This window comes from Triturus cristatus, chromosome 2_1 (assembly GCF_964204655.1).
Source record: "Triturus cristatus chromosome 2_1, aTriCri1.1, whole genome shotgun sequence".
NCBI classification, from domain to species: Eukaryota; Metazoa; Chordata; class Amphibia; order Caudata; family Salamandridae; genus Triturus; species Triturus cristatus.
In genome coordinates, this window is record NC_140581.1 from 550,427,439 (window position 1) to 550,571,617 (window position 144,179).

Genomic DNA, 144,179 nt, shown 5'->3' on the forward strand with positions numbered 1-144,179 from the left:
CTGCTCCTCTGTCGAGGCTATGTGGGTGGGGCAGCAGTATTTCCTGGTTGGTGATGTCATCTGCACGTTCCCGGCGCGACGCGGCAATTTGCGATTTCGCTATTACCGATTCGGTAATAGCTAACTCGGTATTACCGAACTCGCTATTAGCTAATTCGGTATTACCGAACTCGCTATTTGCTAGTGAGGCCGTTTACGTGCCCCGCTATTAAGGAATCGGTAAATTTAGCGATTTTTAAGGAATCGCTAAATTTTACCGAATCTGTTGATGCATGCCAATTACCGATTCCTTAATGGCGATTCCTTATTTTTCGCTATTAAGGAATCGGTATTCGTTTGGTTGATGCATATGCCCCTAAATCTTTTGTTTTACACTTTTTTTAGTATAGGCTCATAAAAAACTACAAAATTTTTCAATAGATTCCTGTCGTACACTGCAAGTACTACTGCAATCCCAAGTGTACACAGGGTTTTTAGCACATCTCCCTAAAACTATCACTTCTTCTGCATTTCTTTCAACCATGTTCTCTTTCTCAATTGGACAACCGTCTCTAACCTCATAACCTCTACCATTGGTGTCAACTGCGTACAATAATTTTTCGCTCTGTGAATAACTCTCTTCGTTAAAAAAAGGCTCTGAACTGGAACTGTGTTTCCATTCTCCCAAAAAAACATCCCAATTTTTTTTTTTATTAATAACTCTTTTCCTCATACTTTTGGCCTTCATTACATGGATTGGTTTATCTAGTGATCGAATTCTGTTTAATACTAAAATAAACAGTTTCCTTTTTATTTCAAAAGCCTTTTCCACAATGTTTTCAATATGCTTCTACTTTTTATAAAATAAAGCTCTCTTTTTATATTTCTTCACATCTTTCAGCAAATACATGCACTACTCTCTTGTAAAATATTTTTTGCGTAATTCCTTATACTGATTTTGTCTTCTTTTACCATACTTTGTCTCCTTTGACTGACCATTTGCTTTTTTGCTTTTCCTCTTATTTTGAATTTTTTTCTTACTTGAAAAATTCTAAGTAGTTCCAGCATTATGTACATTCTGTTTGGTCCTACAAACATTTTTAATAAATTGCTTTGTAATCTTACCAGAAGATTTTTTCCTTTTAGCCACATTATCTTGGACCTTCAATACTTGTGGTTGATGTTTCTTCAAGTAATCCTCCTGTCTGTTCTTTTCTTTTTCTTTTTTTTTCTGGCATGATTTCTCTATTTTAACGTTGAAAAACAGTATCTGTAAAAAAGAATCACAAATAAATGTATATTAATAACTTTCAAATGTATACTATTCTATTACTGTAGAAACACATTTTATATAAAAACTGACTAAGAAACTATAGCCCTGAAGCACAAGTGTGACAATGGTTAAAACACTACATGCATAGAGCATACTACTTTGAAGCAGTTCATACCCTAAAGCCTACCTCACTAAAAGACTACATGCTAACTGACTGAATTATTACAGTACTATAAGGAAACACACTGGGTGATTGACAGGGTGTTTGCTAAAAGTGTATGAATACTGACTGGGGAATTGAAGGTGTGAAAGACAAGTGTGTAGGTGGTTAGAGGACTGCATGCATAGTGGATGGGCGTTTGAAGCAGTCCATGTGCTAAGGCCTGGCTCACTGCATGAGTACTTGGGTACTGACTGAATGATTAGAGTAATGCAAGGAGAGTGCCTGGGTGAATTTATAAGTGGTTGGCTTTTGGCGCAGTGAATGGATTAGTACTTGGTACTGAATGGGTCACTAGAGGAGTGCAAAAGGAGTGACAGGGTGTTTGCTGGACTGTATAGATACTGACTAGGGAATTGAAGGTGTGAAAGACAAGTGTGTAGGTGGTTAGAGGACTGCATGCATAGTGGATAGGGGTTTGAAGCAGTCCATGTGCTAAGGCCTGGATCGCTGAATGAGTACTTGGGTACTGACTGAATGATTACAGTACTGCAAGGAGAGTGCATGGGTGAATTTATAAGTGTTTGGGTTTTGGCGCAGTGAATGGATTAGTACATGGTGCTGAATGGCTCACTAGAGAAGTGCAAGGGGAGTGACAGGGTGTTTGCTTGAGTGAATATATACTGACTGGGGAATTGAAGGTGTGAAAGACAAGTATGTAGGTGGTTGGAGGACTGCATGCATAGTGGATACGCGTTTGAAGCAGTCCATGTGCTAAGGCCTGGCTCAGTGCATGAATACTTGGGCACTGACTGAATGATTAGAGTACTTCAAGGAGAGTGATTTGGTGAATTTATAAGTGTTTGGGTTTTAGCACAGTGAATGGATTAGAACATGGTGCTGAATGGGTCACTAGAGGAGTACAAAAGGAGTGACAGGGTGTTTGCTGGACTGTACGGATACTGACTAGGGAATTGAATGTGTGAAAGACAAGTGTATATGTAGTTAGAGGACTGCATGCATAGTGGATAGGGGTTTGAAGCAGTCCATGTGCCAAGGCCTGGGTCGCTGAATGAGTACTTGGGTACTGACTGAATGATTACAGTACTGCAAGGAGAGTGCATGGGTGAATTTATAAGTGTTTGGGTTTTGGCGCAGTGAATGGATTAGTACATGGTACTGAATGGGTCACTAGAGAAGTGCAAGGGGAGTGACAGGGTGTTTGCTGGAGTATATATATACTGACTGGGGAATTGAAGGTGTGAAAGACAAGTATGTAGGTGGTTAGAGGACTGCATGCATAGTGGATACGCATTTGAAGCAGTCTATGTGCTAAGGCCTGGCTCAGTGCATGAATACTTGGGCACTGACTGAATGATTAGAGTACTGCAAGGAGAGTGCCTTGGTGAATTTATAAGTGTTTGGGTTTTGGCACAGTGAATGGATTAGTACATGGTGCTGAATGGGTCACTAGAGGAGTACAAAAGGAGTGACAGGGTGTTTGCTGGAAGTGAATGAATACTTACTGAAGAATTGAAGGTGTGAAAAACAATCGTGTAGGTGATTAGAGGACTGCATCCATAGTAAATAGGCATTTGAAGCAGTCTATGTGCTAAGGCCTAGCTCACTGCATGAATACTTGGGTACTGACTAAATGATTAGAGTACAGCAAGGAGAGTGCCTGTGTGAATTTATAAGTGGTGGTCTTTTGACACAGTGAATGGATTAGTACTTAGTACTGAATGGGTCACTAGAGGAGTGCAAAGGGAGTGACAGGATGTTTGCTGGAATATATGGATACTGACTAGTGAATTGAAGGTGTGAAAGACAAGTGTAGAGTATGTTAGAAGATTGCATGCATACTGCATAGACATTTGAAGCACTCTATGTGGTAATGTATGGTTCACAGCATGAGTACTTTGAAACTGACTAAATCATCAGACTACTGCTAGGACAGTGCCTGGGTAAAACTTTTAAATTTTCAGTTATGGGGCAGTGAAGAGAATACTACATGGTACTGCACTATAGTGTCAAACCCTCACTCATTTTATCAATGCATAACAAAAGACTAGCTTCTAATGCTACTAAAACTTGACAACATGACCAGTTTTAAGACAGTTATCTATCAGCCAATACACAATCTCCAAAATGCTTATCTCACAGTGGTTCCCAAATGCACACAGACTCACAGTGTGATTCTAGACAACAACCACTATCCCTAGGAGTTTACCAAAACTCATTCACTACTGTGGAAGTGGTAAGGGAACTGCACAAAATCTACATATTTCAGGACTGCACTTTTGTGTCAAAGTATGACTCATTTAATCAACGCATAAGCAAAGACTGGCTTCTAATGCTACTATAACTTGACAACATGACAAGTTTTAAAAGAGTTATCTGTCAGAAAATACATGATGTTACCAAATGCTTCTCTCACAATGGTTCCCAAATGCACACAGACTCACAGTGTGATTCTAGACAAGCACCACTATCCCTAGGAGTTTACCAAAACTCATTCACTACAGTGGAAGTGGTAAGGGAACTGCACACAATCTACATATTTCAGGACTGCACTTTTGTGTCAAAGCCTGACTCATTTAATCAAAGCATAAGCAAAAACTGCTTTCTAATACTACTAAAACTTGACAACAAGACAGGTTTTAAAACAGTTATCTGTCAGCAAATACATGATGTTACCAAATGCTTCTCTCAAAGTGGTTCCTAAATGCACACAGACTCACAGTGTGATTCTAGACAACAACCACTATCCCTAGGAGTTTACCAAAACTCATTCACTACTGTGGAAGTGGTAAGGGAACTGCACACAATCTACATATTTCAGGACTGCAATTTTGTGTCAAAGCCTGACTCATTTAATCAACACATAAGCAAAAACTGGCTTCTAATGCTACTAAAACTTGACAACATGACAAGTTTTAAAAGAGTTATCTGTCAGAAAATACATTATGTTACCAAATGCTTCTCTCACAGTGGTTCCCAAATGCACACAGACTCACAGTGTGATTCTAGACAAGCACCACTATCCCTAGCAGTTTGAAAACTCATTCACTACAGTGGAAGTGGTAAGGGAACTGCACACAATCTACATATTTCAGGACTGCACTTTTGTGTCAAAGCCTGACTCATTTAATCAAAGCATAAGCAAAAACTGCCTTCTAATGCTAGTAAAACTTGACAACAAGACAGGTTTTAAAACAGTTATATGTCAGCAAATACACGATGTTACCAAATGCTTTTCTCACAGTGGTTCCCAAATGCACACAGACTCACAGTGTGATTCTAGACAACAACCACTATCCCTAGGAGTTTACCAAAACTCATTACTACTGTTGAAGTGGTAAGGGAACTGCACACAATCTACATATTTCAGGACTGCACTTTTGTGTCAAAGCCTGACTCATTTAATCAGTGCATAAGCAAAGACTGGCTTCTAATGCTACTAAAACTTTACAACATGACAAGTTTTAAAAGAGTTATCTGTCAGAAAATACATGATGTTACCAAATGCTTCTCTCACAGTGGTTCCCAAATGCACACAGACTCACAGTGTGATTCGAGACAAGCACCACTATCCCTAGCAGTTTACCAAATCTCATTCACTACAGTGGAAGTGGTAAGGGAACTGCACACAATCTACATATTTCAGGACTGCACTTTTGAGTCAAAGCCTGGCTCATTTAATCAAAGCATCAGCAAAAACTGCCTTCTAATGCTACTAAAACTTGACAACAAGACAGGTTTTAAAACAGTTATCTGTCAGCAAATACACGATGTTACCAAATGCTTCTCTCACAGTGGTTCCCAAATGCACACAGACTCACAGTGTGATTCTAGACAAGCAACACTATCCCTAGCAGCTTACCAAATCTCATTCACTACTGTGCAAGAGGTAAGGAGACTACACACAATCTACATATTAAAGTACAGCACATTAGTGTCAAAGCATGAATCATTTTATCAATGCATAAGCAAAGACTGGCTTCTAATGCTACTAAAACTTGACAACATGATAGGTTTTAAAAGAGTTATCTGTCACCAAATACACAATGTTAACAAATGCTTCTCTCACAGTGGTTCCCAAATGCACACAGACTCACAGTGAGATTCTAGACAACAACCACTATCCCTAGGAGTTTACCAAAACTCATTCACTACTGTGGAAGTGGTAAGGGAAGTGCACACAATCTACATATTTCAGGACTGCACTTTTGTGTCAAAGCCTAACTCATTTAATCAACGCATAAGCAAAGACTGGCTTCTAATGCTACTAAAACTTGACAACATGACAGGTTTTAAAAGAGGTATCTGCCAGAAAATACATGATGTTACCAAATGCTTCTCTCACAGTGGTTCACAAATGCACACACACTCACAGTGTGATTCTAGACAAGCACCACTATCCCTAGGAGTTTACCCAAACCTCATTCACTACAGTGAAAGTGGTAAGGGAACTGCACACAATCTACATATTTCAGGACTGCACTTTTGTGTCAAAGCCTGACTCATTTAATCAAAGCATAAGCAAAAACTGCCTTCTAATGCTACTAAAACTTGACAACAAGACAGGTTTTAAAACAGTTATCTGTCAGCAAATACACAATGTTACCAAATGCTTCTCTCACAGTGGTTCCCAAATGCACACAGACTCACAGTGTGATTCTAGACAAGCAACACTATCCCTAGCAGCTTACCAAAACTAATTCACTACTGTGCAAGGGGTAAGGAGACTACACACAATCTACATATTAAAGTACAGCACATTAGTGTCAAAGCATGACTCATTTTATCAATGCATAAGCAAACACTGGCTTCTAATGCTACTAAAACTTGACAACATGACAGGTTTTAAAAGAGTTATCTGTCAGAAAATACATGATGTTAGCAAATGCTTCTCTCACAATGGTTCCCAAAAGCACACACACTCACAGTATCATTCTAGACAAGCACCACTATCCCTAGGAGTTTACCAAACCTCATTCACTACAGTGGAAGAGGTAAGGGGAATGCACACAAACTACATATTTCAGGACTGCACTTTTGTGTCAAAGCCTAACTCATTTAATCAACGCATAAGCAAAGACTGCCTTCTAATGCTACTAAAACTTGACAACAAGACAGGTTTTAAAACAGTTATCTGTCAGCAAATACACAATGTTACCAAATGCTTCTCTCACAGTGGTTCCCCAATGCACACAGACTCACTGTGTGATTCTAGACAAGCAACACTATCCCTAGCAGCTTACCAAAACTAATTCACTACTGTGCAAGGGGTAAGGAGACTACACACAATCTACATATTAAAGTACAGCACATTAGTGTCAAAGCATGACTCATTTTATCAATGCATAAGCAAACACTGGCTTCTAATGCTACTAAAACTTGACAACATGACAGGTTTTAAAAGAGTTATCTGTCAGAAAATACATGATGTTAGCAAATGCTTCTCTCACAATGGTTCCCAAAAGCACACACACTCACAGTATCATTCTAGACAAGCACCACTATCCCTAGGAGTTTACCAAACCTCATTCACTACAGTGGAAGAGGTAAGGGGAATGCACACAAACTACATATTTCAGGACTGCACTTTTGTGTCAAAGCCTAACTCATTTAATCAACGCATAAGCAAAGACTGCCTTCTAATGCTACTAAAACTTGACAACAAGACAGGTTTTAAAACAGTTATCTGTCAGCAAATACACAATGTTACCAAATGCTTCTCTCACAGTGGTTCCCCAATGCACACAGACTCACTGTGTGATTCTAGACAAACAACACTATACCAAAACAAATTTCTTCATCTAGGAGTACTACATTTTAGTGTAGAAACATAACTCATTTCACAAATTCACAAACAATGACTGGTTTCTAAGTCTACCAAAATATAAAAACAGCACAGTTATTTGTCTGCAAACACATGAAAAACACAAATGCTTATCACAGAATGGTTTCTACATGCACACACACTGTCAATAAGATTGTAGAGAAAAAAGTACTCCCACACTTTAGCAGGAGAAATACATTTGTCTGATTAAAATCAAAATAGTCTACATACATCCTCTCACAATTAAATAACTCACCTTTCAAGTTGTTTTGTAGATTAAGAAGTATATCAGTACCCACCAGATATCAGTAACACACCAGATTTTCTTATACAGAATCTCTGGACTGTGCACCTGTCAGCAGAACCAAAGAATGGCAAAGTTTCCCTCTCATTTTCCCCAAATATACATGTAAACATCAAATCACATTCCTTCCCACATAAATTCAAAACCAAACACATATTTCTATTGGTTAAACATTTCAACCCTTTCCAAATGACATAAATTTGAACCCTTCCCCAATCTGCCTTCTGCCTGTTACCATAGAAACAGGTCATGGAACACTGTACTGTGCACACAGGTCACAAGTTCAGCACACAATGTTGCTAATCAAGACAGCAAATGTGCTTGACTTTTCAACATATCAGCTTATCATATATAATGTTCCTTACAATCAGTTTTTGTTAACCAATAAAAATCATACGTTTAAAAAACAGAAATATGCACCCTACCTTTCAGTGTAGAAGGTTGTCAAACAACCAATGATTTCTTATCTTTTTCCAAAACTGCATCTTAGCCACCATTTTAGAAAGATCTTACTTTCCAAAGTGCCATTTCATTTACAGAGACCATCTGAGTGCATCCAGACCTCCTTTCAAGATGCTTAGAGTGTGGATTGTGGGACACAGCTATATTTTCCTGGAGCCAAAGGTATGCAGAAAACAAAGGCATTCACAAAGACCTAGGTTTGCCAAATGTAGACATTAAAGGGATTGGACAGAGAGGGTTAAAGTGGCACCAATTGATGCCATTGGTGAAATCCTTCATGCATATCCAACACCCTGACCTCATAATAGTGCACTGTGGTGGCAATGACCTAGGCACTTTGCCTAGGGTTGGTCTGGAAATGCTTATGAAGGACACCTTTGCAGAACTGATTTCACTTTTTTCCAAAACTGCCTTTGTGTATTCTAACATATGCCAAAGGCAGTAATGGAACTGGTCCGATCATTTTTGTCCACAAATTGAGAAAGCTAGGAAACATGTGAATAAATCTTTTTCTGCTTTTCTCCGAGACTATAGAATGTGCTCCATTTTCAATAACAATCTGCGCTTTCATATGCAAGAGATGTATAGGAGAGATGGAGTACACTTTACTGATGAAAGAAACAGAGTCTTCCTCAACAACTTTAGAGTCTGTATAGGTACTTACTTATAAGTACCAAAAACTCTCAATGAACACAACGGCTCTTTTTAGAGCCACTCAAGAACAAAACACTTAAGCTTGATCTTTATCTCCCAAAAATGTCAATTTTTTTTCCTAAGATCCGCGCACCCAACGCAAGAGAATCCGTGCACCCAAAGCAATAGGATGCGTGCACCGTGCGCCATTCGCTGTTTTTTTTTTTTAAAGAAAGTGGGCCCCTGGGGGTCCTTCTGGGAGCCCCTAAGCACCTCTAGAGGGTCAGAGTATTTCCACTCGGCCCCCTTTATATGTTTTACACACTTATTCCCCTTGCTTCTTCAGCCTCGCTTCTACCGAGGCAGAAAATGGCCGCCAACAGTTCCTGGTTTCGAATGTAGACAGACACTCGACAGCCAATTAGCATTCAGCGCTTGATCGGGAGGGTGCGCGCTCGGTTCGGGGAGGGTGCGCTTACGGTGCGGGTAGGGTCCACGGATCCTCCCCGGCCATAGATATCACTAACTTTTTTACCCTAATTTTCTCAGGAACTACTGAACAGATTCACACCATTTATGGAAAAAGGCACGAGTCTGAACTGAGGACTACCTCTTTGCCAAATTTGGTGTCATTCCGTTCAGCGGTTCGGGCTGTAGCTGCGACAACAGATCCTATGGGAAATTGCATGGGGAAAACGTGTTTTGGGATCCCCCTTTTTTCTCGGCCCCCGCTTGACGGATCACCGCAAAACTTTCAGGGTAGGGGCGGAGCGGAGCTAGCCAAACGTTTGGGAAATTTCCCTAGGATTCATCAACCGGCGCCAGACTTATTGGGAATAGAATGTTGCGGATTTCCTATGGAAAATAGGTCCTAACTATAACTATCTACAGGCGACCGCCAGTAGATAATATATATATATATATATATATATATATATATATATATATATATATATATATATATATATATATATATATATATATATATATATATATATATATATATATATTACTGGCGGTCACCAGTAGGTAGTTAAAGTGAGGACCAAGTTTCCATAGGAAGAGCATTTTTTGTTTTGCTGATAACTTTGGCGTCATTTGATGAATCTTCATGAATTTTCCAATCGACTGGCGAATGGATCTATGCCTTGCCAACATCCCAGCAAACGCTCCCGATATGTGATTTGTCAAAGAGGGGCCGAGAAAAAAGGGGGATCCCAAAACATGTTTTCTCCATGTTAATTTCCATAGGAAACTTTAGACAAGGCTACAGGCCGAACGGGTGAACGGAATTACCCCAAATTTGGCAGGGAGAAGGGTCTTGGTCTAGAAAGCGCGCTTTTGTTTATTTGGTGTAAATCCGTTCAACAGTTTTGGAGAAATATCAAAATTTACAGATATTGATATTTGGGAATTCTGCCTTCTGATTGGCTGAGGCGTTTAGAGCACGAGCTTGCTGCTTATTGGCTGCGAGCGGTGCGAGCGGTTGCAACTAGGAAGTGTTGGCAGCCATTGTGGGATTGCGTTGAAGTGAGTAAGGGGAAAAAAGGGTGAAAAGAGTAGGAAAGAGGAGGGTAGGAGTGCTGTGAAGTCTGTGGGGTGGTTATGGTATGCTATACAGGGAGTGTGAAGTGATGTATTCACCCCTACTGGTGTGAAAGTGCTGTTTTGCCCAGAGTGAGATGGTGCTGAGGTGAGGTGCCGGTACACTCGAGGATGAAACCGTGAGCTGATTGCTGTAAACTGATGTGCTCTGGGCGCTGTAGCATACTGGCCGCTGTAGCATAGCCGTGCAAGTGGTGTTAGTATGGGTTTAGAGTATAGCGCTGCGAGCTCTGTGGGGTGGTTAGGGTGTGCTATACAGGGAGTGTGAAGTGAAGTATTCACCCCTAGCAGTGTGAAAGTGCTGTTTGCCTAGAGTGAGATGGTGCTGAGATGAGGTGCCAGTACACTCAGGGATGAAACCGTGAGCTGATTGCTGTAAACTGATGTGCTCTGGGCGCTGTAGCATACTGGCCGCTGTAGCATAGCTGTGAACGTGGTGTTAGTATGGGTTTAGACTATAGCGCTGTGAGCTCTGTGGGGTGGTTAGGGTGTGCTATACAGGGAGTGTGAAGCAAAGTATTCACCCCTAGCGGTGTGAAAGTGCTGTTTTGCCCAGAGTGAGATGGTGCTGAGGTGAGGTGCCAGTACAGTCAGGGATGAAACCGTGAGCTGATTGCTGTAAACTGATGTGCTCTTGGCGCTGTAGCATACTGGCCGCTGTAGCATAGCTGTGCAAGTGGTGTTAGTATGGGTTGAGACTATAGCGGGAGTGGGAAGCAAACTACTCACCCCTACCGGTCTGAAGACTCGAATGGAGTGTTTTAGCAAGCAGGAATAAAGAAATAATCGTGAAGAATATAATGCAGAATATTGCAATGCCACAGAAGACAAATGGTGAAATCAGGTGTGTTTAAGAAAGTGGCTGAGTGGGATAAAGCGATGGAGTCTGTAAGTTATATAAAAAGTGTCTTTATGTAAATGCCATAAATGGAACCACTGGTGCAAGAGCTAAGGTATCCAGCTGAGGCAAACTCCAACTGCTTCTACTGTATTCAAACCTAAGCTCCTGCATCAGTCAATTCCACATTACATGATACAGTTCCATGTGACATAAACAAAACCTATTAGACATGAATGACTGTAAATTGTAGAATGAAAAGAAAGGTAGGATACAATTACCACACTGTGCCAACCAGTTCCTAAACAATGTTTTTTTATCTTGATCGCCAGCTCGTGAGCTCAGGCTGAGGATAAGCTAATTCGTGTGAAAGGGTTTTGTGGACAACAGGCAGGCAGAGAGACGTGTGTACAAAGAATAAATATGGTTTCAAAATGGATGTCGGCTTTAGGGTAATTTAGCAAGTAAATAGCGTATTTGCATGGGCCATACATCATCCATTCCTGGTTAGTGTGGAGACGTAAGGGCCAATAATGAAAACAGAGTTCAAATGCCTAAGCATACTTAGAAAGTTATTATATGAAAATAGTTCAATTGAAGTTTATTAAAAACTGGAATAGGAAAAAGTCAAAAAATTTGGAAAAAATCAATCCAAGAATAAAGTGAATTTCTTACAAGTCTTGGAGATTGCAGTCCGGAAGTTCTTCAGCGGCTTGAGATGAGTAATGTTCCAAGAGGCGATTTTTGTCATCGTGTGAGAAAAGCGAAGCGATCCAATTCATATCCTCGAAGGGACAGTAATGTTCCTCGAATGTTGGAGCGGTAATTTGAATTGGCAGGCAATCTGCGATGTTGTCAAAGGTCGCACGTTGCAGGAGATCTTTCGTGGCTGCGCAGAAATCCTATTCCGCCAGGATACTTTTTTGCGTTGCATCCGCCATTGCTCCACTGCCCGAACAATCAAGTTCATGGTTTTCAAGATACTCCATTACCTGCTGGATATCGGGAGCGTTTGCTGGGATGTTGGCAAGGCATAGATCCATTCGCCAGTCGATTGGGCAAGTTTTGCAATAAAAAGATGGTTGCACGCAGATTGTATATGTGTTAATAAATGTCATGTTGTAGCTGGCTCCGATAATAGATAGAGGCAGGCAGCCGAAAAGTTGTTCCATTCTTTCACGGTATTGATGTAGCTTCGCGTAGAGGCATATTCTGTCGGACATTCCTGTTACCACAGGGAGCGCAGCCATTTTTAACAAGCTAAAATAGTAGTAGGATGGCCGCAAACAGAGCGAGAATTATAGGCACTGTTGCTGTTATTCCAGAGATGATTGAATGAATGAAGTCTGGCATTAGACTAAAAACGGTTTGAAAGACTGTGAGAAGGCCGGAGGAGACAGTGTTAAAAAAGTGTGCCAGACCTTAAATGTCAGATGTGTTGAAAATTGTGTAACAATTCACAAAGTGTAATGGGAGGTTCATATTTAAAAGGAAGTGTATTTTACTTGAAGTTCGTGCTGTCTGGAGAAGTGAGTGTTTTCAAAGTAGATATTGAAGGACAAGTTGAACTTTGTGAGTTACTTTGTGTGGGTGGGAATAGAGATTATATAGTTTCTGAACCAACATCGAACAGAACAGAGAAATCTTGACGATTGGACCACTTTGCGGAATTGAGACAAGCTACTAGTGAAGTCTCCTAACAGACCAGCAGTGTCCGGCTGCTCATCGTTATTCATCACCTCTTGAAACAACTGGGCAGTTCACACCGAGTTTGTTTATACAGACTTTTTTCAGGTTGGCCCCAGACGAAGGGACTTCCTCGTCCCGAAATGCATTGGGCTCATATGAACAAGTGTTTATTTTGTGTTTATGTACTTAAACATGTACAGTCATACAATTGAGATTGTAAACGTGTAAATATTCACATATATCAATTGTAAAATTTACACAACACATTGTTGAATTATGATGTTTTATCATGAAATAATGATGGACATATAAATAAGAAGCATTGTCAAAATAATGGTTTAATGTGTTAAATGTTTTGAAAGTTTGTCTCACATGAGACTTGGGTATTTGTACCTAGTGAACAGTGCGCGGCACTAACAGGTTGATCAACTTGTAACAGTCTTTGATTCGTTCACACTTGGTTTGACAGCAAGTGAAGTGCTGCAGCACCTTTCTTTATTACAGTTCAAATTTGATAAAAAGGAGTGCTCCTCCAACCCCCCAAATGTGGGAATAGAGATTGCTAGAGGAAGTTATCCGGTTTGAAATAGTAAGGACATACGGTATGTCAGCTCACATTGCGTAGCAGTCCATGTTATTAAGAAGCAGATAACTGCCATTAGAAAGCTGTGTGAATGTTGGTCTGATTGTGGGAGTTGGTGTGCTTTTAAGAAAGCACGCAAGATTGGGGGCTGTAAGCTTAGAAGCGTCATGCAGTTGGACATTCTTGCATAGTAATGAATGACTGCCATTGTGGTCCCACTTTTCACCTGTGAGAAAAACTTCGGTATCCTCTTTAAGACAGCGATATGTAAATGGGCGAACCCACTGCTCGTAAATAAATGTGCTACCTTATATAATCACATACAACATAACAAACAACATGTACACCTAGCAGACACAACAACACTACGTACTGTGGGAACCGTGGCTAGCCATGTACACAAACCAAACATAGCACCTCTGCCACACAATGTAGAATGCGGGGAGAGATGGGAGCAAAGTATGTGCGGAGGTGGCAAGTGATTCTCGATTATAAAAGTATACAATGCAAAGTGTTGAGGGGATGTGCCGGACAGACTTGAGTATGCAGAGCACAGACATGTACATGTCGACATACACTGATGGTCTATTGAGTGAAGTGGACAGTGGACGCAACCATGATAGTACAGTCAGTAGGGAAGATTACGAAAACATAGCGCGTACGTGCCTCCCCCCCCCAAATCTTTAGCGTAGTGGGCTGGCTCGGCGTACGCAAGGCTAGCGTAGGGGTATGAATTAAAGGCACGTTTCTATGGGTGTGGTTCTCTTCCGGAATGGCAAACATGTCTGTCACGTCTGCACAGCTTACACAGCCACGAGGCTGACGCTGTGAGCGAAGGTGGCTGCGGGAATAATGCTCTCAGCCTGCTGCTACCCAGAAACCGTCATGGCCACTGTGACGCACATATGCCCCACAGTTCACCTTTCGACACCGTCGTATGTGAAAGAGGGCCCACCACGTGCCGGCGGAAGCTCCTGGGCCGAGGTCTGTGAGCTGGGAAGGCTCCTGAGATCAACGTTGGCTACCGCGACACAGGCAGACAGCGCCCAGCCTGAGGCCCAGAACCATGGAGTGCTCTGTATACCACTAACACAGTAGTCCAACAGGTACCAACCGTGGAACGGTGTCTTGATCCCACAATGGACAATGTTAGAACTGCATCTGAGAGTGCAGATGAAGGTACTCCTTTCGACCAGCTGTAACTAATCCTAGGCCCCAACAGTGGAACGGTGTCTTGATCCTACAATGGACGATGTTAGAACTACATCTGAGAGTGGAGATGAAGGTACTCCCTTCGACCAAGTGCAAGCAACTCTAGGTCCCAACAGTGGAACGGTGTCTTGATCCCAGAATGGACGATGTCCGATATTACCTGCTGATTGGTTTTCACAGAACTCCCTCCGTTGAGGTGCATCAGACACTGGGGCAGATTTATGTTGGTCTTGCGCCGCCGTTGCGTCACTTTTGTGACGCAGCGGCGGTTTTTTTATTACGCAAAATTTATAAGGTGACGCATCTATGGGATTCAATTGCGTCAGAATCGCCTGCGTCGCGTAACTTTTAATATATGCAAGGTAGGCTTTCCCAACCAAAAAGCGGCGCATTACTAATGCAGGCATATTTATGTCATTTCCCCGCGTCGACGCATCTACGCAATGCGTCACGCAAATAAGATAATGCGTCAGAAAACCTGCGCCTCATAAACCCACGCGCAAGAAATGACGCAAGTTCACCAGAACTTGATTTAAAGTGCTGCAGAGCATATTGGAAGCATAGCAAGCAACATGGACCTGCTAATCCTCCAGCTGGGAGTTGCACAAAGAAGACAACAACCACCACCACAACCAATCCCACTACCTCACCCTCCACCATTACCACAAAGGCAGCGCAGGAGAAAGGAGCGCATCTTCCGTCCAAGGACCACCCTCATTGGACTCCGGGACGAACAAGTCATAAAACTGTATCGGATCAGGAAAGCGTCCATACTGAATCTGTTGCGGCAGATCACACCACATCTCCAGGCTCCAACTGAAAGGGGTAACAATATCCCACCCCTGACAAAGCTACTGGCGGTATTACATATGTTGGCCTCTGGATCGTTCAAAATAACAGCTGCACAAGTGGCAGGGGTGTCACAGTCATCTTTCTCCGGCTTCCTCCCTTCGGTCTTGGATGCCATTCTTCATCTCACACCACAGTAAATACATTTTCCCAACACACACTAGCTGCAGATGGACATCAAACACGGATTCTATGCCATTGCTGGATTCCCCCATGTGCTTGGAGCAATGGACTGCACGCATGTACAGCTCGTACCACCTGCAGCTACGGAACACCTTTACCGCAACCGAAAGCACACACACTCCATCAATGTCCAGGCCATTGTGGACCATCGGGGACAATTTGTCAATGTCCTTGCTAAATACCCTGGCAGTGTGCATGACTCCTATATCTTCAGAAACAGCATCATCAATGAACGTTTTGAAAATGGCCAATATGGCAACGGGCTTCTTGTAGGTAAGCACTAAATAATGTATATACAAGTATATTATGCAACAGCAGCTTCTACTTTGCCACATTACAGCCACATTACATGCCCTTAGGTCCAAATGATGCAATACATCAATGTGGAAATGCATTGCCACATATACACTATAACCACACAACATACTGGACAAACCTGCAGACACAAATAGCAGCATAACTTAAAGGCCCAAGGGACACCAGATAGGAATGCATGGAAATATTACACATCAAACTTTGTTGATCACCAAGTCAAACTGACGACATATGCACACATGGCATGTAACTCAAATTAACTATTGAAAGATGCAGTACGAAATGCATGTAAATAGCAAAATAATACTATTAGAATGGGCAACAATGTTTATACAAGTGCACATAGCAATTACACACCGTAAGCATGTATTGGTGCACCATCTGATAAACTGACCTGTTCAGGGGCCAGATTGCTCATGTAGGTCAGCAAAGGGAAGGAGCACGCCATCCTCATACCAATCCACAATATCAGTCATACCCTTTGTCTGCCAAACAGACAGTCGCCCCTGGTCCCACAGTGAACTGATACCTCACACATGGATAATGCGATGTCACGTGCATATGGGACATCAAGGTTTGCCCCTGTCAAGCTCCCCATCCAACCACGCCATGCTGTTTTGAGTTCCCCTGGGAGGCTGCCTGTTGGAATATGGAGGTACAGTACAATTTGAGAGAGTATTTGAAGGGCAGGGCCCTCTGCCCCTGTTCCACAGTGTCCGGCAAACAATCACCCATGTTCTGCATGAACCCTGTAAATTGGTCTACTAGATGATATGAGTTGCAAAAAGCAACTGCCCATCCCCCCACTTAGCGTGCACACATCAAAGCAGTCAAGGCCACACACTGTCTACCCACCCCACACAGGAACACCATAAACATGGACTTGAGTGGTTTCAAAGTTTGCGCAGGTAGCCATAGTAGACATAGGACCCATGCCATGTATACTGATGTCAGCCTAAAGTAACACGTATCTATTATCTTCCAATTACAGCTGATCAAGGATATGGAGTCCAGATGTGGGTGATGACACCATTTGGCAATCCAACCACTGAAGAACAGAAGGCATACAACCATGCCCATTGCCGGACAAGGAACATCAGAGAACGGAGCTTTGGAATTCTGAAGTCAAGGTTCCGTTGCCTCGATGTATCAGGCGGAAGGCAACTTTATTCCCCGGAAACTGTCTGCAAAATCATTCTGACATGTGCACTACTACACAACATCTGTGTCAAAACAAATGTGCCCTGGGAGGAGGAGGAACAGCAGCCTGGACAGGTGGACGATGTTCATCATGTGCAACCCGAAGTCCAAGACATCCAACACACGGCAGCAGGGATCCGACGACGCACACACATAGTGACACAATTCTTCACATGATGTTGAAAAATTAAGTCAGTTACAATGTACAATAAATTACATTTCACAATTTCAAGTCGCATCGTCAACTTTGTGTCCATTAACTTTCAAGTTCAAATGATAGATATATACATGTGCAGATGTACATGAAACTGCTGCTGCATGCCAGTCCAAGGACGTTGGTTGTGACAAGCTGTGGCACTGGCGTAGCACAGGAATGCAACATCCTCTCCAAAACATGTATCGTAGTTGTGTGCAACCTTATTTTGCATGAATAGATGACATGCAGTGAATCATGCACACTTGCACCATGAGTTAACTATGTGTGTGTGGTGGGCCTGACAAGCATAGCTGCTGAAAGTGGCCCCAAATATCACGCATGTAAAGAAAAAGCGCAAAAGCTCCTTGGGATGCTGATGTCTCACGTATGGACATGTGAAAAGTGATGCAGCAGTTCCGTCGTGGATTAGAAAATAACCTACATGTCTGCACAGAGTCACAGGTTAAGCAATGACATGCAGGCACTGCCAACAATGTGTGATGTAATGTTAGTCACCTGCTGTGCAAGTGCAACTTGGAAGTACCACTCACAGACCAATCATAATTCACTCAGAATATAGACACATACTACTTTACAGATGGAAATGTTGGTGAGAAGAAGCCACACAAGTCAACATTCAATAAGGCAACATGTTGACACAGGATACACACATGTACCATATGTTACACATCCCTTGAACAACAACTCGGGGTAGAAGGACAAGCCCCCTGTGCCACCAGAACATCACTTTGTCTGACGGACTGGTGGTGCATGGGGACCATCCATATGTGTGACTTTACATCTCCTTCTAAATACATTCCCTTTACACACAGCACTTAGCGGAGAAGTTGAGTGCCATGTACGTTGCTGTGGTAGTTCACACACAACACACATGGAACAAGATACATATCCAGATTGACCAAATGATTGAAAGCCTGGAGATGCATCTGAATACTAAACCACCCTAGAGGTGGCGTAATGATTTGCAAAAAGGAGACATTCCGGGCCAGATTAGGGACTTCTCGCGCATCTCTGTCAATCAACAGGGATGCACCAGAAGAGTATCGATGCATCTGCCCACCCGTGCGCCAACACAGATGCGCCACATTTACAATGTGGTGCACTGTTGCGCACGGATGTGCAGATGCGTGTCGTATTCCCCTGTGGCAATGCGGTGCATTGCTGGAGTTGCGTTGCAAGTGAAACGTAGGTCGAGCAAGTCTGGTGTTGCCCCTATCCCGAACATGCTGCATCAATCCTTATGCATGCTTCAAGAAGGCGCAGGCTTTTGACGCTGCATGGACGTCAAAGTGACTGAGTGGAATCTTGTACATGTCACTCAGCCACTTTTCTGAGGCGTTCCTGCACTGGAAGGCGATCCCCCCCAACCCCCTGCCAGGAACATCCACATGTTGCGCTGGGCTTAACAACGTGACACATCTCACTAGATGTGTCACGTTGTAAATAGCCAAAAGCATGGCACTGTCTTTGCCCCGCCACTGCATCACAAAAGTGATGCAACGGTGCCGCAAATATGGCGTAATGGGATTGTAAATTTGCCTCTTCGTATTTACGCCTTGCCTTCTCCCGCTCCATATCTGTGCTGCAGTCTACAGCACTCATTTCAAGGGGATAATGCCTGTATTGATTGTTCATGGTCAGGAAGGTGACCCTTCATGCACACAGATAATATCTGGTGACGTATGCATCCATGCACCAGGGTCCAAGGGTCCTGGGCCACTGCATGCCTGAAGTTGTTGCACCAGTGCAGGGTGAAGCATGGAGATGCAACATATTTCTGTGAATACGTGGCATACCTGCGCATTCAGGAGTGCAAAATGCAAACGGTGCTACGATGCTACACTTCCTGGTAGTCCTGCCCTCACACATACACATCTATACAGTGACAAATCTGGATTGAGTCACTCACACTATAGAAGAGTGTTGCATCTCAATGTAAAGTGTCGCAATTAGCCAAGCGTGGATATTTTTACATTCTGCAGCAATAACCCCCATGAAAAGTGTCGCATCTACCCGTAAAGTCTCGCATTTTCTAAAGCGTAAAGCATCTACTAATCTCTACTCATTCATCCCCCCTGAAACGTGTCGCATCTACACGAAAAGTCTCGGAAACTCATAAAAACGGGTAGCATCTCAACAATGCGCGACGCACTGTGAATTACGTCACGCTTCGTAATGATTAATTCATGATGCAACACGCTAAACAAAGAAGCGTCACGCATGCATACCTGAGCCAAACAGCAAGACGTGGAAGTCTACGCATCGACAGAAGCGTGACGCAAAGCGTCAAAACGTGACGCATCTAAGCAGGAAATGATGCAATGATTCCAGAACCTCCCAAACCAGGAAGTGCACAGTTACTTTCACTTCCCCTCATTAGCTCTAGGTGTGTGCTTGGTGGAGGAGTTGGTTGGAGTCTGTGCTGTGCTGAATTGTCTTTCCAAGTGTTTTTTGTCTGTCCCCTGTGTATTTTGAAGTGTGTTTGTCTGTCTTTAGTGATTTGTCAGTCTTTTGTGTGTCTGTAAGATTTGTATTGTGGGGTGTTTGTCGATTGGGGTAGTTAGTGTTAAGGTTCATATATACGGGTGGGGTAATTTTTTGTACATATCAGTTAAATATTTAATAAGTTTACTTTGTTATATTTTGTAAGTTTCCTTCATATTACCACAATACACATCATGTCGGGAAGGTTAAGGAATTTGACCAATCGGGAGTTTGGGGAAATGATTTGGCTCATCTTCCACCACCTGCCCCGGATGATCAGCATGGGGGGCAGGGTTAGTCAGGGCTATGACACAGCAGAGCGCAAGCGGCGTTGGACTACGGTGCAGCAACATCTGGGGCGTCTATTTGACATCCACCGGACACCCCACCAGATCAAGCACCGCTGGCAGGACGTGATCACCAGGGAGGCTGACCTGCTTGATCATCTTGGCCTGGAGGTTGGTGGTCCAGTTGGTAAGTAAATGTTTCTTGTTACTCATATTGTTCTCTTCAGAGGTGCAAATCTATGCCATATCTGCCTCTGCACAAATCTTATGACCAATCAATTGGCGTTGCAATGGTCTGTTTGGATTTACATATGAGCACATGCAATAAAAAGAAATGTTGTGTGGTCACAGACACATATGTTGGAAACAATATATATGATGTTGACATATAAATTGTCTCTATTCACACACACACATGCACCAGTGCCAAAAATAGAAATATTATTGTGATGCTTTAAACAAGGGGGAGGATTATTAGGATGCAAAGTCTGCGCGGTGCTGCAACACATTTGACTATGCAAAGCAGAATTCCCTCCAAGTTGCACACCTCAAACATCTCTTACACATCATGTGTAATCTCGGTGCCAAGCCCTGTGCTGGCACACAAACTGCCACCATGTGCAGGTGCAGGCAAACTTGCAAAAAGGTACATGGCTGCCTGCGTCATGGGGCAGTAGTGTCTGTTCAGGAAGGGACACCTTCATGCACCCTAAGGTTACAATTGTTATGATTATCTCCTCCAATGTGTGTAGTCAAATGCAGCATGTATTGAGCGATGGTAAATGAAATGAATAAATATTCATTTTTTTGTGACACAGTAGGCCAGCCTTAGGGTGGAGTGCCATCCTGATGCTTTCACAGTTAATTGCCACTCTGTAAGTCTGGCTATGCATCAGTGGCTATGGGTGTTGTGTGTGAACATCCACAGCTAACAACATGCAACATAGCTAGCTTTAAAAAAAATGAGTGGAAATGTTGCATGATCACAAGGGCATGGTAAGACACGCTTGCTGGATTTGCAGTTCATTGTCAATGTTGAGCATGAACCAGCACCACCAGGATGTAGAATATAGTGAAGTACTGTTGGAACAAGGAATCTTGAAAATGTCCATGTTGTATTCCATTGCTTGGAATTTTAAACAGTGTGGTGCAGACAAAGGTCTGGGGTTTCATCATTCCTGCACAATCTTGTATTTCAGTCCATACCCTGTGCATATTTCAAGATATACATGACTCTGGTTGTGTATGTAAGCATGAGGTATCAATAGATGAATCAAGCAGGCATCATCATCATGATTAGCCTACTCACAAGTGAGGGTCGCAATCCAGCTGCAGTTGCAGAGTCTGTTACATACATTTCAAAAGGAGAGGTGCACGGTGTGGTCTGCGCAGGATGTTTGTTGTCAGCTCATTGAATGTGGGTCATAAGCAGGCGCTAGTCCACTTAAGGTTCCTAAGCTCACTATTACACACCCGGCTTAATTGTAAACGCTGAATGCTGGAGTGACGTTTGTCGCAGATTGTTAGGAGAGGTTGGTGACAGGGGTACAATTGTGATCATCAAAGGATGAGTCTCATGGTAGATGCATTGTCTGTGGTGCTTAATGTTGTCAAAGATGAGATGGAAGGGTAGCAGGTTTTGCATGAAGATATATGTTTTCATTGACCTGTGTCTGAAAATGTCAATGATCCTGGAGGCACATGACATCTGTGTGGAAGTATGAGCAGAGCTTGTTGATGTGGTCTGTTTGTGAACCGTGTTGACTTCCTGTGCTGCTGTGTGTCTGTGTTGGAGACTGTTGCAAAATCATCTAGACATTACGATAACCATCTGTGTGGTCCATTGAGAACCAAGCTTGTGAAGTGCAAGGTGTTGTTGGCATTTTGGTTTGTGGCTCATTATAGTTTTAACATGTCAATATTCTGTAATTTCCTGTGTGGGGTGCTAATTGTTTCATATGGATGCAGCTGTTTAGTTGACATGGAGGTGTACGTCAGACAGGTCAGTCCATGGGGGTATGTGGTCTTGGTATGGTGGATGTGTTGATGTTGGCACCATCCTTGTGGCTGTGCCTTGTGGCAAGTTGCTACTGTGTGATGTCTACAAGCTTGTCAATGCATTTTGCAAATCTGTTGGCACGGCTGTAGTCAAGATGTGAGTTGAGCTATGTTACAAGTCTGTGGTACATGTATGTGATTGCATGTTGGGCACTGATGTATGTGATGTAGGTTGTGTACACACCTCAGGGGCATGAAGGTATTTGGACGAGGTTCCCACAGGGGTGTTGTCCTTGTCCTGACCTGGATCTGTGCACTTAGTTGTTTGCTGTTGAGCGTGCAATGGCTTGTGCTTAACTTTGTGATTTTGATGTACCTATTGAGTGCAATGGCATGTACACATACCAGACAGTTCTTGCAGACTATTCATGAAATGGGATGATTAATTGGTGAGGCATCTGCTAATTTGTGATGGAAAGGTAGTGTTTACAATGATTCCTGTGACTAACGCTCCACCTGTTGCTAGTCTTTTTGCGGATGATACAGATCTCCATGGCTAGTCTTCAAAGGGTGGACACTTTGATGGTGATGCATGTCATGATCCAGAGTTGGTGTAGTTTTGTGTGTACGTAGTGTGCGTGTACTTGGTGGTGAACGCCAGGGTGCATTGTAGTCTGTATTACTGTCCATGGGTGTTGCTGGCTGTGTAATTTGTGTATCGTGTAGATTTGCCACTGGTACAGTCCATACAAAGTGATCCAAGTTTGAGCTGATGGATTGTGTATATGCATGTCCAATGATTGAGTTTGGCTTGTTGCTGGGTAAAGATGGTTTTGGCTGATGGGCTGATACTGTGCATCTGCAGTGTGTACATGCATCAAACTACATGCTCGCTTGAATGTATCATAGATGTACACCTTGAACGCTGTATTCGTCAGGGTGGATGCACTTCAGGTGACTCAGCATCCCGAACGGAGTGTGAAGCAGGCAGCCAAATGTAACCCTAGACATGTGTGAGCCACAATGCAACATTCACCTGCAAGCTCATATCAGTGTGCAATCAGAGAACAAGATAGAGCTTTACATGCTGTGGGAATGTTGAGAGTCGAAGAAGTGTTGTCAGTGTCTGAGGCTAATAAATGCTGACACATGTGCATGTGCATAAACAATTTTTGAAACAGCAATCCTTACAGCAGTCAGCAACAGTGTCTGCATAAGGGCATATGTGATGAATCTGTTGATGCACGTGCCAAATCACAGGGATGCCACACATGTGTGTTCCACACTCAGTGAACATAGATGTAGAAGCAACCAAGTGTTTACAGTGTCCAGGTGTGTTAGGAAAAATATGGATGCACTCAATGTAAAAGGAGTGACACGTCCTGTTAATTCCATGCATGTGTCACGCTAAATAATGTTTCTGTCAAAATTTGCATGTACATATGATATGATTCTATACCGATTTGTACTTCTGTTACTCTTCTTTTAGGTGGCCCACGGCCATATACACAGGGGGAGGTCGACAGTTTTGAAGACCCAAATGCCACCAGTGAGTATCTTTGTTCATATAATTTGATGTGTATCATGTGCGAGGATGGAAGCTAAACTCTGTATGTGGGCAACTATGGTCCAATCACAACTTCCTGCTGCAGTCTGAACTTTGCTTTCGCGTCCAATTTCCAAAGACCATGATGTAACATGTTGTGACCGTTGTACTACGTGTAGACATGTGTGGACAGATCAGAAGCCACAACACTGTCAGACAGTCCTTGCCACTATCCACAAGGCAAAATGGAGTGGCCATTGCCACTAGGACTGGAGTAGCCGAAGCCAAGTTGAGACAACAGCATCTGAACCCTGCCATAAGGAGAGGAGTGCATGCTGGGCACAGTGCTCACTACATGTTGGGGATGTAGTAGTCACCAATCGTTGTACAGGGTGTGATTCCAGGGTTGCAGTGGGGGTGCAAGGTCAGAGTCAGCTGGTCTATGGATGTACATGGCTTGATATGCCTTTCAATATTGATTCAATGTGGTGACACAGAGAACAACCAGCCAATAACTGGCCATGCTCAGTGTCCATGCTTGTCATATGGCTCTTCACATCAGTGTACTGATTGCCCTAGAGCATGAAAGGTGACTAGGACTTAAACTTGCACAGAAAATGAACGCTCTTACATGTAAATCATATTTTTTATTCAATAATTACCGAGGACAGATAGACAACATATACTTTTCAATATTCATGCAATTTCGTGCTGTACTATTGTTCCCATGAACAAGCCGAGCTGATCCACATTACATATTTCATGTTAAAAAAGAGATTACTGTGACACCCAATGCAAATTTGTGAGGCTGGGTCCCTTCGTCAGTGGTATACTGTGTTGAGAAAAGAATTACTATTTAAAAGGAAGCACACCTGTGATCAGATATGGTGTTGAACACTAGTATGGTATGTGAATACACCGTGCTCCCCTCACCACGGTGAATGTAACAAATGAAATTGAAAACAAACCCATGACTTTCACGAGGATTACAATCTACATTCCAATAGTTCTAAGCACTATGGAAATGGACATAACGCTATGGAAGCAAGCTGTAGCACAGCAGAACTACTGATTGATCAAAATGAGTCGCACAATAACATGAGTGTGATAATGTACGTAGAAGATATAATGGATGTCTCATGAAGCCTGAAGACAGTCAATGATGAATTTAGTGATAGTTTAATTTTGTGCACCATTGATGTGTGGGCAATTTGGACATACATACCACATACCAATGGACTTGAAGCAGGGAATGGTCTTAGAATTTTAATAGGACATTTGAATGCATCTAAATGTGTAATTCCACTACACTTTAAAATCTGTGTACACAATAGCAATTGGAACTGGAATGAGAATCTTTACATACAGTTAAACACAACTTCCATGGGTTTCCTGGGAGCACCATCTTATGCTAACACATACATGGACAAATGTACAAAGATCATATTCTTTCACACACTACGTTTCAAGAAGTTTTGCAATGTTTACGTTGATTCTTTGATAACATCTTCTTCATTTCCAAAATTTCCAAACCAGCCATGATTCTGAAAATACGCACACGTAACCGAATAGGTCCAAGGATATAATTCACACATCCTATCAGCAGGTTGCACTCCTAGTCAACTTTCACGGTCTAGGCCACTCCATACTTACAACATATATGCCCCGCTGGAACATTAGCAACAGTGCACGCGTACTGCAAAGCACTGAGTTATGTGTCATATAAGTGTGCGCTCATCCCAAAAAATGACATTTGATCCTTCACGTCAGTGGACAATTTGGACAAGTTCAAGTATATTGTAGTGACAGATTAATGTCATCCTTACATAAATTAGACTATGTATCATGCTATGGTAACATTGTCAGTGCAATTACCATCAACATCCCTAGCCACAAATCATTTGTATATAGATGAGCCATAGGAATGGCAGTCGGACTTATTAATCAATCAATCAATCATTACTTTTGTAAAGTGCTCTACTCACATGTGAGGGTCTCAATGCGCGGGGGGAGGTGTGCTGCTATTGCTCGAGCAGCCTGGTCTTGAGTACCCTCATGAAGGTAAGGAGGTCCAGGCTCAGCTGTAGGAGGGAGTTCCAGGTCTTTGCGGCATGTTGGGAGTACAATCTCCCGCCGCTGGTAGGTCTTTGGATGTGGGGGACAGTGGCAAGGGCAAGGTCACTGAAAGGGCCCTGGCAATTCTGGTTGTAGACGGTGAGTATCCTGTTGAGGTATGTTTGACCGGTGTGGGGGAGTGCTTTGTGTGCATGGGTGAGAAGCTTGCAGGCGATCCTCTTGTTGACGGTGAGCCAATGCAGGGATCCCAGATGGGGTGTGATGTGGCTGTGGCAAGAGATGTCGAGCACAAGGTGTGCAGAAGCGTTCTGTATGTGTTGCTGACGTTTACGGAGTTTTGCAGTGGCTCCTGCATTGTCTGCGTGTCAATATTGCAGCCTGCTGCTGATGAGGGCCAGGGTGAAGCTTCTTCTTGTTTCAGTGGGTATCCACTTGTAGATCTTGCTGAGCATGCGGAAGGTGTTGTAGCATGAGGATGAGATGTCGACCTGCTTGGTCATGGTGAGTGTTGATTCCAGGTTGACCCCCAGGTTGCTTGCATGGTTGGTGGCTGCCGGTGCTGCTCTCAGTGTAGTAGTCCACCAGGAGTCGTCCCTGGCTGAGGGGGTGCATCCAAAGAAGAGGACCTCCGTCTTGACTGAGTTCAGCTTCAGTCAGCTGTTCGTCATCCACTCGTCAATGGCATTCCTTCCTTTGTGGATGTTGGTTTTGGTGTTGAGGTTGTCCTTGGTGAGGGATAGGATCAGCTGTGTGTTGTCAGCGTAGGAGAGGATGTGGAGGTTGTGCAGTTGTGCAACGTGTGCAAGCGGGGCCATGGAGATGTTGAACAATGTTGTGCAGAGGGATGATATTTGTGTTCTGCCGCTGATGATCTTTGAGGCTTGGGAGCAGAATGAGGGTAGGCGGAGGCTCTGGCTTCTGCCAGAGAGGAAGGAGGTGGTCCATTCCAGAGCCTTGCCTTGGATTCCTGCGTTGTTGAGGCATGTGCGTAGGGTGCGTTGACAGACATTGTTGAAGGCGGCTGAGAGGTCCAGGAGGCTGTGTGCCGCCATTTCACCATTGAACATCAGGGGCCAGATGCCATTTGTGTCGGCAATGAGGCCATTAGCAATACTGGGATTCCTGCAGATGTCGGAGTATGACAGGTCCAGGATGTTGTCCTCCTCGAGGTAGCCGGTCAGTTGTTTGTTTGCAATCTTCTGCATGCCCTTTGCCAGGAATGGGAGCTGGGAAATGGTCTGGAAGTTCATGAGGCATCTTGCATCCACCTTGGATTTCTGGAGTGAGGCGTTGATCTCGGCGTGCTTCAAAATCGCTGGGAAGCTCGCACTCTCGAAGGAGATGTTGATGGGCTTGAGGAGATGGGTTGCGATGGTGGGGCTAGCTTTGCTGCACATGTGGTGCGCCAATGGGTCAGATGGAGAGTCGGAGTGGAAGGTGTACCTGATTTTGATGTTGTCGTCGTCCTTCACATTGGTCCAGGTGAGCAGGGGGGTCAGTGTGGATGGTGGCCGGGGGGTCTGAGGTGTCGGTGCCTGTCAAGGTGTTCGGGTTGTTGTAGCTGTTGTGGATGTCTGCAATCTTGCAATGGAAGAGTGTGGCAAGGGACTATCACAGGTCTTGCAATGGTGGGATGTCATTGGTGTTGGAGCCGGGGTTGGAGAGTACCTTCATGATGTTGAAGAGCTCTTTGTTTTTGGGGGCCCTGTTGTCTATGCGGTCCTTGGTGGTGGCCCTTGTAGCAGTTCAGATGAGGTGATGGTGTCTGAGGATGGCGTTCTTGTGGCCCACATACTGTCTGGTGTCTGTTTGGGGTGCAATGTTTTATTTACTTTCTGGCATGTTTGTATGGAGGGCCGTATGTCCACAGTGAACCAGCCAGCCTTCTTGTCAATGTGTCTGTTGGAGGGTCTTGTGATCGGGGTGAGAGTGTTGGCGCAGTCATTGATCCATAGCCTGCGGTTGCATGTGGCGGAGTCAGTGTAGTTTGAGTTGGCGTGTGGGCTCTGAGCAAGGGTGTTGTTAAGCTGTTCATTGTTGACTTTGATCCGGCTGCAGCATGTGATGTGTTGGATGTGGTGGGGTGTGGTGATTTTTCTTGAAGGTGAAGTAGATGCACCAATGGCCAGTCCAGTTTTGTGGTGTGGCTGAAAGTGACATGGGAGGTAGCCGAGGATCTGGGGTCAAGCGTGCGTCTGGCGGAGTGGGTGGGCGTTTTGACGAGCTGACTGAGTCCGAGGTTGACTACCAGGGTGGCGGAGTTGTTGTCTTTGTGGTTCTTGAGGTGGAGGTTCAGGTCTACCAGGAGGATGTAGTCGTTGGAGGCCATGGCATGCGTGCTGAACAAATTGGCGATGGTGTCACAGAATTTAGGCCAGGGTCCAGGGGTTCTGTAGACGAGGGTTCCTCTGAGAATGGGGTTGTGGTATGTGTGGATCTTCACCTGCATGAGTTTGGCGGTGCTGAGGGTGTGGTCATTGATGTGTGAGCCCCGGAGGGTGTTGTGGTTGACCATGACGATGGCAAGTCCACCTCCTACTCCGTTGTTGCGGTCCCTGCCAGTGATCTTGTAGCCGTCCAGAATGGCAAGGGCAACATCGGGCATGGAGGAGGCCTTCAAACATGTCTCCCCCAGGAAGGCAACATCCGTGGAAGATGTATGGATTGTGTCCACGAGTTGGATGGGGTTTTGCGTACTGTGTATAGCATATTGTGTATTTGATTGCAGTTATCCTTGTGCTGGGTCAATGAAAAGGTCAATTTGTAATGTATGGAAACGTCCTGTGGATATGCATTGCGATCTGCACATCAATATGTCTGTGAGTCACGTAGTTGGCATTCAATCTGTCGCTCATCACATTTCTCATGTGGTTCCATTGTGCTAGAAGACCCACCCACCTTGGATAGGTATACAATATTCCTACAGTGGAGTATAGATGACACTATGTACCATATGCACAGAATAAGAGCAAAGCTATTTGTCAAGTATGCATTGTCTTCCATAATGTAGTGAAAAGGCTTATACAATCCAATCAGTTTCCAGGATGATGTCAATATATGTGTACCACAGCTGGTGTAGTGTCCATGCATAGACTTTTCCTACATGTAACACAACAGATGGCAGCCCATGCGCGGTTCGTCCTCATGGAATTCCACACGGATTATTTCAAGACTATGGTGGCTTTTAGAATTTCGATGTCCAGAGCCATTTGTATGTGGGACAGGAATCACCCTCCTATTTGATTATTTGGCTGACAGCCTCATCTCATGTCAAGATGTATCACAGACCCACTTTCACAATTAAAGTTGGTACAGGACTTACAATGGGTGTCCCACAAATGATTGGATGTGTATGGAACAATCAATGAGATGGCCGATAGCCATGATGACCCTGGGCAGCATTGTTGCGTTTGCAATTAATGCATGGACTGCAGGTGAGCATTTCTGCCGTCCAGACACTTCAACAGCTAGGCATGGGTCCTTCTGATGTGATCCTTGGAACTGTACTACTTGATTGTCCCTTTTTCCCCATGGGACAGACAAGGGATGATGTGGACATTGCTGTGACGTGCTTTAGTGCACACGGTAGGTGACACTACGAAAGTATGTCAACACACAAGTGTGGCACATCCTGTCTTCAAATTTTAGATTCACATTCATGACAACATAAGACTTATGTCATGATGCTGTGACGCATCCTTGATCCTATGTCATGATGACTGAGTAGCTGCAAGCTAAGGTAGATCTGTTTCTGTGTGTTGGAGATTAGACAATACACACTAAAACTATGGTCTACATTTAAGTGCTCGTTGCATGTATGCTGTGAAAACCAAGCTGACGTTAATTTCACCCTGCTAGTACTACGTGGCATGCTGCATGCCATCCAAGTTTAGTATTGTAATCAATTATGAGTCTCCTTGGTGTGTAGACAGCAAGCACATCTCTGTGTTCCAAATGGAAATTGCCACTACAGTGCATTCCTCTGTTGGAGTGTGAAATGAACGGGCTAGTGGTAAATATGCAAGGGAAGAAGTTCTTCTTCCATGACAAACTGTGACACTGTCAGAACCTAGCATCCATTGCAGATTAATGTCCACATGACTCCATGACTGATACAAGGCTAGCCAGATGTCATTTTTGTGAGGAAATGATCAAATGTCATGATGCCTGTTGACTGGTTCTTACATTCATATGGCTCATCATTAATTAGTTACTATGTCAAGCGTGGCAATGATTAACATGCAACCATGACATTCAGTTGACTGCACAGTATGTGCCGAGCTAAATCAGTACTTCTGTATTCGTGTGTGTGGGCAACAAATGTAAAAGATAATTTGCCCAAATGTTGTTTACATTACACATGACAGCATGCATTTCCTAAGAATTTATGTCCGGCATGTTCCGGTGAACTGACACATGTCCACCTTTTCATACAGATAACATGAATGCAGAAGAAGAGCGGGCTTTCCGCAGAAGGAAGGCCCGATACCACCACATTCTGTCTGTGGCCAAGGGCTTCCGCTGGACCTCCCGCCAGTATGACAAGCAGAGGGCTGCAAACACATGGATCACCAACCCCGCCGCAAGGGATGGCATGCAGACACAGCAGCATCCTCCGACTCCTGTGGCCCCAGCAACATTTTCAGCCTCAGTTGGCCCCACACCAGCAGCGTCTGGGCCGTCAGCCGGACAGGCCATACATGACCAGGCAATGGAGACACTGATGTCCAGACTAGAATCAATGGACAAGAAAATTGATAATTTGGAAAAGTAATTGGACACGGTCCAGCAGAGACTGGAACATTTAATTAGCATCATATAGGGGCTAATGGAAATAATAGTTGACACATATTGTGTTTGTACATATTTTACGTTTTAAGATTCATTTTGTTACTCGTAGATTTGTTTGTATATGTAGGCATGGTTAGATTAGATAGGTTTTTTAGATGTAGATTTAGTTTTAAGATTTATCTTCATAGGGGTTTTTAATAACTTTTAGGGGTAGGGGGTAATGTTATGTGTGTTAATAGTTTAAAAAAAAAATAAATATATATATATATATTTGTTTTTGTATGGTATTATAGTTAATAAATGTGTAGGTTAAGTATGTGTATGTCTATTGTGCATTGATGTGTTAAGGGGGGTGGGGGATGATGTTTACTTGTCTGCGTGATCATAGTTTAGCTTAGGTAAATTAAGTTAAGTTAGGTAGTGTAAGATTAGTTAGTTTAGGATTTTATATTAGTTGTCAAGATATTTTAGATAGTGGGTTACTTAATGTAATTCTTAGTCACCCTTTTCTTAGTTTATAAAACCTTTCTTTACATACATTGGACTATATTCTATGATATTCCACATTTCATATGTTGTATGTGTGAGTTGGTGGGCACTTGGACTGTGACCACCGGTTCCTGTTTGAGTGCATCATATTAGTACATTCAGGTAGGTTTGTGCTACATGTCTGACTAGATGTACATGTTCATGCAACACCTGTGCTTAGCTATTGTTGGTAGCCAATAGTGGTCTGACACATACATACGTTTTGGATTCTAACCATGAGTTGTTGGCCAACCTCTGCATGTGAATCTAGCAATATTCAGTCTCTGCTGGGTACGATGTTGACATATGTATGTAAAATACAGCTTGTCTCTTACACAGATGTACAGAATGTACGCACCACACATCTGATCTCTCCGTGTTGTAATATCTACACCATGTTCATGTACAAGTGGTCATTGTGTTACAAGTGGCTAGTTCATATGACTGTATAACACAGTGTCTGTATACAGACGTATTTACAATTTATGGATGGTGTATGAAGTAACCAGGTTAAAAATTCTGCCCATTTTGTTGGGGCATGACAACAATATTTTTAGACACAACGTCATCAATGGTGATGTGCTGTCTCTAAATCATCTTTTGTAGCCAGGAAGTGAGTTTTTGTGACACACTGGCAGAGCTTTTCTCAGCCCCATTTTGACAGAGATTCAACCATCCACTTTGTGGAGACTTTGTTAAGTTTGGTATTGTGTAGACGTCTTATGTTGCGCACAGCTTCCCCAGCAAAGGTCGCTCCCAGCACTTGTAGCAAGCACAACAGGTGGACGGTGACAGTAGGAGTCCGGAATTTAAGTGAAGAGGTGAATCTTGATAACCTCACAACAGCCCAGAGAATACTCCATGATGCAAATGTGTGTAGTGAATAAGTTCAAGACTTGAGCTGCTATTGTGAAGGAGTTGCACACGACAGCTCACACCCTCCTTACCCGTGTGACAACCACTAGCTGTTGACCTATTGCTCTGATTTGGCAAGTGGTGGTGTATTGTGACAGCATGTAGGGCAAGATGGCAGGAGGGAATGATTCAAATATGTTATACGCAATTATGAGAGGCTTGTACTCACTACTCTGGCTACCGCAAGCCAATGAAGCCAACAACTGGGGCTAGTGTTGGAGCTGGTTCTATAGGGACCAATTAGAGTCCTGGCAGCTGTGTTTGTGACCCTCGCCAGTCTCACAATCTCAGAATTGTTTGTCCCCAGCTACAGAAAGGTGCAGTAATAGTTTTTCTTGGAAAATAGATTCCTGGACAATAACCTGAGTGATGTATGGCTTGACAACAATAACTAACAACAGCAGTGTGAACCCCCGTAATATACCAAGACACGTTCCAGCCCCTTTGGTAGTCTAGGCCTGGAGGATGCCAGCAGAGTCTCCACAGACATACAGGTCTGTCAGCACCTGCTTATGTGTGAGTGCACAAACAAATTGAGAAGGCCACCAGCATTCACTCCACAGCTTAGGATCTTTAATCACCAGCAACACCTCTGACTTGCTGGCATGGAGCTAGAGGCACTTGGCAGTCATCCACGAAGCAACATCTGCTAATTTAATCCTGAAATTGGGAACATCCGGCACACAGTTATTGCAAAGTGTAACTTGCAAGTGCATATCATCGGCATGTGCCACTACTGTGAACTCTCACCACATGGACAGCGCAGGTGATGGTTGGAGATATGGCTCAAGATGTGTTGGGGTCAGAGCTGAGCCCTGTGGCACACCCTCTTCATTAATGTGAGGCATAGAGATGATAGGGGGATTCATAACATGGAAGCTCCTCTCCGAAGGTGAACCAGTCCATTGCAATGGCCACTTTGGCTGCCTACTCCAACCTTAGCAGTGAAATCTGTTTGGACACCCTATCGGAAGCTGCACAAAGATCACATGGGACCAGTGCCAAAATACGTACTTCATCCAAACCTGCAGTTTACACGCCATACTTTTTTAGATAAGCTGTATTTGTGAAAGTTGTGTCCCATGTGGGTTACTGTTGGTGTTCACAACTCTAAACAGTGTAAGGAGACGGCATTCAAGCGTTACAAGGAATCCTATTCCTGCAAATGCATCCGTATGCTACGCCTCACTAGGTGTGGCAGATAGTGGCACATTGATGACCATGCTTTGACTTTATCCACGTTTTAGTGATGTAGAAGTTTTGCTGCAGTGTACAGCATGCATTCATTTCAGATATAAGCCTTCAGGGATAATTTGTCTGTGTAGAGGTGCACATTCATGCCCAAAAAATCACCCACCATGACGCAGGCATGCTGCTAGGGTGCATACAACGGAACATGGCAGAGGACTCAGCACCAGCACAGGTGAGAGCACAGGAATGCAGATTTTACTTTAAATATGTGTGGCATTTCTGTGTTAGGGAGGGGCTTGTGGTGATGTGCTGCAGCACATTGATGAGTGACATTCACTAATTGCTACATGTGACAGCATGTTTTTTCACATCTAATTATTCATACTTACAAACCTTTAGCTTGTACTTACGCACTATTCCACGTGTTTCTGGATTAGCAATCATACATTATACACACTGGTAATGTTGAGTGGTACAAACCGGACACAAGTGCACATTGTCCTTGACAATCAAGTGTAGAAACATCAGTCGTTGACATGTTTGAGAGTGTTGTGAACAAGATATTTTATTTCTAACTGAGGTTTTTTTTTATACATTGTTATAGTCATAATGTATCTTACTTCATTTTTTGAACAACGAAAACATGCTGGGTGCCACAGTTTTACTATTTGTCTGGAGACTCTTGTGTGGCGGACATTGTTCTCATAGCAGTGAATGTTTGGTGGTTGTCATACGACAACTGTGACGTACAGTCATTTATTTGGATGTCTTCCTCTGTACATGTGTAGCAAATTCGTCCTCGGAGTCTTCAAAGTGTGGGTTGGTTTCTGGGTTATGTGCAGGGCATATTGTCCCACTGCTACCACCAGCTGTGGCAGTGGATGTGTGTGGGAACACATGTTCAGGTGACATAAAGTTCACCATTAGACCATTCAGCATCAGTTGCTGAGTTTTAATCACAGTCAGCAACTCACCCTGAAATGCTGTGAGTGTTGACATGTATTGTTCCTGACATTGGTGCATCTCTCTCATTTGGCTATCAATACTTTGGAGGTGCTGGGCTATATCCCTGCTGGCACTTTGTGTTTGCATTTGCACATGCCTCTGACTCATAATGTTCGAAATGTTTGCCAGTGATTGTGCAATCCCCGGTGTTTGGTTTGAGCTGGCTTGCTCAGGGCTGATGTTCACCAACTCTGGATTTAGGCCTTGTAGGATTGCTTGCAGTGTGCCACCCATGCTCAACACAGCAACGTGTACCACATTGAGGAGCTCCCGCTGTAGAGAAACAGCAGTTCTTTGAAATTCACTCTGGGTGTTCTCCCACTCTGTGCTCATGTTTGTGGGTGCAGAATCTGGTGGGGCTGGGGTTTGCGCTTGATCAGCAATCCCACGGTTGTCAGGCTCTGGAGGTGGTGTAGGTGACCGGAGAGTTGCAATAATCTCCTCAAGTGTGCCATTGTCAATGGAGGGAGGGTTGTCTTCAATGTCGTCCAACAGATTGCTGTCATCCACCTGTTGCGATGTGGAAGCAGCATTATCTGTAAAAGTAAGATGCAAATCTGTTAGTGGTGTTTGCATGTTCAATTGTATAGATGTTTTGTGAGAGGCATCACATGTGTCTTCTCCAAGGTGATCTTTGTGGCACATTCTAGCGATCTATGTCCTTAGGCACACAGATACTTTATACTCAGAGCCACTTGAATGGACTTATTATTACATTAGTCTTGCTGTTAATCGGTATGCATTGATGCTGACCTGTGTACTTACACCACAATGATAATGTTGCTATTAGTGGTAGCTGACATTTCAGGGCAACACTGCAAGTGTACATTCTTGTGTGATTCAAGTGTGTTGTACTTCTTTCAAAAACAAACTAATGAGATGTGTCCCTGCACATTTCTGTAACATTACGGACCATGGGTGCCATCTACGACACACACTAGTTAGCATGAGTTGTGTTTGTGTCAGCCTATTGTTGTAAATTGAAACAATGATGTGATTAAGCATTTACTAAAGACATTAATTCCCCTCTTATAGAGCATGTTTTCTCCGTTATGTTGACCGAAGTTTGGACTCCATTTTGTATTGTCATGCTTCCACGTGTTCCCCACGAGAAGAGTCCAACCTCTGTGTTAGTTGCTCTTGTAATCTGCCTAGTAATAGTCTATAAATAGCTCCTTTTGTCCATCTGGCACATGCCCAGACTTGACCACATCTGTTATCAGTTAGCCCTGCTTGACCATGTTTTCGCGGGCTCAAGGAGTGTGTCAGCTCCGCCCACATATTGATCTTGTATCGAAAATGTCCATAAAAGGTAACATTCCTTGCCTCATGTTGTATCCACCCACTTACGAGCCCCTCTGTTGTGTATAAAAGGGGACCGTGTATGCAAGTTCTTTGTGCTACTCTGTGCAATACTGAAGAGTGTTGTGTGGATTGTAGGACCACCCTTAAGGGTTAATAAATGCTGTCTTTGTACTTTGCAGTTTCCGTGCCAACTTCCTTATAGATTCCATTACAGGAGAGCGAACCCTTGTGTCCTGCGGGCCTAGCTGGGGCCTGTATTCATCACTATCACCCACTAAGGACACACTGTTCCTCCAGCTCTTACCATACAGTGTGACGTGGCAAGATTTGCTGTTGTCCTCACTAAAGACTGCTAGGAATACTGCTACAATATCATTACCAATCACACCATTGGCAAGCAATGTGTGAAGTAGTAAAAAGATTATAGCCAAATGAGAAATATATTCAGCAGGAAGTATTCTTGCATCAACTGTGTGTAACTTAGCCTATGAGTCAACCTACAATGTGGGATATTAAGCTAACATTGGTTATAATGCTACATGTATTAGCCTGGGCCCAGTACCTCACAGGGCATCAAATCTCCAAGGAGCCCTGTGAGACGGTGGCCTGATATATGCTGTCCACTAGTTGAACTGTGCACCTTGTACCAGTCCGAAAGACACCTTCTGATGATAGTATGAAGACACCCTTTATTGAAAGCTATTCTAGTGGTAGGTATGGAGAGTAGACTTAATGGGAATTTTAGAAGGACTGTAAAGCAGGATTTTTTTAACAGTGTATGATGTCTGGAATGTTCACATGGAAGGAATAGCGCACCAGGTATATCTTTCAGATATATGTCTTTAGGTTAACACACACCCCTCTAGTTGAAACTACTTAAGTTACAGGATAACAATCATCAGTGATAGCACTGATACACGTTTGGGCCCTAGGGGAGTTCCAATACATATACCAATACATTGATATTTCTAACACAACTGCACTAGACACAAGGCCTAGAGCCTGTATAATCTCTGGGACCCTAAGGGACCACCCAACGTAGTGACATATGGGACACATGGGGACTGTATGCAGTGTGAGATCACAACCACAGGTTCACATAATCTTCAATGTGCAATGTCGTGTTTGTAAATTTGAAGATTAGGGGAGCTTCTAATCAAGTCCGGAACAAAGCCTTTTTGAGTTCAGAATTTCTGGGACTAGCACACACATGGGCACCAGGGTACTTGAGTTTGGCCACCCAGGGAATCAGGGTGCACAGGTGTCTTTTGGCGTTGGGTAGTTTCATCCATTTCAATGTGAGCCAGCAAAGTACTTCATCTGCCGTGAAGAGGAGACGTGTCTTGCGAGATCCAAACCTGGTTCTATGATGTAAGGAACCGGAAAGCAGAGTGGACAGAGTGTTGGTCACTTGCCCGTGACCTAGGGCAAGATGGAACACTGACCACATATGTGGTGTGCTTCATGTGAGTTGATGTGTGTCTTGACTCTTCATCCGCGATGTCCTTGAGGCGTTGAAGAAGTCCACGAGTGCAATTCGAGCTGTCCCACGAAGTCTGTCGGTTGCTGCATTTTTGGTGGCGAGAAAGGACCCAACAAGCCTTGGCAACGGCAAGTCAATGGAATTTAGAGGAGGGACTGCAGTGCAGACCTGCAAGATCTGAGGGACTCACCCAGCAAGGGTAAGTCAGGGCACATCTGGAGCAATCAGGAAAGCCCAAGTAGAAGAGGATTTGCCTTTGTGGGCACCTGCTAGCCAACAGGCTAGTGTTTGCGAAGGAGCATCAAGCAGGCACACTTTAAGCTGGCACACGGGTCCCTCGTGGAGTGGAGGCCAGCAATTTTTGGTGCAGGTGGTGCTCAAGGCTGGGGCTACTGGGAGCCCAAAGCACATCTTCGAGGAGGATCAGGAAGTTGCTGTTGCTGCAAAAGGTAACGGGTCCAGGGGTCACAGTTTCACATCACCCACGGGCCTCAGCTTTGCTGTGGACTCAGGGTAGCCTTGGGGAAGTCTGGAAATCCACCTCTGGTGATGCACAGACTTTGGCATCTGGCGGGAGCTTCAGCAAAGCAGACCGTTCATTAGATTTTTGGGTACCTGACAAGCTGGGGAGTCGCTCCTTGACCCCAAGGGGTATTTCTTCTGTATTCTAGTTGTGAAAGAAATTCCAAGGTACAGGAGATATATAGAACCTATTTTCATCAAGGATAATCGCAAGTCCTAGGGACAAGATTCCTATACTTATAGTGGTTTTAGGGGATGGACTTACTGTAATGACCCACCTATGTGTTGTCTTTGAGTGAGGGGTGGTTACACCCATTTCCTTTGTCCTGTTTCATGCAAGTGCAGGGGCAGGTAAACCCTGCAACCGTTTAGAAGTGGCCTATGCACATGGTCAGCAAACGTGCACCCAGACAAGGACTTCAATGCACCAGAGAGTGGTCCTGCTCAGAAACAATACAAACCTGCCTGTCTGGGGAGGTGGACACACCTTCCCTCAAAATGAAAGCTATTGTCCAGCCATCCCCTGCAGGACTTTTGGTCAGCAGGAGTAGGCCAGACCCGTGTCTGTGTCTGGGAAATCCATTTTATGATGCCAGGGCTCAGGGAGGTCCTACCAGGTTTAGCCAGTGTGAACATGTATCTCCCTCTCGAATGGTGGAATGCTACCCCCGCCGACAGAACTTGCGGGGGAGTAGAGTTCCAACGCGGTTGACAATACCCAACATGTTTTGAGGCAGACATTCCAAAGTTAGCATTTCCCACAAGGTAATAATGCACTTAAGTGTATATGGTATGGCTGTATGACATAACAGCCGTACGGATGTATTTCCAAAAGCTGCATAGGGGCTCAGCTCACGCTTGGGCCCCCTCTCACATAACACCAAGCACTCTACCTTCAGGATTGTCAAGTCCTGGCATAGGAGTGACTTATAGGTTTATATGCGTCTGTCAAATAGTAGTTATATAGGTAGCCTATACCACAGTAAGGGGTGCAAGCACACCCTTAGCTAGGCTGCAGTAGCCTACATGTGTGGCCATTTGGGAATGCTTCCCAGGGGTGGTATAATACATTCTTCAGCCCTTGGTAGGCCTATGAGGTACCTATGCCCCAGGTACATAGTATTCCATATAGTGGGGCGAGAGGAAGCAGCTAGGCATTGGTCCTGATTATCCGGGACACAGCCAGACTAAGGCTTGGGGAACAGTGTAACACCAGCAAAAAGTGGGGGTACCCATGTGAAGCATATCCTACTCTCCCACACCCCGCCAAATGCCATGCAAATCCAGGTAGCAAGGAAAATGCTTAAGTCTGAGGATACACCACTGAGTACATGCAGTTGGATGGGTACAACCAGTGTGCATCACATCTAATTGGGCAATCCTACTACACAATGGCATACAAACCCATGTAGGCAACAATGGGTTCATGGCTCATGGTGCCATTGCTGGCCTGCTATTAGTGAGTCAACCTGGGATACGGAGGTGCTGTCTATTTGCTGGGCTCTGTTGTTGGTAATTGAGGCAATGGTGATCACCTGTACCTGTTGTTGGAGCCAGCATGGTTGCATGGAGGCATGCTGAAGACTTGTGTGTGAAGACACCCTGTACCCCCATGTATTTGTGAATGTTACCTGTTCTCAGGGGTAACTACCGATGGTGTGACACATTGCATACCATGCCCCAACAGTGCACTGAGCTACACAAGGTATATTGCAAATGGTGTTCAATGCATATCTACACCCTAGGCCACAGGATGGGTCAATGGCCAGACGCTGTGGAGGTTTTTGACCCTGAGCTGAATCTAACATATGAAGCATTGGCACTCAAGTTACACACATGAGGGATGCCTGTAGCATCCCCGTCATCGTGTCCTTGGCCAGCTGTCTTAGCAGGGAATGCTCGACCCAGGCCTGGGTAAGTCCACCTAGCAGAGGATCCTGCTGGCTGATTCACCGACATTATCAATGTGCATCAGGTATCACCACTGTGTGGATGTCCAAGTGAGTGCAAGGTGTGATGTGTAGTGTAGGATGGCCATGATATGGTAGTGCGCAGGGGTAATGCCTGTGGGTGCAGGACACCCAATGGGGGAATATCCTTTATGGATCTTGAGATTTTGGTCCATGAATTTGAGCGGTGCTAAACAGTGAAGCAAATACCATGATGGTCAAATATCTATGTACTGTTGCTACATTTCCTTTCTGTGTGTGAGGGAGATTGGGTCTGCTCGAATCAGTGTTAGGCCCATGACTCAGTAGTATGCCTAATGAAGTGCACAATGTCTGGTCATTTGTCCTCCCAGTCTGGCACAAACATTCGTGTGCACTTCCATGTTCACAATGCAGACAGCATTACAGTGTGCATTAAGGACATGCCCACCCATCAAGCCCCTGTCAGAACGCACTGTCCCTGCGCGCATGAGCAATCACAAGACCACATTGCAGTCCTGTGATTGACTTAGGTGAGGGAGCATGGCTGGTTCCTGTCTCTTGAGGCAGACTCATAGGCCCAGGTGCATAGATTACACATGCCCAGGCCTTGTTACACATTTTCATTTGTAATGTGATGTAAGGCCCACACTTACAACCACCCCCACATCCATGCCCCCTCCAGTGTATTTTCAACATTATTTCTCCAGCCAGCTGTCCAGTGCCCCTACATAATTTCTCACTGCCAGATGCTCTGCAGCCCTGTGCATCATGCAGACCTGTTGTGAACTGACACAAGATGTCTTTTGTTGCATGGCATACTATTCAATTTCTTACAGTTATGATGCATACCAATGGGTCTCATGTTACAACAGTGTGGTGAGAGCTGGCTAGGATAGCCTTGTGAATTACAGTAACTACTGAAATGATTGCAACCCTCAAAGGGACAATTGTTACACATAACGCAAGATAACTGAGATCCATCTCAGACCCACCACACTAACAGTAGTTAGCACATTTGGTTCATACAATACACTATTGTTATGGATTGCCCCCGACAGACACAATTTTATCATGAATTGCACCCATATGTCACCCAGTTGTAAATTTTTGACCACAAATAATGCAATTTGTAAAAAGATATTTCTTGCCCCCAAGTGGCACCCTATGTTCAGTTCTGTCCACCATAAACCCCCTATTTTAAAATAGACCCCACACTCGACATACAGATAGCAATGTTTAACCCCAGAAAACACACAAGTTAAAATTTTACTGGCCAGTAAAGGCATCCTGTTTTGCTTTTCACCACACAGAGAAGAGACTATTGTCCCTTTTTTCTCTCAACAAGAATACCGATATCGATAATTCTTTTTCAAAGAATACTATGCTTACATTGCTATGTCAGGATTCCAAAATTTACCTAGGCTTTGATGGATGGAACTCCATTCGTTGCATCACAATGCACTGATTTAACATGTCATGTGAAGGCAACTGCAGGCCTGTGGTTACTTGGAATTGACATTCAAATGTGATGACTGTGTTGTAATGTACATCTAGCATGAGGGAGGGAAGCTATGGCTAAAATAATATGCAAAAACCAAAGGAAATGATGGACGGAGTGTTGAACATTGCAAGCACTCACCCCCAGTCAACTGATCTGGGTTTAATCCATCACCGTTCTTTAGCCCACTCTGCCACCCCAGTTCAGACATGGCCATATGCAAATCAGTCTGACCCTGTGCCTCATGGGAACAGTCCAGCGCGAACTGCCAAGCCATGTCTTCCCTGGACCGGAAACAAGGTTCCTAGGACCGGTTTCTGGCATTTCAGCCGTCTTTAGCCAGGCTTGCTTGAATCCAGTGGCAGTTCGGGCTGGACTGTTCCCACGAGGCACAGGGTCAGACTGATTTGCATATGGCCATGTCTGAACTGGGGTGGCAGAGTGGGCTAAAGAACGGTGATGGATTAAACCCAGATCAGTTGACTGGGGGTGAGTGCTTGCAATGTTCAACACTCCGTCCATCATTTCCTTTGGTTTTTGCTAAAATAATATGCAGTCAGTTGCCCCAGGATCACACACACCAGCTCGGACGATTCCTCGTCTACACTCCTCGGCTGAAACACAGGCACCCACCTCAACATCCACCCTGTACGCAACCACACCTGCCATCTTGCATTACAGTATGCTTATCTTGCCCCCTGTACAAGTGTAATCTCAGGACAGACCTTGTTACACATTAGGACACCAGTGCCTTGTGCCACCCAGCAAAACAACACTACACACAACCAGATCACATACATCCTCCCAAAACTGCTGAAAGTACACATGCCCACTACAGAGATGTCACCCAACCTTGCTGTTGACTCTTCATATGTCACCTGCTTCACATACACATACACCAACCTTCATTGTGGACCTGTAATCACCATCAACATCATTGACAGCTACTTCATTCCCCCCAAGGTCCACCACGTCCATCAAGGATGAGGCATTGCCATATCCTACATGGAAGGTGTACACTAACAATGGATATACACTTAAATGACCCAGCATTAACCATGGTACTAATCAAATTAACACGGCTAGACCCGGCAAGGCAACATCCACATTGCCCCCTTCATTTGCAGGCCACCCGGGACATGTACACCCATTCAACAATGCCATTGTAGACATCATTGCACACCAGGCTCACCCCCCCTTTCCTACTTCTGGGACTCTGGTTCTACATGCACAACACCCGTGACCAGGACACCATTGGCTACTTGGTGAAATATCTGGCATCAGACTGAGAGAGCTATTGGCAACACCAAGCCACATTGCTGGAGACATTGACAGGCACATCTCCTCCACAGTAGACAGATTAAACTTCAGCCACACCACCATATTGACTTGGACCAACCCTCATTGTGTGTGTCACTTGTTCACCATGCCCACCATACAGCACCACCATCATTGATACACATCCCAAAGGTGTTATGGACATCTACTCGGTTATCATGGAGTTCCTGGGCCACAGCACTACGCCTACACTTACACTGTATGACCCCGCTGCACACGTCCTCCACCCACTGTTCAAAACCTGCCCACACCTCCTGGCACACCTCAAGGCCATACAGGCAAGATGTAGCACCTGTTTGCACCTTATTGGCTACATTACGCAAGTATGCATATGCATGACCTTGTGCACATCTTTTATGTACTCCTTGCACTGCGAGATCTTCACTTTGGATATTCTGAAAGGTGAGGTACCAGTGGTGCAAGTCCCTACATAAATGATGTCCAGTATGTCTGCTCAATCAGATATGGACATGGTGGTGCTTTTCTGACATTTTAAATGTGTGATTGACATATGTGTCGGACTTACATTGTGGAGTTTTGTAATTGTGGAGTAATATGTGGTCAACAATATGCACACGTCAGACTACGGCACGGTGAAATTTCAAGCTGCTATGCCCAACATGACCCCTTCATGACATTTGTGCATTTTTTGTTACTTACCAGTTGTCTGCTGTTCTGTGTCTCTTGCGGCACTGTCCTGTCCGGAGATCCCGGTCACTATCTCCTCTGGGATGACTCGTGCCACCTGCTCCTCCAAGTCATCAAGTGCCTCCTGATGTGCTGGGCTGCCTCCTCCGGTTTGTAGTGCGGCCTTGCGGTTTGCTGCAAGTTTTTCTTTCGTGCGCCGCTTGCAGTCATGCCACCTTTTTTTGCAGTCCAGCACGGTCCGCTTCGCCTGGCCCACACAGTTGATTTTTGTGACTATTCGCTGCCATATTGCCTCTTTTTTTTAAATGGGCAGCTTTGAGTTGACAAACAGCTGGTGCTGGTGGTTGATGACCTCCGTCACCAGGATTTCGTTCTCCTCGTGGCTGAAGTTAGACTTCCGCTTTCGTTTGGCCACTGGTTCAGCCTGGCCATCAGGACTTCTGCTGCCGGAGTTTGCCTGTGGGTCCTGGGTGCTGGTGTGACCTTCAGCTTCCATTTTTGGGTCCTTTGTTCTCAGTAATGTGTTTCTGCCTATTTGCGTCGATTTTTGTCGCTTCACGCAGTGTGCGTTCATGCAGTCTCTTCGGAATGGCGTTGCGTGTCGTAAATCAGCCTTACGTGACTTTTCACGTAGTTGCGTCAGATTGACTTGCGGCACTTTTGCGGCACCTGCGTCATTTTTTCTGATGCAGGTTACCGCGTTGCGCCACGCTCCGACGCCTTGTTAATATGGCGCATCTCATGTGACTTGCGTTGTCGCAGTGACGATGCAAGTTTTCTGACGCATCGCTGCGGTGCGGCACCGATGCGTCACTTTTCATAAATCTGCCCCTATGTGCTTCCGTAGCTAATTGCTGCACATGATCATTGGGCTTGGCCAACTGCAATCACTGGAGTACACCGCGGTTCAGCAGGTCCGAAGAGTGAAACGGGGTCTTGCTCTCACAATGTACGATGTTAGAACTGCATCTGAGAGTGGAGATGAAGGTACTCTCTTCGAACAGGTGCAACCAACTCTACGTCCCAACAGTGGAACGGTGTCTTGATCCCAAAATGGATCATGTACGATATTACGTGCTGTTTGGTTTTCACAGAACTCCCTCCTTGAGGTGCATCAGACTCTGTGCTTCCGAAGCTAAGTGCTGCACATGATTATTGGGGTTGGGTGACTGCAGTCGGTGGAGTACACCGCGGTACAGCAGGTCCGAATAGTGGAACGGGGTCTTGATCCCACAATGGACGATATTAGAACTGTATCTGAGAGTGGAGATGAAGGTAGTCCCTTCGACCAGGTGCAACCAACTCTAGGTCCCAACAGTGGAACGGTGTCTTGATCCCAAAATGGACGACGTCCAATATTACCTGCTGCTTGGTTTTGACAGAACTCACTCCATTGAGGTTCATCAGACACTGTGTTTCCGTAGCTAACTGCTGCACATGATTATTGGGCTTTGTTGACTGCAGTCGGTGGAGTACACCGTGGTACAGCAGGTCGGAACAGTGAAACGGGGTCTTGATTCTGTGATTGAGGATGTCAGAAGTTAAAGTTTGTGATGATTTGTGTGTACCCCCTCCGATCAGGTGCAACCGACTGCGTGCTTCCGAATCCAATGGCACGTGGCTGTCAGGCATTAATGACCACTGCCTCTGGCCTACACTGCGGTCAGCATGGCTCACAATTCAGATCGAGTGGTGATTGTTTAATTACAGAATCCAGTAGGCAACTAACTACGACTACTATTGAAATATACACAATAGCCTTTTAGTATACTTGCTTGAAGAAGTTTTTTAAGATGACTTATAGCTCTAGTACAATGACCAAATTCTTCTTGGTAGTGGTAAAGAACACTGAATAAAAGTGTACACAGTGGACAGCAGAGATCGCAATTCAATTGCTTTGATTTATTCATTGCAGAGTTTTGTGTAATTTATCTTGTTATATATTGTGAAGAGGAAGTGAGAAAAAGTATTCATGGAAGACTGTGCTCACTACTGCCTTCAATTTACACTGCAGACAGCAGTGTTCACAATTCAGATTGAGTCGCTATTGTAGATGACGCAGTCCTGTAGGCAAAAGACATTACTCCAGTGTGCTCTGTCCACACCACGCATACGCATCATCACAGGGTCCGCACACGGTTTTTGTTGCTTCGCGCACGGCAAACTGGGCAGCTCAAGTCAACGCCACGTGGCTGTGGGCCCTTGCAGACCACTTTCTGGCCTACACTGCAGACAGCAGTGTTTACAATTCTGATCGAGTCGCTATTGCAGATGATGTAGTGTTGTAGGCAACAGACATTTCTCCTAGTACGGCCCGCCCGCAGCACGTATCATCGCTGGCTGTGCACATGGTGAAGGCATTTGATGTGGCTATCTAAGTGCACTAGACCTGATGGACCCTTTATGATACAATGTTTTTGTGTATTATTTCAGATCTACTGCCTGTATCTCAGTATACCACAAGTTATGGTTCTTTTACAATAGAATCTTTTCTGTATTATTTCACATCTAGCTTCCCTAACTTACTGCAGCACAAACTATTGACCCTTTTATTATTGAATCTCTGTGTGTGATCCAATGATTACTGTTGTAGTTGATGCTAGCAGCATCCATTCCCTAAGAGCTGGTTTACACTCACCCCACACGCATCCAGCACAGACGTCACTGAATATGTGACCCTGGTAATGAAAAGGAGTTGAGCGCACGTGCCCGTACCCACTTCCACTATCTATCTGTGTCCGTGTGTTCATTATCTATGCAAGATACTGCCCCTGGGCCGTACCACATTACATTGTGCTGTGGACAGCGTATGCAGTGGGGAAAAGTTCTGTTATGTAGCTTTTAGATGCATGGCTATCACAGGTGGAAGGCAACTTTACAGAGCATGAATATTGATGAAGATGATGGTTGCATGTTGTGTGTAGTGTCAGATATGTGTACATAGCAAACAGTTTTCAAAAAAGCTCTGTAAGCAGAAGAGGAGTCTCTCATCAAACGCTGTAGAGAGAATGACTAAAATGGGTGGGGTCCTCCAACTGTTACAATGGGAAATGTTATGAACCAATCAAATGCTTTTCTTTAAGGTCACATGGCAATCGCACAACAAGCGCGTAAGGAGGCCGCACCCGATGCGATTTTGAGAAAATATTACCATGATATAAGTTTATTACAGTTAGAAATATATAAATGTTTAAAATATTTTAGATTATCGCTTGTTCTCATTTACACTTTAAATTTATTTAGATATAGTTTTGAGACGAAAAAAAATTAGGGAATGGCGTTCCCAGCGTGTCACCATACGTCTATGACGTAAGACAGGGCCTGGCAGCGTGAACTCGTCGCATACGCAACGCGCAGCAGGCGTGACCCCATACGTACATGACTTCAGGAAGGCTTGGTACTGCGTACCCGTTGCATACCAAAGTAGCAGCTGGCGCGACCACATACGTATTTAATGTTACGCGGGTCGCGGTGCCACGAACAAGTCAGATACGAAATGCACATCCTTTACGAGTTTAGCAATATGGCGGATAGGATTTGCGTGCTGATGGAGCTTGGTACACTACCGGTACGGGACTTCAGTTTTAAAAAAAATATATATATACATACTTTTTTTTAAGATATAAAACATTACATGTTTTTCTAATTAAAAAAAAGGATAATAGAGTTCCAAACTATTACAAAAAAATAGAAAAAATATAGATTTTATAAATATTAAAATATGAAATTAACATTTAAAAAACCTTTGAAATTTGCTGAAAAAAACCATAGGTTTTACAGACGTTATAGTTAGGAATTAGCATTTAAAAAACCTTAGAAATTCACTGGAAAAAACATAGGTTTCAGGGACGTTATAGTTAGTTGGACATTTGACTCATATAAAAACCAGAGAAATTTGCCCGTTATGGTTAGTTGAGCTAACTATAATTAGCGCACCCGCAATGCATTGGTGATGACGTCACATATTACATCACTCATGACATGGTCAGTGACATCACTGATGACAACACTGATGACATCTCAAATTACATCACTGATGACATGACTGATGGCATCATCCACCTGATAATCTGATGCACATACTGATGGCCTAATATAAACTTTGATACTCACACTCTAAAATAGAGACTACTATTTTTGAAACCATACACACAACAATACCAGTTACTACATACCACCCACTATTTCCTAGGTCTACACTCACATCCACTCACTTATACATGCAGTTACTCATCAATACAGTACTATAATATGCACTCATACACCTATACATACAGTCACAGTTCGCCACTTATCCATAGAGTTACTCACACATCTAGTCAGTCATTCAAAGAATCAGTCACATACCCATTTACTCATGTATACAGTCATGCACACCAACTGCATTATTTATACACGCACTACATCACTTATTTATGCAGATACTAAGACATACTTACTGTCTTATACAATCACTAATACAAGCAGACACTCTTTTTTCCACCCACTCTTCAAATAACTTACTCTCACTTATAGTCATTTATTATACTGCAACACTCACATATACTGCCTTAAAACATATGTAGTTACTCACACATATACCAGTAAGACATTCATTCACTCACCAACACACCCATACACACAGCAACTCACCCATACAGCCCTTCCCAGATGTACTTTTGAATCCATACAACGAGTGAATCATCCACTCAGACATGTATGCACAGAGTCGCACACTCCCACCCACCCACACAGACACTCAGGCCCTCATACAGATACTCAGACAACAAATCAATAACCCATATAGACACTCATGTATCTACTCACCAACCCATGCAGCCGCTTATACACCAACTGAGACACTAATACAGACTTTCACACAGTTTAGTCACTAACCCATACATTCAGTAACACATGTTCAATCACTCACTTATACTGTCAGTCAGGCAACTACTAAATAATCCATTCAGGGACTTGTAAATTCACTCTTTCTTCACTACACCTTGGCATAGATATATATGAAAAATATTTAAACTTTACAGAAACACACATTCACTGGAAGATGTCATCAGTGATGTCATTTGAGATGTCATCAGTGATGTCATCAGTGATGTCACTGACCATGTCATGAGTGATGTAATATGTGACGTCATCGCCAGTGCATTGCGGGCGCGCGAGTTATAGTTAGCTCAACTAACTATAACGGGCAAATTTCTCTGGTTTTATATGAGTCAAATGTCCAACTAACTATAACGTCCCTGAAACCTATGGTTTTTTCCGTGAATTTCTAAGGTTTTTTAAATGCTAATTCCTAACTATAACGTCTGTAAAACCTGTGGTTTTTTCAGTGAATATATATATATATATACATTAGTTGCATTTCGGCATTGTGTGTTTTGTTGTTCTTACCATAATACAGGAGGCATCACAGTCATTTAGAGCACAACCAGCAATCACAGTTGCCTAAGAAACAAACTTAACAGCCACCTATCACTGGTAAACATTGGCAAAGCCAATCAATCTTACCTTTTCAAAATGAATGGGGTGCCATTAGCATTACCTATGCTTATTTTATTGGCAAAAATCAATGCTCTTTCCTGATGCTGATTTTTTGCAGGCGCTGTTAAGTATCATCAAATAGTAAATAAAATGTTGTTTAACATCGGAAAGAAACAAACTTGATGTGTAAGTGATCGTGTTATCACAATTGTGCCTATGCGTCGTGACATCACAGCAGCCCTCAGCATGATAATATACAAGCAGAATGCATCATCACACATGCGCTTCCATATATCTTCAGATCGCGGCTATTACGTTCTGTTTCTACATTTTTTGATCCACAATGGTGGCCATCACAGACATTCAAGTGAATGCAGAAATTAAAAATGTGTTGGCGTATATGGATTTGATCAGTTAAGCAGAGGCTGGTAAAGATACGAGTGATGCTTTTTTTTGTACTGTGCAGCGAAATAAACATCTTTTCCAGATGTTTTGCCTTTCTAGGGAAAGAATATCTTCTGAGGTAACAGCTGTGCTTATAAGCTTTATTTTGATTTCTTCATTGAAGGCTTGTCACATCATTAAAATGTATTTTTCGTATGCATGAAAGAGAGCACAAATATTGGTCCTGAGCAGTGCAATGAAGCAGCCCAACAGAGAAGAAGCATCACTCACGGCATCATATACTGTGTTATTATCTGCCCTACCCATCGCAAAGTCTTTAACTAGAAAATAGGAGTGATACGTGGCAGAAGAAGTGCACAAGTGCAAACACTCCACTGGAGACATTTCAGCCTTACACTGATGCCCAAAACCCTATGGAGAATGACTTTCCTAGAAACCAGTAAAAGAACTATGAAAGTTTGGCCATGACCAGTCCTCGATGCAAGCTGGTAACTGCACTTAACAACTACATTAGCAAGCGACCTCTCTTTCAAAGCCAGAAGTCATACAGCACCATGGTTGTGCAAGCATGTACATACGAGTGATATTTCAAAGCAGTTCCTCAACACAAATACCAGCATCAACTGAAGGAGTATTGGTGCTAGAGGCGTACGCTTGCCATTATTTACCTGGCAATAGTAAATGCACGCTTGGAAGACAAAAACAGGCGTAGAGAGTCACACTGATACATTGGCCAGCATAGAAGTCGTTCTTCGGGTTTGCTTGAAAGTGTATGAATCTCAAACTTTTACATGGCCAAGAACATTTTTTTAGTGGAAGCAGGAAGTTCTTATTGTTTTGAGTCAAGATGTTTGAGGAATCCTGTTAAGCCTCGATTAAGGTCATTTTCTGTGTATATATTGTTTTTTAGCAAAGCAGTGTTCTACATTTTGTCGGGTTAAAAAATGTATTTTGCGAACATAGTGCAAGATTTCTTATAATCGTCCATACGAAGTAGTGAAATTATGATGCAGAAAATTACAGATTAAATGTTATATTGAACACTGGTGCCTTCAGTATGGGTGAATGTTAAAAGGTGTGTTTTTCAAAGTTAAACAACAATTTTAAGTTTAATCAAACAAACAATGGTCGTGTTTTTATATTCCAAATTACATTTGATATATTTAAAATAAAAGAATTTGTTAGATTAAATGTGGATCCTCTTTCATTTCGCCTTCCTATTACAGTGAGTACAATCTTCTGACTGGTCCTCAACTCCATCAGAATAAACACAATTGCCTAGTCCGATGTAATTCAAGAACTTAGAGCCAGACGTACAATTACAATGGTCCCCAAAACAGGTCCCAATATGTTGGTCCATAAAATTCCAGTTTTTTAGTGGTTCACAAACTGACCTACTTCATTAATAATCATGAGGTAGGTCCCAAAGTGTGACTCACTTCGATACACTACAACCAGAGGCAAAGGTGGAAAGCAATTTTAAAAATTAGTCACCATGTCTGTGATTGTGTTTACTACCTACACCCAGTGAAACTTACTTTTTTAATTCAGTAAGGTACCAGGGCCAAAGAAAACGCCTCTCCCTTTTTGAATTGGTTACCATCCCAACTTAGGGGTCGATAACTTTTCAATGGATTGCAAATCATTGATACAACGAAGCTCCTTCCAAATACCAAATCAGTATCCTTTCGCATCCCATTTTAGGAGTTGGTAAAACTTTAGTGTCTGCCCAAATGTGATTCATTCATAGGAAAAACCTAGTTTGCGATTTGGAGTATTTGCAACCCCAAAATAGGCAAGTAAATCTTGCACTTACTGCAAGATTTAACACATTTTTTCAGAAACTAATAGGTAAGATCACGTCAGGAGGCATGCAATGATAATTTTATTGTTTGATTAATTAAAACCATTACAATCACATAAATAAGAAAATATCATTTAAAACATAACCTTACATGCTACATTCACTTACATAACTTCAGTCCAAAGGTCAGAAGATATGTCTACATCACCATCTACTTTTCAGGATGACAATTCCAACATACGTCACCTTGCAACTAGCAGCATACCTTCTTTTAACTCATCCTGTGCATCTTAAGAAAAAGTCACTGGCTATACGCTTAGGAGAACTGCCATCCTTAGCAGACAAACCCACATGGAGATACAAATGCCCAATAATGTGCAGGTTATGCTGCGCCACCATAGAGGATTTTTTGCATTTGGTCTGCATATGTCTCACATTAAGGAAAGCACGCCATATATTCTTAAGGCAGCTATTGAACAAGAGTGGGATTCGTACGTGCAGAACGGCAATCAAGAGGAGCCTTGACTCTATGGACCCTCAGTTAAATTGTAAACTTTTGACATTTTTACAATCACATGACAAATCACTCAAACAGAGCTCCAAGGGCGTAGCTCCAGTACGAGAAACCAGGTCCGCATAATGTCTAAACAAACAGATGATTGTAAGTAAAAGATAACAATAAGACACTTACAAAAGTATGGGACTCTAGTATCTTGTACAATTTAAAATTAGAACTTAATTTCTTATTTTGATGCACACGCCACTTTATAACAACTTAGCTGAAAGCTATTGGCCACAACTGAAAGGAAATGAAATAATAACATGCTTGAGATGCCAAATGTTTTAATATCTCGTATACTTGAAAAATCAACATGCACGTTGAAGAATCTGATTAATTAGAAAAACAAAGTATTTTATTGCAAACATGTTTTATTATCCTGTATTAATTGTAAAATATTGTGATGGTTTTTATTAACTTAAAACATAAAATGAAATGAAATCCTTTTCAGGAGTCCATAAATCATTTGTACTACTTTATATTTCTCCCCCACCCTATTTTGAAAATATACAGTACCATCTTCTGCATATTGCTCCTACTTTAGTATTTTTTTAATGACACATTTTATAGACATTTTCATCTTATTAACTCTGACAATTTATATTTCGAGAAAATGAAACATAGCATAGTTCTGTGTCCATATCCGTTTCAGACAGCACTCAATAAGCAGATCACAGGATGTTACAGTTAATTCCAGTGTCCCAATATTTTCATCAGCTTCCCTTCTCCCAGGTGGATTTCATCCAATGACTATCGCCCTATCTCTGCGCCTACCCGGGGGTTGTGTTATCTCGATCCATAGGCCTGGACGTCTATGTCTAAGGATTGGGACTGATCTGCTTGTGGCTTGAGTGCGATCCCACGATTGTGGGCCCAGCTACCCCAGATCCTCCTGTGTTTCTGAGAGCATCCCCTAGTTGCATATGTAGGTTTTTCCAGAGCTATTCACCTATCCAGGCCAGTCTGCCATTCTTCGAGTGGTGGGATGTCCATCAACTTCAAGTTCCTTGCGATGTCTCTCTTAGCCACTACTAGTCTTATCCATAATGGTGCCCTTTTGTATCTATTGCCCTCAATGTCATCCAAGATAAATAACAGAGTGAGATTAGGGTTGGTGACTAGTGGCAAGCCCAGGACTTTGCCCAGACAAGCCAGAACTCCGATCCAGAACAGGGTAAGGTCTGGCCAGCTCCAGACCGTGAGGTGGAAATCTTCTTTGTAGGTTGTACAGTGCAGACATGGGTGATTATGCGCATTCAACATTGTTTAGAACATTTGAGGTAGGCCCTATGTAGGTACTTGAATTGTATATTATGGATTGGGGCGGCAATAGCCGCGTCTCTGGGAGAGTTTAGTGCCTCTCGCCAATCATCATCTTCTAATTGTTTGACGTCTCTCGTCCAGGTTGCTTGCAGGTCAAAAATAGATTCTGAAGATTGTGTGACCAATGATTTGTATATTGTGGGCAATTTGTGTCGTATATGGAGGTTAATGAGTACCTGGACCTCTAGGGTGCTATTTCATGGAGCTCATTCAGGTTGGGTGTGTAGGGCTGAAGCGCGTTCCTAATTTGCAGGGAGTGCTAAAATTAAGTTTAATGTAACTCGAGCGCTGCTTGCAGGTGCAAGAAGGTCTTAATGGTCGTTTTTGTCATGACGTCTCCCAGGGTGGTGATTCTGATGAGGTCCCACTCTCTGAAACCCTCCAGGGATAATACCTCTGCACCGGACCATAGTGGTGTTACCCCAATAATGCACCTATGCCAGCCCTGCTCGCATAGAGCGCCACTCCATATATAGTAGTTGTTGGACTTGGCCCTTTTTGCAGGGTTATCCCCAAACCTTTTGCTCCTTCCTCCTATTTTTTCCTGACCTCTTGTTGTTGGCTATAGGACTCTAGTCACCTTACCCCTGGTGCTCAATGCTAATGTGCATTTGCTCTCTGTGTAAATTGTGTTTATGGAATTGTTGTTTCCATGATTGGCATATTTGATTTACTCGTAAGCCCCTATTAAAAGTGCACCGAGTGTGCCAGGGCCTGTAAATCAAATGTTACTATTGGGTCTGCAGCACTGATTGTGCCACCCACATGAGTATCCCTGAAAAGGTATCTTAGATCTGTGACTGCAGTGTCTGCGCGCAGTTTTAAACTGCCATGTCGACCTGGCAAGTGCACCCACTTGCCAGGACCTAACCTTCCCTTTTCTTACATGTAATGTACCCCTATGGTAGGCCCAAGGTACCCCCCTCCCCGGTCAGGGTGTAGTGTATGTGAAAGGTATGACATGTACTGACGTGAGTGACATGACAGTGAAATCTTGCCAATTTAATTTTTTCACTATTGAAAGGCTATTGGCCCCATAGGATAGAATGGAAGATACTTTGAAACATCTTACAAGTATAACTTTCCATTGGGGCAAGATAGAGGAATAAAGTTTAGGCTCTCTGAACTTGGAATTTAATAACACATCTTTTAGTAAAGATGTTTTTTTAATTGTGTGTTGGAAAATGCCACTTAGGCATTTTCTTTTTTAACCATTCTGTGTGCCTCTGCCTGTTTGTGGATTGACTGTCTAGTTTTGTTTGGAGTGACAGGGGCTGAGGATGTGCATTCACTGTAGAGAGCCACTGGGAGGGTGAAGTGTGCCTTGCCCTTCCTAGATGAATCAGAGCTGATCGGAATGGGGCTTGGCTGTATCTAAAGTAGTTGGAGGAGATTTCCTTGCACCTAAATAGGGCCTGTCTCCCTTAAGCAATGCTGTCTCTACCCCCTCTGGTCATACTGCACCAGTGAGGACAGAAGTGGTTTAGACTGAGCTCAGAGACTCTTGCACAAAGAGAACAAAGACAAAATGGGGTATAAGTAGTAGACCTTATACCCTAGAACTTTGTATCACTTCTGGACTCAAGAGGAACCTTTGCCAAGGAAAAAAGCAGGAGATATGGAGAGCTGTAAGGAGGGGTACTGCCCCTTTGCTGTGTGCTGTGTTGGGTTGACCGGCAGTTGCAGTTTCTGCAATGGAAAGGACAAAGACTGGAATTTTGCTGTGAACCTGCTTTAAGAAGAATCTCCAAGGGCCTGAGTGTGCTGGCCTTCTGTTCTGAAGTCTCAGGGACACAAAGACTTCACCCGAGTGCCTGCATCCTGATATTGCGGCCTGATAACCACCGAGGGTGACTCAACAAACTCGGCGACTTTGCACCGTCACCAGTACCCATGTCTCACCGCCAACAAAACCATCTTACCCTGTCCTGGACTCGACAGGTCACGTCCTCATGGACACAACGCCTTGCCATCCCTCCCCCTTGGCAGCCAGGGAGCCGGCCTCGGCCTCTGCACCTATGCTTTACCTCCACGACGCCGTGCATCGTCATAGACATTTCCGAAGGAACTCTTTGGTTAGGGATTCATGTGACTCCATGCCCAACGTCGCGCTCGTCAAGGTCAGCTCCGTACTTTGGATTTATTGCTATCATGAAGTCGCAATAGCCCCAGGGGGAGCTATTTGTTTTTTACAAGCTTTATTTTTGCAATAAACTGTTCTAAAGTCATATCTTATTACCTGTATGTTGGATTTTTGTCGCTTTGGTCTTGTTGAGTTTAGATAAAAAATACTTTATTTTTCCTAAAATGGTGTGATGTCCATTTGTGGTGTAATCACTGTATCACTTTACACATTGCCTTTGTGATAAGTCTGTCTGCTCATGCCAAGCTACCCAGGGGGTGAGCAGGGGTTATCTAAAGTGTATCACCTTATCCTGACTTGAAGCAAGGGTCCTTATTTAGACAAAGGCACCTACCTTTGCCAATTAGAGACCCCCATTTCTAACAGTAGTCTACCTGCGTCACTGGGGGGAGTATCAGGAGAAGAGACCCTCCATACAGAAATTGTGGTATCAGGGTCCTCTGGATGGCCCACCTCTCTGAGGCATAAGCCGGGTCTTCTGCGTGTCCATGCCACCATTCATTGAGTGCCACCAAATGCACAGCCCTGTAATATGATTGGAGGTCTACCATGGCCAGGCCCCTCAAAAGGTGGACGTGTCACACTTAGTCAGTGCATCTCTGAGTGGCCGACAATTCCAGAGGAAGCAGTCCAAAGCTTCGCCATGGTGTGTGAAGAAGTTCTTCGGGGATACAGGTAATTTTGCAACTGGTATAATGGTCGGGGAGCACGACCATTTTGTAGATTGTCGACCTGCCCATGAGCGACAGTGGAAGCGTGGGTCAGAAGTCGAAATCAGTGTGCAGGCTGGCCATATGTGGTTGTAAGTTCTCCTCCCAAACCCGACATATGTCCTCTGTGATGTAGACACCCAGGGATTGGAAGGCATCCATGCGTACCCTGAGGTCCATGGCCCAAGACCAAGTTTGTGTCTGACTTCCTACTGGGTATAAAATAGATTTAGAGACGTTGATGTGTAGGCCGGCGTACTCCCTAAACAGCTGCAGGATCCGTATGTTGTCGGTGTATAAGGCTATCTCATCTGATGTGCGAGAACACAACTAGAAGTCCTGCATCTGAGCATCCACCCATATCCACTCCACCAGAGGCTCTATTGCCAGTGCAAAGAGTTGTGGGAATAGGGGGCACCCCTGTTGTGATGCTCGGTCTATGGAAAAGGCCCGGGACATCGAGACCCCCAACCGACTCAGGCCATGAGGTCAGTATAGAGGAGTTCGACCAAACTGATTGTAATGACTTGTAATAATGGAACACTTGAACTCTTTTGGTCCCACTGTATACCATAGGCCTGTGACGTAAGCATTGGAGGGATGAGTTGAAGGCAGGCTTGGAATGTTGACCTCTGACTTACACACAGCGAAATTAAGATCTGTGAAATTACTCTCCATGTGTGGCATACTTATTGGTAAATGCCTAGGCTGGCAGTACACTACAACTCAGCAGACTGAAAGCGCTTTTCCAGAGAGAGTTTACTGTGGTCCAGCAAACTGCTCGTGCATGGCACATGTGCTGCAGTCAAAGTGTACAATCGACGCTGGCACAGGTGGAGTCTCAGCCCAACGCTTGAAGATAAAGCAACATTGAAAGTCTACATGTCGGTGGGCAGGACCTGAATGAAACGTCTGCAAGTAAAAGGTCATGCACCATTTAGCAAATGAATGTCATATGCTATACTGCGAAGCGGCTCTAGGAGGAGGATCGGGGGGTGTACATGCAGAGTTGTCCCAATAAGAAGTGGCCCACCACCAAACCTGCTACACAGGGGCCCAGAACAACTCCCCGGACTGTCACAAGATAAGGAGCTCCCATGGAGAGCCAGGATGAAAAACTAACTATAAAAGTGGTTAAGGACGATCCCAAAGCCAACAAGTCACAAGGCGCTAGAAAAGCTCTGCCTGATCAAGTTCCACACGAAGCGCCTGAGAGACCGTTACTGTCCATCAATGTATTTACGGCTGCTGTATTCTTAAAAATGCTAACTGCATTTGATACTGACAAAAAACATATAATTGGCAACAGATGGATGGCATGGATAGAGACTTTTGAAGATTTTATAGATGTAATAGGTGAGAATGATGAGAAAAAGATTATAACGTGTCTGAGGAACATGGCTGGTGAAGGAGTGAAAGAAAGAAAACACAAGGAGATGATGGACGGAGCGCTGAAACCTTTCAGACACTCACCCCCAGTCACAGACCTGGTTTGAATCCATCATAATTCTTTAGCTCACTTTGCCACCCCAGTTTAGACCCAGCTATATGCAAATCAGTCTTGACCCTGTGCCTCATGGGAACAGTCCTGCCTGTACTACCAAGCCAGGTCTTCCCTGAAACTGGAAACAAGCATCCTGGAACTGGTTTTGGGATAACACCCTTCATCAGCCAGGCTAGCTGGAATCCAGTGGCAAAGTGAGCAAAGGACCCACATCTGGGCATACCCTGCCAACTTAGGGCAAACAGAGCAAACAGAAGGAGATGATGAACGGAGTGCTGAAACTTTTCAGACACTCACCCCCAGTCTCAGATCTGGGTTGAGTCCATCATTGTTCTTTAGCTCACTTTGGCACCCTAGTTCAGATCCAGCTATATGCAAATAAGTCTTGACCCTGCACAGAATGGGAACAGTCCAACCCGAGCTACCAAGCCAGGTCTTCCCTGGAACGGAAAGAAGCATCCTGGGGCCGGTTTCAGGGTAACACCCCTCATCAGTCAGGCTAGCTTAAATCCAGTGGCAAAGTGAGCAAGAGACCCACGTCTGGGCATACCTTGCCAACTTAAGGCAAACAAAGCAAACACAAGGAGATGACATACAGAGTGCTGAAACTTTTCAGACACTCACCCCCAGTCACAGATCTGGGTTGAATCCATCATCGTTCTTTAGCTCACTTCACCACCACAGTTCAGACCCAGCTTTTTGCAAATCAGTTATGACCCTGTGCCTCATGGGAACAGTCCTGCTCAAACTACCAAGCCAAGTCTTCCCTGGATCGTGAACAATCATCCTGGGACCGGTTTTGAGTAACCCCCCTCATCAGCCAGGCTAGCTTGAATCCAGTGGCAAAGTGAGCAAGGGACCCACGTCTGGGCATACCCTCCCAACTTAGGGCGAACAAAAGCAGTTTATGAGTCCTCTGAAGAAAGCTGTTCAATGGGCTGCTTCGGAGAAGCTCGACCTCAAAGGTGTTTTAAATGTAAACACTACTCTCCAAGCTTACTGTTCGAGCCCTCACTCAACAGCAGGGGAAGGCCCTGCAACTCTCATTTTTGGAAGAGCTATGATGATCAAGCTGTCCCAATGGACCAACCTCAGATCTAAGAATGAGGAAAACACTCACACAACGAACTTTGGTTGCAAACAGAAGATGAAAATATATACTGACCAACGATGTTATTCAAAGGAGAACAAGTGCTGGTTAGACAATATTGAAGAAGGAAAAGTAATGCTCCTTCTGAGGTTGAACTCTTTATTATCACCAACACCAAAGGACACATGGTGACTGCCCAGCATCCCGGAAAGTCCTTTACAAGAGATTCCTCTCTTTTCGACATGTGCCCATCACTCACCAAACAGCAATGTCAATGTAGAGACTGTTGATGACTCTGTACTTTGACTGCCAGTTCCCGGGTTTCCAGTGACTCATTCAGAACGTGAGATTTTTTGGGAGGGAACATGGCGGCAGGCTGACGCATGTCGCAGGAGCTCCAGAGCCACAGAAGGCATGCAAGCTGGTTTCCATCTGGCAAGAGTGCAAAACAGCACCAAAAACGTATACATATGTGTACTTACCTGATTAGGTTCTTCTTTTTCCATTTTCCTCTTGTGACGGTGGCTTTGGGTTGTTTGCTCCTGCGAGGACACTGGAACTCCGGCTGATGGGCTCCAGCATGAGGCAGCCTCAGGACTCTCAGTGGAGCTGTGAGTCAGCCCTCCTGCAGTGCTCTCATTCTGCAACAGGTCAAGCTGGATTCCAGGTGGGCTCCAACAGAGTCAGCACAATTTGGGGCATGGCAGAAGGTTGGTAGCCCCTCGAAGAGGGGAAGCAGAGAGGAAGCAACGGTCTTTCTGACGAGAGCAGGAGCAACTTGGTGAAATTTAACGCATGGAGACATAAGGATCTGTGTTAGAAGGGCATTGGCAGCGTGCAGGAGCAGCAAACACCGATGGAAAGGGATTTCCCTCCTCAGGTCCAATCAGTACCCAGGGGACACTCTGTGGGGGGTGAAGGGGATGGAGGCAGTGTGGGAGGAGGATTCACTCAGCACAGATTTGAGCTTATAGTAAAAAGTGTCTCCCCAACAGATACACGCCACCCATCGTAAATATAAAACAGATACCAACTAAGATCTGCCTTGAAAAGAAGGTAAAGAGCTCAAGTACTGGGGAGCAAATGAGGCGATTGCAGCGGTTCCTATTAAAAAAACAGTGAAAGGTTCTGGGAGACCCAAACGTTGTGGGTCAAAATAAGGTTCTGCCTTTCTTAAACCCACACCTTGGCTTAACTTTTATTTTAAAATCATGGAGCAGGCTAAAACTGCTGCATGGGTTCAGGGAGGAGATGGGACAAGAGGTCAAGATCAGGATACCTTTCTGGGGGTGAGGCTACCCTCTATCTCTATCATTAACCGTTTTACCCCATTGGAAAATCTAGATGAAGGAGGACGGGAACCGGCAGGCCTAAGGGAGGGTTCGGTTTCTATAGATGCATCCGCTAAGGAAAGTCGATGTCATCTGGAGGCTAGTCTCTATGCCAAGGAGAGAGCTGATACCCCCTTGGAAAAAATAATTCTGAACCTAAGGTCGGATATCCTTAAGAAATTTGAGATCTCAGAGGCGAAACAGAAAGGCATACAGGAGAAGTGTGTGGTGTTGGAGGAAAAACTTGATAGTCTAGCAGAGTGTGCTGCAACCCTAGAGGAAGATGTAAAAGAACTGTCAGAAGTGGTGAGCCTTAATTCTCGAGATATCGAGGCCCTGAAAATACAAAACAAAACACTGCAAGAAGACCTGGAAAGACCCACTCTAGGTGGAATAACCTGAGGGTACTAAATATCCCGGAAGAGATAGAAAAGGAGAAAAAGGCATGGTTTGCAAACTGTTAAGAGAGGGGTTTTTGTTAAACAGGACGGATTCAAGCTCGAAAAAGAGATTCAAAGAGTTCACAGAGATCCTTTCATATTAACACCAAATAGGAAGTTTCCTAGAAAAATTCTTATCAATTTTCTTACCTATGTGGTCAAAGAACTGATCCTAGGTCGTGCTCTGAAGCAGAAAATCTTGAAGTATGAGGACTTTACTTATTATGTGAGGTCTGACATAGGTAAGAGGATGGCGCAGAGAGAATGCGAATTAGCCACCAGGATGAACGACTTACAGAAAGAAGGAGCTCAGGTCTAGATGAAATTCCCTGCAATGCTAAGGATCATGTGGAGGAACAAGATGGATGAGGAGATGGATACTTTCTTGGCTCAGATGGAGGAAACCATGGCTGCCACATCCAGTACTTAGAAGCCCATTTTCAGAATCAGTAGACAAGTAACACTGAATGAAAGCATTATATATGGGGCCAGCTTGACTTAAGCAAGAGTGATAGAGTTTCTGTATATCCTTCCCCTGGGGGCGTGGTCGTGAATGGTGGACAATGTTGCCTAAGGATAAGAGGGGGGGTTCCCCAAAGGGTGAGGGGGTGCACAGGGTGATGGGAGCATAGGGGGGAAAAATGAAAAAAATATGTCCTCATCTTGCAAGGTTGTAGCCACTGTAAGATCATTCCAGAGAAGCTCCTGTTAAATAAGGCTAAGCAAGACAGCTTGCACGGAGGGTTTATGTGGCCACATCACAATGAATAAGGATGGAAAACTTCAAATTACAACCTGGAATGTGTATGGTTTGAGATCTAGGAGGAAGCTGGCGATGGTGGCAGAATATCTCAGGAATAGTGGAGCACATATTATAATGCTTCAGGAGACTCATTTGGAGCGGCAGGAGTGTAATTCCTGTTTTAGTAAACTACGGTGGGTGCATGGTGTAGTGTGCTCAGATCAGAGAGGAAACACCAGAGGGGTGGCCTTAGTCATGAGAAAAAATTCAGTAATATAGGTACTGAAGTATGACTCGGATATATCTGGTAGATGGTTGGTCACCAACCTAGGGATTCAGGATCGGATGGTTGCGTGTGCAACTTATTACTATCCAAATAGCGATACGTCAGACGTGAGAAGTTGCAATCCTGTCTCCTGGAGGTTACGTTTCCCATTATCCTCGGAGGAGACTTCAAAATTATTCTAAATAATGACCTCAATAGAACATCAAGGGCAAAATACGTAAGCTCCCCTAAGACATCTCGTAGGTTAAAATATATGATGGTCGGATTATATTTAATAGACTTCTGGAGCAGGAGGATGGGGTCAGCTAGATGTTTTACCTTCTATAGTAAAAAGTATGGCCATCATTCGCGGTTAGACTACTTTTTGGAACAGTAACCAGCTGTGGCAGAGAAGATGGACCTTGAATAGAACTATACTGCTGGTGATGAGGAGGTGGGTGTAGGCCAGGCAGATAAGATAGCTGATTTCTTCCAGTTTATTAAAGATTCTGCTAAGGCACAAGTAGTGTGAGATTCATACAAGGCGTACTTAAGGGCAGTAATAAGTGCTATAACGATAGGTAAGAGACGAGCTACACAGGTAAGATATGAGGGGTTTATAGAAAAAATTAAGATGAAAGAAAAAGAACTCCAGAAGGCCTCATTAGAGGGATCATCTAGGATATCAATGATACGAAGTGAACTAGAAGATCTGCAGGCAGAGTATGAGGCCCAGTTCACAAAAATAATTCAGGACAGATGGAAAGTCAGTAAGCTGCAGCATTTCTCCTACAGCGAGAGGTGTAGCTCGCTTTTAGCTTGTAAGGTTAAGGTAGATGGAGCCAGAAATTTGATTGAGGGTCTGAAGGATTTGGAGACTGGGGTGCTCTTAAAGACGAATGCAGAGATTAGAGCGGAAGCATGGAGGTATATGAGCAGTCTATATAAAGAAGATCGACAGCCAGGAAAGGAGTGTATAGTGGCCTGGTTAAGGGTGCTAGATATTTCAAAAATAACAAGAGAGCAAGTGGACTTATTAGGGTCGGACATCACCGAGGAGGAGATAAGGGTACAATGTAGGAAAATGAGTGGCTGGAAATCCACTGGCCCTGATGGTCCTCCAGTAGAGCTCTATAAAGCAATTATAGAGAAGTGAACCCCCTTGCTAAAAGGAGCTTGTAACGTAATATATATAAAGAGAGAAGATGCACCGGCATCTTGGTCAGAGGCAACTGTGGTCCTCGCTATGAAACCTGATGAAGAACCAGTAAAAGCAGAATCATATAGACCAATATCTTTATTGAACACTTATTATAAGATCTTCTTGGGGATATTAGCCTCAAGGGTAGCGCAGATTATCAAGGGCATCATCCACATAGATCAGAGGGGTTTTATCCTGGGGTGGCAGTTAAATGAGCCTACATATTTGATGATGGTGGTCATTGATATGGCAGAAGTTCAGAAATCTCAAATGGTAGTGGCAGTAGATGCGGCTACAGCCTTTTTTAAGTTCAAAAGATTTTTATTGGAAAAGTAAAGGTGTCAATACATGAGAAAGAATACAGACATATCTTCAATTAGAGGAGAAAAGTAAAACATAGTAATGAAAATATACAATTAATCAGAGGATGACCAAGGTTTGAGGCTAAATAACAAAAAAAACAGCGCTGGTGATGATGAGCAACAAAGTAACTTATATAAAAAGAATAATGCAAATGAAAAGCAATGACACTCAGGGGGGTTTAGAGACCTCTTGCTGAATAGGTGATACATGAGAGGAGCGTTTAGCACAGGTATCTAGGTACAAGGTTACAGGAAGCCATAAATCATGTCGTTTAGCAGCTAAACTGAGGGGGTGCACAAAAACAGTATCTAGCCTTTGATTATAATAAACATTGTACCACCATGCTTTGAAGGAAATATTCGTAAAGTTTTTCCAGTTGACAGTGATTTGCTGGAATGCAACAGCTAACAGTAAATCAACAATTTGCGTATTAAGGTCAGTGTCATCCCAACAAGGGGAAAGGCTCCCTAAAAAAATATTGACAAAAGCGAAGGGGGATGTAGTATGGAATATGGCATTGATTTGGGCCCAAACCAGTGTCCAGAAATTCTTCGTGAAAGTGCAAGAGAAAAGCATGTGAAAAAGAGTGGCCTTAGGAGCAGAACAGGACAACCAGAGATCCGGTGTAGAAGAAAATCTCTTATTCAACACCTGGGGAGAAAAGAGAAGTCTGTTGTAAATGAAGAAAAGAGTTTGTGTGAGGGAGGCAGCTCTAGATGTCTTGCGAAGTTTGGTCCATAATTTGTCCCAAAGGGAGGTGGGCCAAGAGATGGCAAAGTCAGATTCCCACTGTTCCTCAACTTTGGATTTTGATCTAGGTGTGAGACTCGCATGAAATGAGTGGTATAATGAGTAGGCTGTAGGGTGAGTACGCAAGAAGGAATGAAGCTGTGAGGTAGGATTGGGAGGGTGAGGATGCATGAGGGGGTTAGAAAGGAGATCATAAGTGGACATAACTGCATTTTTAAGCGCAAGATACTTGCAGGCAAAAGAACGAGGGAGATGGAAGTGTTGGCTGAGAACGGAGAATGATAAGAAATCAGAATTAGAAAAGAGTTGAGATACCCAGATCAAACCCCTCTGTCTCCAAGTTTTCCAATAAAAGGGCTTACGATTAATGGTTATACTGTTATTGTGCCAGATAGTGGAATTGAGAAACTCTGTCACAGAGGAAGGGGGGTCTGGAGAGGTGGAAAGAAGCAGCTTAGCTGTAAACTTATGGATAGGAATGGAGGAAAAGTGAGGCTTACGAGAGAATGAGAGATATTCAGCAAAAGTGAAAGGGGATAAGGAAAGTCGCTCAATGACAACCCATAAGGGGGACGGTTCAGCGGGGTCTTGGAGCCAATGGGAAGCTTGCCGCAAAAGGAATACCTTGTGGTAGGCGGGAAAATTCGGAAAATTAACTCCACCCTCAGACTTGGGGAGTTGCAATCTGAGTAGGGACATACGCGCTTTTTTGCCGGACCAAAGAAAAGAAGAGAGAATAGTGTTGATTTTCTTAAAGAACTTAGCAGGGATGGGAATTGGGATGTTAGAAATGGTGTAAAGGACTAACGGGGAGAGCATCATTTTAATCGTGTCAAGACGGCCCCACCAGGAAAGGTATAATGGGTGCCATCTGGAAGTGAGGTCGGACAATTTCTGGATGCATTTATTGAGGCATAACGAAACAGTGTCAGAGAGGGAGGAAGTAATGTGTAAACCTAGATATTTGACGTGTGAGGGGCTCCAAGTAAAATTGGACGCCATAAAGTCCGGTTTAAAAGTGAACTTAGTAAGGGGTAAAATCTCACACTTGTCATTGTTTAGCTTATAACCTGAAATCTGAGAGTAATCATGGACCTCAGCTAGGAATGCGGGAATAGAAGTTGCGGGGTTAGACATGAATAGTAGGATATCGTCTGCGTAGGCAGCAAGTTTAATGTTAGTTTGGGAGATTTGGAAACCATGTAAGTTGGGGTTTTGACGAAGCCTTGAAAGAAAGGGTTCCAGGGCCAGATTGAAAAGAAAAGGGGAAAGAGGGCAACCCTGACGAACACCCCTACCTAGATTTAAAAAAGAGGAAACTAGGCCGTTGGCGCAGACCGCCGCTCTAGGGCTGGAATAAAGGAAGGAGATAAAAGAGATGAAATGTGGGCCAAATCCAAACCATTTGAGGGCGGAGAAAAGGAAAGTCCACTCCACCCTATCGAACGCTTTTTCTGCGTCTAGGGCAATGGTTGCTAGTGAATGCTGGAACTGTGGGGATTTGGAAAGGACATTAAATAAAAGTCTGGTGTTGTCTGTGATGAAGCGACCTTTAACGAAGCCAGATTGTTCAGGGCCTAGCAATTCGGGAAGATAAGGGTCTAATCTAATGGCGAGAGATTTGGCATATAATTTGTAATCAATGTTGACCAAAGAAATTGGTCTATAATTCTTACAATGCTGGGTGTCTTTGCCTTCTTTGGGTATAACACAGATGTGGGCGTCTGAAAATGTACCTGAGGAAGAGCCATTTAATATGAAGGAATCAATAAGGGAATGGAGTCTGGGCAACAACAATTTGGAAAAATGCAGGTAAAATTCAACTGTGAACCCGTCAGGGCCAGGGGCCTTATCTTTCTTGAGTGACTGAAGTGCTGTAAGTAGTTCATCACTAGAGATTGGTGATTCAAGTGCGGATAAATCAACAGGGAAATTGGAAGGTGGTTGGATGGTGGCAAAGAAAGTAGCAAGAGAGTGAGCAGTGGGGTGCGTCTCAGATAAGTAAAAATTGGAATACAACTGGGAGAATTGCTCTAAAATATCAACATCTGTATGCTTTAAAACAGAATTATCATCGTAGACAGATTCAATATTCAGTTTGTTTTGCTTGACTTTTAAATAATTGGCTAAAACCTTCCCCGCCTTATTTTTACCCCCATAGAATTTTGAACTGGATTTCAACAAAAACAATGAAGCATCCTCAGTGGATTGTTTGTTAAATTGCATCTTAGCAGCAATGAGAGCAGTCAGACTTTCTTGCGAATGGGATGTATAGAAGGAATGCTCTAACTTTTTAATCGTACAAAGGAGGTCACTGGTGCGTTTACGAGCGTTCTTGCGTTTAGTAGCCACAAAGCTGATAATAAAACCTCTGGCTGCTGCTTTATAGGCGTCCCAGACAACGTGATTGGGCATAGTGGGTGTGTCATTAATGGTGAAAAATTCTGTGGTGAATTCTACAAAGGAGGCGGAGAATTTGGGATCGAGGAGTAAAGTATTGTTAAAGCGCCATCTCTTTGGTCCAGAGGACTTGGGTAAAATGTCAATGTTTATCAAAACGGGGGCATGGTCAGAGAATAAGATGGGGCCTATGTCAGCATGGGTGAGGGATTGGGACATATGATGGGAGAGGAAAATATAGTCAATACGCGATTGGGAATGGTGAGTCGGGGAGTAGAAAGTGAATTCTTTAGAAGTAGGATTGCAGAGACGCCAGGCATCAATGAGTTTATGTTGGGAAATCGCTTGAGCAAAAAGCTTATGGGATTTATTAGGGATAAAAGGTGCTTTGGAGTTTCTGTCTAAAAGAGGATCAAAGGGTAGGTTACAATCACCTGCTAAAATAAAATTATCATCAATATACTCAGTAATGCGTGAGGCCATTGCGCGCCAAAAGACCTGATCACCACCGGTAGGGGCGTAGATATTAAGGAGGGAGAGAGGGACGCCTTTTGAGGAGAGTTTGACGTACAACCATCTACCTTCAGGATCTGATTCAGAAGTCAAGGGCAAATGAGCAAGAGATTTGCGAACTAGTACAACCACACCGTTTCTCTTACCATCACCCGGAGACGAAAATACAGCACCCACCCAACCTCTCTTAAGTTTAGCAGCTTCAGCGTCAGACAAATGGGTTTCTTGTAAAAATGCAATGTCTACATTTAATTTGGCTAAATGAGAGTGGATTTTTTGTCTCTTGATAGGAGAATGCAGACCTTTAACATTCCAGGAAACAACTCGAACTGACATTAAGGATTAATCAAAAAGTGAACCAATTGGAGAGTAGGACAGCAAGGAAATGCCTCGCAACGAGCAAGGGCACAAGAGGAAAAGAGAATGAGGTAAGAACTGACGTGGTGAAACAAGGGTAGAAGAAAACATGAGAGAGGAACCGGTGAAGCCATGTAAATAGAAAAGAGCCAAGAAAATAAAAAGAATGATAAGAAGATACAGCAATTCTCAGGGATAATGGTAAGTAAGGGCCAGAGGAGAGTAAAATAGGTAAAGGGAGATGAATACAAGCAGGAGAGCCAATACACAATGGGGGGAAGAAAGAATGAAGAAAGAGAAGTGGAGGAGAACCATGGAAAAGGTAATGACACCAATAAATCTGAAAACAACAAGGGAAAAGGTAAAAGAAGAAAATATAGAACATAGAAAAACATGATAAATAAGGAATGAAGAGTACTTACGAGGGGTAGCATGGGAAAAATACAATCAGGAACTGGGAATAAGCGAAAACACACGTGGAGATGAAGGGAGGGAGGTAGGGCCAACTGGGAGAGGCAGGGCATTCGGGGTGAGGGAGACGTCCAACCAGAGATAACACAACGGAACGCAAAACAATGATCTGTGAAGGGAGAAAAAGAACATAGTTAGAAACTCGAATACAACGAAGATAAAAAAACAAAACATATGACCAACTGAGGAACCAGAACAACACTATCAGACGATAAAATGAAAAATATAATCTTAATGAGAAGTCATACAATCTGAAGAACCTGCAAAAATGAAGCATTAAAGCAGAACAAATTAGGGAATCAAACTTCAACTACAAAAACAAGTCATGGTGGGTGGGAAGAGGGACCAGCTATCTCCATGTCAGGTTGACCGCAGGAGTTCAGGAAACTTCGAAGTCGCGCAGGATCCTCATATGTCGTAGTCTTGTTATTATGAGTGACCTTAAATAGACAAGGATGAAAAAGCCCATATCTGGCACCAATGGAGCGAAGGTCAGGTCTCATATCTAGGAAGGCCTTGCGACGGTTTGCAGTGGTCCTGGCATAATCTTGCGCAAAGAACAAAGTGGAGCCTGACCATGTGAGGCGAGGGGAGGCTTTGGCGGCTAAGAGGACTTTCAACAAGTCTGTGTACTCTAGAAAGTACATTATTACACCTCTAGGCTTCGTTGACATGGAAGGAGAGGCGGATGCTCGACCAAGCCTGTGGGCACGTTGGATGTTCAGTGAGGTGTCTTCAGGTAGGTGAAGAAGCTTCGGGAGAAAGGACTTGAAAAAACTGATGGGATCATTTCCCTCACAACCCTCCACCAGGCCGTAAAGACGGAGATTGTTGCGTCTGTTGCGGTTTTCAAGGTCCTCCACCTGCTTCTGAAGAGAGGAAATCTGCGTGTGCATGTGGGAGACCTTGGACGTGGATTCCTGAAGAGAGGAGACGTCACGCTCCACCGACGACACTCTTTCGTCCATCGAAGCCCAATTGTCAGTGAGAATCTGCAACTTAGCATTCGTCTCCTCCATGTAAGGGCGCAGGGCCCGTATCTCTTTGAGGATTAACTCCATAGAGATGGGCGAGGAGGACTTAGGAGGCGAAGGCGGGTCTTTCTTTAACCTCTTAGAGTTCACTTTTGCCGAAGGCTGTGAGGAGATGTCCGCAGTCGATGTCATCTCAGTTGAAGGTAGAGACTGAGAAGCTTCCAAATGGGCCAGTGCCGTGAATAATTTGGAGTTCTTAATATAACTACGTTTTTGAACTTGACTAGAGCAATGTGCCATCAGCACGCCAATAGAGCGTGAGGTCAGAAAGAGGAAAAAATATCTTATTGCCCAACTGAAAAGGGACCAGGGAGCGAATTAATAAAGGAAGGAAAATGCCAGGCCACAGAATTAGAGTCAAAAAATGTTGGAGACTGGAGTCATAAAGATGGCCGCCGTATATGAGGAAAGTTGAAAATTCCAGTCAGCTGAAAAAGGCAGCGGAAATAATAGTTGAAGAGAAAAAAGTCACCTTAGAGTGCTGATTATCCACATCTGTGCTTCAGGAGATGCTGGGGCCAGTAGTGTAAGCATGAGGCGTCCAGGGGATCCATGCGCGAAGAAACGCGCTGCTGAGGTGATCACGGGCGAGAGTAAACAAGATGGCGGCCGCGGCCGATGACGAGCCGCGACCGAAAATAAAATGGGCTGTAAGACCCAAAATAAGTGTGCCTCAGCGCCAAAAAAGGATTGAAAATGATCCTGGCATGTTCCGACAGAGAAGACTACCCTTCGCTGGTGGAAACTGAGGCGCGAACCGCCAGTAGACCCTGGTGTGAACGGAGCTCCTAGCCGAACGCCGCCATCTCCTTCGGGCGCCAAGCCACGCCCTCCATGCGGCTACAGCCTTTGAGGGTACACTGGGAGTAAATATCAAATGAGATACTTGGGTATTTTAATAACTTAGAGCTTGGAAGACATTCAGTGGGTTAACTGGAAAAAAGTGAGCCAAGAGGTGGAGAGACTCTTAGTAAGATGGGCTGATATACTATAAAAAGTCTATGGTAGAGTAAACCTCATTAAGATGATTATTCTCCCTAAAATCGCATTCCTTTTTAACTCTATACCCCTTAATTTCCTGAGAGAAGACATAGCTAAATTGCAGGGCAAAATTGGGAGTTTTATTCAGGCGGCGAAGGGACCCAGGATCACCTGGAAAAAATTGAGGAGAAAGCTTGGAGCGGGGAGACTAGCTTTTTCGGATCTGCTGATGTACTGCTATGCTTTTCATTTTAAGAACTTTCGTATGCTGGCCAAAAAAACAGATATATGTCCAGTGGGTAGATTATATGGGGCAATGCTTAGTGACCTGCGTCACTTTCTGTTTAAATATGGTGACCCGAAATATTCTTAAAAGGTCAGGTTGAATGTTTCAAAAACGGCATTAAGAACATGGCTATATTTCTGAAAGAGTTTTAGTATACCTTATTATACGTCTTCTGCATCTATTTGGGATTCCCTGGGCACCCCAGACTGCTTGGTAGACCAGCTCATTCAACCCTTAAAAGCAGCTTGTTTAAGTTATTGGGTGGATCTTAAAGCAGGTTCGGGCTTGGTGGAATGGGATGTGTTAAGGGCATGCACTAATGGTCAGCTAACGAGATTCAAATACTATCAGTTGCAATCATGGTGGGCTACCCAAGAGTGTGCTGAAGAGGACGATGAGCCTTGGCTTGAACAGGTGATGAAAGTCGGCCCCCTCAACAAGGAAGTTTCGATCTGGTATTGGGCGTTTTTGGAGGCAGAAGATAAGAGCTTGCGAGATATAACCACAATGTGGGAAGGGGGAAGCATGGATGGAAATCTAAGGCAAATATGGCAAGTATCTTTTTCTAGCTTATGTGCAATGGTGAAACCTGCCTCACTTAAGAGAAATCATGTGGGGGCATATTTGCAAGCCAGGCGATAAAATTATCGCCGCTTTAGCGGCAGAAAACTGCCGCTTAAACGGCGATAATGGGCTTGATAATATGCTCTATGGAATTCCAATTGAGGCTCAGGTTAGATGTCCTTCACATTTAACATGGGCTTCAATTGGAATTCCATAGAGCATATTATCAAGCCCATTATCGCCGTTTTAGCTGCAGTTTTCTGCTGCTAAAGCGGCGATAATTTTATCGCCTGGCTTGATAATATGCCCCTTGTTTACCACACACAGGGTATATTGGTCTCCAGGCAAGCCCTCAGGAATCACTGGGAAATACATCATTTGTCCGAAGTGTAAGTTCCCAGCAGCGGATAACGTACATATGTTTATGCAGTGTCCAAAGATTGTCCCCTTTTGGATATTAGTATGCAACTTTATCAGTGAGGTGATTGGATATCAGTTAGAAGTAAGCCCTCAAGTTATATTTTGGGGCTATATCCAGATGCAGGTTTGTGGGCAAGCTCTCCCATAACAAAATATGTTTTTTATGTGGTTTTGCGAGCGAGACGAGAGATATGTAGGCACTGAAAATCTGCAAATGCCCCGTATAGCTGGCTGTCTTAAAACATCAAGTTCCTTTAATTCGGGCTCATACATGCATCCACACCCATCTTAAAGAGGACTCAAAAGACAATTTTAAACAATTTGTTTTTAATATATGGGGAGGGGGGCTTGGATTGGTTTTATTGGATTAGATGTAGTGGGACCTAGCGTGAATACGAGTGAGTAAGTGGCGAGATATACTGGCCTAAAAGGCAAAGGGACATACCAGATGGGGGTAGCCTTTTTAATACATTTTAGGATTAAACAGGAATATAAGAACTACAGTGGTTCCACAAGATGAACCACATATGGACTTAAACTACGTATTTCAGGTACAGACTGCCTGTAAAAGAAAAAAAGAAAACAGGATAGGTGAACAAAAACAATTATAGGAGTATATAAGCATGTGTGAAACACTGCGGCTCCACAAGAGACTCGAAATTGGAATTAAATTAGGGGTTTTAGGCTGCCTGTAGAAAAATAGAAAACAGGAAAGGCGAATGTGGGGATGACTTACTTATGTTAGTTACCATCCCTACTTATGTATACATCTATTGACTATACCAAACCTTATGTATTTGTTTTTTTAGAAATACAGACATCAACAGATATGCTGTAGAAGAGATTGATGGTAACCTGAAGGATCTGGAGGGCTGTTTAACCTCCGTGGCCATATCCTTGGTTTTGGATTTTGCGCCTAAAATATAGGTAAGTTGTATTTTACATCAAAGACTAGATAAACTAAGGAAGCTGTCTTTTCACAGAAGTATATACATATGCATATATGAAACTTTATTCATATTTTCCTTTCTCCTTTGTATACATTTAGGACTCCTAAACAATTGGGACCACAACAGGTTTCGGATCCAGCAATTACTGCCATTATATTTCTTGATTCATAGAACAAATATCTTATAGGTGGGTTTGGACCGAATATTAAGATCCAGTGGGGATTAAGGGTAATTCCATTCCCTATGTTTAATATACTTACATTGGGGTTTGGGCTCTTCTATTCTCTCATTGTTGTAGGGCTGCATTAAAGGGGAAAGTATTGATTGAACAGCAACGTGAAGCCCATCAGCATTTGCATTTACGACTATATGCTCCACTAAAACATGGGCGCTATAGACAATACAGGTATGTGAACAGAACAACCTCTGGCTGTACACGATTAGGGATTTTAGTATAGTTTTAGTAGGGTTAATGTTATGCCCACATTTTTATCCTCAGCTTTGTATTAACCTTTAAAGCTCAAGTGAGTGAGACCAGCTTTGCCGGTCTTCAGTGTGTCTCGCCTAAGAAAACAGTTGCTGAGTGAATTTCTGCATTCCAGTCTTGATTGGGACTTTTGGCAATTATCTATTTAGGAAATGTTTCTTTGATATTTGTACCTGTCAGTATATAAGCACAATTTGAATTGAATCTGTGAGTTTTAGAATTTAGATGACTGTTTTAAATCACAATTGTCAAACTAATAATAAGTACTTTGTATTGGTAGGTTGTACATTTAAGATATAGAAAACATTTTCTGTGATATATGTTATGTTGTTTTTATGCAGGTAGACACTGCATAATTGTATAGAGGGATACAAATATTTGTTGTTGTCCTGAAGAAGGTGGTCCTATTCTATCAACCCACCGGAACGCGTTGACAATCGGTTTTCTGTTAAATTTGAGGAACAATGAGTCACACACTAAAAACATGCTCAGAGAATATGATTTCTTATGGATTCTACTCAAATTAACAATTTTGGAATGACAAATGTGTGTGTCTTATATGCTGTCTCTCGTGGTATAATATTTTATGATATTCTGTGTAATATTTCTTTCATTATTGGACTTTTCAACTGTTTTTAAAAGAAAAAGCATATGAATTTTATATATTTGTACAAACCTTTTCACTTGGAGTTATATATTAAAAACAAATTGTTTAAAATTGTCTTTTGGGTCCCCTTTAAGACGGGTGTGGATGCATGTATGAGCCCGAATGGAATGAAGTGTGGAATGTTTGAATAGAATATATTGATTCCTCCAAGGGATTTTTTATTGTTGACAATTAAATTGTACATGTAACCCTGTCTCTTGGAGTAGCGGGGCCCTTCTCTTTTATTTTGAGTTAAAACATCAAACACACAAGCCAGATCAATATTGCTAACAAACCTAAAAGCTTTGAGAGGGTCAGGGCATAAAATGTAAATTGGCAACAAGCAAGTAGGTCCAATGATTAAGCCATATATGCTGGATGGAGGTCCCTGCTTTCTCCTCCTTCTTTCTTTGTAAACAGGGAAGATCACTGTGGAACAGCAATATCTTTGCGTGGATAGGTTCATCCTCTCTCATCGTGGAGATGAGAGCTGTACCAGCAAGAAAGTTGGCAGGATGAGAAAGAAAAAGAACGTGTGCTTCAGATGCCACAACGCTTAAATGAAGAATTGTAATTGCTAGTGCATCTAAGTATTTATTCATGCATTGTATCATAAATATATTTATCTATGTATTTCTTAAAGTTGTGAGTTTTATTGTAAAGCGGGGGTTATAGGGGCATATTTACAAGCCCCTATCACCACCACAACGTCCCTTTCACGCTACACTTAGCATGAAAGGGACGGGCAATGGGTTTTGCGGTTGGTGTTCCACCCCAACGCCTATTGATTTTGACCCTGCCCCTATTTACAAGGGTGGCGTAAATAGGAGTCAGCACCAAAATTAAGACCAGGGAAAACCTGGTCTCAAATAAGCAAAACAAGGAAAAATACTTTATTTCTCCTTGTTTTTGCTGTTTCCATGTTTGTTGCATTATGAAGCACACATAGAAACAGCAAAACATCATTGATTATTCCTGTGCAGGAAGGTGTCCCTTCCTGCACATAAACAGTAATTGGAAAAAAGATTAGATTTTGCAGCTTCTGTGTGTGCTGCATTAAGTAGCACACACAAAAGTTACAAAACGCCATTTAAAAATTGTTTATGTGCAGGAAGGGGCCCCTCCCTGCACATAAACAATCTTTCCCTCAACGCAGGAACCCCTGTGTTGGCGCTAGGTTGCTAAATTTAGCGCCAGAGCAGGGTGAAATGCAGGGCTGCACCAAATTGTTGTAAATATGGTGCAGTCATGGGTTTCAGAAGTGGCAGAGTGGGGCATTAAGCCAGGAAGGCTAGAGCCGCACTCCATCCCTTCTTAGTAAATATGCCCCGTAGTGTCTTGTAATAAAACATTGCTGGAAAACGTTTGGTTCCCGCTGTATGCCATAGGCCTGTGACTTAAGTGCTGGAGGGATGAGTTGAAGGCAGGCTTAGAATGTTGAGTTCTGACTTACATGCAGTGGTTCAAAGATGTGTAAAATTACTCTCTGTGTGTGGTGTACTTATTGGCGAGTGCTTAGGCTGGCAGGATACTACCCTAATCAGTGCAAAGTTCATTTTGATGAGCAGGGCGAAGAGTTAGGGATACTTTACTGAGTCAAATGGCTTACTAAAGTCAACTTGTAATAGTGCCTTGTCTCCTGGTATCCAGTTTGCCCGGGCATTATGTCTAATATTGTGTCATGTGGCCAGACCGGCAAAAAAAGCGTTTGGTAATTTATTAGCAAGGGCTTTTGCTCAGATCTTGACTTCGGTAATCAATAAGGCGATGGGGAGGTAGGAAGAGCAGAGAGTTGGGGCTGATCTGGAATAGGGATCACCACTATGTCTGTCAGGTACGATTGTATGACATAATTTCGAAAGACAAAAATTCGACCTACAAAAATATCGCAACAAAAATATCGTGGTCAAGAATATCGACATCCTATCTACAACATGGTAAGTACAAAAATATCGATAATTTAATATCGATGTCAAAAATATCGTAATTCAAAAATATCGGTTTTTTTTTAGTTTAAAAATATATGTAAAATAAACCAAATAATACTTATAAATCAAAGAAACATAATTAAATATATTGTATAATATGTAAAATTTATAATAAATATATATAATTAAATGAAACTTTAATTAAACATATATATAATATATAATATATACACTTACTTAATAATTACTTTTAATAATAATTTCTATAACATATAAATTATTAAATATTTATTTAAATTACCAATACATCTATACACATAAAACAATAACATTAATAAATATTAAATAATTACATATAGCAAATAATAATCAATAATTTTAATTTGAATAATTTTTATTATTAATTATATATTACAATAGCTAAAATATTACAAAACATATTTAATATCAGACACAATAAAACTACTAGTCCAACTTCAACAAAAACAACAGTAAGGAAAATGTTGGATAGCGTAGGGGTAAAAATATCTATTCCAACTCCCGAGAGTGCAACAGTAGGGAAAACATTGGATAGCGTAGGAGTAAAAATTACTATTCCAACTCCAAAGAGTGCAACAGTAGGGAAAGTGTTGGATAGCGTAGGGGTAAAAATTACTATTCCAACTCCAGAGAGTGCAATAGTAGGGAAAATGTTGGATAGCGTAATGGTAAAAATTTCTATTCCCACTCCAGAGAGTGCAATAGTAGGGAAAGTGTTGGATAGCGTAAGGGTAAAAATTACTATTCCCACTCCAGACAGTGCAACAGTAGGGAAAACGTTGGATAGCGTAGGGGTACAAATAACTATTCCAACTCCAAAGAGTGCAACAGTAGGGAAAACGTTGGATAGCATAGGGGTAAAAATTACTATTCCAACTCCAGAGAGTGCAATAGTAGGGAAAGTGTTGGATAGCGTAAGCGTAAAATTTACTATTCCCACTCCAGAGAGTGCAATAGTAGGGAAAGTGTTGGATAGCGTAAGGGTAACATTTACTATTCCCACTCCAGAGAGTGCAACAGTATAGAAAACGTTGGATAGCGTAGGGGTAAAAATAACTATTCCAACTCCAAAGAGTGCAACAGTAGGGAAAACATTGGATAGCGTAGGGGTAAAAATTACTATTCCAACTCCAGAGAGTGCAATAGTAGGGAAAGTGTTGGATAGCGTAAGGGTCAAATTTACTATTCCCACTCCAGAGAATGCAATAGTAGGGAAAGTGTTGGATAGCGTAAGGGTAAAAATTACTATTCCAACTCCAGAGAGTGCAACAGTAGGGAAAACGTTGGATAGCGTAGGGGTAAAAATTACTATTCCCACTCCAGAGAGTGCAATAGTAGGGAAAGTGTTGGATAGCGTAAGGGTAAAAATTACTATTCCCACTCCAGACAGTGCAACAGTAGAGAAAAGGTTGGATAGCGTAGGGGTAAAAATTACTATTCCAACTCCAAAGAGTGCAACAGTAGGGAAAGCGCTGGATAGCGTAGGGGTAAAAATTACTATTCCAACTCCAGAGAGTGCAACAGTAGGGAAAGCGCTGGATAGCGTAGGGGTAAAAATTACTATTCCCACTCCAGATAGTAAAACAGTTGGGAAAGCACTAGATAGCATAGTGATTCTATTAACATTATAACCAATTTAATAATTTCTTATAAAAAAATTGCATGTTAACAATGTTTTACAAAAAAAAATATTATTAAATACCAATTATGTAAAATAAATATTTAAATAAATAAATTTTAATTACATCCCACACTATTCCCCCTTTAACACACAACACACTACACATAAAAATTCACATAATTAATTTAATTATGAATTAATCACTTAATAAAATTAAATCACCAATTAATTACTAATTAACAATTAATTAATTAACTATAACAATAAAGAAATATTATTAATAAACTAATTATAATTTATATAATTAACAAAATAATAAAGTAATTTTACAATTAATAATTAATTAAAAATTAATTAATCTATTAATCACATTAATTACCAATTATTAATTGATTACAAATTAATTAATCATAAATACCAATGAAACAATACATATTAATTCATTAATTATAATTACATGACTTCCCACCCTATTCCCCTATAAACCCACAACCCACTACACATTAAAATTCACATAATTAATTTAATTATCAATTAATCACTTAATAAAATTAAATCACCAATTAATTACTAATTAACAATTAATTAATTAACAATAAATAAATATTAATAATAAACTAATTATAATGTATATAATTAACCAATTAATAAAATAATTGTACAATTAATAATTAATTAACAATTAATTAATCAATTAATTACCAATTATTAATTAATTACCAATTAATTAATCATAAATACCAATTAAACAATACATATTAATTCATTAATTATAATTAAATTACTTCCCACCCTATTCCCCTATAAACCCACAACCCGCTCTGATACTAAAACGCTAAATTAAATGTAAAATAATTATAAATCTCTAAACATTTATTTTTAAATGTATTAAAATACATTACAATAATCTTTAACATACAAATAAAATACATATTAAATGACATTACACTAAATAAATATCGATATTATTGACATCGAAATTTTTACTTACGATATTACTTACATCGATATTAATTACTTCGATATTATTTACTTCGATATTACTTACCTTGGGATCGATATTCTGTCCATCGATATTCTTGACTTCGATATTCTGTACCTACGATATTAAAAACACGATATTATTGTAGGTCGAAATTTAAAACTCGATATTTTGGCTAACCACCGTCAGGTACAGGTTAGATGGCAGTCGGCCTACCTTGAACACCTCTTGGACCGTGTCTACAAGCATTGAACTCAGTAGTGTACAGTGCGCCTTCAGGAATTCTACTAAAAACCCATTCAGACCCAAGGTTTTGCCTGATAGAGTTGGGGCAGGGCCTCCCCAAGTTCTTTCTGGCTTAATGCCTCCCCTAGTGAGTTTTTCTCCTTGGGGGTGAGGTGTCGGGATGAAAGATCTTTAGTAAATGAAGCCATGTCAGAATCAGAGGGTGCTTGCATTGTAGAGCAGTGCTTGGCGTAGTAGGCTGTAAATTCATCAGCTATTAGGTGTGTGTCAGTGAAGTTCTCACCTGCATCGACTACCAGCCGGCACACTGGAGGGCTTCCCCCAGCTTCCCGCTGTTGGCAAGCATAGGTGGTGGGGAGTTTTGGTAGCTTTTCTCCCCAGTGATGGATGCAGATCTGCATTGATAGTCACGTCTGTCGCGATTCATCCAGGACTGTCTGTCAAATTAAAGATTGAGGGTATGTGATGTCAGGACTACTGCCTCTGGGTCATCCACATAGTTTCGTTCCATTTCCATCAATTAAGCTTCCCACTCCTCAACTTCCTTTTCATTGAATCGTTGCACCCCAGTTTGATGGCAGATGATGGCCCCCCTCAGTGTGGCCTTGATGTCTCCCACAGTGTGCCACAGTAAGGTGACGGTACCTTAGTTGTGTTTATGTATCGTTTCTTACCAGATGTGCTCTCTTGCTTGTGGATTCTTGAGTAGCCACACATCGAGCTCCCATCCTGCACCTGTCTGTCATGTGCCCAGACACATTGTAAGCTCGACCGGGGAGTTATTGGACAGACCTCTGGCTAGTATTTTCATGCCGGTTATCAAAGTAACCTCAGAGGTGAAAAGACTAAAGTAGTCAAGACGGGAGAACACTTAATGACTTCCTGAACAGAAAGTGTAGCCTTGCTTCTAGGGGTGATGGAGATGCGAAGCATCTGTCAGTGCCATGTTGTCTAGAAAGGTGACTAGGTGTGTATTAGTGGTGTGTCCAGGACTCAGTCACTCACCCCATTAAGGTCACCTCCCAATACCCAGGGCCCCAGGAGAAGTTGCATAATGACCTCTCCTAGCGTGTGGAGGAATTCTACTGATAACAGGGGCAGGGCATATACACTAAGCAAGGGGGCCTGTCTGCCGTAGAGCTGACCTGAAACTGCTATGTATCTAGCCCTCTTGTGTCTCTTTATGTGTGTTTTTTGGAAGGGGACGGTAGAGCAGAGCAGGATGGCCAAACCACAGGAGCCCTGGGAGACACAAGTATGGAAGATTTGTGAGAAACCCAACTGGGGACGCGCGAAGGAGTTTCCAGTTAAACCGTGAGGGGAACGGTTCTGTCCTGTGATGCCGCCCTTGTTCCTACTTGTCCGTGCTGGTGTCTAAGCAGTTCATCTGTCACAGCGCCTGGACGCCCCTTTGCTGGGGCAGCTGTGCGCTATAAAAATATAAATAACATAACATAACATAAGGGGTCACGAAGGAAACAGCTTTGGCCGGCTGCACCATCCTGCCTACAACCCCCAGAAGGCCTAGCGCCGCAGCGCGATTCTGAACAGCTGAGGGGAATCCCTCATAAACCCAGGACCCTCACCGCAGCGCGGGACGCGCGAAGGAGTTTCCAGTTAAACCGTGAGGGGAACGGTTCTGTCCTGTGATGCCGCCCTTGTTCCTGCTTGTCCGTACTGGTGTCTAAGGGGTCACGAAGGAAACAGCTTTGGCCGGCTGCACCATCCTGCCTACAACCCCCAGAAGGCCTAGCGCCGCAGCGCGATTCTGAACAGCTGAGGGGAATCCCTCATAAACCCAGGACCCTCACCGCAGCGCGGGACGCGCGAAGGAGTTTCCAGTTAAACCGTGAGGGGAACGGTTCTGTCCTGTGATGCCACCCTTGTTCCTGCTTGTCCGTGCTGGTGTCTAAGGGGTCACGAAGGAAACAGCTTTGGCCGGCTGCACCATCCTGCCTACAACCCCCAGAAGGCCTAGCGCCGCAGCGCGATTCTGAACAGCTGAGGGGAATCCCTCATAAACCCAGGACCCTCACCGCAGCGCGGGACGCGCGCGGGCAGCGCGCGGGCGAAGCCCGGGCCAAGGGCGGGCCCGTCCTTGCCCGTCACTGACCGGAGTTGGACGGGGCGGGACTACCCCTCTAAGTTGTGCCATACCATCATCGTTCTCCTCAAGGTACTGTGGACCTTGCTTCCTAACGATTTTTTGGTATCACTCCTGGTTGTTAACCCAGTTTCCCCTGCTGATCATCTGCTGAGTACTGTGGCAGTCGCCCCTCTACGATAGTTTGCTTCTCTTGACTCTTGTTATGCCATCTTAAGAACATAAAGTCAGAGCAGCTATAGTCCATTGCCTATCTTGTTAATAAGGCCAACTTTGAGTACTTGGGATTAGCCCGGGACTAGTCTGGGCCTGGTCTGTGCCCGCCTGTGATTGGACGAGGCTGAGTTTGCCCACAATTTTTGGGCTTTTTCTACATTTCATTGTGTTTTTCATCACTGCAGGCATCCACCTATTACTACAGTTCGGGGTTTGTCATAGGTATTGCTTGTTTCTATTTCACCCTAACATGCCTCTAAGGTCAGGTAAAGACCGTACAGTCCAATTGAAAACTTCCAAGGGAATAGTTTCTGGTCCGCTTGATGCTTTTATAACTCGAGCAACTGGGATTCTAGAAAAAGAAATAGCAATGACCGAGAAAAGGCTCTCCCTAGACTTAGTCAGTGGTAAGCGTTCCTCTATAGGTGCCCTTGCTACAATTTCTAGCCCTGCGGCTCAAGTCCCATCTAATCATCTACATTCACTAACGACAGAGGCACTAATGCATGTTGCGGGAGAAGGGGTGGATTCTCTACACTTGTCAGACAATCTTGATTTGAGCTCAGATGTCACCCAGCATAGTGGGGCCCATGTTAGTGGCATAGACAGAGTGGACACAATTAATAATTTGGTGCCGAATCCACCGGAAGCGTTTGACTCCTTCAAAAAAAAAACCTGTATAAGGGAAAATACTCAGAGCAAACATGGGGGGAGAGTACAGAAGCCGTCTAAACCAAATGTTTCTAATAATACCAGTGCAGCTGCTTCGCAGCTTCACACTGCTACACAACCCCCCTCGGTACTTCCCAACGTATTGTGTCCCACTCTAACTCCTATCGGTTCATCAGATCCTTGCCCTACTTGTTTTAACAGCGATGAAATCCTGCTGGTAAAAATGGAGGCCATGTTCAAAACCCTCCTGCTTCCCGTCTTGGAGCAATATAGGTTGATGTCCATCAAAATTGATGCCTTGGAGTCTGTCGCGAATATGAACATGCGCCTACTCCAGAAGCTAACCGCCCCCTCCATAGTAGTGGGGGCTTCTACCTCTCAGGCAAACCCAATTAAGAATACAGATAATGTGAGCCTTGATAAAGCAATGGGGGTTGTAACAACAAAGTCTATGGCACAGGTGGGTTTCAGGGATATAGATAGCACCGTTGGTGCAGGCACCCTGGCGCAGGAATCCAGTAAAACCACCTCTATGATAACAGTGCAACGAGCTCAAACTGGTAGGGCGGATGACAGGGCAAATGTTGTACATAGCACCCCCTCCCAGCCTCCTTTAGGAAAGTCAACTACTATTCGTAACCCCACAATCCATACCGGGGGAAACATTGTTAAGGGTGCTCACCTCCGTACTGACCTACCCCCAGAAGCAAACCAATATACCATTGTGTTAACTGGGGCAGCTCCCGTCAAGGAGGGTGTTAAAGAGACAGACAGGGACCTACATAATAAAGTAGTATTCTGGCTGAATAAAAACCGCCCCCTCCCGCCATCTACTTCAACCGAAATCCTATTAGTGAGGAGAGTAGATTGGGTGGGTTTCGGGACCAAAGATTTAGAGGGTGACTGCATTTTGGTATCGTTTAAGGATCCCTGGGTGGTAGAGTCCATTCGAAGGGAAGCAAGGTTTGCAAGAATGGGGGACGTACAAACACTGGACCTTGCTTATTTTTATCCCAAAAGACATTCTAAACTCACACCAGGCCCCCATCCCAAGAGATTATTAGACAGGAGGCGTTCGATTGTGAGAACACCTTACCACTCCCAACATCTTCAACTTTTCAATCGTTACGGCCCCCTTTCTGACCTTGAGGCTGTCGATTGACTACATTTACCAAGTAAGGAGTACAGCACCGTGGAGAGTCACAGGAATGTAATATCTGGGCCCGGAAGGGTGGAATCATCCATGGGGCAAGTTGTTGAGGGGGGTCCATTGTTAAATCTTATGGGGGGGACGGTTGAAGCAACTACTGAGGATATTTTAGAGGAAATTGTGGGGGTGGATGGTGCTTGTATGACTCCTAGACTCGAGTTACGGGCTGAACCTGTGAAGGTAGTGGAGATCCCAGCCCCCACTGTGCCAATGATTCAATCATATAAAAGTAATGTAACAACTCCACACGATATTTTAAAGGTAGCTTCCTGGAATGTGGCTGGGATCAAGGGTCGGCTACACTCAGAGGAGTGGTTGGAATTTATAGATACTTTTGATATTATATTACTCCAGGAAACTTGGGCTACGGTCCCAATCCATAGGGTTGGGTTTATTAACTTTTCCAAACCTGCAATCAGCGGTATCAAAGGGCGTGCTTCAGGGGGCCTATTGATCTGGGTGAAGCAATCCTTGGGAGTCCATCTATCTGAAATATCTCTGGAACATCAAGACCTCCTGGGTATCAAGTTGAGCAAAGCTGCCCATCGGGATCTGATTATTATTAACATCTATGCACGAGGCCTACCTGGAGGCCGCTGCCCTGGTATTGTCGATGTAGTGGATAGGTATCTTGATAGTTTAGGAAGTGATAATCTCTTTGTCCTAGCGGGCGACTTGAACTGCACCTTTGAGCCGCTCCAGGCAGTTGGGGACAGTTGGGGGTCCTCAGAAGATGCAGTCTGGAACATTCCGGACCTATCAATTGTTAAAATCGCCAAAGGGACTGAGGCAGCTTTGAACTGGATGGCCCTTTGTTTGAACAGGGGCTTAAGGGCAGTTAATGGCCGCTCCCTATCAGATCAATGTGCCTGCAACACCTATGATAATGGTTTAAGGAAAAGCCGTATAGATTACATTTTGCTAAAGTTGGAACTCTGGCAATATATGATCGACATGGAAGTGGTACCCCGCCCAGAAAGCGACCACAATCCCCTGTCGCTTAGTTTAAGGTTCCTGGGCTCTGATAGATTGAGGAATCCAGATACTCTTAGGACAGGAGATCTCACCTTGACCAATGACAGAAGAAGGCTGAAATGGTCTAGGTTAGTGGGTGATGCCACCCTCCTTGAAAGTATTAAAAATTTGGTCACATACACGGTGACGAACTCATGCCCACTGTGTCTGAGGGGGTCGGCCCCGATTATGTAACCGAGACCCACGAATGTTGTTTTGAACAGCTTAAATCTCTCTTATCCAGTCCATATTTGGAAGGCCCGTCAAAAAAACTTGGTTCCCGTCAGAAATGGTACAACGGGAAATGTAGGGAGGCCTATAGCCAATTAGTTAAGGCGGTCAAGTCTCGGGTTATGAGTGATGTCAAGTTAGCTAGGGTACAGTATAAAAAAAACCAGTGGGATGCTAAAAGAGAGTAGGAAGACAGGCATTGGTCCGATCTTCTGGATGCATCGACATCCAATAACCAGACTAAATTCTGGGAACTGGTAAAGTGGGGCAGGGACCCAGATTCGCAAATGCCTACAAATCACGTCTCCCCCGGAATTTGGGTGGATTTCTATGCTGCCCAATTTAGGTCTGAGACCTCGGAATCCTCCACTATGCTAAGTTATGAGCACACACTGTTTGATCACGGTGGGGTCCAGTTCTTCACAGAACAAGAAACAGAATTAGCTCTGGGTTTGACTGAGCGGGGGAAGGCTCCAGGGATGGACCTAATCCCTGTCGATTTGTTTAAATCCAACCAAGAACTTTGGGTACCGTATATTACCAGGTTAGCTAATGCAATTGCCCAAGGAGCCAGAATCCCAAAGAGCTGGAAGGGGGCTGAGATCCTTCCAATCCACAAAAAAGGGGATCGGTCCAACCCGGGCAATTATCGCCCGATCAGCCTTATTGACTCCCTCCAAAAGGTCATTGCACGAATGATCTTAGGTAGAGTTCAGGGTTGGATGGTCTCCGAGTGCATTTTGTCTCCCATGCAAGCAGGCTTTAGATCCGGTATCAGCACCATCGACCAGGTGTTTAGATTTTGTCTAATTTACTGGAAGGTGGTGCTGTTAGGCGGGGGGAAAATTTTCGCCGCTTTTATTGATCTAAAGGCAGCTTTTGACATGGTCCCGAGGGCTAAACTGTGGTGTGTCTTGAGAGACTTGGGTTTACCCTTGGAACTTCTGGATCTAATTGTTAAACTGCATGAGGACAATTTTGCTCGGGTTCGGTGGGGCGGTCAAGGACAAGTGACGAACAGCTTCCCAGTAACACGCGGGGTTCGTCAGGGTTGTGTCCTGGCGCCCACACTCTTCCTGTTATTTATTGACCAGGTAGTAAACTTTTTCAAGACCTTCCCAACTGGCGCTCCCTCCCTGGCTGGGAAGAAGTTCCCCATGCTTATCTTCGCTGACGACACTCTGCTCCTCTCTAAGACCAGAAGCGGTTTACAGCGGGCCCTGAACCGCTTTGAGGAGTTTTGTGTCATCAACGATTTGAAGGTAAACGTGGGCAAAACTAAGTTTATGGTTTTTACTAAGAACATTTCGGTTCGGAGCTCGGTAAGGATGGGTGGGGCTAATTTGGAACAAGTAGATCATATGTCCTACTTAGGGGTTACACTAGACTTTCGCCTGCGATGGAAGGAGCAGGTAGTCGAACAGCAGCTTAAACTGGCCCGCTTAACTGGCTGTCTCCTTAGGGAACAAAAGAGTTCCATCACTAAACGTGTGCACCCAGTGCTAAAAATTTATGACGCAAAGATTAACGCTGCTATTTTATATGGAGCGGATCTCTGGGCGTATATGGATCTTTCTAGCCTGTTTAAAGCACAGTGTAAGTTCTTGCGGAATCTAGTGGGGCTTCCGCAATCAACTCCATCTATACCCCTTTGTTTGGACTTAGGTTGTAATCCAATTAATGAGATGGCGAGGTTCAGATTGGTTGCCTTTTGGAGACGGATTTGGTCTTCTCCTGACCTTGCCTTATTTGCTAATGAACTTGTCGAAGTTAGGTCCATTGAGGGATCCGGGAGAATTCCATGGCTACGCACGGTTAGAACCATCTTGGTTGAAATGGGTTTGGAACAGCTGTGGTTGTCTCCAGGAACCAATGTGTTTCCCTCCAAACAAGAATTTAAAGCATTGTACTGGGCCTCGGTTCGACAAACCTTAGTGTCTGCTTCTAGTTCCACAAGTCTAACAGGTAGGTTCCTGGCTAACAAGCTGGATCCTTCCCGTGAGAACTACTGGGATATCATTACCAGGCCGCTAGATAAGAAACTCTACCATCAGTTTCGGGTGGGTTCCTTGCCCTTGAATACATTCACAAAAAATTGGGGTACTGGAGTAACTGAATTTTGTCAATGGTGTCCTGGTCATAAGGAGACAGAGGGTCACCTCTTATTTGCCTGCCCCATGTACCAAGACCCACGTAGAAAATGGATAAAACCTCTGTTTCAACGCCTTACTTGTAGTAGGTCCGCGGAGGCTATTCGGGCATTGAAGACCAATACCTCAGAGTTGTTTGTGGTGAGCACAGCGAAATTCCTTGGCTGGGTTTGGATCATTAGAGCCCATAAATAGTTAGAAATGATTGCTTATACGATTCGTACTTAAAACATCCTATCCAAAGATGGATATTGTATAGTATTTTAAGATGGTTTTATTTATTGATTTTATGTTTTTAAAAAACATACATAAACGGATCGTCTAAATATAAATGGGATGCTTAACAAGGATTATTTTTAATGTATAGTTTTTATCGTGTGTAAAAATATTTGTAATTTGGACAGTATATGGTGATTGTAAAGCATGGCCCAAACTGTTTGTGTAATTTCTGCTGTCTTTTATGATTTTATTATCGAAATAAAGACATTAAAACCTGAACCTGAAACCTGAGAAACCCAACTGGGCCAAGTAGGGACATTGATTGATGGCCCGCCAAGTAAGTTTCCTACAGCAGGTTTATGTTGGGATTGATGCATCTTGCAGCTTTAAGAACTGCCCCCTTTTGATTTTGTTTCGCTTTTCGTTCACATTCTGGGTCAAGAGCCTGATCGGCCTTGCTCGTGTGGATGGGTCCCTGCATCATCATGGGGGAGGCATGGAGGTAGAGCCTTCGCCAACTGAGGGCCTGAATTACAAAGGTAAACATATGCTTTTGTGTAAGTTTAGGTTTTTGGGATTTTCACAATCTACAACTTAATAGTAGGTTTGCAAATGCGGAGCAGAGAACTTTGCACATAAAAAGGTAGGCCTGTCCTATCTTTTCATGTAAGTTTATGACTGCAGAGACTCTGAAGTCAAAGCATAGAACTCCACGCATAGAAAGATAGGCCTGTCCTATCTTTTAATATGCAGAGTTTTCCACCCTGACTGCGAAGTTTCCATAATCGTAAACCTTACTATTAACTTGTGGTTTATGAATACCAAAAGAGGTTAACTTACACAAAAGTGTAAAGTGACATATGTGAATCAGGTCCCTATTGTGGATAGGATGTCTTGACATGCTGGGTAGACTAAGAAAACTGTTCCTGAGTGATGAAGGTACATTGGATTGTGTATGTAAACCCCCCCTCCCAATACTTTGAGAACACAAAGTATCTGCCATGTGAACAGTAGGGACAACTTCCAAATTGGCATTTGAACTCTAAATCTATCCTTCTCCCCAACTCCCATAATAATCCCCTTCAAAACAACCCACTGACAACTAGTAACTATAGAGTCTGTCCGTAGGGGCGGGCGCATGCCACTTTCTTCAGCTATCAGAGAAGTGGTATGTCGGTAGTATTCGGGAAAGATTATATGGTGAGGTCGGCTGGAAGGGCCGCAGGGCTTCAGTGTTTCAGTGACTGTTGGACCCTGCCACCACCAAACCTGTGATCTTGGTGCACAACCTGTGGTATGCTGGATCACCAATCACCTCCTCTGCCGAAGGGTGGCCTTTCTTCTTTCTCCAGCTCCTACGTGGTAGCTGCAACCAGAGTCATGGCCGTCCACCAAGTGCAAGTCTTTCCTACTTGTCTGTATGTCATCGCCTTCAGTCAGGAAATTCTTTGATACAGTGCTATGCACTTTCTGGGTTGTTAAAAAAGATAGCCTTGCCAGCAAATATGACCTTTAGGTCAGCAGGGAAGAGAAGCACGTATTGCATGTGCATAGCATGCAATTTCTGTTTGACCTCGAGAAATTAGTGGTGATGTTGTTGTATGTGCATTGTGTAGTCTGGGAACAACATGATTTTCAAGGAGTGATGGGAGAAGTCCTCTTTCTTATGTGCTGCCCGGAATACCATATGTCTGTCTGCAAAATTGAGGATGCGTGCTATGATCAGTCGGGGGCACCGGGGCACCAAGGACCTATGGGTCCTCTTCTCCAGTAAGCACAATGAGAGGCCATCAGACTGTACCCAGGAACATAGCCACTGGGAAATGAAGTCTGTGGAGGTGGGTCTTCCTACGCCCTCTGGAAATCACACCAGACAGATGTTGTTTCATTGTGAGCACCCTTTGGCATTGTCTACTCGATGCTCAAGTGCACAGACCATTTTCTGTAGCTGTGCAACTTATTCTTGTAGTGCACTGACCATATGCTCAGTTTCAGATATGTGGCCATCTGTCTCAGTGACCCTATCCACAGTGATCCAAAGGTCTTGTCTGAGGAGGGAGTGGTCAACACTGTGTTCTGAATCAATGAACCAGAGAAGCACTCCACTTTTTTCTCATGTAATATCCTAACTAAATTAACTTTGCCTATTTAGAACACAGCGTGCTACAGTGGGTGGCACGTGTTGTCTAGAGTGTGCCTATACTAAAAGCTAACACTATTAGAAGTCACTGCAACTCAAACCTCTGTGCACTGTTGCTAAGGTGTGGTTACCATATACAAAGATTTTTTCAAAAGATATTTGAACCAACACGTTAATTCAAAAATTCAAAAACGATTATGTTACGCAAATTGTGATTCAGTTTAACATTGTTTCAATTGTTTAATCTTGAACATTCACTTGTGAACACATAACGTAAATGTAATAGAGGAATTCAATACATTCCAAGAAAATAAACACTTTAGGTACAATTCAGGAATTCAATCCAATAGCTTTCGAAGCGCCCAATGCATTTCGGGCCTGACTTGGCCCTTCTTCAGGGGCTGAGACACTATAAAGGTGAACAAAGTTTAATAGTTTTACAATATTGATATGCATCAAACTCAGAAAGCATCATCTCAGACAAGGAACAACAATACGTTTTTAGTCAAGACGTCAAATGTGTTTGTGACTCATGATGAAACTCAAAAAAAGTGTGATAAAGAGTAAAAAAGACTCTCCACCTTCGTGACAAAACTGAAGTAAATACTTACTAAAAATTCCTTCAAATCCTCTAATCTACAAGGAAAAACAACACAGACTCATCAAGCTCAATACGAAAAACGAAGCTAAACTTGCCAGCTGAATGGAAAAGCTCATACCTTCGACAAAACGAACTTGGCTGAATCGCTGGAATGTGGACAAAAGATCCTACAAGGAAGTCAAACATCTATGAAACACCGAACACTTTAATAGTCATAGGAAATGAAGGTTACATACTCAGTGACACTTGCTTACCTTAACTAGAAACATACAGTCCGCACCGAAACTCTCAGAAGCTGCTGCCACTGATCTCAACTCACTTCCCTGACAAGACGATTATAAAACGCTAAATATCATTACACGCCGGAAGCAGGAATCGCATGTGGCGTGAGCGACATCAACAATGGACTATCGTGCTTCCAAATAGGACGGCACCATATTGAAAGGATCACAACGATGTTTTAAACCACAAACTCGAAAGACCTAAATATCACTGCTGGGACACCTGGCTGATTAAAGTACAGGACAATTGTTTGCCCAAAGAGTGAAGAATAAAAAAATACTGCACTAAAAAGCTCCTTAGACACTAGAGCAGAGTTCTTCAATCTGTGGGGCGCGCCCCCAGGGGGGCACGACACCATCTCAAGGGGGGCGCGCACTCCACACTAAGGTCTTCCATTTCAGAGTCTTTTACTGTCCCGAGGCGTCACAAGTCTTCACCCATTTGAATTGGGAATTTCTTTATTGGCGAGCTCCAGTAACTGAGGGCTGGAGGGGGAGGGAGGGGAAATAGATAAGGCATGACTTGAGCTTTTGTCATGTAAAGAGCTAACAGTTAACCTTCCCAGGAGGAGGTTAATTGGCAGAGCTTGGATGCTTCAGCTGCAGTGGGAGGCAGGGTCTCCTCTGCTAAAAACGAAAGCAAACGAACAGACAGTCCCTGTTCCTTTGCGTTTGATTTCATAGCAGAGGAAACCCCTTGCCTCCCACTACAGCTGAAATTACATCTTTCCTTGCTTTCAGTTTTAGGAAAGGAGACATCCTGCCTCCCAAAGCAGCTGAAGCATTTCAGCTCTACCAGTTTAACCCTGTCCTGGGAGGAAGCTCTTAGTAGAAAGGAGACATAGTTTCTTTGAAATTTACACAGGCAGGCACCCCAACGCCCACAGGGCTTCAAGTTACCAAAAGAAAAATGCCAGACAGCCATGTGTTTTTTAAACAGCCTGCAAATTGCTTGTCTTGACACCAAATATGCTTATAAATAAGTATGTATACATTTGTAATGTGACTTTTCTGTCTTTGCTCCATTTTATTATCAGTCATGGACCATTCAGGCAGCCCTAGAGCACAATTAAAAGTGCTACTATTTATATTTGCTGTTTAAAGTATGCACAGACAAGTGCTGACAATAAAGCTTTAGGTGACTGTTTATTTTTGTACCAACTGGGCCATCAAAAAAATGAGCTGGCAACCCTAACCATAAAACTGGAAGTTTGTTGCAAGATCAGCACATTTATTTCCTACACCCTGATCCCTGGTTAATGCCATAATAGCAATAGTTTAACATATCTGAAACACTACGCTGCCGTCAATAACATGCTGAGTTAGTTCAAGTGTCTGGGAATGCACCCTGCATTCAGACAACTCACTCCTCATTCTTGCCCTTCACTTTCATGCTCACCCTGCACTCACAGTGATCACCATGCACTCACACTGATCATCATGCACTCACACCATTCACCCTATCACCCTGCACTCACAGCGATCACAATGCACTCACACTGATCACAATGCACTCACACCATTCACCCTGCACTCACAGCGATCACAATACACTCACACTGATCACCATGCACTCGCACCATTCACCCTCTCACCCTGCACTCACAGCGATTACAATGCACTCACACTCATCACCATGCACTCACACCATTCACACTGCACTCACAGCGATCACAATACACTCACACTGATCACCATGCACTCACACCATTCACCCGCTCACCCTGCACTCACAGTAATCACTCTGCACTCACAATGATCACAATGCACTCACAATGATCACCATGCACTCACTCTGATCACCATGCACTCACACCATTCACCCGCTCACCCTGCACTCACAGTAATCACTCTGCACTCACAATGATCACAATGCACTCACACTGATCACCAGGCACTCACACTGATCACCCGCTCACCCTGAACTCACAGTGATCACTCTGCACTCACAATGCACTTGTGCTGTTCACCCTGTGCCTCACCCTGCAGTCACACAAGCACACTACTCACCCTGCACTCATGAAACACTTCACTCACATGTCCCCCTTACTGCTCAATGTGCATACTCACTCAAAAAAGACCATCACTAACCATACATTCATTTGTCCCACTCTGCACTTACATCCGCACCCAAATTCATATGGTCACCTCACTCACCCTGCAGTCAGTCCTTTCACCCTACTCTCACACTGTCGCATCACTCAACGTGCACTCACATGGGTACTCCTGACACCCACACAGCGCAGAGGTTTAATGTGCCTGCTACAAAGAACGTGTACCATGCAGATCAAAGAACTGAGTGTGAGTAAACTATGAGTAGCGCTATCAAAAAATTAGATGTTTGCCAGAAAGGTGCTATAGATTGATGGGGTGCATTGTTGGTGAGTGGTAGTGAGGAAATTCATGGAGAAGGAGGAAATGGGGGAGGGGTGCCAAAACAGACCATTGCACTATGTGCGTCCAGTGCTAGGGCCAGCCCTGGATGGGAGTGTTAGCCCCCCCTGAAGTTCGGGTCTAGTTGCGCCCCTGTACACAAGTATGGGCATGTCGTGCCCCATCAAGGTTTTCGTCCTAAATTACAAAAGGACATTTTTACATGCACTGCAATCCAGCCGTCCAGGGGTTCCCTTGATAGAGGCAGCTCTGTTTTGCCCTGATGGCCTGGAATAATTCCTAAACAGATTCTTTTAAATACTGTCAAATTTTCTGTACTCCATCCCTACGGATGTGTCCTTACTAGTAGCAGGAGATTTTAACTGCCACTTTGAACCCTTACCGGGGATGGACCATGGTGCACTTGCAACTGAGGATGATTACTGGTCCATTCCGCAAGTCCAATCTCCTCACATCAGGTCCTGGTCCCCTCTAGCGGTCCAAATAACGGCCCTCACACTAAGCCACTCAATCAGGGCTTGTAACGGACGCACCAATTCAGATACTCCTTCCAGGTGCACATACAACAAAAAGGGCCACGAATCGCGTCTAGACTACATTATGGTTCGGACACAGTCGTGGTCAAAGGTTATCGACCTCGAGATTATTGCAAGGGACGACAGTGATCTCAATTTGCTGAGGCTGGAGCTGGCTTCTCCGGTCACACAACTGAAGGATTTAGGACCCAGAGATGCCCGAGTAGACAGGTTAGTCCTAACCAATGACCGGCGCAGGGTCAAGTGGGACAAGGTGGAGGCATCCCCTGAGGACCTGGCAAGATTGTATAATTCAGTCTTGCCGTGTTTTATCGAATTAGATGTTTTAATAACCCAAGAACCTTCTCCAGATTTTAATATCAAACTGCAGGCCCTGCATACGAATCTCGTTAGTATCTTGTCAGATATGTTTAATCCAGTAGCAACCAAAAGAAAGAATAGGACCCCCCTTTCCTCTTGGTATAATGATGCTTGTCGCCTGGCAAAAAAAGAGTTGATTCGGGCTGTAAAGCAAGGCAACGATAAGATCCTTATCGCCGCCAAGAGAACTCATTATAAAGCTATGCTGAAGCTGGCCAAACAGGATTGGGACCATGCAAAATGGACCGATCTGTCATGCGCCCTAGAACAGAGAGATGCCCGTAAATTTTGGTCTATAATCAACACAGGAAGTGGGGATCCTAAACCGGCCACTGAGCCTAATATAGAGGCTAGTATCTGGGAAGACCACTTTAGAGCCCTGTATGCCATCGAAGTTGATATGGACACATATCCGGCACTATCAGCACTGAATGACTCCTATGATTGCATACAGTTTTCGCCTGAGGAAGTTGTTAATGCCATTTCGAAAATTCCACCTAGCAAGGCCCCTGGGCTAGACAAATTGCCGGGAGACCTCTTTAAACACCAAATGGAGATCTGGGGACCATACCTATGCATTTTATTTAATGCAATCTTGAGAGGAATGAACGTGCCCTGCACTTGGCTGGGCGCAGAAATTGTTCCCATCTTCAAGAAGGGTTCCCCCTTGCTACCGGCTAATTACAGACCCATCAGCCTCATAGATGTCCCGCAAAAAATCTTTGCGCGGCTCATCCTTGAACGACTTGAGGACTGGATGGAGGAGCACGCTATACTGAGCCAATACCAAGCGGGGTTTAGGAGGAACACCTCTACCATGGACCAAATCTTTCGCTTGTTATTACTATTCTGGAAAACAGCAAAGATTGAGGGTGGCAGCCTCTACATGGTATTCGTGGACCTCCGCTCCGCTTTCGATTTAGTACCCCGAGGGAAACTTTGGGGCGTGTTGGTCAGTCTGGGGGTACCCCTACAAATCCTGACAATACTGATCAAGTTGCATGAGGGCAATTTTGCCCAGGTGCGTCATGGGAAGAACGGGGCTTTAACCTCTAAGTTCCCCATTGGCAGAGGGGTGAGACAGGGGTGCGTTCTAGCACCCACCCTGTTCTGCCTATATGTCAATGGTGTGATTTCCCATCTTAATAGCGCCCTTAACAACGACGCCCCAATTCTGGCAGGTAGCAGGGTGCCAGCAATTATGTTTGCGGATGACACCCTGCTACTTTCCAAATCACCAATGGGAATTCAGCGTGTCCTTGACAGTTTCGAGGACTTCTGTAGAGGTCGAGGCCTGGAAATTAATGTGAACAAAACAAAGTATATGGTGTTTAATCCTTCACCTTCCACACGGCCAAACCCTAAACTTGATTCATCAAAGCTAGAAAGGGTAAAAACTTTTGATTATTTAGGAGTAACGCTGAGCGAAAATCTTTCATGGGCTCCACAAATTGCCAAGGCGCAGCTGAAATTAGCCCAGTATGTTGGGGGTATCCTTAAGTTTTCCAACACGTCCACATACAAACCAATTAAACCCCCGCTTGAAGTATATAAGAGCCAGGCCAGGGCAGCAATTCTATATGGAGCAGAACTTTGGGGGCACCTACCTGGGCTGGAACTTCTTAAAATTGAAAACAAGTTCATCAGACAGTTACTATCACTTCCACAGAGTACTCCGATGCATCCTCTGAGGATGGATCTGAATCTGAGGTCGATGGATGATGAACTAGCTTTGAAGCCCCTTAGGTACTGGCACAGGCTGTGGACTACACCAGAATTATTGTATTATAGATTAGAGCTGAAGGAAATTCTGGCAAGCAACTGTGTACCAAAAATCCCTTGGTTTGTGTTTATAAAATCCCAGTGCATCAAACTCGGGCTGGATGGCATGTGGTATGAACCGGAACTAAGCTGCAAGATGATCTCACGGAAGATGCTCACTAAGATCTATGTGGCCGAGAAACAAAACAGAGTGCAGACTGCCCCTAATATTGGAGTTTTAACTAAATCTTTTTTAAGTGTCAAGGATTTTTATCAATTTGAGAATTTTATGGATATTATTTATCCTATACCATCAAGAAAACTTTATTTGCAATGGAGATACGGCACACTACCTCTGCGAGCTTTCACTAGCAGCTGGGCATCAAATTCTGTTGAGACCTGCCCTGGCTGTAGTTGTGTTAAAGAGGATGAGCTCCATGTATTATTTTTCTGCCCTGCATACACAAAAGCTAGGAAGCAGTGGATAGTGCCTATCTGCAAAAACATGGGTTTTCGGCAATGTAGCCATGCTTTTAGAATTTTAAAAACAGACACATCTGAATGTATAGTTTTTGCAGTTTCTAAATTCCTCTTTGCAATGTGGAACAGGAGAAGGGGACTATGTTTTACTTAATGTATTGTAATGATATATTTCATTCTGTGCCAAGTTTGTCTGTATATATATTTATTTTTTTATGTACTTTTTAAGGCAAATTGCCGAAATAAAGATATCTTGATGATGATGAAATACTGTTTTGTTCAATTTCTTTTTAATGTGATTGATGTGATAGAGGCTATTACTAATTGCAGAGAAATGTTTTTTGTTTCATGCAACAACCATAACAAAGTTTATTTTAGATGAAAACGGGTCCACACATTTATGTTGGTGGTGTTATTATTAATCTAGGTCATGTGTAAAACAAAGCATCCTAGTAAAAAGAATTTGTGCACATTTTATCTTGGAAAATTGTGTTTTGAGCTGTGTAATAAGCTTCTGTCATTTCACCACACCCATTCACAAACCTGCAGTTTACTAAACTCTCTTATTGTGTTAAACATTATTTGCCAAATATGGCCCATGATATGCACATGGCAGTCGATTATGTAGCGTACCAGATTCCAGAAATTTCTGTCAGGTGGTGGGGGGGCCCAACATCTAAAAAAAGTCAGCTGGGGGGGCTCAACCTACAAAAGTTTGAAGACCTCTGCACTAGAGGATCTCAACTAAACTTTAGACCATAATCTCAAAATACATAAATATCAATGTTGAAACACCTAGCTAGTTCAAGTGCAGAAAAACTGTTAACCAAGGCGTGAAGAGGAAAAAGTGCTCGAACTTAAAAAACAACTTAATAAACACAGTACCATGATCACATTAGTGTAAATCATGCATACAACAGTATGTACAATACCATAGTTATAAATACATTAGAGATAACAAGAATAATCAATTTTGTCATTCATTCCTTTTACCACAAGAGTGTCAAGGCGTTTAATCCAAAATGTTTCCCTTTGTAACAGGGATCTGGTGAGATCCATGTCGGGGTAATGAATGACTCTTTCTAAAACTGCGAATTTCATTTGAGCTATGCTGTGCCTTGCCTCTAACCAGTGTGCAGCTAAACTGCTACTTTTGTTTTGAGTCCTAATTGTGCTTTTATGTTCAGATATACGTGTTTTTATTTTTCGCTCAGTTTTACCCACGTATAACTTGCCACAAGGGCATTTAATATAATAGATCAATTTGTTCGAATTGCAATCTGAATCATGAAATAACTTGATGGATTGTCCAGTTAGTGGGTGATGTAAGATATTACCAATTATAACGTTATTGCAATGTACACAGTTGGAACACCTGTTCATGCCTTTGAAATCAGTCTTGGGTATTTTTGTGGGAGTCCATATGATCTCTTTGAAATTTTTTGATCTGGTGAAAGCGACAGAGGTTGCTCTTTAAAGATTTCATTAAAGTCCAGCTCATTTTGTAACATTTCCAAGCGATTAATGATAATTCTCTTAATCTTCTGTGAGCTTGTAGAGAATTTAGAAATGAACACTTGTCTGGATGTACTCTTTTTTGGTTTAAATTGTAACAAATTGCTGCGTTCATATTTAGAAATACGTTCTTTGGCCTGATCAATAACTTCTTCAGGATAACCTCTGTCTAAATACATTTGTTGTTGAAACTTTAAATGATCTTCTAGACTACTTTGATCTGAACATATCCTTTTGATCCGTAAAAACTGGGAAAAAGATAGATTCTGTTTTAGTTTTTTAGGATGAAAACTCTGAAAGTGGAGAGCATTATTTACATCAGTTGCCTTTCTGTGGACTTCTGTTTTGATTTTACCTCCTTCGATCATAATAGACACATCTAGAAATGAAATCTTCCTGTCATTAATCGTGTGAGTAAATTGAATATGGTCATCATGCCTATTAAGTTGTTTAATGTTGTGTTCTAATTGCTTCTTGGTGTTAGTCCGAAGCATGAAGGTGTCATCAATGTACCTGCAATACAGCAGGAGATTGTCAGTCCATTCTCGATCACTGTAAATATGATCTGACTCAAATTTCGCCATAAATGTATTGGTATAGGCGGGTGCCCCCACAAATCCCATAGAAGTACCGTGTTGCTGTAAAAAGAAACGATCATTCCAGTAAAAGTAACTATGATACAAACAAAAGTGTAAGATCTCCAGGATGAAGATTTTGTCTGCTCTGATAGAGGTTTGGCGCAGCAGCGCCCACTCCACTGCCTCCATGCCTGCTGTGTGTGGAATAGAAGTGTATAGGGACTTAACGTCCACTGTGAATCTAATTTTAACAAGAAATCTTTGATGTCTTTCACATAGGAAGTCCATTGTTGGACAAATGGTTGCAAAAAATGGGCGATGTATTGCCCCAATGGTTCAAAGATGGTACCACAACCTGTCACAATTGGTCGCATTGGAGGTTTATGTAGATCTTTGTGTATTTTAGGGAGCATATAAAGTAAAGGTCTCCTGGGATAATCAACAGTCAAGAATTGTTTAGTGGATGCTGAGATCCAACCCATGTTTTGTGCGTGTTCTAAAATACTCTTGAGAGTGGCTTTTAACTCACTGGTAGGGTCGGTGTCCAAAGGTAGATATGTTTGAAGATCCGCAACATGTTCTTGAACTGTAAGTGTATAGAAAGTTTTGTCTATGACGACAATAGCTCCTCCTTTGTCTGCTTTTTGGATACAGATATCAGAATTGTTCTGAATTGAGTGGAGAGTGTTTATGTCGTGATTAGATAGATTTTCCTTCTTGGTTCTTCTTAAATTCATGTTGTGAAAATCTTTACGAACCAAATGTTCGAATGAATCCAATACTTTATGTGAAATGGGTGCTTGATATTCGGATTTGGGTCGAAACTATAAAAACTCAGTTTCTTCTGTGTCAGGCCTGGTAGGTAGAGCATTCGTAAAAAAAAGTCTTATTCGTAAGTATCTCATAAACTTGAAAAGTGATACTTCACATTCTAAGACATTGGTATCGTATGTAGGGACAAAGCCCAATCCTTTATTAAGAACTCTAACTTGATGTGAGGTGAGTTCTGTAGATGATATATTGACTACTAGGTTTGTTTCTGACTTTGTGTGCGTCTGGGTTTTCCGGCTGCTTCTCCTGATTTTCCTGATTTGGACGTTCCCGGTGGTTGGTTGGAGTTGATGCCTTTGGCTAAAAAATTTGTAGAACTAGATGCTTGTAATCCATTCTTATTGGATACTTCTGTTGGTGCTTCAACTACTCTTATCTGAGTGTGGGCTGGTGGTCTAGTCGTACTAGTGTCAGTTTCGGTGGCTAAACTTTTCTCAGAAGAGGTGGTCACATTCTTTTTTGTGTACACTCGTCGTTGGGCATCGACTTCTGCCCATGTATAAACCTTGTTTAGTTTGTAGTCCAAAGTATCTCTTTTATATTTACGACGTTTACCTTCTTGAAGTTCTTTAGTATATTTCTCAAGTCTGACATTAATTTCTTCAAGCGATTTATTCCAGTCTTCATCTTCCATACGTGATTGTAAATTTTGTTTGATTTCTCAATCTCGTTGGTAATATCACTTATAGCTTTAGACAATTCTTCCACTAGTAATAAAATTAAATCTAGCGAACATTTGTTAAGTATTGAGTACCATCTTTCCATGAATTCTTTGTTAAGGTTGAACCTAAATAACATTGGTTTTATAGATAGCCTCATTCCTCGTGGTATCCTTTTAGCACGGTGGTACTGTACTAGTGTTGATGCATGTAGACGTTGGTTAAGCTCTCTCCTAACCAAAAATTCTAGCTGTTTAAGTTGTTCAATAACAGTGTTTCCTTGTATATCTGATGCTTTCACATCCTGTATTAATGCGTACATTTCAGAGGCTTGCTCTGAGGTATAAGCAAGAGTGCTGGCCCTAGTTTCAGTCATACTTGTAATAGCGTCAAATGACATGTTTGGGTGCGTTCTCTAAAAGACAACAAAGCTACTGAATCAATGAATCAGAGAAGCACTCCACTTTTTTCTTATGTAATATCCTAACTAAATGAACTTTACCTATTTAGAACATAGCGTGCTACAGTGGGTGCACGTGTTGTCTAGAGTGTGCCTATACTAAAAGCTAACACTATGAGGAGTCACTGCGATTCAAACCTCTGTGCACTGTTGCTAAGGTGTGGTTACTATATACAATGATTTTTTCAAAAGATATTTGAACCAACACGTTAATTCAAAAATTCAAAACCGATTATTTTACGCAAATTGTGATTCAGTTTAACATTGTTTCAATTGTGTAACATAATCGGTTTTGAATTTTTGAATCAACGTGTTGGTTCAAATATCTTTTGAAAAAATCTTTGTATATGGCAACCACACCTTAGCAACAGTGCACAGAGGTTTGAGTCGCAGTGACTCCTAATAGTGTCAACACTGAGTTCTCCAATTTTTCCTTTCACGGAGACAGGTTACCTCGGTTGTCAGGCTCGTCATTCTCGGGGGGGCCATGTGGGAATCATGAATCTATCTATGCATCCGTTGCCCATGGGCAGAGATTGTGTGTCTTCCCCCATGCCCGCAGTTCACCAGTCTCCTTTGTGGATTTTGTATTGGGGTCAGTCAATGTGGGTATGATAATTCCAGTATAAAGTTTGGTCACAGCAGCCCATATGGGGATGGGCCCTTTGAACTGTTTCTAGCGTCTTATTGCCTGAGCCCCTTATCCAGTCCCAGTCACTCAGCTATGTCCTGGCGGTGGGTACCCTGGGACATAGCAGGAGTTGGCTCTGGGAGTTGGCAGACCCGAGGGCCAACTATGGCTCCAGGAGGAGGGTTTTGCAGGGCACAGGGGTCCATAAGGCCCCCCAATTACTTTGTGGCATGTGGCCCCTGGGAGGTGGTGGTCCCCGGGCCTGTGGAATGCAGGAGGCTCCCCATTTATAACTCAATTATCCCCAAGGAGGTGATGGTCCCCAGTGCAATAATATGTCCCAGTAGGAGAGACCCATGCATCCCCCCATTATTAACAAAATGTACCCAAGACCTGGCCCACCAGTGAGGCAATAACTAACGAACCACAGATCCCACTGCAAATATTTTTTTTAACCAGTATCGTGCGTGCGTCGGCCAACGGGCGTCGCAAGCACTACCTCGCTAATGATGTGAACGTCCGTTGGCCGACGTGGCCCCTCCCACTCATTCGAACTCGTGCACCGTGGTGGAATTTGCACCGCGGTTAAGGAGTTAAATGCTTTCTTGGCACTGCAAGGTCCCTGTGGGAACCCCCAATGAAGCCTAGGTGGTCAGGGTATTTCTACCCTGTCCCCGTTTCTTTTTCGTAATATTTTTCTGGGATTCCTGAGATGGCTGCCAACACTTCCTGGTTTGAAGTGTTGCAGCCAATCAGATCTCAGCACGAGATCGCGAGGGGTCACAGATCCTCTGCATCCCTATATATTCAATTGGAATTTTCTTTAAATATCTTCACAACTACTGAACGGATTTACACCAACTCACACAAAAAGGCACTTCCCTGAAACAATATCTACCTTTCTGCCAAATTTGGTGTAATTCTGTTGAGCAGTTCTGGCTGTATCCATGTCTAAAGGGGCTATGAAATTAACATGGGGAAAATGCATTTTGGGACCTCCCTTTTTCTCGGTCCCTACTTGACGAATCGCCCGAAGCTTTCAAGACAAGCAACTGAAGTGAGTGGCAAACTAGTTTTGAAAATTTTACGAGAATTCATCAAACGACACCAAAGTTATTGAGCAATTGAAAAATACTCCTCCTATGGAAACTATAGCAAACTATAACTACCTACATATATATATATATATATGTGAAGAACTTCGTCACCTGCTACCAAAAGCTGCTGGAAAGACGAAACGGACCCAGATCCTCTAAGTGCAAGGTATTTTATTTAAACCATAAGTGTATATATATATATTCACTGAAAAAACATAGGTTTTAAAGACGTTATAGTTAGGAATTAGCATTTAAAAAGCCTTAGAAATTCACTGAAAAAAACATAGGTTTCAGGGACGTTATAGTTAATTGGACATTTGACTCATATAAAACCAGAGAAATGTGCCTGTTATAGTTAGTTGAGCTAACTATAACTCGCGCGCCTGCAATGCACTGCTGGTCAAATATCCAACTAACTATAACGTCCCTGAAACCTATGGTTTTTTCAGTGAATTTCTAAGGTTTTTTAAATGCTAATTCCTAACTATAACGTCATTAAAACCTATGGTTTTTTCAGTGAATTTCGAAGGTTTTTTAAATGTTAATTTCATCGTTTAATATTTATAAAACCAATATTTTTTCAAATTGTTTTTGAATATTTTGCAACTCTATCATACTTTTATATCTTCCCCACAAAATATGTATATCTTTTTTTTTTTTTGAGAAAACTACAGTCCCGTACAGTAGCACGCGATCAACACGCGAATCCTATCCACCACATTTAAATGATGCGCATTTCGGATCTGACGGGTTTGTGGCACCGCGTCCCGGGTAACAACATGTACATATGAGGTCACGCCATCTGCTACTTTGGTATGCGACGGGTATGCACTACCAAGCCGAGCGTTACGTCATGTACGTATAGGGTCGCGCCCGCTGCGTGTTGCGTATGCGACGAGTGCACACTGCATGCCCTATGTTACGTCATAGACGTACAATGTCACGCCGCATACGCCATTCCCTCATTTTTTTTGTCTCAAAACTATATCTAAAAAACTTTAATGTGTATATGAGAGCAAGCGATAATTAAAAATATTTTAAACAGTCATATATTTCTAACTCTAATAAACTTATATTATAATAAATATATTTTCTCAAAATCACATTGGGTGCGGTCTCATTGCGCACTGGCTGCGCGATTGCCATGTAACCATAGAAAAAAAGCATTTCATTAGTTCATAACATTTCCCATTGTAACAGTTCGAAAACGCCACCCATTTTAGTCAATATCTGTACTGCATTTCATGAGACACACCTCTTCTGTTTAGAGAGCTTTGTTCAAAACGTTTTGCAATATACACATATCTTACAATACACACAACATGCAACCATCATTTTCATCAATATTCATGCTCTATAAAGTAGCCTTCCACCCATACACCTAAAAGTTACATTACCGAAATTTTCTCCAATACCACAGGTAACATGGTTCAATACGCTGTCCACAACACAACGTAATATAGTACGGCCCAGAGACAGTATCATGCATAGATAATGAACACACGGACACAGATAGATAGTGGAAGTGGATACGGGCACGTACGCTCGACTCCTTTTTATTACCATGGTGACATATCCAGTGACGTCTGTGCTGGATGTGTGTGTGGTAAGTCTAAACCAGCCTTCAGACAATGGTTGCTGCTAGCATCAACCACAACAGTAATCATTGGATCACACAATGTGATTCAATATTAAATGAATCAATAATTTATGCTGCAGTAAGGTAGGGACAGTAGATGTGAAATAATACAGAAATAATTCCATCGTAAAAGAACAACAACTTGTGGTATACTGACACACAATCAATAGATCTGAAATAATGCACAAAAAGATTATATCATAAACGCTCCATCAGTTCTAGTGCACTCACATAACCACATCAAAAGCATTCAGCATGTGCACAGCCACCGATAATGCATGCTGTAGACAGCCCGTACTAGGAGCAATATCTCTTGCAATCAACACTGCATCATCTGCAATACCGACTCAATCTGAATTATGAACACTGCTGTCTGCAGTGTAGGCCATAGAGAGCAGTCACAAAGGACCCACAGATACGTAAAGTGATTTCACCTACCCAGTTTGTCGTCAGCGAAGCAACAAAAAAGAGTGTGCAAAGCCTGCAATGATAAATATGCATGTTGCAGACAGTACACACTGGAGCAATGTCTTTTCCTACAGGACTACCTCATCTACAATACCGACTCAATGTCAAATGTGGACACAGACGTCTGCAGTATAGGCCAGAGAGAGCGTTCAGCAAGGGCCCACAGCCACGTGGCATTGACTTGACCTCTACAGTTTGCAATACACGAAGCAAAAAAAACATGTACAGAGCCTAGAATGATGCGTATGAGTGCTGCAGACAGAGCACACTGGAGCAATGTCTTTTCCTACAGAACTATCTAATCTACAATAGCAACTCCATCTGAATTCTGAACACTGCTGTCTGCAGTGTAGGCCAGAGAGAGCAGTAAGCAAGAGCCCACAGCCACCTGGCATTCACTTGATCTCTACAGTTTGCAATACACGAAGAATAAAAACGTGTGCAGATCCTGCAATGATGCATATCAGTGGTGCAGACAGAGCGCACTGGAGCAATGTCTTTTCCTACAGGACTGCATCATCTATAATACCGGCTCAATGTCAAATGTGGACACTGAAGTCTGCGGTATAGGCCAGAGAGAGCGTTCAGCAAGGGTCCACAGCCACGTGGCATTGACTTGAGCTCTACAGTTTGCAATACACAAAGCAAAGAAAACGTGTGCGGAGCCTGCAATGATGCGTATGAGTGGTGCAGACAGAGCACACTACAGCAATCTCTTCTCTTACAGGACTGCATCATGTACAATAGCAAATCGATCTGAACTGTGAAGACTACTGTCTGCATTGTTAATTAAAAGCAGTACTCACACACACAACCATCAATACTTTTTCTCACTCCCTCTTTACAAAATAAAACAACATAAATTACAGAGAACTCTACAATGAATAAATCAAAACAATTCGAACTGGGATTTCATCTCTCCATAGTCTACACTATTCACTGTTCCTTTGGACTTCCAAGATAAATTTGGTCATTTCACTAAACCTATAACTGATATAAAAAAACTTGAACCCTGCGAACTGCAGTCTAAACCAAATCCAGTGATCATTCACAACTCACAGCCACATACCGTTGGATTCGGAAGCACGGAGTTGGTTGCACCTAATGAAAATCATCACAGACTTTAACTTATGACATCCTCAATCATAGAATCAAGACCCCATTTCACTGTTTGGACCTGCTCTACCGCGGTGTATTCCAGCAATACCAGTCAAATAAGCCCAATAGCCATTTGCAGCACTTAACTACAGAAGCACAGAATCTGATGCACCTCAACAGACAGAGTTGTGTGTGAAAAACCAGCAACAGGTAATATCGGACATCGTCCATTGTGTGATCAAGACACCATTCCACTGTTGGTACCTAGAGTTGGTTGCGCCTCATCAGAAGCTATACACAAAAATCATCACACACTTTAACTTCTGACATCCTCAATCATAGAATTAAGACCTTGTTTCACTGATTGAACATGCTGTACCGCTGTGTACTCCAGCAACTGCAATAAACCATGCCTAATAATCATGTGCAGCAGTTAACTACAGAAGCACAGAGTCTAATCCACCTCAAAGGAAGGAGTTCTGTAAAAATTGAGCAGAATGTAATATCGGACATTTTCCATTGTGGAATCAAGACAACATTCCACTGTTGCAACCTAGAGTTGGTTCCACCTGGTCAAAGGGAGTACCTTCATCTCCACTCTCAGATGCAGTTCTTTTTTTTTTTTTTTTAAATATATTTTTATTAATCACACCATTGCACAGTTAGCACATATCTTTGCACGAGCTCCATTAATAAATTTACATTCTCATAAACCAATACATATCATAGCATTTCAAAAAATCAAAAAAAAACAACATCCTTCATATATCACTACATTGTTACAACTCTAATAACTCAAATTCATCTCAGGTTTCCTAATATTATTCTCTCAGGCCCAAGCCCTCTCTCCATTTTATGATGGGCTCCCATATCCGTACCCCCAGTTTTCTCCCTGTTTTGCCTTTCCGAGCATATATATTTTTTTCCAAATTATATGTGGATAATAAATTAGCGAGCCAACTTTGAATCCCTGGGGGATTTTTATCCAACCATGCCCTAGCTATACATAATCTTAAAACTGCCATAGCGACAAAAATAAACTCTTTTTGAACAATATTAGAGTCTGTGACTATTCCTAACAATATTTCAGGAGGATTTAAGCTAATCTGAATCTTCAGGGAGACATACAGGAACTTCTCTATATCTTTTAACACTGTAGCAATTTGCGGACAAACCGCAAATATATGTATTAAATCTGCGTCTTGAGAACTACATCTTGGACAAGTAACCCCTGCTGTACCTCCCCATTTTGCTATCTTTGCTGGGGTATAATATAGCGAGTAGAGGGTTTTATACTGCTGTGATTGCAGTGGCGCTGAGCAGAGGAGTGTGCGCCCTAAATCCAGTGACTCTTTAAACCAACTAGCCTCCCCTCTCAGCTTAGCTGCCCACTTTTCGCTAAACTTCTCCATATCATCGGGTTTCCCTGCTGTCAGATTTGCATAAAAACTCCTAATAGAGCAGTCCCCCCCCAGTCTTACTTTCTCCAATATTTCTACCTTGCCAAACCCGATACTCCCTCCCTGCTTATTCCCCAGAAAACTTCTTAGCTGCAAGAATTTAAAAAAGTCCTTCCTATCTAAGCCAAACCTGTTCACTAAATCCGTAAATTGAAACATCTCCTCCGAGTCCCTCAAATCTCCCAGCTGTACTACCCCCTTCTGCATCCAGCCCGCCATAGTGTTATCCCAGAAAATCTGCCTTGGTAGGGAGACATTTTTATACAACTTAATATATCTGTGGTACCGGCCCAACCCAATATTTTTCCTCACTGCATTCCATATCTTAACTGCGGCTTGGACCGTCTTAAATCTCGTTCTTTTGTAATACACAAAATCAATACAATTAAGAAAAGAATTTTCTGTTTCTAGTCCCAACACAATAGAATATATCCTGGATGAATCCTTTAGAATTGTGTCATCCAAACCACCCCCGCCTAGCAACCCACGCATATATTGCAATGCCGATGCCCAGTAATACAGTCTGAAATCTGGGGCTCCCCAACCTCCTCTCTCTCTAGGCAGTGACATAAAACGATATGCCCTACGAGTCTTACCATGGGCCCAAATAAATCTATTCAAAATACTGTCCAGATCTTTAAACCATTTTAGCTCAAACCATAATGGTATTGTCCTATAAAAATAGAGAAACTTTGGTAATATTAACATTTTTATAACATTGGTACAGCCCACAAGAGACAGATGCAAATTATTCATATGATCCAAGTTTGCCTTAACTTTTGTCATCAGGGGCGCCAGGTTCTTCTGTACTAATGAGTCTAGGTCCGCCGTGATTGCAACCCCCAAACACGTCGCTGAATCGGTAACTCTGTGATCATTGATCACAGTATATTGATTAGCTATTATTTGCGTTTTGGAACTATTTAGGCTATACCCCGATATTTGTCCAAATCTCTGCGCTTCAATTTCGATTTCTCCTATAGCCGTACTGGGGTCTGGTGTCAGTATAGCCACATCGTCAGCGTAAGCTAGGGACTTCATCTCACAACCATTCAGTTTTATTGGAGGAATCATTACGTTACCCTCTATTTTCCTTATTAGTGGATCCAGATAGAGAGCGAATAGTAAAGGGGAAGATGGACAACCCTGTCTAGTCCCTCTCCCAATTTTAACTGCTTCGGATTTACCCCTATTGACTCTAATCCTTGCTGTCGGGTTCTTATATAAAGTCTGCATTGCGGTTATAAAACTGTCTCCCAGTCCGTTCCACTTAAGTGTATACCATAAGTATTCCCAAGAGACTCTATCGAACGCCTTCTCGGCGTCCAGGAAAAGTGCCGCTATAGGGTCCCCCAGCACTCCAGCCGCATCGAATGCTGTAATCACCTGCCTGACGTGTTGTGTAGTACTTTTGCCTGGAATGAACCCGTGTTGAGTATGACTTACTAATCCCTCTATTACCTCTGCGAGTCTTGTTGCTAGCATCTTGGAGTAGATCTTTGTATCTGCGTTCATCAGTGTAATAGGCCTGTATGACCCTGGGAGTATTGGGTTCTTCCCTTTTTTAAAAATAACGATGATATCCGCTTCCCCCCATGTATCTGGGATCTTAACCCCCTTTTGTGCTTCAATCATGACATTAAACAAGTCCAATCCCATGGCCGGATAAAACACTTTGTAAAACTCAACTGGGAGCTGGTCTGGGCCGGCTGCTTTACCTGCTGGCAGCCTAGTTAATGCCATAAAAAATTCCTCAAAGCTAAAGGGGGAGTCCAGCCTATCCTTTTCTTCAGTAGATATACCCGAAGGGGTGATAACGCTAAGATAATTTTGGAGCTCGATCCTAGATCCTCCCACCCCCCTGGTGTATAGCTCTTCATAAAACTGCCTGAACGCCTCTCTTACTTCAGTCTTTTCCGTAACCCTAATTCCATTCTGATCCATAATCTCTACAATATCTGATGCTGCTAGTCTCTGTCTGGTGCGTACTGCTAGCAAGTGGCCTACCTTCTCACTTAGTTCGTAGGCCGCCTCCCTTTTAGTTAAATAATTCTCTACTGCTTTTTTTGAGATGTGTTCTGTCGCCTCCACCCTAAGGGCCACTATTTTCAACAAGAGATCATCCACTGGTGCCTTATCCCTTAAAACTCGGGCCAGTTCCTCCTCTGTCTTCGCCAGGTTTTGGTAAACCTCCTTAATTTTAAGTCTTGCCTTTTTCTGGGATGAGAACACATAACTCATCGTCTCACCCCTGACCCCGGCCTTAAAGGCGTCCCACACTACTCCTGAGGGAGCCGTACCTTTATTAATTTCCCAATAGGACTTGATCCACTCGTTCATACGAGCCCTATATCCATCATCCTTCAATAAGGCTCTATCAAAAGTCCACTGCATGTCTTTCTGCCGTATCTGACCCATTCTAATAGTTAAAATCAAAGGGCTATGGTCTGAGACGATGCGAGGCTGTTTTTCTATTTGAGCCTCTGCCAACAGAGGAGTTGAAATCAGAAAGTAATCCAGCCTGACCAAAACCTTATGAGGGGCCGAATAAAAAGTACTCCCATCCATACCGGGGTTCAACTTGATCCATGGATCCACCAGGGAATTATTTGCAACCATGTCTGACAATGCCTTGTGAACTCTCCTTTTCCTCCCTGCATAGGTCTTCCGGGGCTGAGCAAATGAGCTAGTGGGATCGTGGATATTAAAGTCCCCACAGCATATAATTGGTTCGGGCCATAATGCCAACTCGGTATCTAAAAATTGGAATAATGCAGGGTCGTCCTCTGTTGATCCATATACTGAAGCTATAGTGCATTTTTCACCCTTTAGATTTATTTCCACTATTACCCACCTACCCCATTGATCTTCCGTTTTCCTTATCACCTCCACCTCGGAGGATCTTCCTAAAATAGCCACCCCTCTGTGTTTCGTCCCTTGCCTCGTGTATGCTAATACCGCGAACCCTAGGTGATCCAGGAGATATCCCTTAGAAGCCTCCACGTGTGTTTCCTGAAGACAAACCAGGTCCAACTTAAATGTCCTAAGTAATTCTGCCACCCTGAGTCTTTTACCTGATTCATTGAGCCCACAGATGTTAATAGTAGCAATCCTACAAGACATTAAAATACATCATAAACTTTGTCCAGCTCTGTGTACCTTACTTGCCCTATCCCTATACTGCGTAGATATATCTGATACTTGTTGCTTGACTTCTTCTTTCTATCAAATGCGCATTGTATATTATGAGCTCGCTGTGCGACAAACTGTGCGACAAACTGTGCTCTCCTGTGCTGCTTCTTAAAACCTACCCCGCTTTTTTTACCCCCCTTCCTACCCTGATTCCCTCCCCCTAAGCCCCCTAATCGCCTCCCCCCCCGTGCCCCACCCACTGTCGGTGACCCCCCCCCCCCTTTACTGGCAAATAGGTCCGGAGGACCTATGTGTAGCCGCAGAGTGTGACGGTGTTAGGTTCGCTCCTCCTCTCTCTCTCCCTTCAGTACCTGTACCTAATCTTCCCATACGTTATTCATACCCCTCCCTCTGTCGGTATATACACCCCTTTTTCCGCAATGGACCAAAGCCCTAATGGATAAATCATTCCTCTAAATGCTCAGCCCCCCTGGTTATACAACTTCTTTCTGCGATTTAATCTCATCTAGAAACTGTTGAGCCTTAATCTCAGAGAAGAAGACAATCGTCCTGCCCTTTGTGACTACCTTAAGTCTTGCAGGAAATAAGAGAAACGCCTCAGACCCCAGAGCCTGGAACGGTTGAATAAGCTGTCTAAGTCTCCATCTTCTTTCTACCGTTACATGGCAGAAATCTGGCCTGGCAAAAAAGGTGTTACCCTCGAAGGACCTTTTCCTATCGGGTCTAGCCTTATCGATGATTTCCTCTCTGAGTAAATAGTTCCCAACATAAATCAATATAGCTCTGGGAAATGCCTGTTGGCCTGTCTGGCCCTCGTGCCCTTGAACTTTCCTAATAGAGAAAGGAAATCTGTGAGCTCGCTGGATTTCTTTTTCCCAGTCCCACTTCGATTCAGGGAAAGCGCCTCGCAGTAGATTAACAATAAAGTACATAATGTCGTTTCCCTCTTTGCCTTCTGCCACACCTAGAATGCGAATATTATTCCGCCTCTGACGGTTTTCGAATTCCTCCAGCTTCCATTGTAGATCGTTCGTGAGTTTTTCCTGCTCCAATCTGTAATTCCGCCAAGTTCCAAATTCATCCTCTAGTTTACCAGTCCGCTCCTCCACCTCAGACACCCTCTCGACAACCCCTTCATAAAGCTTATTAACCTTCTTCAGGGTATTATGTAGCTTTTTTGTGGCCTGCCTAGCCCTACGACTTTCTGCCCTTGCTTCCCCTTGCATCTGCTTGAGCGTAGTACAAATCATATTAAAGGGGGCCAGGTACTGTGCAGAGGTTAGAGTATTCTCTAAGGGTTGTACATCGCCTTCTTCCACATAGGACTGCAACGTTGCTGAATAATCCCAATCCAATTTCTTCCCCCCTACTGTAGGGGAGTCCGATCTTTCACCGTGTCTTCTGCCCTTTACCTTTCTCTTTCTCTGCGTAGTCTCCTTCATAGACGAGCCGGATCCTGAGCTTGTTTCATCGTCTAGCTCCTCCTCCTCCTCCTCATCTGAAGTGTCGCTACTTGCCTGGGATATGTCCGTGTCCTCATTGAGGGAAAAAAAGCACTCACCATCAACTGAGGCCCCCTCTCTCTTTCCTAACCCAGTATTCTTAACATCTGTTACCGCAGCAGAGCATCTTACTTCTGACTCATGGCTAGCGGCATCAGCCTTTATTTCTTTGCTCTTTTTACTGCTCATTTCAGCCTCTAACTGCAGAAGCGCTTCCATCATACCCATGGTTCCATCTGCCCCGGGTGTGTGTGGGCTCCCCACTTTATCCAGGTTTAAGCTCTTGCCGGGCCCCTTTATTATTTCCTGTATTGCCCCAAAACTACTAACATACGATAATGAGGGCTGCTTTACCTCAAACGCTGTAGTTGAGGTTCCTGCATTGCCTTCTGCGATGATCCCGCCATCACCCAGGTTACTGACGGCTGCGGCTGCAGAGAAAGGAGGTTGCCTAGCAACGGGAGCGTCCTCACCGGGAGCGTCTACCGTTGCGTCTACCGTTGCGTCCTCGAGGACGTTCTGATCCGCGTTCCGGTTCCCGGTTTGCTCCGTGTCTGGCTGAGGATTTTTCCTGGCAATGAACACCTCCTTGAGGGTAGGCTGTCTTAGTGATGCTTCTTTTCCTTTATGTGTGTCTTGGCTTATTCCTGGAGCGCTGCCTTTACTGAACTGATCTGCAGCTAAACCAGAGCGCGATCGCTCAGTACTTTCCATAACCGCTGAGTCCAGATCCAGGCGTAGCTCTGCATTCTCTACTGCATCTGATTTTACCGATCTCTCAGGTCTCTTCATCTTTTGCACGGGTACTGTCTTCCGTGTAGTCCCGAGACCCCGCTGTTGCAATCCCGATGACGGAACATTGCCAGTTCCTTTGATGTTAGCGTGAGCGCCTCTGTCACCCGACTCTCGGCGATTTGCCGGTGTTTTCCAGCAACGCTTTTGTTTTATCTCTCTCCTTCTCTTTATTGATCTTCGTGAGCCGTGCCGGCATCCTCAGCAGATGTACCCGGGCCAGAGCCTCCCACTTTTCGAAGAGTTGAATGAATTGAGTTTTAGGGCTCGGATATATCGTAAACACTCGGGTAATACTTTCGCGTATCCAAATAGCCAAATCCATGGAGGGGTATGTATCCTTTAAACAGCAACCATCCGGTATCCTTGGGAGAGAGGTCGGGAGTGACTGCTCACCACAACCTCTCGGCGGCCATCTTGCCTCAGATGCAGTTCTAACATAATCCATTATGGCATCAAGACACCATTCCACTGTTGGGACACAGAGTTGGTTGCAGCTGGTCAAAGGGAGTACCTCCATCTCCACTCGCAGATGCAGTTCTAACATCATCCATTGTGGGATCAAGACACCCTTCCACTATTCGGACCTAGAGTTGGTTGCACCTGATCGGAGGGGGTACCTTCATCTCCATTCTCAGATGCAGTTCTAACATCGTCCATTGTGATATCAAGACACCATTCCACTGTTCGGACCTGCTGTACCGCGGTGTACTCCACCGACTGCAGTCAGCCAACCCCTATAATCATGTGCAGCAGTTAGCTACGGAAGCACAGAGTCTGATGCACCTCAATGGAGGGAGTTCCCTGAAAACTCAGTAGCAGGTAATATCGGACATCGTCCACTCTGGGATCAAGACACCGTTCCACTGTTGGGACCCAGAGTTGATTGCACCTGATCGGAGGGGATACACCGAAATCATCACAGACTTTAACTTCTGACATCCTCAATCATAGAATAAAGACCCCGTTTCATTGTTTGGACCTGCTGTACCGCGGTGTACTCCACGACTGCAGTCAACAAAGCCCAATATTCCTGTAAAGCAGTTAGCTACGGAAGCACAGAGTGTGATGCACCTCAACGGAGGAAGTTCTCTGAAAACTAAGTAGCAGGTAATATTGGACATCGTCCATTATGGGATCAAGACACCGTTCCACTGTTGGGACCTACAGTTGGTTGCAGCTGGTCGAAGGGAGTACCTTCATCTCCACTCTCAGATACAGTTCTAACATCATCCACTATGGTATCAAAGCACCGTTCCACTGTCGGTACCTGTCGGACTACTGTGTTACTATTATAAAGAGCACTCCACGCTCCTGGGCCTCAGGCTGGGCTCTGTGTGCCTGTGTCGCGGTAGCCAGTGTTAATCTCAGGAGCCTTCCGAGCTCGCAGACCTCGGCCCAGGACCTTCCGCCGGCACGTGGTCGGCCCTCTTTCACATACAGCGTTGTCAAAAGGTGAACTGTGGGGCATATATGCGTCACAGCGGCCATGACGGTTTCTGAGTACCAGCAGGCTGACAGCATCATTCACGCACCCACCTTCACTCACAGCATCAGCCTTGTGGCAGTGTAAGCTGCACAGACCTGGCAGACACGTTCGCCAATCCGGAAGAGAAACACACCCAAAGAAACATGCCTTTTATTCATACCCCTATGCTAGCCTTGCGTACAGCGAGCCAGCCCACTTCCCTAAACATTTGGGGGGGGAGGCACGTACGCGCTACCATTTGGTAATCTTCCCTACTGACTGTACTATCATGGTTGCGTCCACTGTCCACTTCACTCAATAGACCATCAGTGTATGTTGACATGTACATGTCTGTGCTCTGCATACTCAAGTCTGTCCGGCACATCCCCTCAAGAGTTTGCATTGTATACTTTTACAATCGAGAATTACTTGCCACCTTCGCACATACTTTGCGCCCATCTCTCCCATTCTGCATTGTGTGGCAGAGGTGCCATGCCATGTTTGCTTTGTGTACATGGCTAGCCACGGTTCCCACAGTACGTAGTGTTGTTGTGTCTGCTAGGTGTACACGTTGTTTGTCATGTTGTATGTGATTATATGAAGTAGCACGTTTATTCACGAGCAGTGGTTTCTCCCATTTACATATTGCTGTTTTAAAGAGCATACAGAAGTTTTTCTCACAGGTGAAAAGTGCGACCATAATAGCAGGTATTCATTACTATCCAAGATTGTCCAACTACACAACGCTTCTAAGCTTACAGACCCTAATCTTGCGACCTTTCTTAAAAGGACGCCAGCTCCCACAATCAGACCAACATTCACACAGCTTTCTAACGGCATTTATCTGCTTCTCAATAACATGCACTCCTACGGAATGTGAGCTGGCATACCGTATGTCCTTACTGTTTCAAACCGAGTAACTTCCTGTGGCAATGTCTATTCCCACCCACACAAACACACTCCCAAACTTCAACTTGGCCTTCAATCCCTACTTTGAAAACTGATTTCATTAAACAAACCAAACTGAAAGCGCTTTTGTTCACAACAGAAGTGTCCCTCACTTCTGCAAAAGAAATTTATCGACTGCAGATACCGCGAACTTCAACAAAAATACACTCCCTTTTAAATACAAACCTCCCATTACACTTTGTGAATTGTTACACAATTTTCAACACATTTCACACTCAAGGTCTGGCACACTTTTTTAACACTGTCTCCTACAGCCTTCTAACACGCTTTCAAACTGTTCTTCTTTTAATACCAGACTACATTAAGACATTCTTTCGATCATTTCTGGAATAACAGGAACAGTGCACATAATTCTCACCCTCTTTGTGGCCATCCTACTACTAATTCTACTTCTAGAAATGGCTACGCTCTCTATGGTAACAACTATGTCCGACAGAATACGCCTCTACGTCAAGCTACATCAATACTGTAAAAAAACTGAAAACTTTTCAGCTGCCTGCCTCTATCTATTATCGGAGCTAGCTACAGCATAACATTTATCTACACTTATGCAATATGCGATGCGTGCAACCATCGTTTGATTGCAAAACTTGCCCATTCGATTGGCGAATGGATGTATGCCTTGCCAACATCTCAACAATCGCTCCAGATATCCAGCAAGTAATGGAGTATCTTAAAAACCATGAACGTGATTGTTCTGGCAGCGGAGCAATGGCGAATGCAATGCAAAAAGGAATCGCAGCGCAATGGGATTTCTGCGCAGCCGCGAAAGATCTCCTGCAACGTGCGACCTTCCACAACATTGCAGATTGCCTGCCCATTCAAATTACCACTCCAACATTCGAGGAACATTATTGTCCCTTTGGGGATATGAATTGGATCGCTCCGCTTTTCTCACACGATGACAACAATAGCCACTTGGAACATTATGCATCTCAAGCAGCTGAAGAACTTCTGGACTGGAATCTCCAAGACTTGTAAGAAACTCACATTATTCTTGAATGGATTTTTTTCCATCTTTTTTTACTTTTTCCTTTAAATTTTTTATAATACACTTCAATCCTACTACTTTGATATAATAACTTTCTAAGTATACTCAGACATTTGAACTCTGTCCTCATTATTCCCCCTTACATCTCCAGTCTAACTAGGAATCGGTGATATATGGCCTATGCAAATACGCTATTTACTTCCAAAATTAACCTAAACCCGACACCTATTTAGAAACCACGTCTATTCTTTGTGCACACACCTCTCTGCCTGCCTATTATTCACAAAGCCCTTTCACACAATTTTACTCAAAGTCAGCCTCTGCTCAGCAGCTCACGATAAAAATGTAAAAAGACGACTTTGTTTATGAACTGGTTGGCACAGTGTGGTAAACTACCTTTATTTTCATTATAAAATGTATTTATTCATGTCTAATAGCTATTCTGTAGATCACATAGAACTATAACATATAATGTGCAATTCACTGATGCAGGAGCTTCGATTTGACAACAGCAGAAGCAATTGGAGTTTGTCTAAGCTCGATGCCTTAGCTCTCTACACAAGAATGTTTTTTTGAAACAGCTCAAGACAATAATGTACGGTTTGACTACAAAGGTAACGAATGTGCTTCTCAGAAGCAAAATGTTTGTATTCATCCTCAAAGTTCCAATGTGGGTAGAACTAGTACCAATTCTGACACGCACCACATTGAATCTACTGTACAACAGATTGCTAACTATTCTACTGTTGTTAATTTTCTGTTACAAAATAGCACTGCCAAGGTACATAAAAAGTTTGATAACTACATTTTGCAATTTCTTTTTTCTTTCTTTCTTTTCTTAAATGATACATGTACTAATCGTATCCTACCTTTATTTTCTTTATAGAATGTAGTCATTCAAGTGTAATAGCTATTGTTTATTTCACATGCAACTGTAACATGTAATATACAATTCACCGATGCCGGAGCTTACGTTTGAATACAGCAGAAGTGGTTCAACTTTGCATCAGCTGGATACACTAGCTCTTGCACCAGTGGGTCCAATTATGGCACTGAAATAAAGACACTTTCTATATAATTTTCAAACTCCATCCCTGTATTACACACAACCACTTTCTTAGACACAACTCATTTTACCATTTTCCTTCTCTGGCATTGCAACATTCTGCATTATATTCTTCACGATTATTCCTTTATTCCTGCTTCCTAAAACACTACATTCCACTCTTCAGACCAATAGGGATGAGTAGTTCATTTCACACTCCCTGTATAGAATAAACGCACACTAACACTACTTACATAGGTATGCTACAGCGGCCAGTATCCTACAGCGCCCACAGCACAGCAATTCACAGCAATAAACTCACGACTTACACTCACAGTTTCATCCCCGAGTCTTCATACCGATACCACTAAGTACTTTGCTTCCCACTCCCGCTATACTCTAAACGAAAACTAACACCACCTGCACAGATTTGCTACAGCGCCCAGAGCACATCACTTTACAGCACTCAGCTCACAGTTTAGACGCACGGTTTCATCCCAGGCTGTACAGGCACCTCACCTCAGCACCATCTCACAGTGGGCAAAACAGCACTTTCACACCAGTAGGGATAAATAATTTGCTTCACACTCCCTCTATAGCACACCCTACCCACCCTACAAACCTCACAGCGCTCCTACACTCCTCTTTCCTACTTTTTTCTCCCTTTTTTCCCCTTACTCGCTTTAACGGAATCACAAAATGGCGGCCAACACTTCCTAGTTGCAACCGTTCGCACCGCTCGCAGCCAATCACCAACAAACTCCTGCTCGTAACGCCTTAGCCAATGAGATGGCAGAATTCCCAAATATCGATATCTGTAAATTTCGATATTTCTCAAAAACTACTGAATGGATTTACACCAAATAAACAAAAGTGTACTTTCTAGACCAAAACCCTTCTCCCTTTCAAATTTGGGGAGATTCCGTTCACCCGTTCAACCTGTAGCCTTGTCTAAAGTTTCCTATGGAAATTAACATTGAAAAAACATGTTTTGGGAACCCCCTTTTTTCTCGGCCTCCCCTTCATGAATCACCCCAAAACTTTCAATATAGGAGCTGATCTCAACAAAGATAGTTTTGAAAATTCCGCGAAGATTTGTCAATCGGCGTCAAAGTTATTGCGAATAGAATGTTGCCATTTTCCTATAGTAACTAGGTCCTAACTACAACTACCTACTGGCAACTGCCAGTAGGTAATATAATTTATATATATTCACTGAAAACAACATAGGCTTCAGGGACATTATAGTTAGTTGGACTTTTCACTCATACAAAACCAGGGAAACTCCGCCGTTATAGTTAGTTCAGCTAACTATAACTCGTGCCCCCACAATGCACTGCTGATGGCGTCACATATTACATCATTCATGACATGGTCAGTGACATCACTGATGACATCTCAAATGACATCATCCAGTGACTGTGTGTTTCTGTAAAGTTTAAATATGTTTAATATATATGCCAAGGTGTATTGAAGAATAAGTGGGTGTATAAGTGTCTGGATGGAGGATTTAGTAGGTGCGTCACTGACTGCATAAGTGAGTGATTAAATGTGTCTCACTGAATGCATGGGTCAGTGACTGAACTGTGTGAATGTCTGTATCATTCTGTCTGTTGTTGTGTGAGCTGCTGAATGGGTTGGTCAGTAGCTACATTAGTGTCTATATGGGTTATTGATTGGTTGCCTGAGTATTTGTATAGGAGACTGAGTGTGTGTGTGGGTGGGTGGGAGGTGTGTGACTCTGTGCATAGATGTGTGAGTGGTTGATTCACTGGGTGTTTGGGTTAAAGAGTACATGTGGAAACAGCTGTATGGGTGGGTGAGTGTGTATATGGGTGTGTTGGTGAGTGAATGGATGTCCCAGTGGTATATGTCCAAGTAAAAGGCAGTGTATGTGAGAGTTGGAGTATATAAATGACTATACATGAGAGTCAGTGATTGTGAGAGTGGCTGTATGGATGAGTGTGTACTTGTATCAGTGATTATATAAGAGAGTAATTATGTGTTAGTATCTGTATGAATAAGTGAGCTGGTGTGTGTATAACTGGATAGGTGAGTAAATGGGAGTGTCATTGATGCTTTGCATGACTGACTATGTGTGTGAGTAACTCTATGGATGAGTGGTGGTGTGTGAGTGTCTGTATAGGTATATGAGTGCATATGATAGTGTTGTATTGATGAGTGACTGCATGTATGAGTGATTGTATGGGTGAATGAGTGGATGTGTGTATAGACCTAGGAATCAGTGAGTGCGTATGTAGTAACTGGTATTGGTGTGTCGATGGTTTTGAAAATGGTAGTCTGTATTTTATAGTGGGTGTATCAAAGGTTATATTAGAGTGTGAGGAGGTGCATCAGATTTTCACGTGGATGATGTAATCAGTGATGTCATCAGTGATGTCATTTGAGATGTCATCAGTGATGTCACTGACCATGTCATGAATGATGTAATATGTGAAGTCATCAGCATTTCATTGCTGGGGTGCGAGTTATAGTTAGCTGAACTAACTATAGCGGCGGAATTTCTCTGGTTTTCTATGAGTGAAATGTCCAACTAACTGTAACATCCCTGAAACCTATGGTTTTTCAGTGAATTTCTAAGGTTTTTTAAATGCTAATTTCGAACTATAACATGCCTGAAACCTATGGTTTTTTCAGTGAATGTCTAAGATTTTTTTAAATGCTAATTTCTAACTATAACGTGCCTGAAACCTATGGTTTTTCAGTGAATTTCAATGGTTTTTTAAATATTAATTTCTAACTATAACGTCCCTAAAACCTATGGTTTTTTCAGTGAATTTCAAAGTTTTTTTAAATGATAATTTCAAACTATAACATACCAGTCGCGTTTCCAGAGTGGTGGAGAAAGGTGAGTGTGGCCCCCGGAACACCTCTTAGCAATCCCACTGTGTGGGATTTACTGGAGGTAACATGAGGAGTAGTAAGCCCCCAACGTCAACCTTGGGGGCCAACTATCCCTTTTATTACCACCAGTAAGTCCAACACAGCAGGATTGCTAACTTCTTATATCAGGCCCACCCCCTCCCTGCACCACTGTGCAAATGTGCCCCCTGGCACATTGTAAGTTGGGGGATTAAGACCCCTTGAATCCTGAGGATCCCTGGGGGCCAACTAGCCCACCAGGAACCTCCAGTAAGTGAACAGAGCTGCTTTACAGCGAGGTGGTCCGAGGCCACGCCCCTTATTACACCTCTCAGCAATGCAGCTTTGTGGCGCTTACTGGAGGTACCTGGTGGACTAGTTGGATCCAAGGGACCCTCAGGATTCAAGGGGACTTAATCCCCTAACTTACAATGCACCAGAGGGCCCGTCTGCACAGTGGTGAAGGAAGGAGATGGGGCCTGATATGACAAGTGTGCAAATACACCCCGTGGCGCATTTTAAGTTGGGGATTGAGTCCCCTTGAATCCTGAGGGTCCCTGGGGGCCAACTAGCCCACCAGGTACGTGAAGTAAGCACCACAGAGCTGCATTGCAGAGAGGTGGTACGAGGCCATGCCCCTTTTTACACCCCTCTGCAAAGAAACTCTGAAGGGGAATTCATCCCCAACTTAAAATGTGCCAAGGGGCGCGTTTGCACAGTGGTGCAGGGAGGGGGCGGGACCTGATGTGACAATCTCCCAACTTAAAACACGCCACAGGACATACCCCAGGGCCTGACCCCTATTTTGTTAATTTAAAAAAAAATACGGGAAGGGGGGTGCGAGGCCCCCCTCCCGAGACCATTTTCGGCACCGGGGACCCCATTCCCTGGGGCATGCCCAGTATTTAAAATGTTATTTAAAATATTTGGAGGGGGCCTCATTGCCCCCCTCCTGAGGCCATTTATGGCCCCAGGGACCACATCCCCCGGGCTGGCCTTACCTTTTTCTTTGAGGGTGTAGGGGTGTCACGTGGCCACCCTTCCGGGCCACTTCTCGCCCGCTTCAATGAAGCAAAGCAGAGTTTGCTATGACAGGGCGGGAGCCGCATGGTTTCTGCCCTGTCATAGCAAACAGCAGTGTCCTAGGGGTGGGCACCCCGGGACACGGCAGGAGCTGGCCCTGGGCAGTGGCGGTCCCCAGGGCCATCAAGGGCTCCAGAAGGGGGGGCGCATGGCCCCCCTCCCTACCAGTGCAAAGCCCCAAGGAGGTGGTGGTCCCCGGGGCTCGGGGGTCCATAACAGACACCTGCATTTCTATATTTAGTGCCTCAGGGAGGTGGTGGGGCCCAGGGCATGTGAGGAGGATTGGGACCCCCCACGCATTTTCTTTCACAGGCCTGGGGAGGTGGCGGTCCCAGGTGCTTCGTTTAAAAAAATAAATTTCGCCGTGCTTCGTGACCCCAATGTGATTTCCGCCAAAAGTATTTATAAAAATGCTTTTTTTGGCCCTGGGGGTCCTTGTGGGACCTCCTTAGCAGTCCTAGGGGGTCAGGGTGTTTCTACCCTGCCCCCTTTTATTGTAGTTTTAACCTCTTTTTTCAGTTTTCTTGTGACTCGGTTGAACCGAGTCACAAAATGGCTGCCAACACTTCCTGGTTTGGAGTGTTAGCAGCCAATTAGAATGAAGCTCGGGTCAGGAGGGTTCGCGAACCCTCCTCGGCCACAGATATCGAAACTTTTTCTTTTTCTAATTTCTTAGGAACTACTGAACGGATATACACCATTTAAAAAAAAGGTCTCTTTCTGAACCAATGCCTACCTTTTTGCCAACTTTGGTGTAATTACGTGCAGCAGTTAGGGCTGTGGATTTGTCTAAAGTTTCCTATGGAAAATAACATGGGGAAAATACATTTTGGGACCCCCCTTTTTTCTCGCCCCCCCTTGATGAATCTCCCCGAAACTTTCAAGACAGGAGCTGACCAGAGCGCCCCACTAGTTTTGAAAATTTTGCGAAGATTCGTCAAACGACCTCAAAGTTATTGGGAAAACAAAAAACGCTTTCCCTATGGAAACTAGGTCCTAACTATAACTACCTACTGGTGACCACCAGTAGGTAATATATATATATATATATAAATATATATGCGTTACTCTCCGTTTAACTTGCTCCTGTCTGGAAAAAAATGGGCACGGACTACAACGTTGTGCAACTGGATTTGTAGTTTATTACTCCAGGACCTTTACAGCCATGACGGGTTTCAAACCTACTTGGGCCTTGATCACATGACACGCTCTGTCAGGTGAGCAGTTTTTTTATAGGCATTTTTTTCTCTCTCTTTTTTTCTCTCTTTTTATTGCATAACTATAACTTTATTGCTAAACCAGTGTTTAAAGTGAGACATGCATATCGCCATTGAAAACACATAATCACATAGATGTAAAATATCATAGCAGCACAGAACATTGGACATTGTATAGAGTAAAAGTTATCATATCGCCTTTACCCTCGTGCTTGCCTTGCAGTAAAATACCATAATGGCACTATTGTAGTAGGTTGGAATAAAATACACTATATATAGTAAAATCCCTCCATTCGTTATAACATTAAAATGTTTTGTTATAAAACAATTGAAGAAAAGTGTACATGAATTTAAATACACCTAAATCATGTAAAATTTGGACATTTCAGTAAAATACCTATTTATATAATAGTTGTACCTTTAATTGTGCAAGATTAGCAAATACTGTGCAAAATTGCCAAAGCTGTATGTAAACCTTCTGTGTTTCCAATAAAGTGGCAGTGCTGTGCAAAAAGCAAAGTTAAAATAATTTTTAACCTTTAAAAATATGAAACCCTGAAAAAAGCCTAAAATAACTAATTCAATCAATTCAACCTATGTGTCTGAGTTTAATTTAATAAAGGGGACGGCAGCTTACAATATTTTGATTGACTTCTCAAAATGATATAAAATAGTTTACCAATTATCAGTATATAATAAACGTAAATTTGTTTTGCATTTCTAAGATTGAAAATTAGATACCACATAGTTCGCAAATACCTTTTGTTAAAGACAAGTATACAATTCTTCAGTGGCATTTAAACCTTTAGGAAATTTGGTATCGAGGTTAATAATGTAATGCGCCTCAAGTAGTCTGAGAGCTTTTTCCCTGTCGCCTCCTCTTTTCTTGGGAGTGACTGTGTCTACAAGAAAATATCTGAGACTACTAGGGTCTGCTTGATGCACTTCACTGAAATGCCGTGGAACCGGATAGGTTAAGTCTAGATTTTTGATTGCCCTAATGTGCTGGAGTACCCTTTTGTGGGCTTGAAGAATGGAGCTACCAATGTAGCGAAGCCCACAAGGGCACTCCAGCACATAGACGGAATGATCGGTCCTGCAATTAAGTGACTTTCCTATCTGAATTTCATTGTTGCTAAATGGTGTTGTGTATGTGGTTTTATTGCTGCCATATTGGCATGCTTTGCAAACCCGACATTTGAAAAAACCTTTTCTTTGTGTTAGCCAAGAGCTTTTACTGACTTCTGTGGGATCATTTTGGACCAAAATATCCTTCATGGACGTTGCTCTGCTGTACGTAATGGCCGGTTTTCTAGGGAGTAGATGTCCGATCATAGGGTCACTGAGGACTAAGGGCCAATTTTTGGTCAATAGTTTTTTGATTTGTCTTTCTTGTTCGTTATACTGTAGAATAAATCTAAAAGTGTCATTTTCAGTACAACGGAGCGTTTCTGTTGTAACAGGCCAGGGTGTTTCGCTAACTTTTTTCAATAGAGTTTCTCTAGACAGAGCTTTACTCTTGTGAATAGCCGAATCAATACACTGTGTTGAGGATCCCCTTTCCATGAAACGCTGCTTACTGTTTTCTTGTTCTTTAGTAATATCCTTTTCATTACTGCAAATACGTCTGAGCCTAAGCATCTCACCATAAGGAATACTTCGGATGAGATGCTTGGGGTGTGCACTGCCAGCGTGTAGCACTGAGTTGCCTGCTGTTGGTTTTCTGTAAAGTTTAGTTATCAGTTTGTTATTTGCAACGCAGACCTCTACATCTAAAAAGTTAACGCTGGTTGCACTGATGCAAGCAGTGAAATGTAGGTTTAGAGAATTGACATTTAGTAACTGGACACATTTTTCTGCTTGACTAATAGGCCCATGCCATATTAGAAAGAGGTCCTCTATATACCTCCACCGGGCTTTTATATTGAACTTGATACTTGATTCATGTTCTTTGGCCAGGACCAGCTCCTCCCACCAGCCCATATGTAAACAGGTATAGCTGGGGGAGAAGCTGGCCCCCATCGCTACTCCTCGTAGTTGCTGGTAAAGAGTGTTTTGAAACATAAAATGATTTTTACATAAACAAAACTCTACCATGTTTAAAAGCATCTGACTATGTTGAGTGTATTCGATTCCTCTCTTGGAAAGATAATACTCGAGGGCTCTCATTCCATCCCAGTGGTTAATAGAGGTATACAGGGAGGTTACATCCAATGTGATTAAAAGATCAATGTTGTGCCATGGATAGTCAATCAATTTTGATAAAAAGTCACTGGTGTCTCGCACGTAGGAAGTCAAATTCTGAACATGTTCTTGTAAATAAAAGTCGATATATCTCAAAGTATTTTCCAATAGACTTTTACGTGCAGATATAATAGGTCTGCCTGGTGGTGTTATGGCATGCTTATGAATTTTAGGAATAAAATACAAAATAGGAATTACTGGCTTGTCATTTTTCATGTATTTGAATTCATCTAGCGATAGTATCCCTAGATTCCTCCATCCAATTAGTTTTAAATAAAATTCATTGTTGACGTTGCGCCAAGTGGGATAGTCACTGCGCTTGTAGCATTCAGTATCTTTCAGTTGATTCATGGCCTCTGTGACATAATTGTCTTTCTTCCAAAGTACTACATTGCCGCCCTTATCAGCATTCCGGACGACAATGTTGGGATTTTTCTTCAACTTGGACATTAGGGTGTTAAATTGTATTTCTTGTCGATTGATTTTCTTTTTGATGGGATTTAATGTTTTGTAGTTAAGTTCTTTTAGACCTGAAATCACCTTTTCGTGAAAGTTATCAATTGAGTCTTTAATCATAAGAGGATTGAAAGTTGAACGGGGCTTAAATGGAGTCTTTGGCATTATCTGTACTTCTTGTGGTGTTTCATTATCCGCCCTCAAGGTGTTGGTATTGTTTACTAGCTCTTGCATGTTAGATAGTATTCTCATGTCAGATGGAGTCAGATTGAATGGGGGATCCTCTAGTTCAACTAGACTTTCTGACTGTGTAGCCGTCATTATTGTTGAAGACTCTTGTTTGTTATGCTGTAAAAAATATTTTTTAAGTTTTAACTTACGGATCCCTTTGTAGACATCGAACCTCGTGGTGGCATAGTTGAATGAGCTGACCGGGCAATAGGATAATCCCAGTGATAGTAGTTGTTGTTCCGCTTTGTTGAGGACAATATCAGTGAGGTTAATGACCGTCAGATTGGTTTCAACTTTGGCTTTGTTTGGTTTTAACGTCTCCAACTTCTCTTTTGTTGTCTTTTCTGATGTGGTTTTTTGTTCATTGTTTCGTTTTCTGGCCCGCCTTCTTTCTCGAAGTTTTGTTGTACTACTTTTGTTTTGTTTTGATAGGGTCGTGGGCGCAGGGTCTGCCTGCGCTCTTCTACTAAAAAATCCACCTCATCGGCCAGTGACAAGGATGTAGGAATTTGCTTGAGCATCTTATTGCGAATCTCGATTTCTGTTTCGCTCTCAGGTGCCGAGCTCAAGTCTGAATTGGAGATGGATTCTGCTGTATTGGTTCTTGTAGCAGGTATTTGTCTGTTTGCTTGTCCACCTCCGAATTTGGAGACTTTTAGTGAGTCATATTTCTTGGCGAAAGTAAAAATACGTCCGCTATCATAATCATTATGGTCTCTATGAAACTTAAAAGCTTTTCTTTCTCGTATAATGTCCTCCTCTTTTTTAAAACGTTTAATCATTTCTTCTCTCATTTTGTTGATTTCATCTTTTTGCCCCATTATATCGATTTCCTCATTAAGTGTATTAATCTGTTCCAATAATTTTGCCCGGTCTTTCTCAGCATATTCTATGAGACTCAGTAAGAGCTTGCAAGATGATTCCAGGTTCGCCTCTGCCCATTCCTTCATCATGTCTCTGTCGGGATCCTCGTAGCTGGGTGCTAGCAGGATCCTCAAACCTCTCGGCACCCTACCAACATCCATGTAGCGCTGGAGAGATTTTCCCTCCCACCACTTTTTTTGTTCAGCTCGCATGAGCTTTTCCAGTTGCCTGAATTTGTCTTTCACGTTAGTACTGCGGGAACTAGCTGGTGCATTGTGGGTTATGGAGTCCACAGCCGGCCTTTTTGTATCATCAAACATGTCGACTACTGCCGCCTCCCTTTCACGGAGCGAGTCAGCTGTCATAGTCACTTGGAGCAATTATTGTTGTGTATTGAAGACTCGATGTTTTTCGGCAGAAGTTTGTAATAATTTACATCCGCTTCACCCGTGTGTCATCGAGAACGTGCCAACTACCCCAAACCCGACTCTAATACAACGCAGTTTATCCTTCTGGCCCTCGCTCGCTAACAGATAGCAGACTGGCGGGTCAAAAACATTGACTCGTAGTGGCTTACCTGCTTTGCGGCTTCGGGGCTGTCAGGATGTCACTCTGCTGCTCGTTGTCAGTCGGGGGTGAGCGCCTGTATTAATCCTCCCGGATTTCTCGTTAAGGCTTGTCAACAAGCTGTGCCTTCCTTTTAGGCGACACCCTGCTTGTGGGGGGATCCGAGTTGAGCCGGAGAAGTCCCAAACCAGCTGATTACTTGCATTACTCTCCGTTTAACTTGCTCCTGTCTGGAAAAAAACGGGCACGGACCACAACATTGTGCAACTGGATTTGTAGTTTATTACTCCAGGACCTTTACAGCCATGACGCGTTTCAGCCCTACTTGGGCCTTGATCATGTGGGGAGGAGCTTTCAGTTCACTTATGATCAGTAGTAAAGTGGGAATAACGTAACCTCCACCAGAGGAGAGAACAGGACAACAACATGTATATAATAGTATAAACAGGACAGCCTGTTTAGGAAGAATCAATCAGAATAATATGATTGGAAACACTGGGATGCATGTGGCACGTTATAAAGAAATATTTGTAAAGCTTGTGCCCATTCAGGGCAATATAGATAGGAGATCTGCGATCATGAGTATCAAGCATAAACAGAACGCGCAGGATAATTATCGAAGATCGACATTTGTTAGATCACCTATTGAAGGTTAGATATTGCAGTGATTAAACTCATATAGTGTGTAACATTTGTGGGAATGACCAATATGCGCGATAATTATCAGCGATGAAAAGCAGATCTTTAATTGACTCGCTTTAAGGAATGACTCAGTGTTTGCCCAAAATGAAATTTATGTTTTCAACATATAGATTAATAAGGTGCATTAACCCTAAGGGTCTACAGAGCTAAATGGACTGTCTATGAAATGTAAATAGATCGAAATGCGGACTGAAACATGTTTAAAGATGGCGCTCGTAGTAATGTAACAGTCCTTTGTCCGTTGTAATGAAATTGACACGTGTTATAAAGTTGCCACGGTAACGGCGCCCGTCGACATTGACGAAGGCTGACGCCAAAACGCATTTGTTGTTGATTTATAATTCGCAATAAATCCTAAGTTGGATTTAACCTAACGAGAGTGCTGGCCCTAATTTACGTTTGTAAGGAGCTGGATACGTTAGCGGCTTGCCACCGCTGGACCGGGCACCCGCTCACGAGTGCGTACACGAAGGCAGCACACGGAGCAGAAATATATATATATATATATGCATATGTATATATATATACATATATATATATATACATATATATATATATGTTTTATGTGTACTACTCAGTGTAGTTGTAGTTAGAATACAGTAACCGTAGGAAGAGAAGTTTTTTCATTTCCTGATAACATTTGCTCCGTTTCATCAAAGCATCGATGTTCATGAAACTTTCCAAATAAAACTTCATCCACCTGACCTTCTTCCTGGAACGTTTCAGAATGATCTGTCAACCGGCGGTCAGAATTAAAACAAATTTGGCAGAAAACTAGATCTTGGTCCAGAAAGCGTGCTTTATTTAATTTGATGTTACTCTTTTCAGTAGCATTTGAGAAATTAAGTTTCAAAAGCTTTGTAGATCTAGACGGTTGCATTAGCGGGAAGCTTTTGAGAGTTCTGCGATCTCACAACTTTAAAAAACTTTAAAAAACTAAAGCGATCTGCTTGGCCTAGGAGGCTTTTTTCTGTTGGTTGCCTCACTCCTGTGGGAGAAAAAGACTCCTGCGAACTCCTGTGGGAGCTCGTGCTTTGTTTGGCTTGCCGCAACATGAAGAGAAATGTTGAGACCGCCATTTCAAGACATGTGGACAAAGGCCATGTGTGGAGGGTTTTGGCTAAACATGGGGTATTGGACACAGGGCCTGACCTGCCTATATCTATAACTCCTACCCTGACCATGCACTGCGTATGACCTCACGTATTTTCACCTAACTATGTCATCACTTTAACCTTTTTTTGTCAGTGAATCCCTAAGGTTTTTTTGATGCAAAGTCAAATATTATTAACACGCCTAACTAAAATGTCACTTTAATCTTTGTTTATTTAATGAATACATATATGTACATGCATATGTGTGTGTATATATCTCTATATATTATATATGTATATGTATATGTATACCATTAAAGCTACTTTTGCCACGCTGGAGCTGTGTAGAGCTTTCCTTCATGTAAGAGAGAGCATTGGGTCTCGTGTTGCCAGCAAGCTGCTGCTGGCTTTCGACGTGCCCTTTCAGTCTGGAGCAGCGTGGTAAGACAGCATCTGGACTTTAGCATTTTCTGCATAACACACTGCCCCCCCTGCAGTCTGAAGAACTACACAAGGTCGAATTCTGCATTTAAAGGGGAGAGAGGAGGTCAATTTATTTACCTGATAAAGAGTTCCAAAGCAGCTTTAATTCCCACTGGGCACTCGAGCTGGTGTGGGGCCCAACATCCAATCCAGTATTGGGACATCACATGGTGTCGGGTTTTCCTTATCACTAAATGGGGAAGCCTGGAGGACTTCAATGACCAGCATCCTGTTTGCCTGGTGAGGCAAATGCGATAATTTTGTGACACACCCTTGAGAAGAGGGAGGGGCAAGCAATCACCTGACTGGGAGCAGTCACTTCATAAACTCCACCTGGATATCCCCCCTGGGAGAGTGAGGAGCCCTTGAAACCGGCACTGAAGAAAGCAAACCAAATCTGAAACGCGTCTGCCGTTAGCGTTTCATGGACTGCCTGTCACCACGTATATGAATACCATTAAAGCTGCTTTTGCCACTCTGGAGCTGTGTCGAGCTTTCCTTCGTGTAAGAGAGAGCATTGGGTCTCATGTGTTGCCAGCAAGCTGCTGCTGGCTTTCGACACGCCCTTTCGGTCTGGAGCAGCATGGTAAGACAGCATCTGGACTTTAGCAATTTCTGCATAACGCGCTGCCCCCCTGCAGTCTGAAGAACTACACGAGGTCGAATTCTGCCTTCAAAGGGGAGAGAGGAGGTAAATTTATTTACCTGATAAAGAGTTCCAAAGCAGCTTTAATCCCCACTGGGCACTCGAGCTGGTGTGGGGCCCAACATTCAAACCAGTATTGGGACATCACATGGCGTCGGGTTTTCCTTATTACTAAATGAGGAACCCTGGAGGACTTCAATGACCAGCATCCTGTTTGCCTGGTGAGGCAAACGCGATAATTTTGTGACACACCCTTGAGAAGAGGGAGTGGCAAGCAATCACCCGACTGGGAGCAGTCACTTCATAAACTCCACCTGGATATACCCCCTGGGAGAGTTAGGAGCCCGTGAAACCGGCACTGAAGAAAGCAAACCAAAGCTGAAACGCGTCTGCCGTTAGCGTTTCATGGACTGCCTGTCACTGCGTAAATGAATACCTTTAAAGCTGCTTTTGCCACTCTGGAGCTGTGTCGAGCTTTACTTCATGTAAGAGAGAGCATTGGGTCTCATATATATATACACATACACACATATTTATGCAAAGAAGAGAGGCTGCCCCTAGACAAAGCGTGCTGTCAGCAGATTTATTTCTAAAAAGAAAAGAGAAACTTCAGTGAATCACATGTACCCAGTGCGTTTTGGGCCTCACGCTCTTTGTCAGAGGCATCCTGCATGAAGACGGCAACATTACTACAAGATATATCCCCTCTTTTATGTCACTCATTCTCAGGTGAGAATTCTGGGATCTGTAGTCTGAAATACTGCCCATGTGGGCTGCCGTTGTCATACAATCCAAAGATATTGTCTCTGTTGATGGTATCCAAAAAAGTTCTTTTCTTTTACTTTAAATCCTGCTTCTCCACTCAAAAGGTTGCCCAAATAAGCAAGCCGTAGACCTGCATTGATTCTTGCTGTGGCGTCACTTCACGACCGGGCAGGCCGTATCAATGCAAAGAAGAGAGGCTGCCCCCAGACAAAGAGCGCTCTCAGCAGATTTATTTCTAAAAAGAAAAGAGAAACTTCCGTGAATCACATGTACCCAGCAGTCCAGTGCTGATGCGTTTCGGGCCTCATGCCTTTTGTCAGAGGCATCCTGCATGAAAATGGAAACATTACTACAAGATATATCCCCTCTTTATGTCAATCATTCTCAGGTGAGTGAACGGCTTGTGCCGAGAATTTTGGGATCTGTAGTCCGAAAAACTGCCCATGTGGGCTGCCGTTGTCACACAATCCATAGATATTGTCTCTGCTGATGGTATCCAACAAAGTTCTTTTCATTTATATAGATACGTTTGCAGAGTGGTGTAAAAAGGGGGCGTGGCCTGGGACCACTCTCAGCAATTCAGCTGTGTGGGGCTTACTGGAGGTACCTGGTGGGCTGGTTGGCCCCCAGGGACTCTCAGGATTCAAGGGGAATTAATCCCCCAACCCAGAACACGCCAGGAGGTGCATTTGCAGAGTGGTGGAAAAAGTGGGTGTGGCCTGTGTCTACCTGTCACCTATCCCACTATCTTGGGCATACTGGAGGTATAAGGTAGGCTAGTTGCCCCCTAAGGACCCCTAGCAGCAAAGGGGACTTTAATCCCCATCCAAGAGCATGCCAGGAAGTGTGTTTGCAGAGTGGTGGGGAAAGGGGGCATGGCCTGCTATGAGAACTTAGCAATCCTGCTATGTGAGATTTACTGGAGGTAATAGGAGGGGTAGTTGGCCCCCAAGGTTGACCTTGGGGGGCAACAACCCCTCCTGGTACCTCCAGTAAGTCCCACACAGTGGAATTGCTAAGAGGTGTTTGGAGGTCATACTCACCTTTCTTCACCACTCTGAAAACGCACCTCCTGGCACAGTACTGGTTGGGGGAAGAAGCCCACTTTACCCCTGAGGGACTTTGGTGGACAAGTAGCCCTCCTAGTACCTCCTGTAAGTCCTACACAGCAGAATTCCTGAGCGCTGGTCGGAGGCCCAGGCCCCTTTCTGAACCACTCTGCAAAACATGACAACTACCTTATAGTCAGAAATTAGCATTTAATAAACCTTTGAAATTCAACGAAAAAACCATAGGTTTCAAGGACGTTATAGTTAGTTAGTTGCACTCACAGATGCATGCACCCACTCACAGATACACTCAAAGACTCAGGCACCCACTCACAGACCTAATCAGATACTCAAGCACACACTCACAGATCCATTGAGGCACTCCTGCACCAACTTTCAGACACTCACGTACCCACTCACAGACCCAGTAAGAGACTCATGTCCATTCATAGACCTACTAAGAGACTTATGCACTCACTCACAGACTGACTCAGAAACTCATGCACCTGCTTGCATACCCACATGGAGACTCATGCATCCGCTTCCAGACCCCGATCAGAGAGCTATGCACCCAGTTACAGACCCATTGAGAAACGTACGCACCTAGCTGCATACTGACTGGGATAGTCATTTATCAACTGACATATTAAGTTATAAACTCATGTAGCCAGTGACGTACTCATTGAGAGACTTATGCACAGAGTGACAGACTTATTCAAAGTGTCATGCGTCTACTAATATGTCTTTTCAGAGACTGTTGTACCAACTCACTTACGCACTTAGACAGTCATGCACCCACTGACATATACACTCAGAGACTTATACACCCAGTTACATATACACTCGAAGACTCATATACCCACTGACAGACTCACTTAGACACTCGCAGTCCCAATGACAGACCTATGCATCCACTCATGCACCTCGTTAGACACATCCATTGATGTAGCAACTCAGAGATGCATTCATAGAATGATACACACACTGAGACCAAGTAAAACATTGACGGACCCGCTGAGACACATAGTGAGACACCGATGCACTCAGTGAGAGCCCACTCGGACACTGATACAAACACTCAGAGATCCACCTAAACCCTGACACACCCATTGAGAGACCTACTTAGATACCCATTCACAAGACAGACAGTAATGCATCCAGTCAAAAATCCACTTCAACACTCACTTATGCAGTCAGAGATCCAATAAGACAGTTATACACTCAATTACAAATGCACCGAGGCATTCATGCGCTCAGTCACAGATTGACTGAGGGACTCATGCAACCAATTACAGACCCATTGAGACATTCATGCACCCAGCCATAGATCCACTGAGACAGTCACGCAGTTAGTTACAGAACCACTGATAGACTGATACACCCTGTCACAAGTCCAGTCAAATAATGTGTTGAGCGTATTGGTTATAATCTATTTTGCAGTTATAAGTTTTCTATGTGGTGGTGGCTATTGAATGCTTGCATTTGTTTTGACATTTTGCGACGTCTTCATGGTGATCTCGGCTACCGATATCATCGTCGTGCCCGGCTTCATCACAAAAACTGAAAATCAGTTTTAAAGATGGTTTTTATACAAACTCCCTAGAAAAACATGATTTTAAATAGTGCACTAATAAACCCCTAGTGCCAAAAGTACTGTAAAATATGTGCATATATATGTATTTTACACTTTATAAAAAAGGCGCGATCATTGCAGTTACCAACGTTATCGCAACTCACAGAGCAATCGTGAACACAGAAAATCAGTTTAAAGGATTGTTTTTATAGAAACTCCCTATAAAATATGACTTTAATCAGTGCAGTAATAAACCCCTATTGTCTAAAATACTGTAAAATATGTGCATATATGTGTTTCACATCTCTTAGAAAAGGTGTGATCGTCATGGTTACTGAAGTAATCGCGGCTATATGTGTCATCGCAAAGACGGAACGTAGGGTTTAAACCCATTTTTTTTACATTCACTAGAAAAATATGCATACAAATATATTTTTTAAGCAGTGATGTCATTAGTAATGTGTGGATTATAATAGTCAGAATGAATTTTGTAAGTTAACATTTTTTAATGTAGTGGTGGTAGTTGAATGTGTGCTGTTGTTCTGCAATTTTGCGACATGATCGCAATCATCGCAAAGTTGTCGCAAACTAAACGAATTCTAGAAAAATATTATTTAACAAGAAAATTAACAACATTTTTGGCTTGTCTGTGGCTCTGACAAGAGCCTTTGTGTTGAAAGTGTGTATAAGACAGCTACAGATAAGACTATGCAGAGTTTCAGGTTGCTTAGAAATACTCTGTCTCTTTCATCTGTAAAAGTAACTCCATCACGTCTATAGAATCCATGCATGTTAAAACGCAGGTTGTTGTAGTAGATAGAGTCCTTGTTATGGTCTGTTAGACCTGGCACTATTGGCGTGGGTCTCCCTTCCATTTTTTGCTGTTGCCTCCTGTGTTTTTGCTGTGTGTTGGACTCCGTTTTGCTGGTCTAGATGCTTTGGGTACTTTGCCACCGCTATTCAGTGCCAAAATGCAAGTGCTCCCTTTGTAAATTGTTGTTATGGATGAGTGATTCCATGATTGGTGTATTTGATTTACTTGTCAGACCCTAGTATAGTGCACTGTGTGTGCCCGGGGCCTGTAAATCAAATGCCGCTAGTGGGCTGCAGCACTGATTGTGCCACCCACAGAAGCAGCCTGTAAAATGTAACTCTGGCCTGCCATTGCAGAGCCAGTGTGCAGTCTGGAACTGCCATGTCGACTTGGCAAGTGCACATACTTGCCAGTCCCTAAACCTTCCCTTTTCTACATATTAGTCACCCCTAAGGCAGGGCCAAGGTACCCCTGTGGGCAGGGTGAATTGTATGTGAAAGGTAGGATATGCCCTGATGTGTGTGGTATTTCCTGATAGTGAAAAACTGCCAATTTTGATTTTCACTATTGCAAGGCTTCCTGTTCCCATAGGACAGAATGGGAGTTTGTTTATAACATCCTATAAACATAACTGGGCCTAGGAACAAGGTGGAAAAATAATGTCTAGTATGTCTGAACTCAGAATGTTAAATTGCATCTTTTAGTGAGGGTGATTTTTACATTCTTGCAATTTACCTGCTACTCAGCAAGATATAGATCGGCCTCACGATTGGATTATTTTTTAGTGGACAAATGAGTTGCTAATGGTCCAAATCCCTACTACAAGATACGATCTGGTTAACAGAAACCAGAGGGTTTATCAAGGAGTTTTTTCAACACAATTTAAATACATCCCCTCTATTTACGGTATGGGGGGCCTTTAAAGCCACATTTAGAGGTCAGGTTATTTCCTATAAGGCAAGATTAAATAACCTACGGAGACATAAGATTTCTGCACTTCAAACGGCTGTGGAGAAGGCTAGACTAAAGATAATTCTTACGGATACATCAGTGCCCTCAATAAGAGCACAGCAGCAAGGGCTAGCAAGGGCAAAGGAGAATTTGAAAGATTTTTTTTTAACAGATGAAATTGCATGGAGTAAGGCTTACAAACAAAAGCTTTATGAGGAAAGTCAGCATATTGGTAGATGTTTGGCTTGGTCCACGAAATCTCAGAAAGCTGCACAATTAATTACTCAAATTAAAAATCCAGCAACAGGTCTGCTAGAAGATGATAAGCAGGCTATTGGTGAGGTGTTCTGTGCACATTTTAACCATATTTATGGAGAAACGCAGGGGGTAGATGAGGCAGATCTCTGGAGATATTTTCATTCATTGGAGCTACCTTTGATATCGCAGCAGCTTCGAGAGGCACTGAACGCTCAAATAGGAATCACTGAAGCTCAAGCGGTATTAAAAAGTATGGCTAATGCCAAGGCCATTGGGGTAGACGGGATCCCTGTTGAAATTTATAAGATATTTAAAGATGAACTGCTTCCTTTTTTAGTAAAATTGCTTAATGAAATTAAGGATGGTATTGATATTCCCCAAAGATTTAAGGAATCTGTGGTAATAGTCTTTCTCAAAAAGGACAAGGATCGTTTGGATCCAAGCTCATATCGTCCTAGTAGTCTGTTAAATACAGATTATAAATTTCTTATGAAAATCTGGGCAAAAAGGATAGCTCCCTGTGCACAACAGGTGGTGCACAGCAATCAAAATTGTTTTATTCCTGGACGTTTGATGGCATCAAATACGTATTTTTTAATGAAAGTCATTGATTACTTTTCCATTAATAAGATTGATGCGATGATTATGATGATGGATGCCAAAAAGGCTTTTGATTTGGTAGATTGGAGTGCTTTATTTTTTGTTTTACGGAAGTTTGGTTTTCCGCAGCAATTTGTACAGATGTTAACAAAAATGTATAGAGGGGCAGAAGCCACAATCACGATTAACGGCTCAGTAAATGGTAAGGTTACTATCAATTGCGACACTCGTCAGGGGTGTCCGTTGCCCCCTCTCCTATTTTCATTGTTTATTGAATTCCTAGCTGAGAAGATCCGGAAGAACTTAATGATTGTGCCTCTCATTGATGGTATGGCAAAGATTAAACTTTATGTAGATGATATCATTCTATATCTGGAAGCAGAGGCAGTTAATGTACAGAATTTGTTGGATGAAGTTTAAAACTTTGCGCAAGTCGGAGGATACAAAGTTAATCATGCAAAAACCGAAATTCTATCATTTAATACAACCCCTTTGGATTTTCCACCTGTCATCCATCTAAAACCACTGCATCCAATCAGATATTTGGGGATACATGTCACTAATTATATTGGGCAATTATTTTTTTTGAATTATACAAGATTGCTCACGAAATTGAAAAGTTATTTGATAACTGGTCGCTGCTTCAACTATCGTTAGTTGGGAGGATCTCAATGGTTAAAATGACGGTGCTTCCACTGTTTTTGTTTCTATTTATTAATCTGCCAATGAAAATCTCGAATCATTATTTTAAGGAGCTGGATCAATTAATAAGGAAGTTTGTCTGGAATAATAAACATCCCAGGGTTAAATTCTCTATATTGCAAGTAGATGTAACCTCAGAAGGTCTAGCACTACCACATTTTTCAACCTATTATCAGGCTTCTTTACTTAACTTATTTTCCCAATTGGGTAAGGAAAATTCTGTTTTTGATAATTCTTTTCTAATACATATGTTGAATGAAAGTGCCATCCCACTCCCCGTGTTCCTACGTTTGGCAAAACTCCCCAAAAAAACAAGATATAAGATTATTCTCACATTGGATGAAAGAATGCAGTTATTTTTTTAAATCACGAGATGTCCCTGTATTTCACGCTTATACCCCTATACAGGATGGGGTAGTAGGAGGCCTCAAACTCTCCAGAGGGCTATTTCAGGATTGGCAAGAACTGGGCTATCTCCAGCTTGGGGATTTTTATAATCATGATATATTAATTAACTGGGAAACAGTTTGTGTACAGGCCATTACGCCAAACACCGCTCTTGCTATGAGCTTTGCACAAATAATCAACTTCCTTAAAATCAATTACTCAATGTTAGGTGAGACGGTACGGCCAATTGTTAAGCAGATAGTAAATAAAATGGTAGGGGTTGGCAGTTGGTGTCAGCTACTTCATCAAAAAGCCAACTCGCAAGAGATTCTGACGAAAGAGCTCCAAAAGATTCATTCAGATACAGGCTGTAAGTTCAATACCAGAGAGTGGAAACAGCTTAGTGATCTAGCAAATAAAGCACATAGAGGTGCCAATTTTAAAAGAATGAATTTTTTATCTAGATGGTTATTGTATTTTACACCCCTGAAATTGTCTAAAATGTTTCAAACCTGCCCGAACCAATGTTTTCGCTGTAATAAAGAGGGTGAAAGGGGTTGGTCACATATATTTTACGAATGTAATGATTTACAGTATTTCTGGAAGAGGGTTTTTGCGGAAATTTCTTTGATTTTGACCTTGGCAATCAGTCCGTCAGCCATGCCGGTGTTATTTGGTTCTTCAGGAGAAGTGAAATGTTTTACAAAATATCAGCAATATTTTATATTAATTGCTATTGCAGTTGCTAGATCACTTGTCTTGCAAAACTGGAGAACCAGTCTACAACCTAGTATTGAACATTGTTTCAATAAAATGACCAGGACTTGTAGACTAGAAGAGGCCTATGCCAAACGTATAGGAGCTGTCGTAAGATTTAGGGGTATATGGCGACCTTTTTTCCCTTATGGGTTTATAGATGAAACCTGATGATGATGAATTAGTTATAAATAGGTTATATAAGCACAAGGCACTTTGAAGAAATGATGGTATTTCTATATTTGTTCAAAACAAAACAAAATTATTTGCCCATGGCACTTTGCACTTTATTTATTAATCCTATTTAATGTAATTTGTTATTTAAAAAATCAGTCAGGATGTTCTAGATGAAAGTTGTGGGAGTCTGATTTGTTATTAGTTATCATGGAGAAATTGTAATATGGAATGCTTTTTATCAGTGTTGATTATGCTCGATTTAATTTACTGGTCTTGCTACTGATATGTAAACTATCTATTACTTTATCTATTTTTTCCTGTTCTAATAATACAAAAAAAAGAATTTTGGTGTATAAAAAGAAGGGCCCAGACCCCAGACTTTTAGATCACTTCTGGGAAGCAAGAGGAACCTTTGCAAAGGAGGAGCTGAGGAAGAATACTGCCCCTGTGCTGTTTGCTGTCTGGGGTTGGCCTCCAGTGGCTGCTTGCTACACAGGAAAGGAGAAACAGGACTTTGCTGTTTGCTTTGTCACTTGCTTGCAAGAAGATCTACGAGGGCTTGAAACTGAACTTGCCTCCTGTTCTGAAGTCTCAGGGACACAAAGACTTCACCACCAGCTCCCCTGAATTTCCTTGCTGGGAATTCCAACCTGCAAAGAGGTGCCTGCTGCTGTTTAGGACCTCTAGAGACTGGTTGTCGCTGGGAGCTGGAAAATCGATGCAACATCGAAGAAGCGTGTCACATCCGCACCTGTTTCCGACGCATCGCCGAAGAAACCGTCACAGCGCCTACCGTGGATCGAGAAATCGGCGTACGACGCATCGGGTGCAACGATCTCTGAAGTCCAAGATCACATCACCGATCCCGACACAAGCCTGCTGTGCGGCTGCACAAAACCACGCATTGTACTGGATCGACGCATCGCATTGAGGCGCCAAGACTGTTGCATCGTTAGGGGATGCAGTAAGAAACCGACACATCACCTCCCCATGCAGTAAGAAACCGACGCATCACCTGCTCTTTGGTAAGGAACCGACGCATCACCTCCCCCGAAGCAAGGAACCAACACATCACCTTCGCTGAGTGTAAGGAACCAATGCATCACGTTCCCTGCGGCCCATTTTGTTGTTTTTGCGTGACGCATCCCTGGTATTTTGCGAGAAAAGTGTTGCAATTACAACTTGCATTGAACTGAACTTTTTCTACCATTTAAAAGCCTTCTTTTTAATACTGTATTGTGGATTTTTGTCGTTTGGGCTTGTGTTTGGTTTAGATAAAGGTCACTTATTTTTCTAAACTGTTGTGGTGTCCATTTGTAGTGTTTTCACTGTATTACTGTATGTGTTCACAAATGCTTTACACACTGCCTCTGAGATAAGCCTGTCTGCTCATGCCAAGCTACCAAAGGGGTCAGCAGGGGTTATTTTAGTAGTGTATCCCCCTTACCCTGACTAGAAGCAAGGGTCCCTATTTGGACAAAGGTACCTAACTCTGCCACCTAGAGACTCCCATTTCTAATGTGGTCTCTAAGGAAAGCAGAAACAGTTGTATTTACATGTTTCCTGGATTTGACAATCTGTGAAAAGAATTGATTAGGCCACTTCCATTTCTGTGTTTGGCCTATGTTAGAGTACACCAAGACAGTATGAGGGAAAAGCATAATCAATTCAGCAAAGGTATCGTTCACTAGAATTTCCAGTCCTACTCCAGTTAATGTGCTTAGGTCATTGCCAACACAGTGCAGAATCATGAGGTCAGATGCTAGTGATTCCACGATGGTTTTAACCAACGGTAGTAATTGATGAAACTTTAATTCTCTCTGTCCAATCCAAGTAATGTTCACATTAGCCAACCCCAAGTCCCTGTTAAAACTTTTTCTTTTTTGCAGCCTCAGTAGCCCAATAGTCATAGCTGTGGCCCACAATTGATACTCTAAGCATTTTGTAGGAAGTAGGAGTAGCACACAGGACAGGTCTGTAGCTGAATATCACAGTTGGTTCCATGAAAGACAGTGAAAATGCATGTGCACTGGTGGTTTGAAAAAAAGTAAAAATTTGATTGGGTGGAGGGAATATGCTGGTGAAAAAAGTAGGTAGCATTTGGAAATGATTAGTTAGATGTTTGATTGGGTCTGGTAAATAGAAAAATATGCAATAGAGAGTTGGATATGCTTTACAGCACGTACAGTAAACCACCCCTGTTGTAGTTAATTTTGTAACTAGTATGGCCCTTCTGGAATGTGCTGTGAACTTGTGACCTACTGGTTCTAGTGGGTTTCTATGGAGAATCTGCAGAGGGTGTACTGGGGGAAGGGTGTTAAAGAGACAGGTATCATTTGTTTCAAATTGGAGAGGTTTAGGTTCATTGTTTTATAAGGTAAGTAAGATTACCTAGTGGGGATTTTGCATAAACGTGTAGTATAGTGTTTAAAATATAAAACTATAAATGAAAGTAGGCTTTCCGACTACCATTTGTTTTGGGAGAATTCATCGTGATGATCGCGATTACGTCACAGTTATTCACACAAAGGCATCTGTTTTGAGCTACCTCAAACTTGGAGTGAAAGGGTTAACAAACAGTAACCATTCAGAAATGGAATTGCAACAATGAAATGTGAAAGGAATATTTTTATTTGCTGACTTTTGCAGTATCAGGCAATGCAAACTTCAGATGGTTGCCATTTATGGTTGCTTTGTATGAAAGTGGTATGCCATTCTTGTGCTAATATTTTATAAACCCTGAGAATTATTGCATCTATCTAACAAGAGGGAAAAACGTGATTTTACCAATGAACTCAATATTCTGGTATGTTAATTAAATTTCTTTGTGAACAAAATTAATTGATAATAAAGTAGATAATTATGTCATATTGTGATAAAAGATTTTGAATTGTATGCAAGTATTTAAAAAAGAAAGGATGATATATCATTGGAATTGTAGGTGTTTTTATATATCTGTTAATAGGTAAGTAAGATATAGTTTTTTCAGGTGCAGACTATGTATCTGTCAAGTTAGTTTAGAATGTGTTTCCTTGGAGGTGTATATTGCACTTGTATTCACTTACTCTATTTTGTAAGTAGTAGAAGAAAAGAGTGCACGTAATGGGTAAACTTATATAAGCTATTGTAGCATAAGATGTCAAAGGTGTATATGTTTATATATGATGTGCAGCTTATAACAAATGTTTTTTTTTTAATTTTGGGAGCTGAAGTCTTATTTGTTCCATTATTTTTTAAAAACGAGAACACTCATATTTGAAAGTGGAAAGTATGCACTGTAGCTGTATCTGAATTATGAATCTCTCAAAGTTGATAGATATGTGTTACATACTCTTTAGTGTAGGTGTTGGGTAATTACAGGGCAGATTTGCATGTACATACATGTGGAGATATGTTCTTTAATTACATTCAGATTGAGATATCTAATATAACACTGGTAGGCACTGTTCTACCAAGTACTATACTCTCTCACACCCACTCATGGATCAAGAGAAGCTCTTATCTATTCACTAAGATACTCACAAAGTAGATAATTATGTAGCAGTATCAAATGCAGTTAGAGATACGCTTCAAATTCATAATGCAGGTATTGAGGTATTTATTTAGCAATGTACGTTGATATTTCGAGAGCTTTCAAAACTGATAGTCAGTACATTTCTAAAACATGTTATTGGACTGCTAGGTAGGCCATAGTGCAGGGTGCTGTGTGGCTAATATGTAGGATATGCCCTTTGAATATTTGAGTGGGCTAAATGTGCTTAGAAGGATTTCTGTTCTGAAGTGTACATGCAGTGTGACATACCTAAGTAGAAACCTATACATTATGCTTTGGATGTGGTGTAATTGACCTGTGCATGTAGTTTTACTGTCAGGGCTTTCTTCTTACTTAAAAATCCTGCACAAGGTGTAAACTGACCTTTTAGAACATATGAGTCCATACTAAGTAAGGGTGTAGCTAGGCCATACTTTAGGGAGCTATACGGTTAAAACTTAAGACATCTACTCTGAAGATTGAAATATGTATTTGCACTCCTAGAGACCTATGTGGCCAATAACACATCAGGCCTATACCCAGACTTAAATCTGACATACCTAAGTAGAAAAACAGACAGACACTGAAACACCCAGTTGGGTAGTTAGAAAAGCGCATAAACATTCACTCACACAGAAAGGTACAACTGATATGTATCTTGTGCTAATGGAGGCAAATACACATACACTTAAATAATCCAATATTCACTAATACACCCAGGAGGCAATCTATGCAGGCCCTTACAGACTCATTTACAGACCCATATATCTCACAAAGAACGGCAGTGGTCTTTCATTGGCCAGTATGTGATTTACATACACATGGAATCACAGCCCTAGATAGGAGCTGAAACACTCATTCAAATATCTCCTAAACAACTGACACTTTCCATTTTGGCATGCTAAAGGTAGCCATTGGATTATGTCTCAGACCTGGTATACTTGAGCTTGGGAATGTGGTTTTACTGCAAGGGCTGTCATCACTTACAACTGCTACACAAGACTGTTCTTGTACCAACTGAACAATGAGGTAGGCTGTAGCTATGCCATAGCCCAAGGACTTATGCGCTTAAACAATAAAAGATGCACTCTGACATTTCAGTGAGCTGTATGCACTTCTAGAGACCTATGTGCCTAATTATACATCCAGTCTACACACAGACTTAAATCTAACAATCCTAAGTAGCAAAGCAGACAGACACTAAAATACCCAGTGAGGTAGTTAGAGAAGCACATAAACATTAACTCACAGAGACAGGCACAACTGATATGTATCTTGCGCTAATGGAGGCAGTTTCAATGCACCTAAGTAATCCAATACTCACTAATACACCCAAGAGGCAATGTATGCAGGCCCTTACAGACATATTTAGAGAACATACATCAGACAAAGAGAGGCAGTGATTTAGTAACAAATGTTCTTACACATGGAATCACAGCTCTAGATAGGAACTGAAACACTCATTCAGATATCTACTAAACAACTGACTATTTCAAGTTTACCTTGTAGAGAAGTAGCCCTTGGATAATGTCTCAGGCCGGCTATACTTGAGCCTGTGCATGCAGTTTTACAGCTAGGCCAACCTTCACATTTAAACGTCCTAGTAAAGGCATAAACTGCTCTTTTACCATGTATAACTCACCACTGATATGGGCTGCAGCTAAGTAATATTGCAGGGTGTTGTATGCTTGAAACGTTAAACATATATTCTGAAGTTTTAGTGAGCTATATGCAGTCCTAAATGCAGTCCTAGAGATCCATGTGCCCAATTATATATTCACCCTGCGACACTTCAATCTGATATACCTAAGTAGAAAAGTAGACAGAGACTAAAACTGCCATACAGACTGTGACAGAAGCATGTAAACATTAATTTACACAGACAGGCACAACTGTTATGCATCTAGCGCTGATGGAGGAAGTTGGGTACACACTTAAATAATCCAGAAGTAGCCCTTGCATCATGTCTCTGGCTTGGTACAATTGAGCCTGTGCATGCAGTATTATGGCTAGGCCAACCATTACATGTAAAAGTCATAGGGAAGACATAAAGTGGTCTTTTATCATATATGTAACCACTGACGTAGGCTACAGTTAGGTGATAGGGTAGGGAGGTATATGCTTAAACGGCAGCACATGTACTGTGAAATGTAGTGAGGTATATGCACTTCTACAGACTTCTGTGTCCTATTATATATCCACCCTGCTATCCAGACTTCAATCTGAGATACCTAAGTAGATAAGCAGAGAGACACTAAACCACTCAGTGAGGTAGTTAGAGAACCACCTGAACATTCATTCACACAGACAGGCTGAACTGATGTGTATTTAGTGGTAATGAAGGCAGCTGTACACATATTTAAAAAACTGAATACTCACTAACACACCCAGGAGCCAATCCATGCAGCCCCTTAGAGACACGTTTAGAGAATCATATATGTCACAAAGACAGGCAGTGATTTAGCAACAGAATTATTTACACATGTAACCAGTGCCCCAAACAAAAACTGACACACTCATTCAAATATCTAGTAAAGAACTGACACTTTCAACTCTACCATGCCTAGACGTAGGCCTTGCATCATGTCTTTGTCAGGCCTACTACACTTGAGCATGTACAAGCACTTTTCTTCCTAGGTCAGTTTTCACATTGAAAAGTCCTCCACGTATAACCCCTTCAGTGCCCATGACGAGATAGTCTCGTCATGGAGCGCGGTTGCGCTGTGCCCATGACGAGACTATCTCGTCATGAACCCCGCCCGCTAATGAAACGCCCGGCACAGGGCGTGGAAAGGGCGGGGCACTCAAGGGGATAAAGTACTCTTCCCATGTATAACTCTCCAGTGAGATAGGCTGCAGGTAGGCCTTCAGGCAGGTTGGTTTATGCTTACAATGAATGAAATGTACTGCAAAGTTTAAGTGAGCTATATGCACTTCTAGAGGCCAATGTGCCCAATTATACATCCACCTTGCATCCCAGACTTTAAACTGAATTGCGTAAGTAGAAAAGCAAACAGACACTAACATACCCAGTGAGATAGTAATAGAAGCATCTGAACATTTAGTCACACAGACAGGTAGAACTAATATGTATCTAGAGGTAATGCAGGCAGTTATTCACACACAATTAAATAACCCAATAGTCGATAAACCACCCAAAAGACAATCAATGCAGCCCCTTACAAACACATTTAGAGAAGCATAAATGTCACAAAAAGAGGCAGTTATTTACAAACAAACTTACATAGACATGAAATCTCAGTCCCAGATAGGAACTGAGACACTCATTTGGATATCCGTAAAGAACTGACACTTTGAAGTCTACCATGCAGAGAAGTCGCCCTTGAATCATGTGTCGGGCCTGCTACACTTGAGCCTGTGCATGCAGTTTTACTGCTAGGGCTATCTTGTCACTTCAAACACCTACACAAAGTGTAAACTGCTCTTGTACCACATATAACTGAGCACTAAGATAGGCTGTAGCTACAGAATAGTGTAGTAAGCTATGTGTTTAAAATGTAAGACATGTTCTGTGAAGTTTCTGTGAGCTATATGGACTCCTAGACATCCATGTGTTGAATTATACATCCACTTTGCCATCCAGACTTCAATTTGACATACCTAAGTACTAAAGCAGACAGACACTAAAACACCCAGTGAGATAGTAAGCGAAGCACCTACACATTCACTCACGAGAGAGGCAGAACTAATTGCAGCGCTAAAGGAGGCAGTTGCACACACATAAATAACCCACTACCCAATAACGCGTCCAGGAGGCAATCCATTTAGACTCTTTTAGTCACAGTTAGAGAACCATAGATGTCAGAAAGTGAGGCAGCCATTTCCCAACAAACTTAATTATACATGCAAAGGCAGCCCAGATAGGAGCTGACATACTCATTCAGATATCTGCAAACGAAGTGACACTTTCTAATCTAACATGAGATAAGTAGCTCTTTCATCATGTCTCGGGACTGCTACACTTGAACCTGTGCATTCAGTTTTACTGCTAGGCTAACCTTCACTTTTAATGATCATAGACTGCTATTCTGCTAGGTATAAGTCAGCACTGAGGTAGGCTGCAGCTAGGCCATAGTGCAGGGTGCTATGTGCTAAAAAAGTTAATACATGTACTCTGAAAATTCAGTGAGATATAGGCACTTTTACTGACCCATGTACCTAATTATTCATCCAGTCTGCATCTGACACTTCAATCTATTACACCTACATTGAAAAACTGACAGATACAAAAAGACCTAGTGAGAAAGTGACAGAAGTACCTAAACATTCATTCATACAAACAGGGATTACTGATATGTATCTAGTACTAATGGAAGCAGTTGCACATACACTGAAAAATCCAAAACTCACTAACACACCCAGTAGGTAATCTATGCAGCCTTTTACAGACACATTTAGAGAACTGTACATGTAATAAAGAGAGGCAGCCATTTACAAACAAACTTAAATAAACATGCAATGACAGCCCCAGATAGGGACTGAGACAGTAATTCAGAATGTGCTAAAGAACTGATACTTTTAAGTCTAACATGCAGAGAATTAGCTCTTGCATAATGTCTCGGGCCTATGCATGCAGTTTTACTGCTAGGTCAACCTTCACATTTAAAACTCCTCGACAATGCATAAACTATTGTTGCACCATGTATATCTCACCACTGAGGAAGGCTGTAGGTAGCCCATAGGGCAGGCTGGTATTTACTTAAATGGCCTTCTTTCTATGAGAAGAACTCAAGCTGGATAAGATGCCTCTAAGAAACGCTTTATATGTGTCCTAAACAATATTTAAAGGGGCTGAATCGAGGTTAAAAAGACAAAAGTCCTTTGTGGCCGCTCTGAGGTTTTCCACAACCGAAGGATCTAAAAGCAACGTACGATTAAGTGTCCATCATCGCAGAGGGGCTTTATCTCTGAACATGATCTCAAGAGAGACCGCTGAATGGTCCGATAAATGTTCAGGATGTTTTTACTGATAGTTGAGTCTACCCAAAAAAAATCTATCCTGGAACGATGGCCGTGTTTTTTACTGTGGAAGGTGAAATTTCCCCCTTCTGTCCCACCCCTATAACTCATAGACCTCCAGATATCTAAAAGACCTGTGTCAGCTATCAGTTGTTTCAAAGCCCCTCTCATGTTAGGGGTTGACATCGCTGCCCTCTTGGAGGCTGTGTTTTGTGCTGGGTCCAGACAAACATTAAAGTCTCTACCCAATATGATAGGGTCACTTACATCTACTAAATGCAAAAAAAGGGTACGTAGAGGTGTGAGGTCATCTAGATTAGGGCCGTAATATCTAAAAAAAGCCAACCAAACATCAGATATTTTTGCCTTAACTATAACCCATCTGCCCGATAGATCTACAACACAATCCCCAGTATAGCTTGAATGGATTTTTTTAAAAGAAGGGCAACCCCTTTCACTGTGCAGGACTCAGAAGTATATATGCAATGCTCGATCTCTTGAGATCTCAGGCCATTCTTCCTTGGCCAAGTGTGATTCCTGAATAAAGAAGACATCTATATCTTTAATTCTCAAATACTCTTACGTTTTCCTCCTTCTTGCAGGAACCCTGAGACTATTGACGGTCCAGGATATGATCTTTAAAAATGTAGGCTTATCCAAATTTGCCATATATTGAACAGTAAATTAGAAAATATATGCCTGAGGTTCTTCCATTCAGACTAGGAGGCGTACATAACTGAAAAAAGGATCCTGGTCTAAAATTTACAAGGAGGACAGATTATTTTTCATTTTTTCCCACATGCTCCCCCACCCAGTGCAAAATAGCTTTATTTACATTTTTTTGTGACTCTTCCCCCTTACTAATAGCTCCCCACCGAAAGGAACCCTCCCTATGAACTAGAGGTATACTGATGGTGTTTACCTCATATGAACTCTCTCACTGTGCTACAACAAAAAGCCAAAGTTTTATACTTTTTGTGCCTTAATCTGATCGATAAATGTGGTGACTTCGCTTGGGTCCCTAAAGTTGTACATTTGTTCATAGTGCAGACTGATGCCTCTGAGCTAGGGATAGGAGCGGTCCTATCCCAGACCAATGATGAAGGCCAAGACCAACCTGTTGCTTTTATAAGCAGAAGACTACTCCCCAGAGAACAGCGTTGCAGTGCCATTGAGAGGGAGGCCTTTGCTGTGGTTTGGTCCCTGAAGAAGTTGAGGCCATACCTGTTTGGTACTCACTTCCTGGTTCAAACTGACCACAGACCTCTCAGATGGCTAATGCAGTTGAAAGGGGAAAATCCAAAACTACTAAGGTGGTCCATCTCCCTACAGGGAATGGACTTTGAAGTGGAACACAGACCAGGGACTGCCCATGCCAATGCAGATGGACTTTCCAGGTTCTTCCACTTAGACAATAAAGACTCCATAGGGCAAGGTTAGTCTCATCACCTTTTGTTTGGGGGGGGGGGTTGTGTGAGAAAGTGCCATCTTTCTTGCATGGTACGCCCCCACTT

General features: G+C 43.0%; 1 protein-coding gene across 3 annotated transcripts; it reads right to left on the reverse strand.

Moving 5' to 3' along the window:
• Positions 1-33,742: 33,742 nt before the first annotated feature.
• LOC146865614 (uncharacterized) lies at positions 33,743-87,812 on the reverse strand. 3 transcript variants are annotated; one of them, XM_085640753.1, is made up of 5 exons: positions 87,738-87,792; positions 87,602-87,650; positions 76,747-76,797; positions 66,694-66,851; positions 33,743-34,704 (listed from the first exon to the last, which is right to left on the reverse strand). In XM_085640753.1, exons 1-5 carry the CDS (start codon positions 87,750-87,752, stop codon positions 34,498-34,500), a joined length of 480 nt encoding a protein of 159 aa, XP_085496879.1. In that variant the 5' UTR covers positions 87,753-87,792; the 3' UTR covers positions 33,743-34,497. The 3 variants fall into 3 exon arrangements, 2 of the variants coding, with proteins under 2 accessions (XP_085496879.1, XP_085496880.1); XM_085640754.1 differs by lacking the exon at positions 87,602-87,650 and having other exon boundaries at positions 87,738-87,802; XR_014976660.1 differs by lacking the exons at positions 76,747-76,797; positions 87,602-87,650 and having other exon boundaries at positions 87,738-87,812.
• Positions 87,813-144,179: the final 56,367 nt, after the last annotated feature.

Coding starts and splice junctions, on each gene's coding strand:
- LOC146865614 (XM_085640753.1), bottom strand. Junction 66,852..76,746: donor GACAGAATATCGATCCCAAG/GTAAGTAATATC, acceptor CTCCCTTCACAG/ATCATTGTTTTGCGTTCCGT. Junction 34,705..66,693: donor TTTTTCCCATGCTACCCCTC/GTAAGTACTCTT, acceptor TTACTTTTACAG/ATAATGCTGCTTCCACATCG.